Genomic DNA, 118,165 nt, shown 5'->3' on the forward strand with positions numbered 1-118,165 from the left:
TGTTGTAGCATAAATATTCACTTCGTATTTCACTTTTTTTCACTCGAAAATTGCACCTTTCCATGTTAAAGTATAGGTCGTATGTTTTACCGCACGTCCGGTTAGTATTTTCCCATAGTTCCATGTCCCCTCAGGACTGGCACAAAGGGTGTATTCCAGACTGAAATTTGATTTTCAACAGTAACAATGCTAAATATGCACATATGAACTGGGTTGATAATGTATGTTTGACACTCATCATGCCTTAAGAAGTAGAACAAGAAACTGCAGTTTTTTTGCACAAAATAAAATTACTTGCAAATTGCTAAAAGTTACAGCTGATTGAGCTTTCAATATGCTGGATTTGATTACTGTCAGATTCAGTGCATTGGCATTGTGTAACACTACACTTGAAAATTCATACAACCCTGTTACCTTCAGAGGGCTGGTTCAGGGATGTACACACAGCTGTACCAGCCCTGAGAAGCAACAGAGACTACCAGCTATTAAAATAATATCCCCAGTATAGCATAGTCAGAAAAATAACTAGCACAGCTGCATTTACATCCATGTACCTAGTGTGTGAACAGTCCAGTACAATTGTTCTGCTTATCAACTGCAGTTTCCCATTCAAGTCATTGAAGCATGATGAAATCCCCAATGTTTAGCTACTCAATACAGTATGTACATGTAGCATTGTTATTGTTGAAAACTTCATTAGTCAATTATAAAAATGATCAAATATACAGGCTATAAAACTTGGCATTTTAGTATGCTGTGGAAAGTAGACCAAGAAATTGTAGTTGATAAACAGTACTGAAATACTGAAGAAGTAGACAAAAGTTACAGTTAATGGAGCCTCATTTACTTATTTCAAACTACATACATGTGAAGTATATCATCAATGATGAGGGTTGCATAGCCAGAGTGATAAAATGCTTTCTCAAAGGTCTACTAACTTCTTTGCAAGTCTCAAAAGGACATTGCACTGTGACTCTGATATATCTTGTCTTGTAATAATCATTTTGATATTCTTGAATTGAAATTCATTATCGTGAAATTCACTCCGTAGTTTCACACACTTTTTGCCAGTGCACTGTTGCAGCAAGCCTATGACATTGACAGTAACTTGTAAGAGCTATCTTTGTCATACTGAGAGACTTGCCCTGAGCAGTCATGTCAGATTATTGATGCACCAAGAAAGACTTGAAAATTGTGTTCCTGCAGTCAAATATGTGTTTAAGAACATGACTGTTATATACTTGTGCAAATTCCCTAACATACCAGTTTCTAGGCCTTGCCCTCATTGTACAAGTAGCTGGGCACTGAGTGTTTTACCAGGAGCTCATCTTGGACCGCAGAGTTTGAATGTTTGCATCTTTTATATTGCAGGATGCTGGAAACTCACATTCTGTGGAGGAGATGCAAAGCAGCAGCCCTGTTTAGGTGTGCTCGTCTATAAAGGAGGAAACAGTTTGTGTTGTTTCTTGAAGGTGTTATATTCTGCAGCATGGAAAGAGACAATGTTGTGCTAGGTTGCTTAGTTATGTAGGGTTTCAAACTTTGATTACATCAGATGTGTGAAAGGAACATTTCAATTTGTAGAGTACTTCTGGCTTGACAAAGCTGGAATGAGAAGTAAATGGGCTGACAATTATGAGTGGTCTGCAGTGTACAGGGGATTTCCAGTGAAACAGCTAGCAATTTTGCATCAGATTCATTAAATTATGTTATCAGTATGATTTTACAAGTAGCATTCATAAGAATGTCATTTTTAGTATTCCCTTGTAAGTATTAGATTCAATTATGTTGCAACAAAGACTGTTTCATTTCTTGTAAATTGCAATAAATGTTAGTCTGAAATTCATTTTGATGATTGTTGTTGTTTTTTTAATGTAGCTTGCAGGATTTCTAACTATTTCAGCTGTTGTTTGTGTTTCAGATATTTTACAGTCCTGCTTTGTGTAGCTCCATCACATAGAGGACCCAATAGGCCATTCCATGGGATGATAATCCTCCTCTGTGTCTACAAAATTTGAAGACATCCAATTTAAATTTGAAGGATGGTCAGAAATAATTATCCCTCCCCCCTCCCCTCCCCCCCGGAAATATGGCTAATATTGAACTGGTTTGTCAGCAAGCCCTACAAAAAGCCATAGATTGGCATGCCTGCAAGCCAGCTTGGAATGGCTTGTTGGTAAACCAGAGGAATCCTTACAGTGGTTTGCAGAATTAGTCAGAAATTGGTTTGTTTGTAAGCCACATTGCAGTAATGTTGGCTTATCTTCAAACCAGATGGAACCAGAATTGGCTTACTATTGATCCATGGAAGTGTGGTATTGGTTTAAAAATAAGCTACTGTTTAGCATTATCTGGTATATGGGCAAGCCACAGTATCTTAAACATGGCTTGCTAGCAAGCCTAGTTCATATAATAGTGGATTGCCTGTAAACCATTCTTTAGTACTAACTGGCAAGCTGAAGTGATCTGTACTTGGCATGTATATATGCCGTATCAAAACCCAAACTGGCATGCACAGAAACCAGACTTGGCATGCCAGAAAGCCAAATATAAGCCAAAATTCACAACTCGAAACAACCCGTTTACTGACAAACAAGCTGGTTTATTTTTGGCTTGAATTTAGCTGGCCGGCAAACCAGAAAAATTTGCAGTGTATGAACTACCAACTAGAAGGCGTACGCTGGTCTCCAATAAAAATGGGAGGCACTTTGTTGACATGCGTTCCAATTATAAGTTGCCATAATTAAATCACGCCAAAACATCCTGAAAGGACTCTTAGCGAACACAAGATAAACAGTAATTTTCGTCAACGTATTAGAAACGCCATTCACAAGATGCCTTTCAATGAAATCTATATTTTGCAAGGTATGTAAATGATTAACTTTAGCTTTTACCAGTCATTAAAAACAGGAAGGTATTTCATAGTTTATAGTTTTGTCAATAATACAATTTCATCCGATACGATTCAGAGAATGATTTTTATGGAAAATGACGGTTTAATCTTGCTGCTGGTCTTTTTAAAACTGGCTAATTCGCGTAATCGATTCCTGGCCCACTTTTTCCCTACTACGATAACTAGATTTCATTGAATCGGCAAAAATAATTGCTACGTGAATTATAAGAACGTCGCAAACAGGCTCGAGGGACGTGTCACCAATGTTTTCGACAAGAGTGACAAAGTCGTCAACACTCTTCTCCTTCTTAGATCTTAGGTCTAAGGCCAATGTTTTCGACAAGAGTAAAAAACTTAGTGTGTATGCCTACTTACCATGAAACCCATTCCCCAACCGTACACATCTGTAAGATTCGCACAACAAATATTGCCGAAAAATATGATACGTTTCGCTAAAGACATATTTACCCGTTTCAGTAATGGGCACACGAGAGTACAAAATCATGTTATTTTAGAAAAACAATTGTACGTATGCATACGTCGTACACGTCATCACCGAACACAGACATCTGTCTTACATTAGTTACAAAGTTTGAAATTGTCGAGAGTGTTGTTCTTTCCTGTTTTTTTTAACGGACCGGTGACGTCACTCTAAACGGAAGGAAGCAATTTCAAGTGAGGCTTGAAAACCGACATTTGCTCAAAAACTTTCTTTTTTAAATTATGAGCAATGATGGCAGGTTGTAATGTTTAATTTCTTCTGGTTTTCTACCGTAGATCTGTGGAGTTTAATTCTATCGACCAGTCATTTTCAACATTTTGCGTTTGACTTACGTCTGATAATATTAAATACTTAGCCGTAATTTTTATTTATCCAAAAATGTAACTTTGGTAGGGGAGCATAAACAGTGTTGATGACTGCTTCTCCCTTTTTCAAACCTTATTAAAACCCTTTTTAAAACCACTACGTAATCAATTTTTGTACCATGAAAGACTTGTCATACCAGCTTTTTACAAAATTGGCAGCAATGATATGCGTCAATAACAATTTATATCTTTCATTACATGAACATTAAATTTAGAATCAGAAAAAATCCTGACAAGACCAGTCATGCCAATCTCTGTTTCACCAAATGTTGTGTGTATTATCGGGTCATGAAAATAGAAGTCGCCTCGAAATGCAAAGACTTAAGGTAGCAACATACCTTTTCGACACTTTTAGATTTTTATTTTTTTCTCAATTGAACACGTCCCAAACCCCGATAAAGTATACATTTTCTGAAAGCCCTGATATAGAGCTATCCGACCAAGTACAGTACACGGTCATTATTTTCATAAGAGTCACGTGACAAGCGTTTTGCTGCACCTTCCAAAAACCGGTTTTTCCCGCCTTATGCGAACAGGCTGCAAGATTTCCGATTGGAATTTCTTCATTGACAAGCCTTGACAATATCCTTCAAAACCGTGTCTGGGATTTTCTTTATACGCCTTTGTTTTTTTTAATGCGCTCTTAAAGGTGTTAGATGAAGGTGCTTTTCAAGGAATTTTAATTATCACGCCATATAATATGAATGGAGCCTCCGGGAAAAAATCGCAGACATGGTTTTGAAGGATATTGTCAAGGCTTGTCAATGAAGAAATTCCAACCGGAAATCTTGCAGCGTGTTCGCATAAGGCGGGAAAAACCGGTTTTTGGAAGGTGCAGCAAAACGCTTGTCACGTGACTCTTATGAAAATAATGACCGTGTACTGTACTTGGTCGGATAGCTCTATATCAGGGCTTTCAGAAAATGTATACTTTATCGGGGTTTGGGACGTGTTCAATTGAGAAAAAAATAAAAATCTGAAAGTGTCAAAAAGGTATGTAGCTACCTTAATCTTTTTGCTTACACTTTCCTCAAGGAAACTTTAAACAATTCCCTTTCGAAATAAAGAATAAAATCCGGGGATGTGGTCATCGTGCAAAATTTGGACTACAGAAGAAAATAACCCAATATTTACACTTGAAATTCAAAATAATTGCCATCCCTGTGTTAGCTCAATGGTGAAAAATGAAATTCTCTATTTTCACAGAACAAGCCAGTGAAACCTTATTAGTTTTCCCTCACGCTTCAAAATGAGTCCACACAACTGGTAGACCGAAAATGTATTGTAATTGCTTGAGAGTCCGAATGCCAGTCCCTATGTGCAGTCTGTCTTAATGTTTTGTCGACGTTTGAGATGCTGAACTGACAAAGTTTGTGTCACGAAATTCATACTGACAAATATACAAAATTGTGCGTTCTTAAACGTGGAAAGCTATATCTTCTCATAATACTTATAAGAATGCTTTACTCATTGTTGGTGATCAGCAATCCTCTATCTGGCCTACCCGTTTATTACTTACTTTAACGCTTGCTGGCCTAACAATACATACCTCAATCTGAATTTCATGAATCAAAAACCACTAGTTGGACATTAACGGGTCCACTGACCGACCGAATACATGTACTTCAGTTGAATTCAGTCTGTGCCATTACTTGTTGTATATTTACTTCAGAATCTTTATTTTATTATAACACCACAATACCTCAATAATTAATTTTAGCCATCAGTTCAACCACTCATAGCACAACTATAGGAACACATATCATGGTATCATACAGATTGCCGATGTGCAGATATGTATGAACTACCAACTAGAAGGCGTACGCTGGTCTCCAATAAAAATGGAAGGCACTTTGTTGACATGCGTTTCAATTATAAGTTGCCATTATATAAATGACGTCAAAACATCCTGAAAGGACTCTTAGCGAACACAAGATAAACAGTAATTTTCGTCAACGTATTAGAAACGCCATTCACCAGATGCCTTTCAATGAAATCTATATTTTGCAAGGTATTAAGTTTAATTTGTACCAGACATTAAAAACAGGAAGGTATTTCATAGTTTATAGTTTTGTCAATAATACAATTACACCCGATATGATTCAGAGAAAGATTGTTATGGAAATTGACGGATTAATCTAGCTGCTGGTCTTTTGAAAACTGACTAATTCTCGTTATCGATTCCTGGCCAACTTTTTCCCTACTACGATAACTAGATTTCATTGAATAGGCAAAAATAATTGCTACGTGAATTATAAGAACGTCGCAAACAGGCTCGAGGGACGTGTCACCAATGTTTCCACGCAAGTGTCAAAGTCGTCAACACTCTCCTACTTCTTAGATCATAGGTCTAAGGCCGTTCTAGACAATAGTAAAAGAAGTTAATGTGAATGCCTACTTACAATGAAACCCATTCCCAAACCGTACACAACTGTAAGATTCGCACAACAAATATTGCCGTAAAATATGATACGTTTCGCCAAAGACATATTGACCCGTTTCAGTAATGGGCACACGAGAGTACAAAATCATGTGATTTTAGAAAAAAATTGTACTTATGCATATGTCATACACGTTACCACCAAACACAGACATCTGTTTGACATTAATTACAAAGTTTGAAATTGTCGAGAGTGTTGTTCTTTCCTGTTTTTTTAACGGACCGGTGACGTCACTCTGAACCGAAGGAAGCCATTTCAAGAGAGGCTTGAAAACCGTCATTTGCTCAAAAACTTTCTTTTTTAAATTATGAGCAATGATGGCAGGTTGTAATGTTTAATTTCTTCTGGTTTTCTACCGTAAGATCTGATAATACTTAGCCGTAATTTTCATTTATCCAAAAATGTAACTTTGGTAGGGGAGCATAAACAGTGTTGATGACTGCTTCTCCCTTTTTGCAAACCTTAAAACCACTACGTAATCAATTTTTGTACCATGAAAGACTTGTCATACCAGCTTTTTACAAAATTGGCAGCTATGATATGCGTCAATAACAATTTATATCTTTCAGTACATGAACACTAAATTTGGAATAAGAAAAAATCCTGATAAGATCAGTCTTGGCAATCTCTGTTTTACCAAATGTTGTTTGTATTATCGGGTCATTAAAGTAGAAGTCGCCTCGAAATGCAAAGACTTAATCTTTTTGCTTACACTTTCCTCGACGAAACTTTAAACAATTGCCTTTCGAAATAAAGAATAAAATCCGGGGATGTGGTCATCGTGCAAAATTTGGACTACAGAAGCAAATTACCCAGTATTTACACCTGAAATTCAAAATAATTGCCATCCCTGTGTTAGCTCAATATAGAAAAATGAAATTCTCTATTTTCACAGAACAAGCCAATGAAACCTTAATAGTTTTCCCGCACGCTTCAAAATGAGTCCACACAACTCGTAGACCAAAAATGTATTGTAATTGCTCGAGAGTCCGAATGCCAGTCCCTATGTGCAGTCTGTCTTAATGTTTTGTCGACGTTTGAGATGCTGAACTGACAAAGTTTGTGTCACGGAATTCATACTGACAAATATACAAAATTGTGCGTTCTTAAACGTGGAAACTATATCTTCTCATAATACTTATAAAAATGCTATACTCATTGTTGGTGATCAGCAATCCTCTATCTGGCATACCCGATTAGAATTACTTCCTTTAACGCTTGTTGGCCCTAAGATACATACTTAGATGTGAATTTAATGAAGAATCGCTAGTTGGACATTAATGGGTCCACTAACCGACCGAATACATGTACTTCAGTTGAATTCAGTCTGTGCCTTTACTTGTTATGTATTTACTTCAGAATCTTTATTTTATTGTAATTGTACCTCAATCATTAATTTTAGCCATCAGTTCAACCACTTACGGCACAACTGTAGGAACAACAATTCTTGTATCATACAGATTACCGATGTGCAGATATGTATGACCTATCATGTAGGAGGCGTACGATGGTCTCCAATAAAAACTAGATTTCATTGTACAGGCCAAAACAATTGCTACGTGAATTATAAGAACGTCGAAAACAGGCTCGAGGGATGTGTCACCAATGTTTCCACGCAAGTGACAAAGTCGTCAACACTCTCCTCCTTCTTCGATCATAGGTCTAAGGCCGTTTTCGACAAGAGTAAAACAACTTAGTGTGAGTGCCTACTTACCATGAACCGCAGTCTCTAACTGTACACTACTATTAGATTGGCACAACAAATATTGTCGTTAAATATGATATGTTTTGCTAAAAATACATTGACCCGTTAAAGTAAGGGGCACAGCAGAGTACAAAATCATGTGATTTAAGATCAAATAATGTACTTATGCATACGTCGTACACGTCATCACCGACGACAGACATCTGTTTGACAACAGTTACAAAGTTTGAAATTGAGAGTTTAGTTCTTTCCTTTTTTACCGAAGGGTGTAGTCACTTAGAATCGAGAGAAGCCATTTCAAGAGATACTTGAAAACCATTATTTTATCTAAAACTTTCTGTTTACATTATGAGCAATGATGGCAGGTTATAATTTTCAGTTTCTTCTGGTTTTCTACCGTAGATCTTTGGAGATTACGTCTATCGACCGGTCACTTTCAACATTTTGCGTTTGACATACGTCTGATAATACCCACCCGTAATTTTTATTTATCCAAAAATGTAAATTTGGTTGGGGAGCCTAAACTGTTTTGATGACTGCATCACCCTTTTTTTCAAACCAAACTTTAAACCACTATACGTAATCTTTTTTTGAACCATGAAAGACTTGTCATACCAGCTTTCTGCAAAATTGTCAGCTATGATATTTCAATATTAATTTATATCTTTCAGTACATGAACACTAAATTTAGAATTAGAAAAAGATTCTGGTAAGACAAGTCTTGCCAATCTCTGTTTCAGAAAATGTTGTTTGTATTATCTGGTCATTATAGTAGAAGGCGTCTTGAAATGGAAACACTTTGAATACGAGCTTCAAAATAAGCCCCCACAAGTGGTAGACCAAAAATATATGCATTTTGTAAAAGTTTTAGAGTCCGAATAACTGTCCAGAAACGCATTCTACCATGATAAAAATATTGCAAATCGAGAAAACGTATTCCTTTTTTGTCGTGTCTCGAAAATAAGTATACATAACTATTTTGAAAGGTGCTCGTGAAATTGATGTGATTGCTCGTCAGTTTTTTTCATAAGATGTGACTACGGAATCATAGTAAACTGACTCTGATTGTGATCAGTGTTCAGTCGGTCTGGATCTATACCACCGCCATAGCGCACTATACCTTAATTTTAGCTTTTTGAACTCGAGGAGAAACTTATTAACATCCTTTTCTGTTCCATGGTGGTCAAACTACTAGTAGAGAAATCATTTTCCAAGCATATTGACAATATAAAGGAATTCGCAAACTTTGCACAAGGAGACGCTAACTCTTCGATAGTAAAATTTGCAACCTACATGGAGATGGGAAAAAAATATTGTCTTCATCTGTGTAAAATCCACGACTTATTACAACCCTTTTCAGAATTAGAGCGCGAAGCCACTGCAGTGAACTGCAATAAAACTGCTTACACTAATTAGTTTCAGCTGTAGCCGTGGCCACTTTGGTGATGAACAAGGCTACTTGATAAAGACCAAAAAGTCTGCTTGTACAAAGGCAAAACTAGCTCTGTCTGAGGCTCGAGTTGTAAATGAGAGTTTACGATTGGCACCCTGTGTTCAAGATTAAGATACTATGTAACATTACCATGCACTGGTCCATGTACAACTCTTTTTTATTTCAACTTCCCCAGACAAACTGTCTGCATGGGACATACAATGTTGTCGACTTTGCCAACTGGCTACAGCTATAGTGTGAGCAGTTTTATTGCAGTTCACTGCAGTGGCTTCGCGCTCTAATTCTGAAAAGGGTTGTAATAGAAGGAACAATCCCGAGCAATTTTCTGAGAAAATAATTCATGAATGAAGAATGGAGAGACTGAATGGAGAGACTGTAAATTTTGTTACCTCGCTATGACATATGTATGGAATCGCTAGCCCTATACTGAAATAGCTATAGGCATTGAAAGAAGCAGCCAAACGAACACCTAAACGATGCAACGTAGACCTAGATAAATTATGTTACTTACCGGAAGAAAGTGTTTCGCTTGCGAACAGCAAATGTGCCGGATTCCGTCAAAATTATAGTTTTATGATCATTATTATTATTATTATTATTATTATTGATATTACAAGTTTAGACTTTATTTAAACTCGATAAACTGTTGAGCCAGAGGCTCTTCTCACACAGAGTCGAGTATAACAACATTTACAATATTTACATTAAAAAAATAAGTCAGGAAGAAAACTTTATACTGAAAAAAATGTAAAAACGCTACAAGTAAAACAATCTAAAAACAAATTTAAAAATTACATAACAGTAAGATTAACCCATCTATTTAAAAAAAAATGGCACTTGCAATTTATTTTGAATGATAGAAGTGAAGAGCTAGATTTGATCTCTCCAGGCAAAGTATTCCATATTTTAACCCCGTTGTACATAAAACTTCTTTTGAAAAATTGGGTTCTATGCCCTGGAATATACAGATCTTCTCTGTTTGCAGACCTTATGTTACGTCCGTGGATCTGCTTTACACCTCTAAAAACGTTAAGATAATCAGGAGCAAGGTTATTCAGAACTTTGTACATTAAAACTGATTCATTGTATGAAACTCTTTCACGAATTGGCAACCACCTTAAGGATTTAAATAAAACATAACTTGGAGTATTAAAATCTTGATCTAAAATCACTCTAGCAACAGATTTCTGTTGTCTTTCTATACGAGATAAAAGAGTGTTTGAACAATGACCCCATATGTTCGAACAATAATCAAAATGAGGTAGAATGAAACAATTATAAAACGTCAACATTGCTTTCTTAGTTAAGAATGATCGTATGCGCTTTAACTGTAAAAGCTTAAAAGCAACTTTACCACATACTTTACTGACATGTTTATCCCAGGTCAAAGTATCATCAATTGACAGACCTAAAAGGTTTTCTTGCTTAACACATTCAAGCTGCTCGTCATTACAAACAACGTTTATACATTTGTCTGTTCTAGATTTTTCTGGGAGGTTCCAATGACCATCACCTTGGTCTTTTCTATGTTTATACACATGTTATTATTACAACACCAGCTCAAAATGGATGCCATGTCACCATTGAGCTTAGTTTCAAGTTCTTGGATATTGTGGCCAACCGCCTGTGCCGCTGTGTCGTCAGCATACATATTGATTTCTGAATTGTCTAAAGCTAGGGGGAGGTCATTAATAAAAAGCAGGAAGAAAAGAGGACCTAGAATGGAGCCCTGAGGGACTCCAACACTAATTTGAAGAGCATCACTCAAGGTTCCATTGAAGCTAACTGACTGGGATCTATTTGTTAAATATGATGTGAGGAAATGAAGAGTTTTGTCGGAACACCCGTAAAGTTTCAGTTTTCGCAGCAATATATTGTGATTAACAAGGTCAAATGCTTTCCTGAAGTCTATCAACAAAAGCCCAATAAGGTTGCCTTTGTCAATTTCTTGATACCATAAATTTGTAAGGTAAGTAAGAGCTGTTTGACAGGAATGAAACTTACGAAAACCAGATGGATTGTTGGACAATAAGTTGTGACAAGAGAGAAAATCATAAAAATGGGTGTGAACAAGTCTTTCCAATAGCCTAGAAAGAACAGGTAAAACTGAAATCGGTCTGTAGTTTGAGACATTATCGATTGCACCTTTTTTGAATAAAGGTGTAACTTTGGCAGATTTCCATTGTTGTGGAAAGGAACTTGATGTAATTGCATTGTTAAAAAGTACTGTGAGGCTTGGAGTAATCTGATTGGCTCCAATCTTTAAAAAGCGTGCACTTATACCGTCTAAACCAGTGGATTTCTTGCAATTTATACCAGTAAGAAATTTCAAAACTTCTGATTCATCCAACACAGGTATGTTGAACTCTGTATTCTGTGGCAGGTTCTTTGATGTAAAATCTTTTAATTTGTGCATAAAACTATCACAATTGTAATTGATTTGTTTTATATACTTGGACGCTATATTTGTTAAAAAGTTATTGAAAGCATTGGCCATGTCTTTATGTTCCAATATTTCAATGCCCTCACTGGTAAGAAAAGTGGGATTCTTTGAATTTGATTTGGGAGAAAAATGTTTAAAAAACTTCCAGAAATCATTCGAATACTTGTCAAGCATACTGTTGTAAAACTCTTTTTTCGCCGTTCTAATTAAATATGTAACTTTGTTTCTCAAACGTTTATATAAATCATGTGATATGCCCTTTTTGTATTTATCTCTAATTTTAATTGCTAAATCTATATCCTCATTCCACCATTCTGGAACTGTTAGATATTTGACACGTTTTTCTCTAATTGGTGCATGTTTATCTACATTACTGAGAAATAATTTATTCCACGTGTCAAGCATATCAGTAATATCATCCGGACTATTGATGACTGACCACGGGACCCCTGCTAAATCTTTACAAAATGAGTCCTGGTCAAAATGTTTTGTGCATCTATATTTTATGGTATGTTTTGTTTTTGGCTCAGAATTATTTGAACTTTGTCTTATGATGTAAACAGGATAATGATCGCTGAGACCAATACATGACACACTACTAGTGAGAACTCTCTCTGGGTGTGTTTTATACACAAATCAATCGTCCACTACTAGAAGACACGCGTAGTCTGTTACTGTAGTCGTAAACTGTATCCGTCCGCTGCTTCCATTTACAACGCACAACCAAACTTCCCGGCAATCGTGCTTCAATGTGAATACAATGTTTGTTTGGGGTGTAGGTCCTTATATAGGACCAGCCTTGTCTTTGTGAAATGCTACCTGTTGCTTATTGATGCAACCGATTATGGCCAGGAGACCCCCTAAAAATGGATCAGCGATAAAAACATTACCATAGCAACCGGCGCGTATAATCTAAATTGTTCATGGTGACTCACCCAAAACGTTTTTGCGAAGTGCATCGCATTATATATTATACATTTTCCGCACAAAAAGATCTGGGTTGTTTCAAACAAACATCTATTAGTGTGAACTAAAGAAAACATAATTTACAATGACGGCAAAACGTCCACTACTAGAAGACTGTGGTCGTAAACGGTATCCTCAGCTGCTTCCATTTACAAAGCGCACCCCAACTTCCCGGCTATCGTACTTCAATGTGAATAGAATGTTTATTTGGCGTGCAGGTCCTTTAAAAGGAGCAGCCTTGTCTTTGTGAAATGCAAACGATTAGAGCCTTGAGAGCCCCTAAAAATTGTTGTGACATGTATCAGCGATAAAGGCATTGCCATAGCAACCGGCGCGAATGATCTAAATTGTGGTGACTTACGCAAAATACCGTTTTTGCGAAGTGCGTCGCATTATATATTATACATTTTCTGCACAGAAAGATGTGAGTTGTTTCAAACAAACCAAACATCTGTTAAGTGAACATAAGAGAATATGAATTTACGATGAAGTCAACCTCTTTGAATAAAACGTCTGTGAATGTTTCTGGTTGTACCATATACTGTATTTTCACTTCTAAAACATCGTATAGTACCACTGCAAGATCCAAACATGTAATAAATAGGCCTAACACATCACTATTTGCAGGATTCGTTTGCATACAACTACTTTTAGCCTTCTGGTAATACATATGTCACCACTAGGAGCACATCCTTCACAGAATGAAAATCTTCTTTTGACGTAAAATAATAACAATGTTATTTATGTCAGGTTTTATCTGTTTGACACCTGGTACTAATTTTTTGTTAACAAATATTTCTACACCACCGCTAGCTCTCCCCCTTCTACTAAACTTAACAGGTGGGCATTTGAAATGAGACAAAATCTTTAAAAATATATACAGAGTTCTTTTCTTGGGACCACGGTTCGATTAAATCGAAAATATCAAAAGATTGACAAAACCAAATAAATTCACTATTTGATAAATGTGAGGCAATGCCTCGAACATTCCAGACCATGTTTCTCAAATCATTTGTCTCTACTATACATCAGGGCCCTGGCCGAATCCCTACAAAGTTTTACTATTCGCTTGCAATACGTCCGCAGACTCACCGTTACTCATGAACACGCGGCGAGTAATCTTGGACTATGTTGATTACCCTTCCTTGTATAGTTTTTTGGATTTAAGTGCAACTTCTTCTTTGTCTTTGAAACGGCTAAACATGGCAACAATCAACTTACTGCCATTCACTGTAGGCCCATTTGCAATGCGATGAACTCATTCGAAGTTTATGTCTCTTTCAATCTCTAGCTTTCCTCGAATGATATCCTTGACCATTTGTTCTGTCTCTTCCCATGTTTCATTTTCATTTTCAAAGTACAAAGTAATAATATATGTTTCTTAAGTTTCATGCATCCTGCAATCTTCAGACAGAAGTTAAAGGATTCTTAGCAACACGCTCATTCATATGTTTGGGACGAACCATTCTATTTGTAGGTGATAATACAATTTGATAAATAATATTTGTTTTTGTGGCGACATTTTGAAACCAACTCAGAGCATTTGTTGAACAGCGTACATTTGTTAGCATTGATAATGTGCAGCTTTTCTGATACACAAAGATTACATCCCTTGCTTATGTTAGAGTAGCTCGATGCTTTGCCAATAATTGACAACTCAGTATTGTTCTTTGTTAGTGTATTGTTAGTTGTTTTGTTAGTGTGGCTTGCAAATTAATGAAGTTATGAACTATAATTTTTTTTATATAATGGTTTCCTATGGAGAAAGTTATGACAGTGTCGACATGTCTCAAGAAATTCACAAAATTTCATGAAACTTTACATAGATGACAATCTCAAAACATTTTGATGATACTGTGAATGTCATGTCAATTATTTGCTCATTTGCATATCTAATGATCTTTCGTAATTAGTGATACAGCTAAGAAATTGCTATACAAAATTAGAAGATACCTTCTATAGATATTGATCTGATAGATATCTATCTGTACAGAGAAGCATTTTTCAGGGTCAGATCATTTGCTTATTTAATGAAGATTTGTAATGAGTCATATAACTCCGAAATAACTTCACCAGATCTGATCAAATCTGGTGCCGATACTGATCCGAAAGATATCTGATTGTGTTGTGAAGCATTTAGTAGTGTGAAGTTAAGTAAGGGTTTATATGAATATTTAATAAACTTTGTAATTAGTGACATAACTCTGAAACAGCCGCCTGCAACTTATGTAAACAGAAAAAATAAAAATATGCTGGTCTTATCTATGGAAGTATAGGTCAAAAAATACTCCTGTCAACAGTATTGTTGTACGTACTTAAATGGCGGATTGATAGGGCCACAAAAAAATCCTTAAAGTTCAGATTAAGTTCGACATCGACAGACCGATCCGTGCAAGCACCACTGGAAGTTTTGGATTAGACCGGGTTTATCAAAGTAACCTGCCACTAGATGAAGTGATTTAACCATCAGTTCAGTTGCACAGACATACTATAATATAATTTAAAACAATGGTCGTGAGAGCTTTTCTTCACTTGAATTTACCATGCAGATATAACTATGTCAAGACATTACCTTTAATGTTCTGTTATATGTTATAGTTTTTCAAGTTTTTCAAGATTTTGCGCATCATATACGCTTCCCATTGCTTTGTCGCGACAACCCAAGACCGGGATGAATAATCGCGAATACCAGGGATAATGGATAAATACAACTGACGTTTCATTTTAGGGGAATAGGTGTGGCCACATGTACAGTCCCAGCATGCAGTTAGCTTTTGTAACATATATATTAATATGCTATTCCGCTAATATATTGGGAGAAACTTCAACTGCAAGATCACGTATGGCGTGAACTTTTTTCTAGGGAAACACCCTGCAGACATAGAAGATATACAGGTATTGGGGTTTCGTTTTCTACTTCTCATTAGGAGCTTGCATTTTTCAGCATTGAAAAGAATGCTCAAGGGGGTTCAGTATAAATTGAAAACTAAAGATTTTGTAAACGTTTTTTTAAGAGTAATTATTACAGATTACACTGTACTGTGTTAATTACCCATACAAATTACGAATAACGCCGCACATAGATGAATCCAATGTAACATTCAGAAAGAGAATATATTATGCTGATGACTAACAATCGTTGACGGTTTCAATGTGTAGAAAAATCACAAAATGGTTATCAAAGTCGCACGACTTTCTTACATCTCAATAGTGTAATCGCATCAACATATACTTATTTAATCAGTTTGTTAGTCGTATATATAAGTCTGCCAAATTCGCTTTAATGTTCTTTTTTCAAAATGCAGAACATCTATGGAGTATTTTAACACATTTATGTACCAAAGACACCTATTAAAGTAAACTTTAAACTTAAATGGATGGTTATTATAAATAAATTATAACATATTTTTCACATTTTCAAAAGTAAATGTCTAAGGACTTAACAGTTTCTTCTTCATAGATTCCTAATGCTCAAAACTATACCAGAACATTATTTATTTTAGAAGCTATTATATTAAACAACGGGGCATTACTTTGACAGCCATGTTTGATTTATGCAAGTGCCTTTTGAAAACATTGAACCGCCAAAAGTGTTTCTTCATGCCAAGTAAATATATTTAAACTCGAAAATCACTAAAAAGGGCTAGTTTAATACGTGGTACATGACCGAAAATGTCTTTTGTGGGCATATTGGTCGCTATATTGAGATTATGCAAATTAAGGAAGTGCTTTTATATACATTATAAGTCCAAAAATAAGTAATGCCAGACTTTAAAATCACTGAATACTCTGTTCTGGGTGCCTCTCAAAAATGCATTCTGAAGAAAACAAATATGTTCCACTTTGTGGTGGGCTGGGTGCCAAAATCTCGTAGATTGTCTGGAGTACTATACGATGTTTCAGAAGTTAAAATACAATAAATGGTACAACCAGAAACATTCACAGATGTTTTATTCAAAAGGTTGACTTCATCGTTAATTCATATTCTCTTGTGTTCACTGTAACAGATGTTTGGTTTGTTTGAAACAACCCTGATCTTTCTGTGCAGAAAATATATAATATATAATGCGATGCACTTCGCAAAAACGGTATTTTGCGTAAGTCACCACGATTTAGATTATTCGCGCTGGTTGCTATGGCAATGCCTTTATCGCTGATCCATGTCATCGAAATTTTTAGGGGCTCTCCTGGCCGTAATCGGTTGCATCAATACGCAACAGGTTGCATTTCACAAAGACAACGCTGCTCTTTTATAAGGACCTACACCCGAAACGAACATTGTATTCACAGTGAAGCACGATAGCAAGGCAGTTGGGGTGCACGTTGTAAATTAGAAGCACCATACGGATACCGTTTACGACTGCAGTAACAGACCACGCCTGCTCTAGTAGTGGACGATTGTTTAGTGTATTTATACCACTCCAGGTCATGTAACCTATTGTTCTTGCCATCCATTTATCCCTGAAATCACGACTGCCACCTATTGTTCTCATGCAAATTAGTAATCAGTCACACTTTTATTCATATGTAAATAAGTAATCACCACATTTTAATGAAAGAAAATCATTACCATATCAATAAAAGTGTAGTGATAACTCACTTACTCAATTTTCATAAATATGAAAAAAGTATGAATGATTACTAATTTGCATGAGAACAATAGGTCCAGTCGAGATTCCTAAAGCATTCACAAATATTCAATAACACAATAAAGACAATTTTTCAACTGATATGTTATAAAATCACATTTTATAATTCAATTTTAACTTTCTTTGAACCATGCTCAATATGAGCAACATGATTTGTTGATGACGATCTGTCTATTTTTTTATTCAGCGTCTTCTTGGGTTGGACCAATCCTGTCTGTTTTGTTATGTAGTTTCGTAGCAACTTGAGAAACTGCTTTACTTACAGCTTTCTCTGATTAAACACTAGATGAAAAAGGTAGATGTATTCGACACATGCTTTTGTAGTGAGATCGACAAACATTTGAGGCGCGTAAACCGTCATCTGATCTGTGACCTGTTTGTTCTTTGATAAGCTGCTCATCGAATCCCTGATGGTACAAAGATGTTGCTACATTCACCTGAAATTATCAAACATAAAAAAATGTCAAAAATAGCATGGAAATAAGTACAGCCTTTTCATTTAATACGTTTGTGGAATAGAGGAAAGACATTATGTGATATTGCCACACACAACAAAATATTTTGATCATTGAATTTAATTTTATAACTTTACAGAATTAGTTTTATGATTGTATTAATATCTTAGTAAAAGAATAAATTACCTTGCCAGAATGCCCAGTGTAATGGCCTTCTATCCAAGCCAATTCGCACATTTGCTTTACGTAAAGACGCCTACTTTCTGGTAGGAGAACTTGATAACCCCTTGACAAGGGTCGTCGATAGTACGGTCCTGTCGGCGGTATCATCGCCAAGTTCTTTTTATAAGTTGAACTACACATCGTGGATTGGATGAACACTGTAGTAGCGGCTGCTCTTATAGGTCGGTTTGCCCGTGTAAAATCCACTTTGGTTGTTTTTACATGGCTGTCCATGGACCTGGGAGTCTCTAGGGTCATCAGATCAGACAAGTTGACAAGATCCATCTTGACCAGCCTGATGCATCCACGAGGCAATCACATGCATCTACAGATTGAATGCCTTCTCCCTAGCCAATAGCCAATACGACAGAGTAAGGCCAGCCATTTTATTTAACCAATCAGACATAAACAGTTTCCTTCTACACAGGTGCATTATACCACTCTGTAGATTTGCAGGTGACCAGAGCCCTTGTCCTACTTGTCTGGGATAGGTCATTCTCCCAAACTCGCTTGCCAGGTGTGAACCTGTGAACCTACCGACGTACAATGGGTCGCTCCATTCCATCGTGGGTGTTCAAATGAAAAGTCGACAATTTATTGGTAGTAATTTTCAAATTTAGAGAAGATTGGCCTGTTTTTCGTGGTATAAGTCGTTAATCGCACCTCATACACCTACTCGTGCGATTAAATATACAAAACTATAATTTGGACAGAATCCGGCACATTTGCTGTTCGTATAGTTTATCTGGGTTAACTATCTGGGTCTACGTCGCATCATTTCGGTGTTTTTTGGCTGCTTCTTTCAATGCCTATAGCTATTTCATTACAGTGCTATCGATCGAGTGCATATGTCATGGTGAAGTAACAAAATTTACAGTCTCTCCATTCTTCATTCATGAATTCTTTTCTCAGAAAATTTTAATTGCTCGGGATTGTTCCTTCTATATCATTTGGTCGTGGATTTTACACTGATGAAGACAATATTTTTCCCATCCCCTTTACGTTTGGAACTTTCGAGGAGTCAGCGTCTCCGTGTGCAAAGTTTGCGTTTCCGTTATATTGTCAATATGCTTCGGAAATATTTTCTCTACTAGTAATCTGACCACATTGAAAGAGATGGGATGTGAATAAGCTTCTCTTTGAGTTCAAAAGCTAAAATTTGGCATAGGTCGCTATGGCGGTGGTATAGATCCAGACCGACTGAACACTGATCACACACAGAATCAGTCTATTATATCTCCGCAGTCACATCTTATGAAAAAACTGACCAGCAATCACATCTCTCAATTTCACGAGCACCTTTCAAAATAGTTATGTATACTTATTTTCGAGACACGACAAAAAAGGAATACGTTTTCTCGATCTGCGATATTTTTATCATGATAGAATGCGTTTCTGGACAGTTATTCGGACTCTAAAACTTTTACAAAATATTTTTGGTTTGCCACTTGTGGGGGTTCATTTTGAAGTTCGTATTCAACGTCATCCATTTCGAAGCACCTTCTTCTTTAATGACCTGATAGAACACACAACATTTGGTGAAACAGAGATAAGCAAGACTGGTCTTACCAGGATTTTTTCTTATTCTAAATTTAGTGTTCATGTACTGAGAGATATAAATTGTTATTGAAGTATATCATAGCTGACAATTTTGCAAAAAGCTGGTATGACAAGTCTTTCATGGTACAAAAATAGATTACGTAGTCTTTTTAAGGCTTGAAAAAAGGGCAAAGCAGTCATCAAAACTCTTTATGCTCCCCAACCAAAGATACATTTTAGGATAAATGAAAATTACGGGTGGGTATTATCAGACGTAAGACAAACGCAAAATGTTGAAAATGACTGGTCGATAGACGTAATCTCCACAGATCTACGGTAGAAAACCAGAAGATATTAAACATTACCACCTGCCATTATTGCTCAAAATTTAAAAACGAAAGTTTTCGAGCAAATGACGGTTTTCAAGCCTCTCTTGAAATGGCTTCCCTCGGTTCAAAGTGACTTCACCGTTCGGTTAATAAAAGGAAAGAACTACACTCTCGACAATTTCAAACTTAATAACTGATGTCACACAGATTGCTGTGTTCGGCGATGACGTGAACGACGTATGCATAGGTACAATATGGGGACTAAAATCACATGTTTTGTACTCTCGTGTGCCCATTACTTAAACGGCTCAATATATTTTTAGCGAAACGTATCATATTTAACGGCAATATTTGTTGTGCGAATCTAACAGTGGTGCACGGTTTGGGACTGCGGTTCATGGTAAGTAGGCATCACACTATAGGTGTTTTACTCTTGTCGAAAACGGCCTTAGACCTATGATCGAAGAAGGAGGAGAGTGTTGACGACTTTGTCACTGGCGTGGAAACATTGGTGACACGTCCCTCGAGCCTGTCTGCGACATTCTTATAATTCACGTAGCAATTGTTTTTGCCTATTCAATGAAATCTAGTTATCGTAGTAGGGGAAAAGTGGGCCAGGAATCGATGACGCGAATTAGCCAGTTTTCAAAAGACCAGCAGCTAGATCAACCCGTCATTTTCCATAACAATGTTTCTCTGAGTCAAATCGGGTGTAATTGTTTTATTGACAAAACTATAAACTATGAAATACCTTCCTGTTTTTAATGACTGGTACAAATTAAAGTTAATCATTTACATACCTTGCAAAAATAGATTTCATTGAAAGCCATCTGGTGAATGGCGTTTCCAATACGTTGACGACAATTACTGTTTATCTTGTGTTTGCTAAGAGTCATTTCAGGATGCTTTGACGTCATTTAATTATGGCAACTTATAATTGAAACGCATGTCAACAAAGTGCCTTCCATTTTCATAGGATATCAGCGTACGCCTTCTAGTTGGTAGCTCACACATATCTGCACATCGGCAATCTGTATGATACCATGATATGTGTTCCTACAGTTGTGCCATGAGTGGTTGAACTGATGGCTTAAATTAATTAAGGTACTGCGGTGTTATAATAAATAAAGATTCTGAAGTAAATATACAACGAGTAATGGCACAGACTGAATTAAACTGAAGTACATGTATTCGGTCGGTCAGTGGACCCGTTAATGTCCAACTAGTGGTTCTTCATGAAATGCAGATCTAAGTATGTATCTTAGGGCCAACAAGCGTTAAGGGAAGTAATTGTTAACCGGTATGCCGGATAGAGGAACGATTATTACCAACAATGAGTAAACCCTTCTTATAAGTATTATGAGAAGATATAGCTTTCCACGTTTAAGAACGCACAATTTTGTATATTTGTCAGTATTAATTTCGTGACACAAACTTTGTCAGTTCAGCATCTCAAACGTCGACAAAACATTAAGACAGACTGCACATAGGGACTGGCATTCAGACTCTCAAGCAATTACAATACATTTTTGGTCTACCAGTTGTGTGGACTCATTTTGAAGCATGCGGGAAAACTATAAAGATTTTACCGGCTTGTTCTGTGAAAACAGACAATTTCCTTTTTCTACATGGAGCTAGCACAGGGAGGGTAATTATTTTGAATTTCAAGTGTTGGTAAATATTGGGATATTTGCTTCTGTAGTCCAAATTTTGAACGATGACCCCGTCCCCGAATTATATTCTTTATTTCGAAAGGGAATGGTTTAAAGTTTCGTTGAGGAAAGTGTGAGCAAAAGATTAAGTCTTTGCATTTCGAGGCGCCTTCTACTTTAATCACCCGATAATACACACAACATTTGGTGAAACAGGGATTGGCAAGACTGGTTTTACCAGGATTTTTGCTAATTCTAAATTTAGTGTTCATGTACTGAAAGATATAAATTGCTATTGAAGTATATCATAGCTGCCAATTTTGTAAAAACCTGGTATGACAAGTCTTTCATGGTACAAAAACAGATTACGTTGTCTTTTTAAGGCTTGAAAAAAGGGAGAAGCAGTCATCAACACTTTTTATGCCTCAACCAAAGTTACATTTTTGGATAAATGAAAATTACGGGTGGGTATTATCAGATGTAAGTCAAACGCAAAATGTTGAAAATGACTGGTCGATAGAATTAAACTCCACAGATCTACGGTACAAAAACCCGAAGAAAGTGAAAATTATAAACTGCCATCATTGCTCATAATTAAAAAAGAATGTTTTAGATAAAATGGCGGTTTTCAAGCCTCTCTTGCTCCTAATTCATGGAATTTGAATTACTGACACTTTCACTGAGTGCACGTATATTTGTATATTTTTATTTTGGTTCGGCGTTCACATTCAGTGAGCGTTCGGATTTCTACAGTTTAAGGTTGTTGTATGCGTATTTTTCATCTATGATAGCAGATGACAAGATATTCCTTGTGTCCGCTCTTTTGCTTATAATCTTTCCGCCTCTGGCGATTCTAAACATTTCAATATAGGCTAATGCAACATGAAACCACAGAATTTAAAATGTGGGTCTTTAAAAATAATGATTACATAGGAGACTTAATGATCCATTTTATCTCATTTCATGCCGCGGAGGATGACCCTTATCGTTTTTGCATCAAATTGCTTGATTCTTAAAAAGGGGTCCTCAGCCTTTGTTAACTCAATATAAAACCAGATGTGAATTGAATGTGCTCACGTGGTTTACAACAGGTCCTTACATAGTAGTACCCTTCACAGAACAATCATATATCTGTCAGACCATTATATGTATCAGGGTTCATCAACTTTCTGACAATTCTCTCAGAGTGAAATCACTATTTAGAAAACTTTTTTAATATGCAAATGAGCTTTTTATTGACTTGACACTGCTCAATTCTTTATGTGACAATAGGTTATCTAGCAGACCAACATCTGTAGCTCGTTTCATCAAATTTAATGCTGTAATTTCGTAGTATTATCACTTATTACAAAGTTCATTAAATATGCACTTTAATCCTTCATTAACTTAACACTTCTAAATACTTTACAACACAGTAAAATATCTCTAGGATCAGTATCTCAGGCAGATTTCATCAAACTTGATGCAGTTATTTCGCAGTTATATGACTCATTACAAAACTTAATAAAATATGCAAATGAGCTATTTATTAACTTGACACTACAAATGCTTCTCAGTAAGTTATCTATCAGATCAATATCTGTAGCAGATATCTTCTAATTTGGTGTAGGAATTTCGGAGTTATATCACTAATTACCAAAGTTAATTAAATGTGCAAATGAGCAGATAATTGACATGACATACCATCATAATGTTCTGAGTTGTCATCTGTGAAAAGTTTCATGAAACTTTTGCAGTATTTCTTGATATATGTCGACACTGCCATTACTGTCTCCATAGGAAACCATTATATGAAAAAAATGATAGTTCATAACTTCATTAATTTGCAAGCCATACTAACGAAAATCTAATCAGTTCTTGCAATTAGTATACAGTACCTGTCTACCAAATCTGACTTAAGGTAGAGACACACGTTAGATGATACTTATTTTAAACTCACTTATTCTCAATAAATTTCACTTTTAGACCCCACACATTATATGTTTTCTGTTAGCCCTATATCTCAACATTATGAAAAATATGTTTATTTTCCGAAATCACAGTGTTTGTGACCATTTCTCTCAAAAATATGCGTTTTTGAGTTTTTTTACCTAAAAAAAATTAGGTGTTACAGGACTAGGGCAACTTGAGATCTTTTAACAGAAATCAACAATTGAGTAGTCTGGGGAAAAAACGGTGTCCCAAATTTTTGGTCAAATTGATAGAACAAGAGAAATTCTTGCTGAAGTGAACGAAACCCGGTAATTTATTCAAAAACCCAGAGTTGTTACTTTCACACCTTATTGTACTGAAACAAAAGGGAATAGAAAAAATCTGGGACACGGTTTTTTCCCCAGACTACTCAATTGTTGATTTCTGTTAAAAGATCTCAAGTCGCCCTAGTCCTGTAACACCTAATTTTTTTTAGGTGAAAAAACTCAAAAACGCATATTTTTGAGAGAAATGGTCACAAACACTGAGATTTCGGAAAATAAGCATATTTTTCATAATGTTGAGATATAGGGCTAACAGAAAATATATAATGTGTGGGGTCTAAAAGTGAAATTTATTGAGAAAAAGTGAGTTTAATATAAGTATCATCTAACGTGTGTCTCTACCTTAAATCTGTACAACCGTTTTTGAGTTATCGTGTAAACAGGCAGACAGACACACAGACACATAGATACACACGGACAGACACTACGACATCAACTCACATGTGTGAACACCTGAACTTACAAGTTCGAAAGGCACAGGAGATAAACATTGTTGTTTTTCCTTTTCACGGTTGCACGCACTTTACGACTATGTTTGTGCATATTAATAACATCTCGTTATAGTCTAGTCGGAAGGTAGGGTTCCCATGCACCCCATGGATGTATTTTTTAACCTACATTTTTGTAATCCTTAGGGTCTATATTTAATGAATTTTGATGTTCCCAAAATCAAATAGTGCCCCATGGGGTTCATTTGGCGCCATCTTGGCCGCCATCTTGGCCGCCATCTTGGATTTCAACAATGGGGTAGGGGTCACGTATTTACCGCTCGACGGACACAGAAACAATAAAATACTATAAACGTTACATTTTTAGAAAGCCAAGATCATGGCCCTTTCATTGATATATAACTTAATAGAATAAATTAATATTCGAACGTCGATTAGACTTTATATCGGCCATTGACCGTAAATCGTAAAATTTGCTAAATTTCACCCCCAATAATTAAGTTCCCGTTCCTCCAAACAATTTTTCATAAGGTATTTATATATTTTTTGGAAGAACTCAGTGCAATAAACAAGAAAAACAACATTAAAAGTATGTTTCTTGAGATTTAGTGGGTGCATGAGCTTGTTTTCGTATTACGTGGTACGCCATATATCCGTGTGTAACATAAGGGGTAGGGGTAATGTTTCCCTTTCTGTTTCGAATCATGAATGATGAAACCATTAAGATGTTACATTTTGTAAAAGTGCTGCATCAGAACTTTCTAAAAATATATAGATTTATGGGGAAAAATTGCATATGTAAAAGTTACAAAGCTTATGCCTTTCGGTTTGTGTCGATTTTATGTGATTTTTTAAGAACGAAATTACAACATATGGGGTAGGGGTAATGTTTCCCTTTCTGCCTCGAGCCATGAATTATGAAACCATATAAATGTTATACTGTTTGAAAGCTCTGAAATAGGCCTTTCCAAACATGTATAGTTTTATTGGGAAAAGTCCATATTTTAAAGTTACAAAGCTTATGCCTTTCAGTTTGTGTCGATTTTAAGTGATTTTTTAAGAACGAAATTACAACATATGGAGTAGGGGTAATGTTTCCCTTTCTGCCTCGAGCCATGAATGGTGAAACCATTAAGATGTTACATTTTGTAAAAGTGCTGCATCAGAACTTTCTAAAAATATATAGATTTATGGGGAAAAATTGCATATGTAAAAGTTACAAAGCTTATGCCTTTCGGTTTGTGTCGATTTTATGTGATTTTTTAAGAACGAAATTACAACATATGGGGTAGGGGTAATGTTTCCCTTTCTGCCTCGAGCCATGAATTATGAAACCATATAAATGTTATACTGTTTGAAAGCTCTGAAATAGGCCTTTCCAAACATGTATAGTTTTATTGGGAAAAATTGCATATTTGGAAGTTACAAAGCTTAAGCCTTTCAGTTTGTATTAATTTTAAGTGATTTTTTGAATAATATGCTCAAAACAGTTAGTCCGTTGGCCAGGTATGGAAATCATCCCCTCTAAGGCATTTTACCCGCTATGATTTTCTGTTAGCTAGTATTCTCAGCTGTCATAATCTGCTTATTTTACATTTAACTGATGGTGTGTGGGAGTGTAACGACTTGTTTGTGAAGGGCTGTCACGCCCTCAGTAGTAAAATAGGAATGGGTTAGGGGTAACATATTTACCGCTAGTCGGAATTAAAAACAAAAAAGTACCATAAACAATACATTCTTAGAAAGGCCAGATATAAGCTTTTCACTTTTTTGATAATTATTTGACTTTAGACTGCGCCAATATTCCGTATGTACATGGCGGTCAGCAGCTGAATCATTCACATAATGAACGTTGATATGGCCTGAAACTTCGGTAAATTCATTCAAGCAAACTCTTGTGTGATTAAGTTGATAGTTTTCCTTTCTTTTTTATTTCGAGTATTTGCCATGGCATGACTGAAACGAACCTGGAAATGAAGGCTGTACGTATCTATATTAGTCCGAGCCTGAGCGTGATCTGAGAGCGAACAGATACGCAGATAATGCGAACGATCGCAACTGTTACCAACAGACTCATTATGCAGAGCCATGCCCCAAAACGCCCAACCAAACTTGGCACTAATCATGATCCCAGTCCATTTCGAGCCGGGCTTTAAGGGAAGTGCGGTGGCCTTTGAAAGACCCTTTGGTTTGGTTTTGTACCGTAGTATAGGAAGAAAACCCGACCTATCGTCGTTGCTGTGAATGTTTTGTGTTGTTTTAGCCTCTTTTTTGCCTATTTGAAGAATCGTCTTTGCAGCCTTCAATCCTGCGTTCTGTGTAGCGAGTGTCTTCGATCGCTCTCTTAAGTTAGTGATGTACAACTGTCTTGAGTCCCGGTGCTTTATTTGTTGTAGAGGTAAATAGTTAGAGATCAGGGTGATAAATTGATTTCCGCAGTGTCTTTCCAGGTGTTGCCACTTTTGAAGGAATTCAAAACTCGGTATTTTGGCCTGGTAAGTAATCTTTAAGGTGTACCTGTAAGCTACGTGGTACTGAATAGGGCCCACTTACGTTTCAACACATTCGATACTCTTGGCTTTCGCTTATACCCCGTTGTATGAATAACTGGGATCGGAAATGGGAAAGGCTTAATTAATATCCACCTTTGCTAATATTAATTCTCGTTTGGCTTACAGATGGCCACCTCTACTTGTTTCGGTGAAAATTTGACTTTCAATCGGACAAAATATTGAGTATGACTTTCTTCTGTGTGTTATTTAGGCCTATGAAAAATATGAAAATTGCATACATGTTGCTGTCAAATATCTCAAATCTTAGATTGTAAGAGATAGGCTTAGGCTTCCCTGTAATCATACAAATGAGTTAAATGGGAATTTATTGGAGTAGATTACGGTAATCGAAGAGAATGGTTGACACTATAGAAAGACTTATCTCGGACTGCGGGGACCTAACTATAAAAGAACAGCACAGAATACTTGCCGGATGTATTGACTGTTCATGTATAGTACAGGCAGTATTGTAACACACCTCATCCGCAGTCTGTATTCTTATTCGCCAATTGAAAGTCACGTGGGATGCGTTCTTTTTGTGCTGATCCACGTAAACGATGTCATCAGGCATCATTTGTTTGAACTGTTGCCTGCCAGGTATCAGTTCCGAAAAATGATGCCCGCTGACGTCAAAAACGACTTTGACGCGAACGCGGACCGGAATGTAAACAAAGATGTCGTCTGCGGTCGATCGAAACGATAGTCGAGAAATTTCTTGGTTTATCCTACTTTCTGAAGAAGAATTGAATGCTTTGGTTCCCAACAAGGACTCGATACGGTCAAAAACCATAATCAACGGTGTATTGAACGTTTTGCAGATCCTTTTGGGAAAAAACTTTTTCTACTGACTCATGCCAACATATTACATCGTAGGCCTACATGCGACAGGTTTTGTGTATAGTACGTTCTTATGCATGGCTACGGAGTAGGTGTGTTACAAAACACATATTGACTGGCCATGAAGGCAACAGCATACGTCTTTAACCCCTCGGGCCTGTGAGTCACCCCCCAAAACAGACTGTTTCCCTCGGCCTACGGCCTCGGGAAACAGTCTGTTTTTGGGGGTGACTCACAGTCCCTCGGGGTACAGACGTATGCTGTTGCCCTCATGGCCAGTCAATATGTGTATACTGTACAACATGGAATGTAAAACATACAAATCAAAGACGTGGCAAATTTTCTCAACTTTTCACAAAGTTTATATTCCATCATTACTATCAGGATTAGGATTTTCCCAATCTATAAATAAGCTATTACTTGATTACACCTTGATTCAGCATGACTAATATTTTGCATTTGCCACGCAACCAGCCATGCCCGTCCCTGGGATCGCGAACAATGCCTTTAACGAAGCTTTTGAATGCTTTTTGTGAATTGTGTAAGAATGTCCTCTCTGTGAAGTATAATGTGTGAAGCCGTTGTCTAGCTCGCTTGACTCTGATGATTATGTTGACTTATTTTTTCTCAGCTGCTGGTGGCTGATCTAGCTCGAAAGTTAGATCAATCTAGTCTCTCTTATTCGATCATGCTGGTGGGAATGGTATCTTCAAGCATTGACCCTAAAACGTCCGTTTGTAGGGTCTTTGCTTCAAAGACGTCAGGGTCTAACATTGGTTAAATGTCATCAATGATAAGAAACTAATAATAGATTCACTCACAAGGCATTTTAAACATTGAGGTGTCAATGGGAATATAAGCCTTTTTAGTCATTTTCTGAGGTTTGTCTCGCCTTCTTATTGCTTGGTGCAGAGAGTGTTTGTTCGCCTTCTGTTTACTATTTAGTTGCGTAATTTGAATGCGTTCTGTAACATTTGGCTTTTCGGGTTTTAGTTCCAGAATTATTTGCTATTGAATTTTAGTACCCAGTCGAAAATGTAATCCTCATTGGGAGTATATAGTGTTCTGCGTTGTAAAATAATTTCGAAAAATTGGTTATGATCTCTTGTTTTCTGGTAAGGAAGGTAAAGTGTTGTCGATCCATCTTATCTTAGTATGGAGAACCTATATTGTGGATTAATGGTGATTGGTTTTGAGCGATAAAAGATTCTCTCGTGTTCTTGTGTGGTATTAAAAGTAACACTATTAATAGTGAGCTCTGATTTGCCCAGACGGTCACGTGACTGTGCATATATTTACGATATACTGTATAGTTGGCCATTCCTATCTCCAAAGTGGGTTTCTTTCACATTGTTTTTATTTTCATCACAAGTTTCAATATACTGATATAATATAGCGATAAACAACCCCTATAAGTAGGGTACACCACTCGAGCTCGGTTTTGACCATTTCACTCCTTATACACACGACTGAAGTTCGTGCGTATATGTTGTTTACCGGTCGAAACCGTGTGGTATCCTTTCAAAGTGGTACTTTATTGCTTATATATCTCTAGCGATACAATTAAAGAAAAGGGATTGATTGTTGCTGCTGTCAAATCAACTTAGCATGACGACTATGACATCCACTTTAGTGTTTGTGGGTTTGGAATATATAATTTTTGACATAGCTTTTAACTTTCTTTCCCTAATTTGAGTTATTGAAATGAGTAAAACGTCTTTTATTAACCACCATTTTAACTTTTTAGTGCTATTTAATGCCTATAGAGTATTTTTCTATGTTCCTTTTAACGAGTAAATGTCAGTAAAGTAACACAAACTTTTGAGTTTAGGCATTGTCACTGCATAATTTTTGAGTTTACCCCATCAAGCCATATCCTGTTGGAAAAACAACTGCGTTAGTGTTTCAGAGATATGATATTTATGTGGCTTCCTTATTCGCTGCGTTTGGTAGGAGAGGAAACATTATCCCTTAAATGTATATTACAGAGGGATACGGCATACCATATGTATCGACGCACCCCATAAGTCTCAAGAAGATACACTCTTTTAATGTTTTTTACTTCTCTATTGCATTAAGTTCTTTCAAATGATGCATAAATACCTTGTAAAAACTGTTTGGAGGAACATGAACTTAATTATTGGGTTTGAAATTAAGCAAATTTTACAATTTACATTTCATGTCCGATATAAAATCTAATCGATGTTTGAATATCGATTTATCCCCATTTAGTTGTATACCAATGGTAAGGGGATTATCTGCGCTTTCTAAGAATGTATTGTTTATGGTACTTTTTGTTTTTAATTCCGACTAGCGGTAAATATGTTACCCCTAACCCATTCCTATTTTACTACTGAGGGCGTGACAGCCCTTCACAAACAAGTCGTTACACTCTCACACACCATCAGTTAAATGTAAAATAAGCAGATTATGACAGCTGAGAATACTAGCTAACAGAAAATCATAGTGGGTAAAATGCCTTAGAGGGGATGATTTCGATACCTGGCCAACGGACTAACTGTTTTGAGCATATTATTCAAAAAAATCACTTAAAATTGACACAAACTGAAAGGCTTAAGCTTTGTAACTTCCAAATATGCAATTTTTCCCAATAAAACTATACATGTTTGGAAAGGCCTATTTCAGAGCTTTCAAACAGTATAACATTTATATGGTTTTATAATTCATTTATTTATTTATTTATTTGTCATTCATATACAGGCCGATATTTTAGTGTCCAACACTGTTCTTCCAATATCTCCTGTCATGCAAGATGTACAAATCAAAAACCACAACAATTAAGAGAAAATTTACACCAACAGATAAAAATAAAAAAACAACACAAAAAAACCTGAACAAATAACTTACATAAAAGCACCAAAACACAAACACACACACAAAATCACTCACTCAAACACTCACTCACTCACACTCACACAAAGTTAAAAGTGTACAACCTTAAGCTTATATTTAAAGGTCGCCAAACTAGGAGCCGATCTAACTTGAGTAGGCAGACTATTCCATATGCAAGCACCATAATATGAAAATGCTCGCTTGCCATATTCAGTTTTCACTTTATGAATGTAAATATTGCCGTTACTAGCATGTCTCGTATTGTGACTATGTATGGAATTTGAAAGATTGAACATTTCTGTCAAATAACTTGGCGCACTATTATTAATGACTTTATAGGTTAGAGCCGCTAGTTGGCGCTTCATCTAATAGATGGACTTATCCAACCTAGGCGTTCATACACTGATTCTGTTCTAGTATCCCGTGGAACCTCCAGTATTAGTCGACCGGCTCTTTTGTGGAGGAGTTCAAGTATGTTCAAATACTTCTGATGTGTATTACTCCAAATACTTGCTGCATAGTCAAAATGTGGGAGAACAAGACTGTTAAACAAAACTTTACGTTGATGTACAGGCAAGAAATGTCAGATTCTAGATAGAAAACCCAGCTTTGACGTAATTTTGCTGCAATTTTTGTAACATGCATGGAAAAATCCAGTTTAGAGTCCAGCCAAATCCCTAAATATTTGAAATCCGTAACCTGTTCAAGAAAATCTCCTGCAGCTTGAATGTTAAGTGGTGATGATGAATTTAACTTTCTAACCGTACCGAAAACCATTGATTTGGTTTTCTTGGTTTTCAAAGTTAACTTATTATTATCGAGCCAGGTCTTTACTTGCATTATTTCATTGGAAAGAACTTGCTGAATTTCAGAGATTGACTTGCTTGAATAAAATATAGCCGTGTCGTCAGCATACATAATTATTTGACACTGGCTGACACAAGAAGAAAGGTCATTAATAAATATAGTAAAAAGTAGGGGACCTAGGATGGATCCCTGCGGGACCCCATAAGAAATATCCATGCTATCGGAAACAGTTGAATTAAGTTGAACAACTTGTTTTCATGTTTCAAGGCAGAACGGGAAACATTACCCCTACCCCTTATATTATAATTTTGTTTAAAAAATCACTTAAAATTGACACAAACTGAAAGGCATAAGCTTTGTAACTGTAAAATATGGACTTTTCCCAATGAAACTATACATGATTGAAAAGGCCTATTTCAGAGCTTTCAAACAGTATAATATTTATATGGTTTCATAATTCATGGCTCGAGGCAGAAAGGGAAACATTACCCCTACTCCATATGTTGTAATTTCGTTCTTAAAAAATCACTTAAAATCGACACAAACTGAAAGGCATAAGCTTTGTAACTTTAAAATATGGACTTTTCCCAATAAAACTATACATGTTTGGAAAGGCCTATTTCAGAGCTTTCAAACAGTATAACATTTATATGGTTTCATAATTCATGGCTCGAGGCAGAAAGGGAAACATTACCCCTACTCCATATGTTGTAATTTCGTTCTTAAAAAATCACTTAAAATCGACACAAACTGAAAGGCATAAGCTTTGTAACTTTAAAATATGGACTTTTCCCAATAAAACTATACATGTTTGAAAGGCCTATTTCAGAGCTTTCAAACAGTATAACATTTATATGGTTTCATAATTCATGGCTCGAGGCAGAAAGGGAAACATTACCCCTACCCCATATGTTGTGATTTCGTTCTTAAAAAATCACTTAAAATCGACACAAACCGAAAGGTTTAAGCTTTGTAACTTTTAAATATGCAATTTTTCCCCATAAATCTATATATTTTTAGAAAGTTCTGATGCAGCACTTTTACAAAATGTAACATTTTAATGGTTTCATCATTCATGATTCGAAACAGAAAGGGAAACATTACCCCTACCCCTTATGTTACACACGGATATATGGCATACCACGTAATACGAAAACAAGCTCATGCACCCACTAAATCTCAAGAAACATACTTTTAATGTTGTTTTTCTTGTTTATTGCACTGAGTTCTTCCAAAAAATATATAAATACCTTATGAAAAATTGTTTGGAGGAACGGGAACTTAATTATTGGGTGGTGAAATTTAGCAAATTTTACGATTTATGGTCAATGGCCGATATAAAGTCTAATCGACGTTCGAATATTAATTTATCCCTATTAAGTTATATATCAATGAAAAGGCCATGATCTTGGCTTTCTAAAAATGTAATGTTTATAGTATTTTATTGTTTCTGTTTCCGTCAAGCGGTAAATACGTGACCCCTACCCCATTGTTGAAATCCAAGATGGCGGCCAAGATGGCGGCCAAGATGCGCCAAATGAACCCCATGGGACACTATTTGATTTTGGGAACATCAAAATTCATTAAATATAGACCCTAAGGATTACAAAAATGTAGGTTAAAAAAATACATCCATGGGGTGCATGGGAACCCTACCTTCCGACCCGACTATTATTTAGAATTCTGAGTTTTCACTCTATGGCAAACAAACGTTAACTGTTTTTTTTTCGGGTGGAGCCTTTCAACATCTTTAGACTCTCTGCAGTTTTCGATTATTTACATTTAGCTTGTTTAGGTGATGAGGTTGTGACAACCATTTCGGATTTAAGTATCCTTTTTTGCAGTCTTTAGACATCATCTTGGCACCACGCCGTGGTCACGCATGTTAGACTTGCCAACTATATATAGCAAACAAAATGCAAAATGAATTCCTCCACTTCATTTTGAATCATAAATAAAGTTGCCTGAATAATTTCCACATTCTCTTCAAGATTCTTGGAATGAGCGCAGACTATCTTCCGCTGGGCTGACTGGTTCTCGTTCTGCACCCATCACTCCAACTTTACACCACAACAACTTGGGCACCCCTAGACGGAAGTCAGTTCGCTACATTGTAAAAGCATGTAATTCATAGATGCAAGCCATATAACATATTGCCCATATTTCGGTGGAAAACTCAGAACACTCTTGCAAATCCACTAATGTGATGTAAATGAGTTCACATCGTGATCTCTTTCAACATAAGTTAACCATATAGAGGCCTGGGGAGGATGTGTCCGGCCCACATGAGAAATGTGATCCCCATATCTCTTTTCCGTTGTCATATTTCATACTCTTCGCCATTGTAACAGAAAATGTGATTTTGGGCTTCCTACGATGGACAGAATTTGTAACCACCGATAAAACACTGTTGACTCAGGTCCCAACATATTTAAAGATATTTCCAAATACCGTCCCAGCAAGTCCGTAAACACATATATCATCAATGACCTTTACGGTAGCAACATAAGCAGCAGAATTTTGCAAATCGTACCAAAACACCAATGCCAAAGGGTCGTATCATTGACGAGGTCATTTTCAGTACAAACCAACAGAGTTTGTTTAACAGTGTAGATTTGTCAGCATTAGTAATGTGCAGCTTTTCTGATATATAAAGATTACATCGCCTGTTTATGTTAGAGTAGCTCGATGCTTTGTCAATATTGGCCAAGAAATGTCAAAGACTTGGTCCTTACTTTATAAGTTCCATCAATACTTTGACAACTCAGTATTGTTCTTATATTTCTCTTTATGGAACAATTACTTGAGATTCATGGTCTGGAATGTTCGAAGCATTGCCTCACATTTATCAAATAGTGAGTTTATTTCGTTTTGTCAAACTTGGCATTTTCGGTTTAGTCGAAACGTGGTCACAAGAAAAGAACCCTGTATGTATTTTCAAAGATTTTGTCTCATTTAAATGCCCAGCTGTTGAATTCAGCAGAAGAGGAGAGCTGTTGGTGGTTGTGTAGAAATATTTGTTAACAAAAAATACTACCAGGTGTCAAACAAATAAAGGCTGACATGAATAGCACTGTTATTATTTTACTTCAAGAAGATTTTTCATTTTGTAAAGGATGTTCTCATAGTGGTTACATATGTATTACCAGAAGGCTCAAAGCTGTATGCAAATCACAATGATGACGGGGTGGAAAAACTGGAAAGCCACCTGGTTGATTTACTGAATACTTTCAATGGGGATGATGTTAGCATGATAATAGCTGGTGATCTGAATGCGAGAACAGCGTCCATGCAAGATTTCGTTGAATATGATGATTCAGGATATGGAGTAGGTTACTGTTATGAACCAAATAGTCTCAAAATTCCAAGTAGTTCACTCGATCACTGTGCCATTTAAACGTTTAAGTTTAATTAGAAAAGAAAAATATATAAAAATATCGCATAGTGGTATATTTGCTTGACCTATTGGTATGTGTACTCGTGCCGCAATATATCTCTATTGTTTTCCTGTAAAAATTGTCGAATTTTGACAGTGATGACTCAGCAAAAACTGAATGAGCGAAACCAAAGATACATCAGTGTTACTGGTTGAGTTGATTCGATAAATTGAGAAAATTCATTTGAAATTTCAGAGAAATTTGAGACACAGTGATTGACATTTGATGGGATGTTATATTGATGGGAGTGATTAAAACAAGCGCCATTCAGAAATGGGAAATGAGGGGCAAATTCTGTAGGATCTTCAGTCTCCCTCAAATGGCCACAAGTACAAAATAATTCAAATTAAATTCGAATTTGCAATACTTGTTCCGTATTCCTCATAGATGTCGTGGTACAGCAATGACAATCTGATGAGTACAAGCACCCACAGTGTTGCAGGATTTTGTCACAAGGATGCTGCCCTATGGTACGTTTCGGATTGTCCCCATCCACTTGTCTTTATAGACAGTAATTGCACAATTCACTCTGGCCAGCAGTGGTAATATTCCAAGGACAGGTTCGCCGCCTAATTAAAGCATGCAGTGCTACAGACTGGGCGCCAACTCTGTCACCTTGCAAAGCGTTGTAGGCCGTAGAGTGTTACAAGCTACTTTTGTTACGCATTCTGGTCGAGTTTGAATTCCCTTGACATGGCCTTGACATGCCACTATCTGTCTGTAGTCCACAAATTCACAGCTAGCATTGGTCAGAGAGTTTCTGCCTCAGAAAGTTGAAGCAATAGGGCCGTTCACAGTTTACGTCACTGTTCTCTCATTAATATGCAAAAGTAAATATTTGTCCGCATTTTTAGATTACGCTTTTGAAAATTACGCATGCAAGAACGCCGAAGTAGTAAAGTAAACGTGGACAACTGGGATTAAGTAAGAATTTTACACCCATTTTATTCATTTATCTACATGAAGCGAAGGAAAATTTAACATCCATGTAACTAAAGTGTGACCCTGACCTATATACGAACTCACGCATGCGCAACAGCTGGCGCAGCAGTGCATTGTCCTGAACTAAGCAGGGAAATTCCCTTCTGAGTCACACAACATGTTTATACATGTACGGGAAATTCCGTGTGAGTCATCACCATCAAACTAGCCTATATAAAGGAGCCCCGTTGTCAGTCCGGCCGGCCGGTCGCGGAGTCTAGCTGATGTGAATTTTTTCCAACTGCATGACTGAGGTCTGAACATGAAGTTCCTATCGGGGCGAACTTGTTCACCTGATAGATAAAATTTTAGTAATTTCCTCTGAACTTAAAATGTGACGGAAGACCATTACTTCAAATAATATGAGACGTTTCAGATGAATGGTACTGATATCTAAAGTGTTCACTCTTTTATCTCTACGTACAAATGTAGTTCCTAAGTCGTTCTCTATTCTATTCCCACCAACAAAACATTCAATACTCATTTCCCCTCCCCGATCTTTATCAATACTTATGATAATATCACAAGTTGTTCTGTTATCTGTTTTCATAGCATAATATCCAACCAAATCGTCAAACTCGTCTCCAGTAGCTAACTTTACACATCTAATGAGAACTGTACCATGTTGAAGTATTTTCATATTATCAGTCATCTGTTGATTTACAGTCTGTAAAGTGAGAACAGCTGCCTCATCACCTACACTTTTCAGACCCAGTTTCTTTAAAGTTGTGTCCAAAATAATCTAACTGGAACTCCGCTAGCTGTATACGAGCAATAATTCTCCCCCTCGTTTATCCACCTTCTTAGTGTATTATCTGCCTTCATTATTGTATTAAGAGGACTAATTTTAAGGTGAATCGGTATACCAAGAAGTGCAATGTATGGATTCGTAGGAGTAAGCCAACTACGAAAATCTAACAATTTATATTTGTTTACATTGCTATCAAAATAAATCACATTCGGAGTTCCTGGTGGTTCAGCAACACCTCCTGCAATTTCACTACCCAATATATCTAAGATGTTACGCGGCACATTATAAGGCATGAATTTCTGACTAGCCGAATCCCATGTCAGAGCAAAAGGAGTAGAATCATTCGAAGCCTTTGTGGCGTCAATTACAGTTTCATCAATGTCTTTAAGTTCGGAAAATTCTACAGCATGCTCGTGGGATTGCACCGCGGCATTGGCTAAAACGAAATATTTTTCGCGGTCTTTATAACGAAGGACGTAATCCTTATTATGATTAGCAGCCATCTTAGTATTATTGTTAACTTTAACATCACTCAGATCTTCAAGCTCAAGATTTTGCATACGAATTGTACCTAGACCGAAGCCACTTGGATCAGACATACTCCGTAGGGACCTATATACAGTGAAAATTAAAATAATACCTTGTAATATACACAGTCATGGCTTCAGCTATAGGAATGACAGTTCTCGGTGCTGTATTAAATGCAACGGCATTTACAGGAGGAAATATTATCGGACAAAAGCTTTCTGGTAATGGTGACGCTCTTATTGAAGAAAGATCCGACATGATAAAGCATTAGAAAAATTTGAACATGATCGCAACGTCTGGTCAGAAAAAAGATTACTACAGGCTGACTGGGAAAGAGAAAATCAAGCAAAGGATGCACATGCTGCGGCAGAATTAAGAGATACAGATGCAGAAATCCTGGAAGAAGCAGAAGCGGTGCAAAGCAACTCTACGTCAAGTCCAGCGCAAGCGTTAGCGCAATTCTCAGATTATTATCAACCCAGTCCTGAGCAAAAGAAATATGAGATGATCTATATTGCTGGAGGATTGGTCGTGGGATGGTTTATCTTCCGATAGGGTTACACCGGCCCCGCTTCGGGACTACAATAATTCAATACAAAAGCTAATTGGCCAGTTATTGAAATCGATCATGTTCCCATCCTGATCTGTTATCCAGATACGCATTGAATTCATGTAATCTCCCCCTTTTCTCAATGGCATAGAAATTGCTCCGTTTTTAAAATCGTAAGTAACCTTTTCACTTATTTCTCTCGTATCCCGGATGGGAAGTATTTGTAAACAGTTCGATACTTTCCCCTGTATGTATCCTCCGGAGCCAAATGAAACATAATTTCCAGTAACATCAACTACATCTGAATGAACTATATATTTAGTTACTGTTAAGAAATCCACTTTCTTCGGACTCATAGTACTTTTTATAACTGGGTTGTCCTCAGGTTTATCTGAAAAACCAACTACATTGGCAAAGCTACCTGTAGCATTGAAATAAACTTTAACATCTTTAGCCAAAGTTAGATAAACATGGTTTGTCGGCAGATGTTTTTCAAAATTAATTTTTTGCTTCAACCCGATTGCTTTGTTTAACGTATCGATATTGTAGTTACCTGGACGTATTGATTTAGTCTTCTTCGGTTGGTCACCTTCTTGATATTTTATTACATTATTCGTCGATGTTATGTTATGCCATGAATTATATAGTCCGCACTCTAGCAGTCTTATCTTCGTAAACTGTGTCGTGTCAATACAAGGGTAAAAATTAACAGTAACAGGTTCACCTGTTTGACTTTCAATCCAAATGATCATTGTTGTACGTTGTATGTATATATTACTAAGTATAAATGTTCGATGAATATTATTATTACGAAGTATAAGGTTCTGCAGGAATAATATTTTTCTGTTCAAGAAGATCTTTGGTTGCAACCGCGGCAGCAGTCGCACCGCCTAATTTTGTCAATCGAGTCAAATTTGGACGACTTGGATCGCCAACCTCTATTTTCAGAAATTTGCTGGAGATCATAAGATATCCCATCGCAAGTCCTGCGATTACAATACCATCGTACATTGTGTTTACAACTGTTTTAATATCCATGATTGCTGACTAGTATATAAAATAAAAAATAAAAATAAAAAATATGGGGAGTTAATCCATCTCATACAATGTAGAGGAGCTGGAAACCTCTCCCTCCCCCTCCCCTCCTCTCGGAACCCCTGTCGGAACTGTTCCGGATGGAGCTGCTACGTGCTCTGTTTTTTTCGCTTTCTGTGGAGGCCGGACGGAACAGGGGGTATGTCGAGCACGCCCCCAATATAGCCCTAATGCAGTCAATGAAACTCCCACAATTCCTAAAACAAGATAACATTTATTATACCAGCGTGAATTATTATCACACTGTTCTTTCATTGTAGGCGGTAGGCTTATACAGTTTGTCGCTACCGCATCGCTATCATTCCCCTCATTGCTTTTAGTTTCTTCTCCTTGTTTTGCCTGTTCCATTCCGCTAATTTCTTGCCCGCAGCAACTCTCCCTGGATGCTTCGGCGGTAACGTCACTTTCTCTATGTTGCGCTGTGTCGGTGGTAAGGTCGTCCCTGACGGAGTCGTTTGCGGTCCGGGCCCCGTCGGCGGGGATTCTGACGGAGTCCCTGGCGGAGCCGTTTGCTGAGTCGTCGAAGTTGAATCCATTTATTTCAGGTACTATATTAAACCCGATTTTTTTAAATTTAAATGTTTACCCGTAATTAAACCGGTGGAAATTAGAGCAATCAGGGCCCCCACGTGTACCCTATCCGTCCTGATAATCGTTTTATTTCACTGTTTAGAATAAAATCCTTTTTAAGATCAGTGGCATAGTTATCTCGATCATCGATTGGAACTACCTGACTGATTGCACGGGCTCCTAGATCTATGAAACTTTGAGTGATGGTATCACTTATAAGAGAACTGTATTTCGCTTCATACATTTTGAATGCTTTAACCACCGTTTCATCTTTCCATTTTTCTACGTCAGCAACTGAAATCTCCTTACCAAAAAATAACTTACTTTGACCACTTGCGATGACACAGAGTATTTTTTCACGTTTCGTCTCTATTATGGATCGATTATTGTCCGACGCTGCGGTTGGTCCTTCAGAACCGTTCAGATAGGGCGCTGTCGTATTTGCCGCTGCCGATGACTTTATTAAATTCTCCATTGTTTGCAGTATGTTATCTATTCTTAGTAAAAAATAAAAAATTCGTTTAAACCTGAATCCGAAATAAAGTATTAACATAGTCTGGAATGTTAGTACCCCTAACAGAACCGTACCGACAGGGATTCCGACAGGGATTCGAGAAAATTCTCCTCCATTTAAATCTATCTGTATATAGAAACACGAATAATGAGTACAGACTTATTCCCAGTTGCTTTTCAATTGAATAAGACGAGCGTACCGACAGTACAGCATGCTGATACCCCCCCTTCCAAACCGGACGGGGGAATAAAACCTATTCTCATGGACTTAGAAATATATGTAACGCCGACAGATAAATTTACTTTTCATCCACGGGATGTGTTCAAAGATAACGTAATCACTCATCGATCAGCGAAAGAAAGTAATGTCTGGCTGGGCGGTCCAAACATGAAATATTGGGACCAGCAACTGAATTTCGCTGTATGGTGTAGCACTACTGGTTGCGGTATATCATTCGCCCATCTCTTTGATAAGAAATTTCCGCCCCAAATACGATCATTCTGCCGTTTCCATGTATATTTTACAATACGTCGTATCCTTCACGAAATGGGAGTTGCACTTCCAGACGATACCCCCACCTTCAAAGCAGGCGACAATCCGTACAATCTCGTCCAATATGAACTTCTCTGTACAGAATTTGGAAATATAAGTCCAACGAAGTCCGACTTTCGTTATCGAAAAGGTCAAAATAAGGGTCTTGGTTATGGTTATGAATATTACACTAATCGTGGTCCCGTTCGACAGCCAAAAGCGATATACAACGGTCATGACTTTTTCCTCTCCGCCGACGGAGGCGTTTTCTATACACATACCATTTTTGGAAAGAAAAAACATGTACTGTCCGACAAAGAACGACCACACTATTATTTCTTCCGAAATGATGGATCGGAGGGACAATACAATAGTTTCATTCCTCTGACAGGAGACTCGGGACTAACAAAGGCCGGTCTCGCCCGCCTCAATGAAAGCCTTGAAGCCTACGTATATTGCATACTCGGCGCACAAGCAAATATTCGCAGTACCATAGTAGGTGATACTGGCAGCGCAGAGCAAGTAAGAAAAGAATTCGGCGTTCTCCTCGAAGATGAAATTCGTAATACAGACAAAGTAATTAGTTATAGGCGATATCAAGACACAATAATGAATACTGGTGTCAAACTTGATATGGCCGTTTCGCCCAATTTACTTCTCTTGCCGTCTGAGATGGTCATCCTTTCGGGCCCGGCGATCTCAGGTTATAATAATGAATTGCAATACGCAACAGAATCTATGGTCTTCGGGGTGAATGGTGATATAAACACGGAAGTTCGAGAAAGTGCTGTACATGAGATGGAGGGGGGAGATCCTGTGAAGTGGCAGGACGAGCCCGGAGAGTCACCTCACAATGACACGACTCGGATTCGGTCCCCTCCCCTCCCCTCCCCGGAACGGGCAGCAGCCGTGACCAGCGTAGACCCTATTCATGAATATGGTAAAATTGGTTTGTTATCTTTAGCAATATTCATTACTATTGTAGGTACTGGAATAAAGTCACTAACTATATAGTTCATTCAGATGCTGTCGATGTGACTGGGTTTCATCTAACTCGAACCAGTAACTTAAAAGAACTAGAAGAGATTCATTAATTTACAGTATATAGATCCAGAGGAAATGTCAATATACGTAAACCCGCCATTCAACATGATTATAACTGGACCGACATATTCTGGCAAAACAGAATTTATGTTGGACCTCCTCACCGGTCCGTACTTAAGGAAATTCGAATATGTGATATTCATTTGCCCAACATTCATGAATAATAAAGCGTATAATAGAAGATTCATTTTCACCGATGATAATGTGTTTATATTTCCAGTCGGACTCGATGCAGTGGATGATACATTAACCTACGTGCATAAAGAATGGGCTGGATACAAACACTTTAATAGTACTCGACGACTGCGCCTCGTCCAAAGATATGAAGAAGCGCAGTAACGTTTTAGTCCAACTTGGTTTCAGCGCAAGGCACGACGGATTATCTGTCTGGGTTCTGACTCAACAATATACTAGTATTAGTAAACCATTCAGGGAAAACATACAGATGTTAGTACTATTTTACACACCGAACAAGATAGACAACAAAACTATTATAAAAGAATATGGAATGGAGGTGTCAGAACGGGAAGCCGTGGGCCTAATCAAGCAATTGAAAAGTAGGCCATTCAGTAAACTAGTATTTCGTTTACGGAATCCGTACGACATAAAATTTTTCGTATAATATAGCAATTATGGAAGCCGAAGGCACTCTTAGAGAATTATATTACAACCCGAAAACTGGTTTTGGAGGTGTACAAAAATTGTATGACGCAGCACGGGCCAGCGGACTCCACGTTACTAAGAAAGAGGTGCAGGACTGGTTAAAAACTCAGCTAACCTATAATCTACATAAAGCGGTCCCTCGTACTCGTGCTACGGGCCGGCGTGTTTTCGTAACATCGATAGACTCTCAATGGCAAGCGGATCTCGTGGAATTCCCTCCCCCGTTCCTAAAAGAGAACCGTAACATTCGATACATGCTAACAGTAATCGATGTACTCAGTAAATACGCATGGGCCAGGCCGATACAGTCAAAAACGGCTGATGATACGTTAGAGGCGCTACAAGACGTGATTAAGAAATCCGGGAGAAGGCCCGACAAACTTCAGACAGATGAGGGGCGGGAATTTACAAACCGAAAAATGCAGGGGTGGTTGGAGGAGGTGGGAATTCACTGGTTTCACACCTACAGTGACAAAAAAGCTAGCGTCGTTGAACGTTTTAATCGGACCCTCAAGACGATGATGTGGAAATACTTTACATATAAACAGACACGAGAATGGCTTTCTATTCTACCAGAACTTCTTGAGAATTACAATAACACCATACACGGAAGTATCAAAATGAAACCCAGGGACGTAACAGAGGAGAACGATTGGCAGGCATTTTATACACTATTCGGTCCTGAGTTGGCAGCTGGGGGAGCCAAACCCTGAATTCAAGCCGGGAGAACGTGTCCGAATTACAAAATACAAGACCACTTTTAAGAAAGGATATTTCCAAATTGGACAGAGGAGATTTTCGTAGTTTCAAAAGTTGTGTACGCAGCTGGCTTGGGAACACCACCAGTTTACAAAATAAAAGATCTGAATGGAGAGGAAATACTCGGCACTTTCTATTCTGATGAACTTCAGAGCGCACCTTCAGAACGTGGTGCTGACGAGCTGTACAGAGTAGAACGAATTTTGAAGACGAAAAAAATTAGAGGAAAGAAATATTATCTGATAAAATGGAAAGGTTATCCAGAAAGTTTCAATAGTTGGGAGCCGGAGGAAATGTTATTAGAACTTCGTAAGTTCCTGTGCTGGTACTACGTAAGTACTTCGTAAGTTCCTGTCCATGGTACTTGTCAAGTACTACGTAAGTACTAACGTAAGTATTTACGAAAGTTATTCAATAAGTACCATGGAAAAAGTCTTAATTTCTTGAAAGCCGAAAGTGTCAGTTTACCACCCCACTTCCACCCCCCACCTGGCCAAGTATTTATCATGTACTGTCGTAAGTAATGTTCACTTACTGCATCTTTTTCGGCCGTATGTGGATGAGGTGGTACCCCCTCAGTTCCTGAACATATTAAGTTTGCAAGATCTTCAAAACGACTTCTCATGTTACCACAGTCCGTTCTTTCGAGTCCCCCTTGTTCAGCTTTATCGATAAGTTCTGGTTGAAGTATAATGTACACAACTGACATAAGCCATAGACAAGTAACTTCAAAGTCCCCACTTTTCATAATGTCAAGTGCTCGTAGGTCAAACGAAGCATTATAAGCACACACAGATTCACAAGCGTTAAGAAGTTTGTGTAGGTTCTTTAGTGAGACTCGAGGTTGTTCTAGTTGTTCTTGACCAGGTGGGAAGTACGCTTTTTCAAGTTCACCTTCGGAAAAACCGTCTATTAAAAATCCCTGGCTGCCGCTATCGCGTGAGCTGCCCCATGCAATTCCAAAGTCAAAAGCTCGTGGATATTCTACTGGTCCGACTGTCTCAGTATCAATTGTTGGATTAAGTATATTCTTGAGAACTTCAGGCGTAAGGGGCTGACTAATTACCAAACATGGAAGCCTGTAGTCGTGGCAAATTTCTAAGAAAGTCTGTTTGAACTTGTTGTGAATCTCTTCTAGTTCTTTTAAGGCGGTTATTTCGTACGACCTGGCTCGAGTCAACACATTCCGCCTGCAATAATCCCAAGGCATATCTTTGAATATGATAATGAAACTGGGTAAATGGTCAAATGCTCTAGAAACAATCTTTTTTTCTTCCGTTGCCACGCCCCGGATTCGAGAAAAAGTCAGATGTTGAATTATGGAAGAGTCACAAATAATGTATTGTTCTGAAGGGAGGGGGGTTTCCTCCCTCCTCCTCCCAGCCTGACATTGTAAACTAAGAGTATGTTCTATAAACTGATTCTGAAAATCGGCAATCGAAACGTGGCGCCCATTATAAAAGTCGGCAATGTTGCTGGAAAAACTAGTGTCAAATTCTGGTACGTGATACGGATCCAAATTTATTGCATCGTAACTCTTACCACTTCCAGTTGGTCCATTTATGAATATGTATGACATTTTGGGGGGATACTATATCATAGAAATTTTTTTTTAAAAAAAATTTTTTATTAAGATATATACGATAAGACAATGACAATCCTTTCTATTTCAGATGCAATAAAAATACTTGAAACCGGAGAAAACATCAAAATTGATGATGGAGGCAAATTAGTATTTGGTGAATATGTAGATCCTTTCATATACGTAGACAGTGAGCTAGAAGTAGTTTTCCCCATCGGACCTAAATATGGTTCGGGAGGAGATCCAGCTACATGTGATGGGGTGTGTGTCAGTTGGCAACTGAGTCTTCAAAAGTTTACTGATTTAATAATATTCCGTACCCTAGGTGAAAGTTTCGATGCATCTACTGCTAAAAGTTATGCTCTAAGCCTGGCCGCTCACTCCAAGAATCCTATCGGAACGACCTGCGGATTTTACAATCCATCTAAAGTGTATCAGAAGCGAGGGAGCGGGGCGCAGCCGGGCATGAGGTATTTTAAATTTCAGTTTAAAAGAGGGAGAGGGAGAGGGAGAAATCACGATTTCGCTACATGTATTGATATGGTTCAAGAAATTGACTGCGGTTTTAAAACAGTGAGCCCATTGCCAGTCCGAGAAAATCCTGCTATTGTACCTCGTAATATCCGAAAAGGTAGTAAGATAGAATTCTTAGCATTTAAACCGCGCTTAAGTAAGCGTGCTCTTTCTTTCACTGTTGAGAGATTAATATTTTGTGCTGCGCCTAATAAACCAGAAATTCAAGATGTGGAAGAACTAGTCGACTTAGAAGATTAGGTGAGATATATAACAAATAAATGCTGCCAAAAATATTATAGTGGATTTTGATGACCTATCATAGAATAATTATTTTTTCATTTTAAAAAAAATTTTAGGATAGTATATATCATAAAGATGGCCAGTTTACATACAGCATTCAAGGGAGCAGTTTTACAAAAAAATTTCCTGAAGTCAAGCGAGTCAAGGATATCGGGGAGCTGGTGGATATTGAAGGTATGGTCAAAGAAACGGAACGAAAGATGTACTCTGTTTTTACCGAAATGGAAGTCAAATTATCGGATCCGAAAACTGGTAATACACAATCGCGTTCATTGTATGTTAAATTAAATGATACATACACAAAAGATGTAAGAGGATCAGGATCGGATGTGGGGCAACAATTAATAGATCGCTACGATCGTATGCTTGATACAATTGAAAATGTTGAGGGTTCTGGTCTCGTTCTCGAGGAGATACTTAATTTTGAAGTAATTCTAGTAGAAGTTTTACTCGGGGCTGGGGCCCCTACGGAACGGAACGAGTCCAACTTCCCAGATGGTTAAAAAATAAGCATTGTGTGAGCGATCTGGTGCTACCTTCGGGCAGCGAGAACTGTTTTCAATACGCCATCGTAGCAAGTTTAAAGTGGCCGACCCGAGTTTCGTGAAAAGAAATGTGGTCAGGTAAGGAGAAAATGGAATACGTACGCCCCATTTATTGCTGACTACTGTTGGGAAGGTATTCCCTTTCCTACGCCCGCCGATCTGACTGTATTCAGGCGCTTCGAGCAGCAAAATCCAGGCATCAAACTTCAAGTATTTCAGATCTACGAGAATGATCCCGATCCGTCCGGAATAAATGTGTTATATAGTAGCTGTAGCGGAGCCCCTGACGGAACGGAAGGCGAAGCCCGTCCGAAGGTGATAGGAATCAAATAGCAAATATCTTACTGATAGTTGGCGAAGACGGCGGCCGTTCTCACTTCGTACCAATTACTGCGGAAAATCGCCTTCGTAATTCTCGTACTAATCGAAAGAATGAGCGCAGACGGAAGTGTATTTGTATGGTTTGTAAAAGAGGTTTTAAGTCAACAGAAGAATTAGAAAAACATCAGGTATACTGTGGAACAGACACTGCCCAGCCAGATTTTCCTAAGGAAGTGTGTCAATTTGAAGGACATCGGAAGAAGGTTCCTTCTCCCTACGTCGTCTATGCAGATACTGAGGCAATTATTGAGAAGGGGACCGGCCGACACATTCCAATTTGTCTTTCGTATGTTATGGTGGAACGGGGGTGGGGAGGATCGCGGACCTCTTCGGAACGAGGCCCGGGCCGACCCACTGTTTATGGTAAAAGAACATTCACAGGTCTCTCCTGTGTTACAGACTTTCTAAAGGATATGAAAGAACGGGCCGAGTATTATTCTAAATCGTATTATTGGAAAATAATACCGATGAGGGATCCTTCTAATTACCAGCGTGACGGATGTGATCCAGTCTGTATTGCATGTGGAGAGCCGGCAGGATACCGAGTAGTGAAGGAGGAGGCGACCTTCTATTGCGAAGGATGCCGGCCGTCGAGAACCATTCCTATCTACTTTCACAACCTCAAGGGATACGATGGTTCTTTTATTTTGAAAGAATTACATGAAATCGACGCCGGAGGGGGACCAGAGCCTAAAATTATAGCTAAGACGAGCAATGGAGGAATTATGGGTCTCTCGAAAACATTTATTTTTCACGCCTCAATTGTTGTTGCCGGAGGGAAGAGGGAGATAAAGAGACGTTTCTTTTCTATAAAGTTTATGGACAGTGCTCAGCTGATGATGGGGTCATTGGCGAAGTTGGCAAAAACTGTGCCGGAGGATGGGTGGACGGCGGCGCCACTTTCGTACCCGGACATTCAAAGGGCGAAAGGTTTCTTCCCCTACGAATATTTAGACTCGGTTGACAGACTGGGAGAGGGGGAGCTCCCGGAGAGGGAGGAATTTTATAGCGAATTGACGGAAGAGGGGATTTCGGAGTCTGATACGAACATGCATTAAGAGTATGGGACGAAGTTGGATGTAAGACGATTCGTGATTATATGGAATTCTATTGTGAGACGGATGTTCTCCTTCTTGCTAATATATTCGAAAATTTTCGCGACACATGTTTAGAAGCATATAAGTTAGATCCGGCCCATTACATGTCAGCGCCTGGCTTGACATGGGATGCTATGTTACTTTACACGGGTAATAAGTTTGGGCTCATTCAAGATGCTGAGCAGATGAATTTCGTACAGAGGGGGATTCGAGGCGGTATCAGCCAGTGTAATATTCATTATTTACAGACAAATCATCCGGCTTACGCTGGCCCCGCCGGCGGGAATTACGATCCAGAGAAACCGGTGACCGAAATAAAATATCTCGATGCAAACAATCTCTACGGCTGGGCAATGAGTCAGGCAATGCCTACGGGCGGACTTCATTGGATGAAGATAGAATGGGAAGAAGGGGGCGGAGCCGGAGCCGAGGGCGGAGCGTGGGGACCTGGTTCCACCTTTCCACCAAGTTTTCTAGAAGTAGACTTAGAATACCCAGCGAATTACATCTAGAACACAGCGATTTGCCATTAGCACCGCATCACTATGAATTTCCGAGGCAGGGCGGTCGACTGATTACAAGTGTGATGGATAGAGAGTCCTATGTCTTACACTACAAGTTGCTGGAATTCTATCTTCGGATGGGAATGAGATTGAAAAATATTCATCGGGTGCTTGCTTTCGATGAAGCTCCATGTCTCGCGAAATATATTGACTTTAACACTAAAATGAGGGCAAAGGGGAAGACAGATTTTGAAAAGAATTTCTATAAGCTGATGAATAATGCAATGTTCGGTAAGACAATAGAAGATGTTCGAAAGTACAGAGACTTTAAATTTGTTTCGGACTGGAACGGCACGGATAGTGGACGTAAAAAGATTCAGAAGTATAATCCAAAGATGAAACATATAACTTTCATAACTTCCGAAGAGGATGGCGATTCCTGCGACAGTGCCCTACTGGAACTGAAAACGGATGAGCATAGATATGTAAAACCAGTTTTCATCGGCGCCGCAGTACTGGAACTTTCTAAGCTGCTTATGTATGAGACGCATTACAATTACTTTCGGGTCAAGTTCCCTGGAATACGATTAGCCTACATGGATACTGACAGTTTTGTTTACAGTGTACCATACCCTCCCCGAACGTAACTTTCAATGATATAGTTCGGAAAGATGTGGAAAAGAATGGTGAGAAGTCTATATATGATACTAGTGGGATGAGTGGGCCCAACTTTCCGAAGATTAATAAAAAGTGATAGGTAAATTTAAAGATGAGTTGAATGGTGAACCTATTCTTGATTTTGTTGGCATACGCTCGAAAGTGTATGCTTTTCGAACTCCAACTTCGGAGACGAAAAAAAATAAAGGGGTGAAAGATGTTTGTGTTAGAAAACATTTGAACTTTGAAGACTATAAAGATCTGTTTGAAACTGGGAAGGAGCCCGAGCGGGCACAATTTGTACAGTTTGTACGGAAAAAGGCTGGAGAAATCCGTAGTGAAAAGCGTAGTAAAATCATGATGGCGCCAAATGATATCAAACGTGTGCAGTTATATAATCCAGACACGGGCGAATGGTTGGCAGAAACATGGCCGATAGGACGGACGACGGGTCATGGTCATGGTTAAAATTGTAAAGACTTTAATCTACTATTTTCAATAGAGACCAGGGCATCACTGATAACATAAATGTGGGCAAATATATTATCATTGTGAGCGTCATCGCCAACCCACGCGGTATCTTTCTTCAGGATCTCAAGTTGAATTCCGTCCTTTGTGTTCATTACTTTTAAACCATTTCCATGAAACTCAATATCTTTAAAACTACGCAGATCGATAAACAGACAGAATTTATTCTTCAAATAATCGGCCTCATCTATATCAATTTCACACCAATCTTTATCTTCAGCAAAATACCGTCGTGTTTCTTTCCAAAATTGTCTTGGTATCATCTTCTGAGCGTACACTTTATTTGCAATGCCTTCGATTGATACAGACACAGATTCAATGGAGGGGTTAAAGAAAAGTTCACTGTTCAGTTCTGACTGATTCTGATTTTTAGTGAAGAGTATAGCGATACCTCTAATGCTACGTCGTGGTACATTTATATTTTCATTGATAACCGTGTCCGATTCTTTGAATGGGATTGTTCTAAAATAATGTATATGCTCGTAAAGGTAACTTTTTCCACCGTTGTAATAACCAGCAGTTGACCTCGCGAGATCGAGGTCAGAAATTGTCTCGTATTCCATTTGAATGTTTTTTAATTTATAATTGGTTGTAATCAGTTTATTACTGACAATTAATTGGGGGCGGGTGCCAACGTAATTTCCCATTCAATATGACTCCCTAACGCTTTTGGATATGCAACTCCATGACCTGTTATGAGGGGGTGAGTGAGACGAATAGCATATTTTGTTTTATATGTGTCGAAAAGTAAATTATCGCCCACGACGGCGGCATCTGCATCGGCCGCGCCACTTCTCAATTTCTTAGATTTTCGTTCTGAATTCCGTACAGTGTCATGTTCGATCTCTCCTTTTTATGTTTGAAGAGATCACGATAGCATTCAATGAGGTTATATTTACTCAAATCGGAAAGTGCCTGGCCCTCAAATGTGAGTTTCATACGCTCCACCAAATTTTTTGCAACATTTTGTACTACATGGGTAGTTCCACCTCCCATTACTTCGAGATCAAAAACTAGGTCGAAAGTGTTAGGAACTAAGAGTACTCCGCTTTCTAACTTCGGACATCGTATGATAAGTGTCTGGCCTGGATCTGCCTCACTTGGATTATGAGCAATCACATGATGAGTTCTTTCTGACTTCGTTCCATTCGGTATTCGGTTGGTGAAAGTCGGTGATAATGTTCTATCGTACCCCATTTTCGTGTAATGTATATAGTAGAAGAAAAAAAGAAAATAAATCACATCTTACATTTCACTTCGTGTATATAATAACTTAGAAGAAAAAATCACATCTTTACGTAAATATTTCCGTCTGACTGAAAGATAAATCGATTGCCTGTGTCGCGAATCAATCGAAGAACCCAATATTCTTGGAGATGATGAGCCTCTTGGTCATCCTCAGTATCCTGGAATACAGCTATGAATTCTAGTCGCTTAAAGAAGTTAGTCTTTTGACATTCCTTCACGAAAGCTAATATGTTATGATATAGATTATCATCTTGAGTCGGACACCTGGATTTGCTCGAAGTATATGTCGATTTACTCGTCGGAGTTTGCACCATTCCAATTCGACGGAGAAACCAAACAGGTCTTTATTTTTAGAAAGAAACTTTGCAATATTCTTTTCACCAAACATGTTGATGCCATATTAGTACATAATTTTATTTATAATGACTAATGTTAAACCAGTTAAAAATATCCATAGCTGTTCTCCAACAAATCCGACCACCGATCCTGCTGTTTTTAATAGAAAACTGACGAGGGAACCGATTAGACCGGGTATTGCAGCAGCACTTTTTGTGGCCAAGGTTTTTAACCATTCGCCAAATTGCTTTACAATTTCTTTCGCTTTTGTATATACTTTGGGCGGACCTGAACCTCCTGCGTTTGCTCCTCCTCCCCCTGCTCCCCCTCCTCCTCTAGTCACAGCCAGGGCAATTGTTGATATTGTCATTCCAAGGGCAGTCAGTATTGCAGCGATTGTAATACCATTTCGTTTAAATAACTCTGTCAGCTTCAGCCTGAGTGACAATTCTGGATCGGAAATTACATCACGAAGAGACCTAGTCGTAGCCAGTCTTTCACGTGCCCCACTGATCATATCATGTTGTACTTCAATTCGATTATTAATTTTAGCTAGTCTTGTTCTGAGTTCAGGTGTAAGTTCTGTCTGCTCTGACATAATTTTATCTCTTTCACTGTAAAGCTCATTAAGACGCATATTTGCCATCTTTAATTCATCAACAAAAGCTCTGTAGTCAGGGTTTAGATTATTCCATTCATCGATTTTATTTTCTATAGTATGTATTTCATCGGCATTATCGCTAAAATTTACTCGTAAATCTGTTATTCTATCTCTGAGTCGTCCAATGTCGTAGGGTTTCAGTCTATCGACCTGCCTGTTCATTAATGTTTCGCTTCATTATCAGTCAATTGTGTTACCATTTCTGGTGGATATTCTAATATATCTCTTTTAAATTCTGCAGCTCCCTTACCTTTTATTGAGGAGGGCATTAAAGACTTCGTGCCTTTATTATATGTCAGCCTGGCGTCTCGATAATACAGCTCTCCATCCCTAATACTAGCATTCGTATGCATTAATTCTCGTTTATGCGCATCAGTAATCCTATTACTATCTAAGTATTTGTTAGCCATTATCTCTGTAATTTGCCCTCTCTGTCCAATCAACAACTCACCTGCGGGTCTGTCGCTTAAGCTAGCCTGGAAAGTATCGTCTTCTGCAGGGGTATTATTGTCAATAAAAGATGTTTCAGCATCATCATCATCATCATTCAAATTTGCATCATTGATATCCTGGAGTGGTATATCTTCTCCTCCTTCTGCCATATTGTATTTCTATATTACTACAATTATTTTTATCCCCCCTTACATATACAGTAAAAATGCACATCTCAGTTGTTGAAAGCGTTGAACAGTTGGCTGATTACATAGAAAGAACAAGTGCTGCATATCGACGAAGTTATAAATTAATGGGTCGAATTGATATGGCTCTTAATATTACTAAGGGAATTCTTGTAAGCTCTGCTGTAATAGCAGCAATTCCAACAGTTCCGGTACTGTTAGCCTTAACTCCTATACCAGGTGTTGTTATTGATGTGATACAAGGGAAAACGGAGTATCAAAAAGAAGAGAGAAGTATAAACATTATTACGTTCAATACAAACAGCTGCTTACACAAATACAAGAAAAAGGTGCAACCCTTCGGAACGAGGAGGCTCCGGGGTCAGAACTTATTCAGGACATATTCATCAGGCGCTAGAAATTCAAAAACAAGAAGGATTTAGTCCACCTCTGGAGCGATATCTACGATATTATGGATTGAATGGATATGAAAGTTAGTTCGTACCGATAGGAACTCTCGTGTTCAACATCAGCTAGACTCCGCGACCGGCCGGACTGACAACACAGGTTAAAAAAGCTCCTTTATATAGGCTAGTTTGATGGTGATGACTCACACGGAATTTCCCGTACATGTATAAACATGCTCAGCAGGGAATTTCCCCGCTTAGTTCAGGACAATGCACTGCTGCGCCAAACCCCTGTTGCGCATGCGTGAGTTCGTATATAGGTCAGGGTTATACTTTAGTTACATGGATGGTTAATTTTTCCTTCGCTTCATGTAGATAAATGAATAAAATGGGTGTAAAATTCTTACTTAATCCCAGTTGTCCACGTTTACTTTACTACTGCCGAAAATGCATCTCAGTGGGCGTCTGCTAGTGTAACAGTGAATACTAAAAGACTTATTCACGACTCAGAGAACAAGCTACAAAATCAGTCACGCATACAACATTGATAGAATTTGCCCACATTTCAAGCTGCGTGTCCTATGTCGCGCGCGTACAGCTATATTTAGTAACAAACCTGTAACCGTGAACAGCGCTATTGAATGCTAATGTGTGGAAAATAGTTATTCCTGTTGATATCTATCGACATAAATTGTGAGGTGAAGGATTCTTTTTGAAAGACAAAATCCATAAAGGTTTTCTCTGTTCCAACGTCTATTGCAATAGTTTTAAACATTTAGTCGTGGGGGGGGGGGCACTACGTGACCGCCGACCAAAACAGTTTGCGCAGTCTGAGTCCGATTTATCATGTTTGTAGCCCAAACAAGGTTTAGGACTTTTGCAGCATTTGTTGGCAGGCATACGTAACGCGACGATCATGAGTCCACTGCTACAGTACAGGTTTGTTTGTCAACAGTTGTTTTCATGGTTACAGTGTTCTTGAGCAATGATCATATTTCTGTTCACGACAAAATATTGTTTTATCTTTGTTCATCAAGTGACATATTTGAATTTGAAATTGTGCCCCACCTCACTATACGAATTTTATTTTTTGAAATGTAGCAAATGAAATGAAAAGTGACCCATGCGGGACTCGAACCCACATCCCCCGAATACATCACGGTTGCTCTACCAACTGAGCTAATATATCAGTCGGAATTACTGTGGTCGGTCCTGTCTCTTAGATGGGGCTCTTCATTTCATGTGCGTGTATATTGAGTTTGGGCTAAACTCATCACCCAACCTTTCTGCCTAAGGATCCTACAGGATTCAACAGGGACTCGCACAGAAGTCACCAACTTAGGAATTGATTTTTGGTAATGAGCTCGAGGATCAATCATACATACAGGGAGACTGACTGTCATGGCGGCCGAGCCACCGTCCCAACATTATAGTGGAGGGACTGTGGCTGAACTGCTGGCAGACACACGTTGAAAGTGACTAATTCCTGCCATTTTTGGCAAGTGAATATAGATAACCCTTGTGTCAGCACTTTCATCTCGTATGAGGCACGCAAAACGAATTATTAGTCAAAGGCTGATGAGTTAATACTTACATTTTTATTCTACACAATTGTTTGAACAAACTTAATGTGAACTGTAAACGGTAATATAATTGGAAAGTCTATGGGCAAGATGATTGACGTTGTCGCCATCTTGAAGTTTGTAATGTCTTAGACTAGTACACTTGGGCAAGCAAGTCGTCCGGGCATACTCCAGAGCCAGTGACCTTACCCGGGACTGCAATCTGTAGGACTTGTTCCCGAACTTCATCGGCAGTTAAAGTTGTATTTGCTCCCCAGATGATGGCAGCAATGCCTGAGAGAGAGAGAGAGAGAGAGAGAGAGAGAGAGAGAGAGAGAGAGAGAGAGATTATTTCGGTGAGGGGTCCTTGTATGAAAACATGTCTTTACACTGCAAAAAACTAAAAATTTAGAATTACTCCTGGCTTTATTTCCCAAGCATTACACACAAAACCAAACGAATCACAAAATACAACATCGGAAAGTCGTAAAGACAACTTGTCGACTCAGCTTGTACATGTTTAGACCGCAGTGCTATTGTTAACTAGTGAATTCTAATCCCGGCTTACTCAAATGTGAACTATAACAGTGCACGTTACATGTATAGACCCTGTGCCGACACGCTGAATAGTGAGTTTTATAACATGCTTATGTAGGGAGTAGAACAAGAACTTGCACTTGACATACAAAACAAAAGTTAGTGAAAATGTCAGCATAACTTACAGATACTTGCGACAAAAGCGTATCTGTTACCCGGTGGTGGCAGTCCCCGGGTTGGTGGGTACCCATGCGCGTTACCAAATTCACGGAAAAGGGGGTGTTTTTCTTCAGTCATCTCGGAGATTCTAGGTCCGTGAAATCGAGAAAAAGGGGTACTTTTTCAGAGTAACCTCCGAGATTAGGGGTAGTCCTTTCATAATCTCCCTAGGACACTAAATCTGGTCTAGTCTCACTCACAAAGAAAATGAAAAACAGTACCGTACGTTTGTATGTACATATGACGTATACATGCCCATCACTTAGGGTCCATCCCCCTAAATCAAATTTAGTGTGTTCTATAACTCCCAGCATGTACATGTATACAAAGTCAACCTCCAGGGTCAACCCTGGAAGTCAACATACTAACCTCCTAGATTTCGAAAATAAGGGTATGTTTTTTACAGCTAATTTCTCCCAGATTTGCCACAAATAGGGGGTGTTTTTCTCAGAAATATTCTAGGAAAGGGGGTACTTTTCAAACTTGGGTAACGCGCATGGGTACCCACCAACCCGGGGACTGCCACCACCGGGATCTGTTATAATCCTTCAAATCTGGAGAGCAACATCGAGAGGGCGAGTCACAAAATATTCAATGACGTAGTATTTACCTGACACATGAGGAGCAGCCATGGAGGTGCCTGTTTTAACCGCGGTTCCTCTCCTCTTATTCTTGAGACTTGTAATGCCCACAGCAGGCGCGTACAGGTGCGTGCAAGGTCCGAAATTGGAGGCGACGAACAGACTGTCGTCCATGTCAGTGCCACCAACAGTAAACGACTATCGGTTGAGAAGAAAGTTGTCTGGTTAATAACGTAAACTGATAAGAGCACGAAAATCTGTCCATTTGGTTCATTCTACCTTAAAACCATAACTTTTACAATGCAATAGAAAAGACTACAGTACTTAATGTAATCGGCACTCCTGAGTTCTCGCGCGATCTCGTTATTTATAATAGTAAACAGTGTTGATTTATAATTCGTGGATTTCCAATGTTAACGAGAAGTGAAACAAAAACACTATAACACGCATGCATTGTGGGATTGCAATGGTGGTGACTAAGAGGTCATAAGTCACAAGACCAGTATTTCACAACGAAGGTGAAAACAGTGTGGACCTTTACATTTTGATACCTGCACGGGTGCTTTGTTGGTTTGAACTTTAATTTGAAGTAATTTGTAAAGGCAATTTTACCTGCTTGAATCAAAATGCAGAGTGTTGTGAAAGATGGCTGTAGTATTCTTTGATAATATGAGGAGTCATAAGGCCAATGGAATCATAGCAATAAGCATGAATTTTTATACAAAAACACCGCTGAGGGCGCTATTTTCATCCCTATCTCAAAATTTCCGCTGACTTGCCCACACGAAAAATTCATCAGTAGTCAAGCTGACACTCACCTAACAGCTTGTCAAGAGGATGCGTGCCGCCGAATGTTTTAAAATTGGAAAATTTATCTCAGTGTTACTTTGGTGACCTATGGGAACTTTATTTATGGTCTTGTGCGAGAAAATTCTTATATTCGCCGGTGACGATTGCGTATCAGTGAGTTACTCATAGTTATGCGAGAGACATAAATTCGGACTCATAAATTTTGACATTACTTCTCTTGTTTTATTGGGGCTCATTTTGAAGGTCTTGGAGTAAGTAAAGTATTTTTCTCTGTCCTATTTTTCGGAGATTTAATTTCCCCTGGGGATGGCGGCCACTTTGAATGTCAAAAATCTGTAACTAATCTGTAATTTTTTCTCTTGTACCAAGTTTTGCGCTGTCAACCTCTATTTTCATTCTCGATTTCAGAAAGGAAAGTGTGAGCAAAAGTTTTAGTCTTTCAATTTCTTGGCGCTGCCTGAAGAGAAGGATAGGAAATGTAGTACTTACACCCGGGCTGCTAGCAGGAGTATAATCGCAGGCATCATCGGCGTTGTTACCAGCGGCAACGATTGGCAGGAAACCCGCCGCTTTCAGATTTTCAATGGCGTCATTGGTAGCTTGATTGAAATTGCCTGAAAGCGACAGATTTACCACTGCAGGCGCTGTTCCTCTTTCGGCTACTTCGTTGATACCTGTAGAAACGTACGATTACCGAAACACATACTGAATCGTGTATTTCCAGTTTATTACTGTCTGTCTGTCTGTCTGTCTGTCTGTCTGTCTGTCTGTCTATTTCTTTCTGTGTCTGACTGTAAGTCCGTCTGTCAGTCTGTGTGTCTGTTTTTGTCTGTCTGTCTGTCTGTCTGTCTCTGTCTGTCTCTGTCTCTCTGTCTCTGTCCCTCTCTCTCTCTCTGGATGAGATACAGACGAGCACTTATACCTCACCTGCAATGATCGTACTCCATGGGGCAGTTCCGGAACAGCCAAACACGCGTACGGAGTGAAGTTGTACGTTCTTTGCCACACCGTATGTAGTACTGCCGATAGTGCCGGCTACATGGGTTCCATGACCGTTACAGTCTTTGTGTCGCTGTGGAAAGAAAAGGTGAAAAAAGAGAGAATCACAAAGGTTGTCACGTGATCTTAGCGATCTCTTATTTATTTACATGATGTAAATCCTCTGATTTTTCTCGGTATGTTTTATCGTGTTTATCGATCTGTTTTTATACAATGCTGATTAATAACCTTCTTGACCATAATTTGCATAATTTAGGGACAACTTTTATGGTGATTCCAAAACCGTATGGTTACAGGGACAGTCTTTGATAATTGCAGACGTCAGACGTCATACCACTTACCAAATGTCAACCCCCACCCAAGGGCCCTGCGGTGCAACTTGAGGAGTAAGTATTGTCAGCTAGTGTTCTGTCTCGCCATGCCTTGCTTTGTGCCAAGTACATACATACATACATACATACATACATACATACATACATACATACATACATACATACATACATACATACATACATACATGTCTCCCTTTTTCATTCTGTCTCTGCTGTCTGTCTGTCTGTCTCTGTCTGTCTGTCTGTGATACCTTCAGATAGTTGACAGTAAGAGCTTAAGGGATAAGTTGGTGCCGGTCGTCTCTACATTTTATCTTAGCGGGAGGGAGGGCAACAACAATTTTCTTGCCAACAAGGGGGGTTCCTAAAATTTTTTGGCTAATGTCGCGGGTGGCAGGGGCGAAAAAAGCCAATTGAAGTTTTTCTCTTCCGGTCCCATGCTGTTAGTAATGCCCTTCCCCTCATACCATTTCATTTTCTGATTTACGGCGGTACATATTGCATCGCTGATATGATAAAACGTACTTTCAAAAGGAAAGTGTCAAATCTTTTTGATATGAGAAATTAGAGGCTGGTGTCTTTGACTTACAGCAGGCTGTTGAACCAACTTTTCAACAAAATTGCGCAAGCAGTATTTCCCATAATATCAAAAGCTCACGCATTACATGGTTTGATGTTTGCTTTAGTTCTGTCATATGCAATGCATACACTCTGGCTTGAACCTAGAACATTACACTTTCAATTCTATTCCGCGCTTCCGAACATATGTAACATAGTTTTTTCTATGTAGGAACTCATCATGTGGAGGAATTAAACCTCAGACCAAAACAATTTGAACAGCGCCCTCGCATGTTGTTATCTCGCGATATATGTGACTTCGCATAGTTTCCGTACGTACTGTTTTGTACCGTCATGACAATCACAACCTTCTGAACGTGAACTAATTGTAACGCAGACGTTGAAATAAATAAGTACACAACACGTTTTAGAAATCTGCATGGCTTACCCTTTTGCCAGTGAAGTCAGCAAAGTTATTGGGCCTGTTAGGGAAGTCCTGCTGGTTCCTTTGTATTCCAGTATCGATTACATAGACGTTGAAACCGTCACCATCACCTGGAAAAATAAAAGCAATTATACTAAGGCAGTTCTACATTAGACATATTTGACAAGATTTACCAATTACAGTGGCCTCTATCTTGTTATCAAGGTAGCTCCTCCTCCTCCTCCCCCTCCTCCGTCATCATCATCATCACCATCATTATCACCATCATCATCATCATCATCATCACCATCATCATCACCATCATCATCATCATCATCATTATCATCATCATCGGCAGCAGCAGCAGCATAATCGAGTTTCTGTACATTATACAACTACGATATCAGATGTAAACTATTACAGTTACCATAAGATAGCAAGTCCAGAGAATGTGTCCGATGTCTCTTTGCCATGTTGCGTGCGCGTGGCTCTATAGATATACTGGCTCCGCTCACACTTAAATGAACTGCCTGGCCCAATTATAAAATTCCGAAGGAAAAGAGAGGACCTTCCACCATACAGTTACGCGAGGGTTGCATTTGTAGCAAAGAAAATCTTTCCATGATCTAAGGTAGACTGGATGATCCGTCGCTCGAGGGCGCTCTCTACGCACCAAGACGAGGGGAGCGTAGGGAGCGTCCTCGACCCGGGGTCCTCGAGCGACGGATGTTTCAGTCTACATCAAAGGGACACATGCCACCAATGAAAACACTGCATCAAAGGTACGTTTGGCGATTGATCGTAAAATTTATATGACGTAGCCACGTTGACGTGATATATCTAGATATCGTGCATCAAATACATTTTTGAGAACAAGGAAGTCGCACAGGCGCACATCTGACGACTAGACTGAAAGATTCAGTCGTGTGCGGGCGCTCCGGCGCCCTGCGACCTTCGACCCGTAGTAAAGGGTCGTAGGTCGCAGTGCGCCAGAGCGCCTGCACACGACTGAATCTTTCAGTCTAATCTGACGACTCCCTCTTCGTAACTACATGTTGAACGGCACATAAACAGCGATAACAACAGAAATCGCCACTAACCAGGTGCATTATACATGCCGTCCAATGGCAGATCAGCTTGGTCGATACGATCCAATCCCCAACTTTCGACAGCAGCCACACTTACTAAAGCGTCTTCTTCAACGTAATCAACCTTTGGGTCGTTCAATAACTGTGCGAAAAAAATATTTCATTTCAATTTGTGTATGTTTTCTCCTGTCACATTTTTCACACGTCAATCTTAAAAAAATGTGATCATAAATGACATTTATTTCATGTTCGTAGGGATTTTCATGCATTTTCAAGTAACATTTCGCCACCAAAATGAACTCCGACTTTGATAAGTGCTACTATTGAGATAAGAAATAAGAATCCACTTTCATGTATGTATGTATGTATGTATGTATGTATGTATGTATGTATGTATGTATGTATGTATGTATGTATGTATGTATGTGTAATTATTCAGTGCTTTGTCGATAGAAATCGAAGTTACGTACATTGTCCAGGTCATGTTTATCATATTCTGGTAAGTCGATCACAAATCCTTTCATTCTTCCGTTGAAGCTACTCTTCACCACCGCATATTCATCGAAGTCTCTTCTGATACGTGAGAGGATGTCGTCAACGTCAGAGTCCGACTTAGACATAAAATAACGAAAATGCTTGAATGAGATGTATTGTTAAAGCCATGAAGTAAGATTGGACCGTTTAATCGACCATTGTGTGAATAGAAGTGGTGTGTGTAAGAGAAAGGACAATTAATAGGCGTACATTAGATTGTGTTCTGAAATTCTATGATAGGTCATCACATGTTGCGAATAGAATTGTATAATTGTATTGCTCTCTGGGAAATCATATTTTTGGAGTAAAGAGCCTTTTGAGGCTTGGCTGACTGCCCTTGCAGTTATATTGCTCACGTGAGTATATGCTATCAGCGTTTTCTTTTACTTGTTAATAGTGTACGATCAACAGTTTTCGTCGGAAGCATCTCATAAAAAAGAATTGCACCTGTGACGAAAAGTGTTGTTTCCTGAATGGGTTCGAGGTCAAATGCAGTTTTCTGTAGCATGGTTTTGAAAATGAATGAAAGCAAGGTCCCTGTGTTCACTATTTGCAAAGTCGTCAATCGGACAACCTCTTGTGTGGTTGCACATAGCTTGTTGAGGAAAGCTGCAATAATTGTAGCCTTGGTTGGCCGTGGGGCTCAGGCTTCTGTCGTGCGGCTTGCACCTTGTCCAAACCTTGGTTGGAGCAAGGCGCGAGCCCCACGACAGAAGCCCAAGCCCACGTCTAACCAAGACTACAGTAACAGTTGATGACCATTCCGAAAACTCCCTCTTTCCTCTAGGGACTTATATATATATATATATATATATATATATATATATATATATATATATATATATATATATATATATATATATATATATATATATATATATATATATATTATATAACCGTATATACATATGTAACCGTACTCTCTGTGCCCAAGTTCAGAGGTTGCCATAAAGCCATTATGGTGATAACCGGGAGGGCACATTGTATACATTTTGTGTATATATATATATATATATATATATATATATATATATATATATATATATATATATATATATATATATATATATATATATATTATATATGATAGATAGATAGATAGATAGATAGTGTTATGTAGGTCATTTCCCCCACACTCATTATGACCTGAGTTCAATTAGTCTAGAACATTTCAAGGTCACTGCCCTTGATGACCTCACAACCTTGAATTCAATTAGTCATGTTTGGAATGTTCTGGAAAGTTGATTAGTTGTGTAAGGGAGATAATTTTAGAACAGTAATTAGCATGTCAATAAAAGTTCTAGATTGTTCTTACATGCCTTTATAAAAGGGACGTGCACAGCTTCCAGTCAGACTTTTGGGATCGTGTCTCTTGTGTGTTACTAAACTCCAGCAGTAGTCATTCTCAAGACCTTTCAAGACCTTCACTGCCAACGCTGGATTTATACTGTGGACTTTGTGCAGTTTCAAGCCTGCAAGGACTGTTCATTCATCCAACTGACTGTTACAACTCTGAGACTGGAGCTTTGCCGTCCCAGCTGAGATAAGTAGTCTGTACACTTTTAAAGCTTGTACTCTATCCCTGACTTAGCAATTAGTTTTATTTTCGTAATAAATTTTGTTTAAACGTTAACTGCTGAGTTCACCCTTTTGTTCGTTTTCTCTGCACGTAACAAAATTGGGGGCTCGTCGGGAGACGAATATTTTGAGCCGTTTGACAACATTTTGACAGCCTTTTCAAAACTACTGTATACTGTGAACTCAGCGAAATTAATCATGGCGGAATTTAAGCCAGACGAATTTATGGATGACCTTGATCAGGACACATTTAATTCCCTCAGAAAAGACAACCTCATAGCACTGGCAAATTTCCTTAAAGTAGATGTCAAAAGATCTATGCGCAAGCGAGAAATTCAATTCAAGATTGCAAAACATTTAGTTAATTCTGGCCATTTGAAGAGTCTGCCTTAAAAGATTATGAGCCTGAGTCTTCCTTCGAACTCAAAAAATTAGAATTAGAAATTCAGGCAGATTTGGAGCTTAAAAAATTGGCATTAGAAAAAGAAAAAATACAAATGCAATTACAAATGAAAGAAAAAGAATTGCAAATGGAAGAAAGACAGAAAGAAAAAGAAAGGCAGGAAAGATTAGAAATGGAAGAAAGACAGAAAGAGAGGGAATTGGAAATGAAAGAAAAAGAATTACAAATGGAAGAAAGACAAGGGAGAAAGAAAGAGAGGAAAAAGAAAAGGAAAGAGAATTAGCTGAACACCGACTGCAGTTAGAAATGAGACGTTTAGAGCTTGGAAAGTCAGGAAAATTCTTCCCTTCAGACAATTTTGACATCACTAAGCATTTCAGGTTAGTTCCCCCTTCCAAGAAAAGGATGTTGATAAATATTTTCTCCATTTTGAGAAAATTGCTCAGAGTCTGAATTGGCCTAAGGAGTCCTGGTCTATGCTTTTGCAGAGTGCTTTGGTGGGTAAAGCCAGAGAAATTACATTCAGTTGTCAGTAGAGCAGGCTTCAGATTATGATTCTGTGAAGGAATTAATTCTCAAGGGCTATGAGTTGGTGCCTGAAGCTTACCGTCAGAAATTTAGGGATTGTGAGAAGGTGAAGGATCAAACTTATGTTGAATTTGCTCGAACAAAAGAACAACTGTTTGATCGTTGGTGTTCTTCGAAAAAGGTCAGTCAGAATTATGACAAATTACGACAACTTGTTTTGATTGAGGAATTTAAAAGGTGCATCCGGAGTGACATCAAGACGTTTATCAATGAACAAAAGGCAGATACATTAGAGGTTGCTGCACGTTTGGCCGATGATTATTCATTGACCCACAAATCTTCATTTCTCAGCAAACATCCCAGTCCTTTTCTACAGAAACAATGCAGGTAAATTTAACTCCTCCTTTTCATCCAAGAATTTTTCAAAGAAGAGTAGAAAATCAAATGACAACAGTTCACAGAGTTCAAGTAACACTTCCACATCATCAGATCCCAAGTCTCAATCTCCTTGACAAACAGTTCGGTACACTTTCTTGTAATTATTGTAAGAAAGACGGCCATTTAATGTCAGAGTGTTTCAAATTGAAAAGAAAACGTGAAGGTCAAAGTGGTCAAAGTGGATCTAAGCCAACCGGCTTTATTTCTCATCAACTCAATTAGAGTCTAATAATGTGTGCAACACATTTTCTGAGGTTAAACCCCTCTTATCCCCATTAATGAGGTCAAGGTCAATTCTTCTCAAGATAGCATTATGGGTATTTTCGAACCATTTATTCATGATGGTTTTATATCACTTCCTAGTGATTTCTCTTCCACTACCCCTGTCAAAATTTTAAGAGATACCGGGGCGTCCCAGTCTCTTTTGTTGGCAGATACCCTGCCGTTTTCTGAAAAGTCATTTTCAGGTTCTAAAGTCTTATTAAGGGGGTAGATTGTAATGACTACATTCCTGTTCCTCTCCATAATGTCTATTTGTCTTCGGACTTTGTTTCTGGACCTGTGACTTTAGGTATTAGGCCTTTTTGCCTTTTGAAGGGATTCACCTTCTTCTTGGAAACGACCTTGCTGGGGACAAGGTCATTACTAATCCACTTATGACTGATAATCCTAGTTTAGATCAGGATCCAGAGCCAATAGAGGAAGACATTCCCGGCCTTTTCCCATCATGTGCCATTACTCGAGCCATGTCAAAGAAAACTTCTGAGAATCAAAATACTCTCAAAAATAATGTCACAGATGTTGACTTAAATGACACCTTTCTCAGTCAGGTGTTTGACACGGAGCATTCCGTTATCCCTCGTGGATTTGAAACTTCCAGTAAAACTTCTGCTGACCAAAGTCAGACATTTTCTAGATCAAATCTCATTGCAGAACAACACAAAGACCCAGATATTTTGTCTTTGTTTGACAGGGTAGATGATGAAGATAAAACTTCAGATAGCTCTGTTTCCTATTATACAAAATCTGGTATTCTCATGCGTAAATGGAGACCTCCAGATGTCTTGGTTGATGACGACTGGGCTATAAAACATCAAATTGTGGTTCCAAAGCCCTATCGTGCTGAAATATTGCGCCTGGCCATAAAACGCCCTGGGCTGGTCATTTAGTAAGAACTATCATAAAATTCTCAGTCACTTTTATTGGCCTTATCTCAGGCAGGATGTAACACATTTCTGTAAAACTTGTCACACATGTCAGATGGTAGGAAAGCCGAATCAGACCATTCCAAAGGCCCCTTTACAGCCAATTCCTGCATTTCAAGAACCATTTAGTAGGATTCTAATAGACTGTGTTGGGCCCTTACCAAAAACAAGATCAGGAAATGAGTACATGCTGACAATAATGTGTACATCAACTCGGTTCCCAGAAGCCATACCACTGAGAAATATAAAGACAAAGACTATAGTGAGAGCTTTAGTCAAATTTTTCACTTTATTTGGCCTCCCTAAATGTGTCCAGTCCGATCAAGGCTCCAACTTTATGTCTGGTATTTTTCAACAAGTAATGGATCAGCTAGGCATTAAACAGTATAGGTCATCCGCCTATCATCCAGAAAGTCAGGGTGCTCTTGAGCGATTTCATCAAACTTTGAAAAACATGATTAGGACCTACTGTTTTGACACAGAGAAGCAGTGGGATGAAGGAATTCATTTTCTGCTCTTTGCTGTTAGAGAGTCAATTCAAGAGTCTCTTGGTTTTAGCCCATTTGAGCTTGTATTTGGACATACAGTCCGTGGCCCACTTAAGCTCGTTAAAGAGAAATTCCTATCAGACGATGATGATTGTCTGAATATTTTGCAATGTGTGTCAGATTTTCGTACAAAACTCTCTAAAGCATGTGAATTAGCCAGAGAAAATCTTGAGTCATCTCAGCAGTCAATGAAAACCAAATATGATAAAAACACCTCAAAACGGAAGTTTGAACCAGGTCAAAAGTTCTTGTTCTACTTCCGGTTCCTGGCAAACCACTCCATGCTCGTTACTTTGGGCCATACCTAATTGATAAGAAATTGAGTGATTTAAATTACATCATAATAACACCTGACAGGCGAAAACAAAAACAGCTATGTCACATAAATATGCTTAAGCCATATTTGGATAGGGATAATCCTACTATAACTCAGCCTGTCAGTACAGTCAGTTCTGGCCATTATGAAGATAGTGATACTGAAACTGACTTGAGTGAAAATACTCTAAACTCAAAACTGGGCTCGGTCAAGCTTCAGAACTTAGAAATCCTGGAGAAGCTGAAGTCTACAAAGTTGGCACACCTCCAGCCAGAACAACAACAACAGGTGAAAGAACTGCTCAATGAATATAAACACCTGTTTCAAGATGTTCCAACGAGGACAAACGTCATCTATCACGACGTTGATGTTGGGGACAGTAAGCCTGTAAAACATCATCCATACAGACTGAATCCAACAAAAGCGAAATATCTCCAGGAAGAAGTCAAATACCTGCTGGACAATGACTTTATTGAACCCAGTAAAAGTAACTGGAGTTCGCCGTGCATACTTGTTCCCAAATCAGACCACAGTTATCGTATGTGCACGGACTTTAGGAAGGTCAACGCTTTAACAAAGACAGACACTTTCCCAATCCCGAGGATTGATGACTGCATCGACCGAGTGGGAAAAGCCAAGTATGTGACAAAATTTGACCTACTGAAGGGATTTTGGCAAGTCCCTCTGACGGATCGTGCTCGTGAAATATCCGCCTTTGTTACACCAGACGGATTGTTCCAGTACAAGGTGATGCCATTCGGAATGAAGAACTCTCCGGCAACGTTCCAACGGATGATCAACGACGTCATATCGGGCTAGACGGGTGTGCAGCTTACGTTGACGACGTCATCCTGTATAGTGACACCTGGGAGGAACACATTAAGCTCATGCGGAAGTTCTTCGAGAGACTGAGTAAAGCAATGTTGACTGTCAACCTTGCCAAATCTGAGTTTGGTTGGGCGAGGGTAACTTACCTCGGACATACTGTAGGACAGGGTGAGGTAAAACCTGTTGATGCCAAAATCAGTGCCATTTCAAGTTTTCCCATACCAAACTGCAAACGACAACTGATGCGCTTTCTCGGTATGGCTGGTTACTACAGAAAATTCTGTCCAAATTTCTCCACAATTACTGAGCCTTTGACTAACTTACTTAAAAAGAAAGTAAAGTTTGTTTGGTCAGAGCAATGCCAACAGGCATTTGATACACTTAAAGCCATACTGCAAAGTGCCCCAGTGTTGTCTGCACCAGATTTCACTTTGCCATTCAAATTAGCTGTAGATGCTAGTGATACGGCTGCTGGTGCTGTTTTATTGCAAGAGGATAGTCATGGTGTAGATCATCCTGTTTGCTATTTTTCACGCAAATTTAACAAATCCCAGAGAAACTACTCTACAATTGAAAAAGAGTGTTTATCTTTGATATTAGCTTTACAGCATTTTGAAGTTTATGTTACTTCTTCAAATCAGCCAATAGTGGTTTATATGATCACAACCCTCTTGTTTTTCTGCAGAAATTTAAAGGCAAAAATCAGAGATTGCTGAGATGGAGTTTAATGTTACAGGAGTTTAATCTTGACATTAGACATATCAAAGGCAGAGACAATTTAATTGCAGACTGTCTCTCTCGTATTTAGAGTTTATTGTTGTTCACTTTCAAGAAATTTTACTTTAGAGTAAAACAAAATTTGAGTACTTAAATCCTTTTCAAGATTACATTTGTAAAAGAAAGATTTTTCTTTGAAAAATTTTCTTTTTTGAAGAGGGGGTGTGTTATGTAGGTCATTTCCCCCACACTCATTATGACCTGAGTTCAATTAGTCTAGAACATTCTCAAGGTCACTGCCCTTGATGACCTCACAACCTTGAATTCAATTAGTCATGTTTGGAATGTTCTGGAAAGTTGATTAGTTGTGTAAGGGAGATAATTTTAGAACAGTAATTAGCATGTCAATAAAAGTTCTAGATTGTTCTTACATGCCTTTATAAAAGGGACGTGCACAGCTTCCAGTCAGACTTTGGGATCGTGTCTCTTGTGTGTTACTAAACTCCAGCAGTAGTCATTCTCAAGACTTTCAAGACCTTCACTGCCAACGCTGGATTTATACTGTGGACTTTGTGCAGTTTCAAGCCTGCAAGGACTGTTCATTCATCCAACTGACTGTTACAACTCTGAGACTGGAGCTTTGCCGTCCCAGCTGAGATAAGTAGTCTGTACACTTTTAAAGCTTGTACTCTATCCCTGACTTAGCAATTAGTTTTATTTTCGTAATAAATTTTGTTTAAACGTTAACTGCTGAGTTCACCCTTTTGTTCGTTTTCTCTGCACGTAACAATAGATAGAGAGAGAGAGAGAGAGAGAGAGAGAGAGAGAGAGAGAGAGAGAGAGAGAGAGAGAGAGCAAACGAAGTATATGTGTAATGAGGTGACGTCACAAATTACAAACTTTGAAGTACAGTACAACTATGTTTGAGGGTCATTTTATGTTTGATTGACATATATTGAGTGATTATAATGAGGTATTCCGTGACATAGAGAATCATTCAAAGACCGGCCCTTCAGGGAGTTTCCCGTCACGAGTAAACACGCTTATCACCTAGGAAAATAATATATTCCCAAATATATCTGAAAAAAAACCATTACATAGCTCGGTGGAAAAAAACCAATGCCAAAACAGCGTGGAATTCCCAATGCTTCCTAAAGTGGAACTATTTCATTATGTCTTGCACGCAACAAAAATGTAATTCATCAGTAATGTAACATAACTTTTTGTCAGATTTGGAATTTTAATAGTTTAGTAAACAATTATTGTCATTAAAATTATAGTAATTAAATTGTATTTGCCGCGGAGTATAATACGTGATAGATGACGTCACTATTACGATATGCGTAGTTATTCAGGAGTAAACATATTGCGTGCTCTTTAGACACTTTCTTCCCTGGTATGCTTTTAACAAATGCTGACTCACTTAAATATGACACAGAATATCGCAAGGCAATGATAATCATCACAAAAACAGCAAACAACAATGCGAGCTCTCTAATGGAACATCATGAAAGGTAGAATTTTTGGTTGATTCAAAGACCTGCCGTCGTGGCTAAGGGAGAGAGAGAGAGAGAGAGAGAGAGAGAGAGAGAGAGAGAGAGAGAGAGAGAGAGAGAGAGAGAGAGAGAGAGAGAGAGAGAGAGAGAGAGAGAGAGAGAGAGAGAGAGAGAGAGAGAGAGAGACAGACAGACAGACAGACAGACAGACAGACAGACAGACAGACAGACAGACAGGGACTCAGATAGAGAATCAGAAAGGCAGACAGTCACTCAGGCAGACAGTCACTCAGGCAGAGACTCAGATAGAGACCCAGACAGGCAGAGTCAATCAGACAGACAGACAGACAGACAGACAGAAACTGAGACAGACGGACGGACAGACAGACAGCAGACAGACAGACACAATCTCAAATAGAGACTCAGACAGATAGACAGACATAGACTCAGAGACTAAGACAGACATACAGAAACAGATTTAGATAGAGAACCAGAGACAGAGAGACAGAATGAAAGAGACAGAGAGACCCAGAGATGAATAAAGATAGACAGAGATTTGAAATTTCTTGTTGCAATGACTAAAATAATTATGGTTCTGGTTCGAAATAATATACGGACAGGGATGATTGCACGGTTTTCCATGTAGTGGCAGTAACAAAGAAATGCATTGAAGTGTAAACAGGTAACTTACCTTCATTACAACAATGTAGGAACCCGGTATTCTATATTGGGCAATGGCTCTGATGTATTTTGCTGTTCTTCTCCTACTCCATGCAGAGTCGAGGCACAGGCACAGTAAAAGACACAACACTAAAATCTTCATTTTTTTCTAATTTTCAGTTGCTTTTGCAGACAGGACTGTCAAAAAGACGAGAACCCACGTAAGTGCACGTGGCAAGATTTGGTTGGCGGGCGAGCCCAAATTGTGACCTCTGTTGATGGCAAAGGGTTTGATTTCTTGCTTGTAAAACATGAATGTACGAATTAAATTCACGGACAAAGTTCTTAGTATCAGAAGCAAACGTCTAGTAATAGTTTATGAAGTTCAGTTTTAGTCATTTGGTCACAGACAGTGGAGCGGAAGGCATTGGACTTCATCAGTGAATTATTTTCAAAGTTGACATTTGATGCACATATTCCATTGTTTTAGTTTAATGTAACACAGCCTCCGTTATTATATGTCTAATGTAATTGGCGACAACTGAACTTAAGTCCGTATTGTATTTCATTTAGTCAACGATATACGCCACATATGGTTCATAACACACTGTTTTCCATGATGAATTATTTGAATTTTAACATATTCTCTGGAAGAAATGTAGAAAATGAACTTATCTAAAAACAAAAACAGTGAAAAATATTATCAAAAATGACATTTATTTAAACTACATACGCACCTCGAAAATGAAAGACTTCAACTTTTGCCCAAGCTTTCCGAAAGAAAACATTGATTCATTACTCAATGAACCTAAGAGTAAAAATCAAACATTAACCGAAACTCTAATTTTTATATGGCCACCATCCCTGTGTATGGGAAAAAATTGAACATTCGATTTTCATAGAGGTGAAAACTTTAGTTTCACCACGAGCTTCAAAATGAGCCCCCACTAGTTTTAAATGTTTTGTAAAAGTTTGAGAGTCTGAATATCTGTTCTCATTATACTCTGATAAAAATATTGCAGATTGACAAAACGTATTCCTCTTTTCCAGCGTCTCGAAAATAAGTGTGCAAAGCTATTTTTAAAAGTGATCGTGAAATTGAGAGATGTTATTGCTCGTCAGTTTTTTTTCATAAGATATTAATTACTGCGGAGATATAATAGACCGACTCTGTTTGTGATCAGTGTTCAGTCGGTCTAGATCTATGCCACCGTCATAGCGACATTTGCCGGACTTTAAGCTTTTTGAACTCGAAGAGAAACTTGTTCACGTGAAATCTGTTTAATAATTGTCAGACTAGAGAAATCAATTTCCAAGCATATGGATTATATGACGGAATTCGCAAACTTTGCGCACGCAGACGCTGAATTCTCGATGGTAAAGTTTCCATCCTAAGGGAGATTGGGAAAAAACATGTTATCCTTATTTGTGTAAAATCCACGACCAAATCATATAGGGACAATCCCGTGCAATTTGTTGAGAAAATAATTCATGAATGAAGAATGGAGAGACTGTAAATTTTGTTACCTCGCTGAGACATATGCTCGCGATCGATAGCCCCGTACTGGAATAGCTGGGCACTAACAGAAGCAGCCAAGCCAACACCGAAAAAATGCAACATAGACACAGATAAATTATGTCACTTACCGGAGGATAGCGTTTCGCTTGCGAACAGCAAATATGCTGGATTCTATCAAAATTATAGTTTTATACACTAATCAATCGTCCACTACTAGAAGACGCGCGTGGTCTGTTACGGCAGTCGTAAACGGTATCCGTACGGTGCTTCTTTTTACAAAGCGCACCCCAACTGCCTGGCTATCGTGCTTCAATGTGAATACAGCGTGTGCCTGGGGTGTAGGCCCTTATAAAGGAGCAGCCTCGTCTTCGTGAAATGAAACCTGTTGCGTGTTAATGTAACCGATAACTGTCAAGAGAGCCTCTCAAAATCTCGATGACATAGATCAGTGATAAAGCCACGTCAATCATAAAAGTTTGTTTCTCGGTATTCCAATTAACGCGGAACAAAAGCAAAATTCTTTTACTGGCCAAGATAATGTCTTAAAAACAAGAATTTCTCGAAGTTTAAAAGAAACTTCTTCTGTGATTGAGCCTCCTGATTCTAAAAAAATCCCAAGGTTTTAGATGTATTGTCGTCATTTGACTTATCTCTCACGCTCAAATAGTTTTCGTCAATGTATGCAATAAATAGGCGCGTCACAAACACTCTAAGGTTAATCAAGAAGAAGGAACTAAAATGTCAACACCATAGGATATCATCAAAAAAAAAATTGTAATTACCTCCCTGACGTATTTTGAAAAAGGAAGAAGAAACGTAAAGCGTTTTTCATGAAATCGTTTTGACATTGAGATGGAAGGTCAATAATGAGAAATATTATCACGGATACGACGAGAATTGACAAATATGAGCGTATACTTTAAGGATTGACTGAGGAATAATGAAAACTTACATGGTCACGCGTTTTTCTCTGCAAAGAAACGTTGACGATAATGTCATAATATTCGATGGAACCCTTCCATTTCCAAGAAGAAGGAATTTTTTTAAAAAGCACACGGTTTTAAGATGGTAGGCTATTCAAAATTAAAAGACTTAAAATTTTGGTCAAAGTTTCAGTAGCCATTTTTCTATCATTTCCTTTCGAAATTACTTTTATTTATAATGCGATTTTAATGGATGTTTTCCAGACTAAGTTGTCTGGGAATTTTAGCGTTCAATGTTTTTTTATGTTCCTGTTTTGTTTGTTTTTTTGTTTTGCTTTGTAGACTTTGTTATTCTTATGATGGGGATTGTAACTGGGCGAAAGTCAGTTGCTTCTGTCACGAATAAAAAAATATGGTGACCCCTATTTTTTTCTTGCTTTACTAAGAGATGAGGCATGTAAACCTTATTAAGGTCCTTAACATAAACGGCGGACAAGTGTCTCAAAAAGCGTGTCATCCACCTTGGCAATAGCACTAATTCAGAAAGTAATAAAAAACTAGCGTATGTCAATTGGTGCCATTAAATTCATCTTACTACCACTGATAATTTTAATGATATAGCTTTAAGTAGCGAGCTATGATTACGGGCACCTTTGGAAAATTATAACTGCAACGATTTGACCTTGTTAAGGTAGAACGCGCGTCGGGGACAGATAGTCGGATTCTCAAATTTCTACAAATCTTTTCCGATCTACCATTTGTGGGGGCTCCTTTTAAAGCTCTTGGAGAAAGAAAAACTTTCACCGTCTTAGTCTTTCCATAACCCACTCCCATTAGAGTTAACACAGGAATGGCGGCCATTTTGAATTTCAAATATCGCAAAATGTTGAGTAAATTGTTCTGCTAGTTCCAAACTTTGCACGGTTACCCTCGATTTTTATTGTTGTTTTGGTAAGAGAACGGTTGAAAGTTTCATTCAGAAAAGTTTGAGCAAAAATTTAAGTCTTTCACTTTCGAGACGCATACTACCTTAAGGTGACGTTTTAGCGAAACCGACAACTTTAATGAAAATAGTTTGAGACGCATTCTATCATAATATTCTCATTTAAGTGTCTCGACATGAAATAAAAACACTATCAGACTATATAATGTTCACAATAATGTTCCTGACATATACAAACCTATACGGTTCATTCGACCTTATTCTATTTTCCAGACGCGAAAGTCATAAATAATTTTGATATAAAAAGAAAAGTGAGTATACCACTATGTGTATGGTAGGGCTAATATTTCGTTCAGGGACTGCTGTGTGTCCATATAGGAATGGGCTAGGTCTGGCTGAAGACGTGAAAACACCGTACTGTCTATCGTCCTTGTCCTTCTTCTGTATTTATGTAAACGAAAAGCCAATGGTCGGACTGGAATGACAAAAGAACAATAGAGGAAACCGCCTCACTTTTGTCCTCTTACAGTATTGGCAGATTATGTTTCCAATAAGAAAAAGTGGTCAAGGAACAAGGTTTCTTGTCAGTTTACGAGGAAATCATGTTCAACTTTCAACACCTGGAAAGTTAAGATATTAAACCCTCCAATACGAAACTCTGTTTATATTGTGTTCGGAAAACTAGAACTGAAAAGGTGATTAAGTTCCCCACGGCGACAAAAATGCTGACTGGCTTTTATAAGAGAATAAATCTGATCTTAGGGTAGAATAAAATTAACGCGGCGCATTTTAGGTGGTCGACGCAGGAGAACTAAACTATGTGCAATGATTTTCACCAAAATATTATAATATCGCGTTCGAAATTTTGCCACCTGTGACATCTTTAATGAGCCTCTTCTTTTTCCTAATGAATGCTCTTTCGTCTTTTTTCCCATAAAAATCATTTTTCTCATTAAAAATACCAGCATGCATTTTTAAAATCACGTGACAACTATGATTAGTGTCAAGGGTCACTTTTTTGTAAAGATTTCTCTTTTTTGCCCTAATTTGTGCTCGTGATGTTGGCGGCTATGATTTGGGAATTATCAACAGCATCGCGTGACCACTGCATAGTCGGTGGTAAAGTAGATGTCTTTCCATGGGACATAAAGACCAAAATTGAATTAGTTGTGTTCATAAAACCATTCACGGCACCTCATGCAGCGTTGGATCATTACAAAGACACGTGGTAGTTACAGATTACGAGAATGTCTTATCACGACATTTCGCATTCTCCGAAAAGATGACTTTGTTGTCAGTGAAGTGGGCCAAGTAATTCTTATGCCGCTGATTGCGAGGAAGAGGTGACTTTGTGCATGTGCGTGCGTGTGTGTGGAGAGAGAGAGAGAGAGAGAGAGAGAGAGAGAGAGAGAGAGAGAGAGAGAGAGAGAGAGAGCACGGAAGGGTGGAACGTTCAAATCTCTTTTTGTGTTCAGAGTATATGGAAGAGCCGTGATATTATGGAAAAGCGGGGAGCCATACAATGTCATTATTGCATCAGAAAGTTGTTCCGGAAACGAAAGCGAGAAAGAACGGCATTGCACTTTAATATGCCGTGACAACAAAGAGCGGTAAATTGGTCATAAACTAGACCTTGCGTTAAGGACAATGAATGCTGTATCCATTCATGATAATATGATGTATTTTATTGAATGCTCATCCGCTACAGTAAAGCTCTATATTCTCTGAAGACGGAATGGCAGTGACGTAATATAGACTGTCGTACAACAGAAAGTTGGCTTCCGATTGGGCGTCCTTCACGTGATCTGGCGTTGAAGTGCACGTTATAGCCTTTTTGACCTGCGATGGCGACAGTGTTGGGTTCTCTTGAAGTTTTATCGCTGCTACACCTGGAAAAAGATGCCGGAAATCGTAAGAAATTACAAACCATGTACTGCAGACACAACAGGTGCAGCCAACTGATAAATTCAATCAATCTATATCATCGCAAAACATGTTTCTCAAGCTGATATACCGATTTTACATAGTTTTGACCTTGTCCTTATTATTTGGAGGGGAAGTTAAGTAATTCCTAACAGCCCTCTCGCCGGGATATGCGAAAAGCATGCCCCCCCCCCAGCAAATTATAATGCCCACTGCCTTCCAGTGTCCATGGTCTGCTGACTCCCTACTCCCCGCAACAGTTCATACTCTTTCCCTAATGTTCTATTGAATGACAAAATTCCAGCCCTACCTATTTTTCGTTACCAACTGCCACAAATGTTCCCTCTGTCCACTGTAAAACTGAAATTTCTTCCCTGCCCGCTGTAAAATTTGACCTTTTTTCTCCCCTCCCATTGATTATCATTAAATTTGCCCGCATAGACACATTTTTACATGAACAACGGCATCGTTTTGGCTGCATCTGACACGTCCATCGTTTCTTATAAAAGTAATTCGACTTCACAAGATATATGGTGTGCAGCACTGCTTTTTATAATAGCTTTTGTTTTTATGCAATTATAATTAGTATTATGCAAATTTCGCGAAAGAATGATGGGATGAGTTTATAATGTAATTCTGAAATGATAAATGTGTAAAGAGATTTGCGACCATGCAGCACGCTTGGAGTGCGAGTGGTTGTAGTCTGGTTCCGTGTCCCATTTCTGCCGCTGCAGGCTGCGCTGCCTTCTGGTGAGCTCAGCGCATGCGCACTGCATCTGCAGCCAGCGACAAAAAGGCGACAGGGAATATGCCCTCACACGGAAAGCGTTTGCGTGTCTTTAGGCAGATATATCTCATTGTAAATGTTTCAGTCGGATTCACCGATTCTTTCATCGGTGCTCAAATTGTGCACTGTTTTCAAACTTAGGTTCGCTACGGTACCTGTAACGTGTGGTGCCGCCATAGAGGTCCCTGTTAAAATCGCCGTAGACCTTGGAGATAGGAAGTAGTCACTTTTGATGTGGCTACCGGGAGCAAATATATCCACGCAGCTTCCATAATTTGAAAACCACGATCTCTCGTCGTCTCTACCAATCGATGCTACTGTTATAGCCTGTTTTGATAAAGCAAATGAATGGATAAATAAATAAAAAACTAACAATAAGTAGATACATAAGGCCAAAAAAAATGTTTCTGGTCCTTGACAAGTGATGCGGGACGCGGTTGTCTTTTCTTTCTTTCTTTTTTATTCCTAACAACGCTGGTTTGGCTCTATTGATGCAACAGATATTGCCTTTTATCACTGGCTGCTTAATACTTCCGTTTCTTTTTTATCATGTTTAGACATGCAAGCAGGGATATCAAGCTGTGCTGATGAGTACAAAAAAGCCATGGCGCGCAGGTTCTGAATGACGCTCGCGATTACAATAAACAACCTTTTTTGGGCTGAATGGGTAAATTGATCAATCAATCAATCAACTACTGAAGTAACGCTATTAACGGTTTAGGAAAACGTGTCCAGAAGGCCATATTGTCATTTTTTTTGTTCTAGAATGAGACGCATTTTCTTTTTCGTGGTGCAAATGAATTTTGAAACGGAAAGTATTGGATTTCTAAACAAAATATAACGCGTCATATGTGATGGCATGTTTGTCAAATGACTACTGGTCCGGAATATGATTAAATTCAACAAAACCAAATAAAACAGGAAATTAACCACACAAATGTATTGGCAAGTTGACTAAGCATTGCAACGTCACCATGTGGGCAGTGCAAGGTATAGTGTTTCACAACGCCACGCAAATGCTTAAAATTTACAGTTGATGGAGTTTAATTGACAGTTTCATCCCTTACCGGTATATGGCTATGTGGAATGCATATAGCACTGCCTTAATTATTACTCGCCTCGAAAGAGAAAGATTAAGCTTGTGCTCGAGCTTTCATCAATAAAACGTTAAAGCATTCCCTCACCAAGAATAAATAGCACGGATAACCGTGCAAAGTTTGGTACTAGAGAGACAAATTACCTAACATTGACTGATATTTGAAATTCAAAATGGCCGCCATCTCTGTGTTAACTCAATGGAGAAAAAATAAAATTTTCGATAATCTAGGATGGTGAAATATTTTATTACTCTTACTCCAATGGTTTAAAATAAGAACCTAAAAGGGGTAAATCAGAAAAGAATTGTAAAATTTGAGAGTCCGAATATCTTTCCCCGAGGTGCATTTTACCTTAAGTCAACATATTCTATTACGAAGAGTGTAGTATGATTGATGCTAAAACATGCCCTGGTTTAGACAAGCAAAGCCTTAGTGAATCTACAGTGCTATAACGAATAAAACTCCCACAGAAAGGTCTGTAGAAAGCGATCTTATCGAGGAAGATATTCCTACTACCAACTGGTCCTTCAAAATTCCCCGCTCCTCCATCCTCAAAATTAAAGCAGGCTCCCTTCAATGAACAACGTCTGCTGCTGCTTTTTTATATGATTGTGGGGAGCATAGACGCAACCTAGAATATCTGATCAGCAAGATTGGTTAATGAGCTATGACGGTCAAATCTTTTTGTAGGCAACTATATTGACTGTTGATCATTTCTTCGATGCCCTATACGCCACTTCTCCAGAAAAGTCATTTGTAAAAACTCAAGACTGATTACTCACACCATCAGCTCCGGCCGGCGATTTCGTACAAGCGTCGGTGTTGTCGTTACCTGCAGCTACTACTGTGGTGAAGCCCCGTAGAGCTAAGTAGTCGACGGCCGCGTTTGTCAATGTGGATGTTTTTCCATCCAGAGACATCGACAAGATGGCGGGCTTCTGACCGTGTACAGCGACATATTCCATTCCTTTAATGATAGAATATAATTGTCAGAACCTTTAGGTCAGATTAAAGGAAACCTGTCGTCGGAACTGCACCTGTGCGAGTTTCTTGTTTACAAATAACGTATTTCGTGCACAATATCTAGATGCACCTCATCATTCCAGCTGCAACATTTAAATTACACGATGTAGATTATGACAGACATCTTTTAACTTTCATCAATCACCATGGATACAGTGTTTACGACCATAGACATTTTAGCGCAGTTCCGACGACTGTATCCCTTTAAGGTACCGTAATTCTTTGTTCTGTGCTTCTGGCCATTTACAAATTCGGTATTCCCCTCGGGACAGATATTCCGACGCTCAAACTTTTACGATATTCTTTTGGCCTACCACTTGTGGGGACTCATTTTGCAGCTTATGGAGTAAATAGAGTTTCTACCAACTCTGTTTTGTGAAAATCGCGTATCGTATTTTGCTCCATAAAAATGGCACAGGGATTGCAACCATTTTGATTTTCAAATATCGGTAAATATACGATAATTTGTTTTTCTAAGACCAGAATGTACATGGCGTACGGTATCCCCGATTGTCCCCTTGATTTAGAAAGAATATGGTTGAAATTTTGCATGAGAAAAGATTGAGCAAAAGTTTAAGTCTGTCATTTTGGGGTACGAACTACCTTTGAAGGTATACAGTCACCTGTAATCTAAATATGCCCGTGTATGGTCAAAGGGGCGTTCCTTGGTATTAAAAATGCCCATGTGAGGGCGCTATTTTTAAAAGCAGCCACCCGCTTAAATTTCTGTTATTGGTTAGATTTTCTCTTTCCATGGTAACTGTGGCAAAATTGGAAGAGGTGACAGTATACCTTTAACAATACCATACACATGTCCGAGCCATTGGGCCAGAGTTAGTGATTTTTTTGTTTTGTGTCCACTCAAAATTCAAACAAAAGGTTGGCGGGTAAGCGGTTAAAACACCCACGAAAAATATAACACAAACTGATGTGCCAGTATTTGACAGTTTTCTCGTACATTCTACTCATTCCGGTAACTACGTGTTTCTGAAGAAAATTTTACTTCATCGCATAATTCAATAGTTAACGTTGTCGTTTGACTGCTGTGTGGAATATTCTGTCGCAACTAGTAGAAGTCGAGGCATGGTTTTGTGAACGGCAAAATACAACAAAGTGAGCTTAATTCAATAAAAGACCTATACCTGCCTTAACTCTGATTATTGCTCATTCCTTATATCCTTTTGTTAACAAAATATCTGGTCCGTTTATATATATTTTGGCAGACTTTCCACGGACTACTCAAGATTTTTACTCCGGCTGCGGACTCTGACTTCTATTGATATGCTAATAAGAACGTCAAGCGTTCGAACGTGAATAGAGAGAGGGGCCAAACCGGTCAGAGTAATATGTAAACAAACCAGACAACAGAACCAGATGGAAACGCAGCGAAGCTATCCGTGGCGGGGTTGACCTTTTGGTGACCCGCATAGACGCATATACCCGCCACAGGTAGCTGCGTTTCCACAGATAGGTAAATGGCTGATTACAGTGAAATTTGCAAAACAAAATTGAAGTTGGTAATCTCAAATTACTATGTCATTAATTGTATAATATTTTTATGCTCTAATTTGTTCGATTTTTGGCAGAATTCGCACTTTTCCAAATTTTTCGTCGATCCGTCGAGTGGGTCAATAACGCTTGTGCATATTCTGTCCGACACCGTTTTCGAACGCCGTCGATACGTGACCCCCGTTGCTTACCCTATGTGCATCTGTGATTTTATGATGCCGAAGGAAAACAAATAAATTGTTTAAAACTTGCACATTTGAATTGATTTAACGTCTAAGATATATCACAAATTTTTATGTTGATCATTATTTCGCAGTTTGAGTAAAGAATTACGATGAAAACAAATAAAACTCGACAAGTTACGAGTGTATGTATGGGTGTGTAGCCCCCTGCCGTGGTCTAACCACAGTGTCAGTCGAGCGGAAATGTAGAAATTTATAGACGGCCAGTTTTCGTGCTCTGCGTGCTAACTTGACAATCACGCAGGACCCGGTGACCTGCTGAGGTCAAATGTTCAGCAGGGCCGTAGCAAGCGAAGGGCCGCGCGGGCCAGGCTGAGCCGGGGCTTGGATACATATGCATAGTTCTGCCGTCGTATAATGTCTTACTTCCCTTCGCTATATAGTCGGCTGTCATACGACCACTGAGTTGTAAAACGGTGAGACAAACTGTACAGGGTATTCTCATATGTATCACTAAAAGTCGATCATTCCGTTGTCTTTGCATTTTTCACAAAAGTATTTTCTATTCTAAACCCTTGCTTATAGGTCATGTAGGCCTACAGTACGCGTGTACATTCGGGATGTACGCGTTTCTATTTCATTCGATCGAAGGCTGGGAGTCAGGCCGATAACTTCCATCCGTTGGTGCTCAAATGCTTTCGAACGATGACGTGGAATATCGTAATTGCAGTTTTCCATTCAAAAATGTTCCCGGACACTTGAGAGACAGCACTTTACTGACCTTTTAATCTCAATTAGAAATATGAATCTATTTTTTAACACCAAGAACACTTTGAGTTGCTGGCTATCAAGTTCGATAAAACCCATTCATCGATTTACTGCCTCTATTTTCAGCTGAATTTATGTATATCAGGACATCTCAGAAAAACGAAATACAAAGTTTCACTTTTTAATGCATATCTCTCACAAAATACGGTATTCTTATGTAGAATTCAGAGCAAAACCTGTAAAATGAGTGAGAAGTTTCAGGATGAGTTTTGAAAATTGGTAGGTTCGATTCCTACTTGTGGATTCTACTACCATCACTCAGTTTTTTGGGTTTTTTATGACAGGACATGCCAACAGAAAGTCATTGTCACAAACTTAGATTTTAATGAATTGATCATTTATAAACTGATCAAGTGTTATAAATATAACTCACAAAAACAACATGATGATGATGAAGCAAGATTGAATGAGGGAAAGTTCTGACACATTTCTACGAATCTGTCCAGGATAGACCCTTCATAGTGGTGCAGTTTGCCAGCACGTGTTAATGTCCTAGCGATGTCTTCTGTCTGTCTGTCCGTGTGTATGAGTGTGTCTGTTTACATGATAACTCAAAAACGCCTGAACGGATTTAAGTCAGGTTTGTAGACAGGTACCATATGCAAATTGCAAGAACTGATTAGAATTTGGTTGGTGTGGCTTGCATATTAATGAAGTTATGAAATATCTTTTTTTCATATAATGGTTTCCTATGGAGACAGTAATGACAGTGTCGACATATATCAAGAAATACTGCACAAAATTTCATGAAACTTTTCAGAGATGACAATCTCAGAACATTATGATGATACTGTAAGTGTCATGTCAATTATCTGCCAATTTGCATATTTAATGAACTTTTGTAAAGATTTGCATAGGATGGAACCACCTTTGATCCCATGGCCGTTCCTTGCCAGCCAGGCCTCTGTGAAATGTCTTCTGCAAATACTCAGCAACGACGAAAAAAGTGATTATCTATATTAATGCATTTGGCACTCTTTCAGCTAATGGCATTAACCGCAAAGAGGGCTAATTTCTTCCCGTGTTGTATTGTTTGCTATGGGACAACAGTATTACAATTCGCCATTAACTTAGAGGGCAATAGCCCTGCAGATCTATTATAGTCTAAGGAGTCAGGTCTCGTTCAGTTTACTATAGAACACCGGTGTACGTTGACACACTCTAACTAAGTCAACAAGGTTAGTTTTGTTTATACCATACCTGCTAAAATGCTAGACATACGACCAGTGCCCTTACAATTAAGTACTCTGACGGACCATAATGCTACATTCTTGGCAACTCCAAACATCCGTCCACCGATAGTTCCACTTACGTGTGTACCGTGCCCATTGCAGTCACCATATTCTGCCTATTGCGAAGAGTTAAATATTCGCTGTTACCATCAACGTACCAAAAACGACTTTTAAAATTACAGTGACAATTTCATGGAAAAACGCACAATTTTATCGACAATAGGTCAGAGCGAACATGATACAATACAAAGATACATACATACATACATACATACATACATACATACATACATACATACATACAGGTACTAATCATATCTACATGATTTAACACAGAAAAACAAATGGCAGACAGCAATACTATACATACCGGTTCATCATAGACGTCAAAGAACGGTTTCGCCCTGCCATTGAAGTCAACGTGGTCATATCGAATACCAGTGTCAAACACATAAACATTGACACCTGTGCCATCTCCTATCGTGACAAGAAAAAATAGATTCAGGGATCCATACAGCAGAATGTATCGCGGCTCACTGCCTCACTAGGCGACTGGGATGTAAGCTTTAAAATGTCGATAGTTTGCTTGAAATGTAAACAATTACTGACCTCCAGGCGAAGACTATAACAGCCGTCATGAAAACACCTTCGACGTCACAAAATTCACTGATATTGACAAAGCTGTAATATAGTATACGATATTGTACAGAGGGCCTACTTTGATTGAAGTTCTTTGTGACGGATACAAGACACGTACAAGTTTAAAGTCACTAACAATTTGATGTAAATGACGCACGAGAAAATGATTTAAACTCGAAAACGTGAGAAAAATGATTAGAAATATTAGAACACAAACAGCAATTTCTTATCATGATTATTTCTGGATCGTAAATTCAAGTGAGGGAAAACTCTCTTACGACTGTTGTTTTAAACTTTAAACTATAATATATATATATATATATATATATATATATATATATATATATATATATATATATATATATATATATATATATATATATATATATGAAACTTGGGTTGAAACACACTACCACACCTGGTTGTTAGGTTCCAAACGTATCTAACAACCAGGTGTGGTAGTGTGTTTCAACCCAAGTTTCTTCTATCTTCACCCCATTCCACGCTCCACTGGGGATCACCTGAATTCCTACAGTTTCTTATATATATATATATAATATATATATATATATATATATATATATATATATATATATATATATATATATATATATATATAATATAATATATATATATAGGTACAACTGACGGACCTGATGGTTGAAACACGCCATCTAGTGGCAGGTTTCTTTGATCAACCCGGTCTAATCCCCAACTTCCGACGGTGCTTGCACGGATCGGCCTGTCAACATCAATGAAGTCTACTTCTTCATATTCCTTAATCTGAAGGAGAGAGAAAAATCGACAAGTAAATGTTGTAGATCTTACTAGGGTCTTGCAAGGATGGGTCTGTAAAGGTGAATTAAATCTGAACGTTGCGATTTTTTGTCAACCTATCGATCATATTAGTACTGTTGACACGAGTATTTCTTGACATAGAGTTGCATAGATAAGACCAGCATATTGTTATTCCTCCCGTTTAAATAGTTTGCGAACGGCTGTTCTTGATACCCGGTAAAATTGTCGTCAATAACCCGTGAAACTCTGCGGTTAAAAAGATCCAGCTTGCTGTCTGTGTGTCAAAACCTATTGACAGCGTGATGACACTGCGTCTTTCATGGACGCATACTAGTCCTAGTTTCTGATGGCAATGTTTCTTTTTGTGCGTGACGAATAAAGAAACTATAGAGATTCTTGTTTAACATATTTCAAGAATATTGGTATCGGGAACTGTGTACCGACTGGAATAAAATTCAGCGAATAAACATCTGCGCATACTACATTTTGTTCCCGCCTTCTATCTAACTTGAAGACTTGTTTTATCGTTATTATGTTTTGAACTATTTGTAAAAATGATATTTTGGATTTTCTTCCTTATCTTCAGTCCAAGGTAAATTACGCATCAAAAGAAGTATAAATATGCGACTTCCCCACTATGTAGTACTTCATATTTTGGCGGGACTTACCATCTGTAGCGTTTCGTCGTCGGCTATCGTGGCAGAGAATCCCACAAAAAGTTTCTCAAATTTTCTAGTGTCTGTTATTCTTTCTGTAGGTATTTTGTCGACGATGTGATCCACTGTGGCGCGTTCATGTTCCTTCTGTTTGGTAAGAAAACAACATTTTCACCCAAATCAAAGCACAACTTAGTCGGAAGCAAATTGGGCTAAGTTGATGTCATATTTGCTTAAATATAGACTGTGTTAGGGATCCCGGAGAGCCACGACCTCATATAGTACAGGTTAACATGATTTTATTAGTCCTGGCGAGTACCCTGCATTATTTTGCCATGTAGGTCAATCATGTGATTGTAATATGGTGACCCGAATAAACTTGCTGTAGATGTTGTTCAGCTTTCTCAAAACCTTTGACATCGACAAGTGATGTTGGACTGAATAAGGCGTGAAAGAAGGGAGACAGCTAGATTTAAGGCGGGTATATTTTGCTCAGCGATGTCTGTGTTGAAATCACACGAAGACTACGTCATCAATAGCTAGTTCTTTTGCTTGCGTGATGATACATAATTGGACGTATTATTTGCTGGTACTTTAGAAAGTGTGATCTTTGTTCTATGCGTCACAAAGGTCAACGTTGAAAAATAATGCCCACACATCCAAGCAGAGATATCCTGCCTTTGTGTGGGAACAATAAAGCACGCATACAGCTTAGTTTGCGTTACCATTGAAATATGCACATTCAGTTTTCAAATTATGAATTCTTACCTTTAAAACAACAACATATCGTTTCGGGAAGGACTCTGTGTCGTCGAGGTCTTTCTCGGCAGAGGGCGCCTCAAATGTCAGTCCGACGTAGGAAATGAAAACAGCTCCTAGAATTACTATCGCTCTTGATTGTAACCGCATAAGCGCCACCATAGTGAGTATAATTAACTGGAATTAAAGAATCAATGATTAATTTTGTTTAGGTTGCAAGGTTTGTAAATATACAAAAATAGTTTACTATGGCTGAGAGAGAACCGTGTTTTTTGTGCAACACGCGATATCGAAGCGAAAATACACGTCACCACACAGATCATTCCCAAAGAGATTTCACATAGCCTGAGAAAGTTTCTCCACGCCCAAAATTTATTCTGAATCACAAATAGGTGTTAATAAAAAGTTATCTATCGAGCATGATACTAGGATTTCATCAAGAATCTGAACATTGTTTTGCTGAGGACGATGACACTAACGTTCCGGTACAATAGCTGTATATTTGACAGTTCCATTTTTCCTCCTCACTACAAACACATAATTTCTTGATCCTTAGCCCCCTAGATATATCGAAATAAAATCCATGGGCCATGTCCACGACCAATTGTGTATAATATTCGATTTTTATCGTCGAAAAATGAATTCTATTCCGGACTACAGAGCATTCATCAACAACAACACTGAATGGTTGCACGGATATAGGCTGTATTGGTGTGTTGAACTGCATATTTGGTCGTAATTTTGCAAAAGAACACGTGACTATACTTCTCAGCGAATCGTAAGTATTGAAAAAATATAGCAAGTACAACATCTAATGGAGCTTGAAGACATAAGCTATGTCATCATGAAATTTCGTCCTCACTTTATGGACATTCTTGCCTTACTGTCATGATTGTGCGAAAACAGTGTATTGCAGATGGCGGACAAAACAATCGCTCCTGTGATGTCCCCTTTATCAATGGGATGTATTACCTCTAAAAAACTGGAAGCTAATGATCTGATTGTAGAGCAGACCTTTTGAACGTGGTCGACGTAAACAATAATATTGCTTCTGAAAATGGCGAGACAGCCTGACAACAAAGTGCAGACGACACAGCTAATGTTTTCTTTCCAAGTCAAAAATAAAATGAATACTCACCGGTCGAATACTAATAGAAAGCTTGACAACATATAGGCGATTTTAAGTAATGTTTTTTTGAAAATGGATCCTAGTAATTAGAGATATTTTCTTGTTTGGCCAATTCTTCAATTGCGCAAAATCAAGTGATTGTCGCCACCTACCTCACGAAAATATCGTTTGCATCCCTTGACAGAGCGGTATCAATGGCACCCCATACAGTGGCGGCCGACACGACAGATTTTTAAATATATTGGACACGCCACGCCCAGTGATACCAGCAAATTAATGACCATTAAAAGGTTATACCCTCCATTTTAAAATATCTTCAAACACAGAGAATTAATTACACTCCGGCGTCACCGAAGGGTTCTGTGTTGTTATTTCCTTATCACCATGGAGTCAAAGAAAAGAGAACACTGAGACTCTCAAGACATTGCTAAGCACACAAATTCTATTCTACAATGGACGATCTTCATCCTCTTCGAAACGTTTTGTTCGTCGAAAACTGCGACATTGCTGACGATTCCATTACAGAATAAATGTGCTGAGATAGCGTGGACAACAAATAATAAGATGGGATCATTTTGGTAGAACCGTGAACACGAGATTCAGTAATTTATCATTTTTCGGGAAGGAAATATTCTGAGACCACTGTTAGGATTGTTTGACGTTGTTGTGATTCGATGAATATTTGATTCGTTGTCAAGCTCCACGCCGCAAATTCTAAATCTCAAATAAGTGGTAAGAAAAGTCTTACTGGATACTTAAGCATTAAACGTGGATTTCATCATGAATCTGAACATCGTTTTCCTGAGATGATGCTCCTGACACGAACGTTCCGGTACAATTGCTGTATATTTTGATACAGATTCATTTTTTCTCCTTAATAAAAACGTATTATTTCTTAATTCTTGCACCTGAGATATATCGAAATTAGGGTGTCATCATTATTTACGGCCGGGGGTTCGGAAGAATCTGAGGGGTCACTCAAAAAAGGGAAAGCTACAAGGGGGGTGCTCAAAATGTGGAGAGGAAGAAGGAGGCTACTCAATATTTGGGAAATGTACAGATGCATTTAGTGAAGTCACGAAATGATACACAAATAGTACAAAAATCTGTAAAACACAATAGAATATAAAATGGTCCAATTTTATAACAAAACCTGATACAGTTTGATAAGTATGTATGCCAAGTATATTGACTATATTTACTGAATGAGTAATTTTTCAGTATTTCTTGATAAAAAATGGTATACTTGCCTGATCAAGTATGAGAAACATCTATACTCAGTATAGGGTCCCATATTTGGGGAGAACGTGTAAAGAAAGCTAATTCTACAAAGTATACAAAACATTGTACTGCCATGATAACGAACTAATTCTTTTGTGTAATAAAATGACATAGTCCAAAAATACCCAAGCAATAGAGATTTCACTGCTTCTTTCAGCCAAATGTAAATTTTTGTTTTCTTTGTCTTGTTTATTTCTCCGTCCGCTTTGACACACGTCTTAGCAATATCTTGATAAACACAATATTACAAAAATAAGTTTTGATACTCTATATGAATAAAGTGCATAAAATGCATTCTATGCATACAAATGAATATCTGATAAAGTATACTTTAATCTTATAATTGTTGAATATATAAAGAGGAGTTCATGGAGAAATGCAGTCAGCAGATACCATCATTTAGTGCACATGATATAGGACAAAAGTGAACTGTTGTGAATTCATCCTTAATGATCACAGAAGAATATACTTTAATTGACTTCAGCTCAATTTTGACTTTGACCATACTTTATTATCAGGCTTTTCATTGCATAGCATTGCATAGCCTGCGAGGTCATTTCTCAAAGTTGCAAACAAATAATGAACGGATAAAAGAAACATACTGACTCTATCTGTCTGTCCCTTAATATCGTTTACAGAAATGTAAGATTTTACAAATGACACAATAAAATCGCAGATTTTCCATTCCTGCATATTCTTTGATCTGCAATCTCACGCAAAGTGAGGAATATTTTTTACCAGGTACGCAATATATTGTCATTGTTTGGTTGGTTGTTGAATATTGTGACTCAAACACTGATCATGCAATACGTAATAAATATATCAGCGTTTAATGTCATTTTCAAACAGTTTTACCTGATGCAATATAAATTGAAACACCTCTCAGATTATACCCTTGCACACATCAGTTTCTCAAAATTTTCGGTGCGGCGGGAGACCCCCCTCTCGTGCTCTCCCCCTTCGGGTGTCCTATTTCGTTTTTCTAACAGTTTTACTGAGTAAAAACAAATTGAAAACACCTCTCAGATTGCACCACACTGAACTATTGCACACATCAATTTCTCAAAATTTGTTCACGCAAGAGAGGGGAACCCCCTCTGCCACTCCCCCATTAGCTTCATGCATTTTCTCCCCTATACTTTCAAATTCTTCCCTGTCAGATATCCTGGTGAAAACCCTGTTATGATACCCATTCAAATTAAACAATACTATATGGTTGGATACGGGTTTTAGTTTTTGAATTTCATCTTGTTGGTTTCACCTTTGTCAACTGTCATGAAGAAAGTGATGATAATCTTTCTAGGTACACCAGGATTTGAAAGATCTTTACTATTGCTGTATTTGTAAATTTTAAAAACACATGTATTGATATTTATTTTCTAAGTTGGGGGGGGGGCAGTCAAAATTTCTGTGTTAGAGAACAGAAGGGGTGACAAATTCATCATGGTTGGGCGGGGGTTTAGTGGAAACTTTAAAGTTTCCAATGAAATTCCTCCGACCCCCCCCCTCCCGGGCCATAAATAATGACGGCTCCATAAAGCCCATTGGCCACAACATACTGTTTATGTTGAAAAATGAATTCCACTCCAGGCTTAAAGAGCAGTTATCAACAACAACATGGAATGTTGCCCGGATAGAGGTTGTATTGATAAGTTGAACAGCAGATATTTTGTCGTAATTTTACGGTAAAACTCGTCACTATACTTCACAGCGAATCGTAGGTATTGGAAAATACATCAAGTACAACACCTAATGGAGCTTGAAGATAATTTCGTCCGCTCTTTATGAACATTCTTGCCCGACTACCATGGTTGTGAGAAAGTACTGTATTGCAAGATGGCGGACAGGCAAACACAGTATAAATCAAAACAATCGTTATTGTAAAGCAACCTTAGTCGATGGAATATTTTACCTCTAAAAAGCTGGAAACTAACCATCTGATTGTAGAGCAGTCCTTTTCGATATGGCCTGGCCACAAATTGCAGACGACACAGCTAATGCTTTCTTTCCAAGTCAAAAATAAAACGAATACTCACCGGTCTAATACTAGTAGAAAGGTTGACAACATATATTGGCGGTTGTAAGTAATATTGCTTTTTTAAAGAGTAATTAAAGGTAGGGGAATCGATCCCAGAGATGGAGTTTGTTCTAGTCTGTAAGAAGATTATGAAGATGTCATAGCCTTTCGTTTTCCATTGAAATTGTAATCTAGTTAGTAAATTTCGTGGAGAGACAATCTAACGCCTGAACCATGCCTTCAGATATTTCCTTGTTAAGCCTGTTCTTCAAATTTTACCCTATCATGGACATAAAAGAGTCTTTTTTACGTCCATGACCCAATCCAGTGATTGTCGCCACCTACCTTACGAAAAGACCATTTGCATTCCTTCACAGAGCGGTATCACTGGCACCCAATACAGTGGCGGCAGAAACGACAGAGATTTCAAATATATTGGACAAACTACGCCCAGTGATACCAGCAAATCAATGTCCATTTAGAGGTTATACCCTCCATATTAAAATATTATTCAAACAGAGAGTTACGTAAGCGTATTCATTGCATGAAAGCACGGCCGCATGCGTAAACCGGATGTGTCCATGAACTGCCGAAGTGAACCACAGGGTAGTGCAGGCATTATTAGTCTAGAAGTTATGAATGTGATAAATAAATGTAATGTATTAAACTTGTTTTCACAAGCCTTACCTGTGTCGTGTGTGTGCCTATTACTTCACCATCGCTATCTCTGTATAGTGTATCAAACACAACAGTCCGTATTTGTTAATTGCCCTCCCTAATCACATTCTTTAATTGGTTCTACCGATCACCAACGCGGGGCGGGGGGGTGGTGGGGTTGGGCGCCCTATCGCCCTTACTAAATAAACTTTTAGCAGCTCATAAGGCTATGTGGTACGTCCATGATCATAGAGAGAGGAAGTATAAAAAATTGTTTTCGCCACTGTTTTACGGCGCAATATAATTTCCCTTTAAACCATTGTATTAGTGGTTCTTGCGACGAGATAGCAGCCTTGAAAATCTCGTCCTCTCTCGAGGAAATGTATAGTAAGCGAGATTTTGGGACCGACTGTTCAAAATTTCGATGAACTCCATGCTACTATCACTAGTACCACTGTGATGCTATAGATTGAAGCGAATTTTTGTAACCACGAACAATACATATGTTGAAAAAATGTATTCACAGTTGCATACTGATATCTTGTGTTGATACAGGACTATATTGTATGAATATAATGGTACCATACTTCCTTTTGTGGAGGAACCCCATACCTACAACCACGCGTGACCTACAACAGCGTGATGGTGTTGTCTGTTGACAATATGACGTTATGCAATGAGTTCCTGCGTCATTTCCGTTGGAACACCGTCCCTCCACCCACATATACATTCAGTTCAATACTACATTACATGTGTAAGGCCATTTGGTACGTGTGATGATACAGGGCAAAACCCGGCCGAATTTTTTTCCGACAACTCATAGACAGTAGAGTGGAAGAATGCATATGCACAAATAAATGCAACCACACTGAATATTTAGCAGTAGACACTGCTGATGTTTACTGATTGACACTCTCACTGCGATTGAGAACGTGTGCCAATATGTGACAAGCTATACCAATAAACTTTCCCTGGAAGCCATAATTTTATGCAATATTAGCGGACTTATACCTATGTAACGATTTTTTCCCGGCAATTTATGAATTTATTTGACAATGTACGCTAGGTATACGGAAACAGGAGAAAAAAAACTATATAGAAATTTATCACCATGTGAATACATCCATTGAGTTTTTAATAGGCTTTGAAAAGCCCGTAAAGTAACTAGCTTACATCATAGACCCTGGAGCGAGAGTGTTTATGCTTACATTTCGGAGAATGACAAACAATAAGCTTAACTTCAAATGACTAACGGTAACCTCAAATGTTGGAAGCTAAAGAAACACACGAAGAATAATTCGTCGGACTTCCCTAAGTCCACTGAATGACAAAGTAACTGAGTAAATTGAACGAATAAATCTCGGCAGACTGCAGCATTTATGTTGGGGTGTATAGCTTGGCAGTCGTCGTGACCATGGAGGGTGAACGCGAAAGATTTTTTTGAGCAGAGTAAATACCAGAAATTCCAAACAACTAGGAGGCTTATCTGGGCATGTTCCAATCTCTACCTATCATTTTAAAACTCAGACCACCGGATAGTCGTTTTGGTTGAAAAGAAGGAAAAAGTATGAGAAAAGATCTTCAGCTGTTGAACTTATGTGTTCGCAGTTATGAAATAGATGAGAAAGGTGCAGTTGCCATAAATTTCACCATGAACCATGGACCATGAACGGAGGTACTAGGGAGCGCTCTGAGAATTCGATTGTCTTTGACGACCATAGAGGTAGATGTGTACCTCTGAATTCTCAGATTAACATTATAAATTAGTAATTGTTATTGGTTTATTTACTTTATTTGAAAAGGTAGTTACATAACACATAAAATCGACCGTGATAAAGTAAAAGTACTATCTCCATGCCACTACCGAGTTCATTCTTGTTCGCAAGCACGTCTAACATCGTCGGAGAAAGATTCTGGTGAGAAATAGAGATGCTGAGAACCCTACTGTTGAAGTGAATGCAGAAAACATCCGTTACATGAAAATGATTCGTTAGTGTTTTAAAATAGAAAGGAGCGTGTCATAAAGTGAACGAGTTTGTCCGAAAATACAACAATTATACATCGGCTGAACCGAAAGGTCAAGGACATTACGTCATACCATAGTGGTATGCAGGTACATGTATCTCCATGGGCGTCAAAGACAGATTAGCATCATAAATCAATTCCCCAACAGTACAGCCAGGACAAATACAGAATACACCCGAGACAGATATGCGTCGGCTATGCAACGTATATATCGCTAATAAGCCACGAATTTTGAGAGCGAAAAGTGATGGTTGCGCGGCATATAAACATGCTCGTATTGTTGGTCTTGTAACACACGCGTGTTTGTTACGGTTATAATACACCGTTACGTAACGGTTTATGATAGGAAATGCATGTGACCACCACGTAACCGGTACTTTTATTTCTCAAACTTTTCCAATTCTTTTCTGATCTACCACTTGTGGGGGCTCATTTTGAAGTCCTTGGACAAAGAAAACTTTCACCGTCTTGGTTGTTTGAAAATCAAAAATTTTATTTTTACATAGCCATAGAGTTAACAGATAGATGGCGGCCATTTTGAATTTCAAGTATCGGTAAATCTTGGGTAACTTGTTTCTCTAGTACTAAACTTGCACGGTGAACCGCAATTTTTAATCATTGATTTTGAAAGAGGATGGTCGAAATACTTATTTAGGAAAGTTTGGGCAAAAGTTAAGTATTTAACTTTCGAGGTGCATACTACCTTAAACTCGTCGTTTCATCACGGTCCCTCCACAAAAGAGGGACCGTGGTTTTATGCAGTGATTGGAATCCTGCACTCTGGCGTCACGGAAAGTAGACTGGAAGATATGTCGCTCGAGGGCCGGGCGCTGTCTACGCTCCCCCAAAGAGGAGGGGGCGTCCTTTAGCGACGGATATTTCAGTCTACACGGAATGGAGCTGAGTTGCATGGACATTGATAAGTGCACAAAATTGTACAATGAACGATCTCCAGCCTCTTCGAAACTTTGTGTTTGTCGAAAACTGCGACATTGTTGACGATTACAGAATAAATGTGCTGAGATAGCGTAGACAACCTGCCGGGGATGGGATCATTTGGTAGAACCGTGCACACGAGATTCGTCATATTTTTTGCCCACGTGTGAACACGTGGGCATATGTCGCAGCGATGTCTGTCTGTCTGTGTGTCTGTCTGTCTGTTGGTCCATTTTCTCAAAAACGGCTGAACGTATTTCAGTCAAATTTGGTAGACATCTTCAGAATTCAAATGGCTAGAACTGAAAAGGTTTTGGTGGGCGTGGCTTGGATATTAATGAAGTTATGAAAGTTTTAATTTTTCTGTTACGCCGCGTATGACAAGTGAAAACAATCGACTGTTTGAGGGCGCTGTGAAATGTGCTTGTCCAGGTTGGCTACAGCTGCAGCTGGATAGCTCTGGTTTCAACCACGGTCCCTCCGTGTTTCAACCTCGTATTGAACATTAAAAATATGATATTTTATTACTCATTCAACTCACTATTCAAGATAAAATATCGTTTAGCAAATTAGCTTTATCCTTGGTAATTGATTGTTTCCCTCGCTGCTCGATCGCCAGAAATGAGTACATACGTTCTTAGCCCTGCGTACGATGCTGTGTGTTCCGCTACAGCTAATAGCCCCGCTCACCACAGCCTGCAAAGGCCCGTACGTAGAGTTGGTGACTTCAAATCCATTTTTGGACTTGACGTAAAAAGCCAAATTACTGCCGAAATTCAGCGTTCTTGGGCCCAAGTCATATCCCTGCCTACCTCAGCTACTCGATCGCTTCCAAAAATGCCAGTCTTTTATTCTTTTTTCGTAAATAACCGTCGATGTCGGCAACTCTCTCGGTAGCCCTGCGTACGTACGCAGTGTACGCTGTGCATTCCCTGTGTGCGTTCCTAACACAGCGTACACTGCGTACGTACGCAGGGCTAGCGAGAGAGTTGCCGACATCGACGGTTATTTACGAAAAAGAATAAAAGACTGGCATTTTGGAAGCGATCGAGTAGCTGAGGTAGGCAGGGATACGACTTGGCCCAAGAACGCTGAATTTCGGCAGTAATTTGGCTTTTTACGTCAAGTCCAAAAATGGATTTGAAGTCACCAACTCTACGTACGGGTCTTTGCAGGGCTGTGGTGAGCGGGGCTATTATTAGCTGTAGCGGAACACACAGCATCGTACGCAGGGCTAATACGTTCTCTACCTAGCCTCATGGCATGGAAGTGCTGATGAATAATATTACTTTGGGTCAAAGGTATTGAAGTGTCCAATCAGGTTCGTGCACAGAGTCCAAGGCCATGACCTACTTCATGTACTTCTGCACTGTTTTGATTTTGCTTCGCCAAGAAACGTATTCGTCATTGTCCATAGAAGTATGTTTGCTCTCCTTTGAGGTTGTTTGTGAAACAAATTCCGGGATAGGCCTTGGAATGCATACGATCGGCATCGCGGCAGTGCATGTAGCTAGCCCTACGAGTATGGCGAGAGTGTCCGGCTTTGGCTACGCCGCCTCCCACCTCCGGCAGGCGGCGTAGCCCCCGGCGTAGCCAAAGCCGGACACTGTCGCCATACTCGTAGGGCTACGCATGTAGCGTACCATGCTTGTGTAACTGCCGAGCTCAACGTGCATTCACGGTTGATACTCGTGTACAATCATGATGTGTTCAATTCTGATGAAGATTCATAAGTCTTACTTTTGCAGTCTTTTTTCCGTACGATAATCCCGACAATACGTGTTACTGTTAGACGAGGTGGCCATTTTATGATTCAATACTGCACAGCTACATAGCGTCACTATCGTGTGATCGAGGTACAGCATTGTTGAACGGGATACAGAAACTCTGCAGAGGGAGAAACGATCGTTGACATGAACAGTCAATGTACTTCAGCACGTAGTCCGCAGATAGCGGATCGAGAAAATAAACGTGTCCCAGTAAATAACGGAATATTTATGTACATTAACTCGATATTAATCAAATTTCCAGCTCATCGCAAAAAAATGTATTGCAAAGATTAATTTGTCACTGACAAATACTGCACTGTATGGAAAAAACAGTCTGTAGAATAGTTCAACCTCAAGTGGTATTACCCGAGACAAACACTTGTGTTGTCAATTTTGATTTCATTTCATAAACTTCATACTTCATCGAGTATCGTGTATTTCAGCCTTTGTGAAGCCATTTTATTGATATTTCAATTTTTGTCTTGGCTTTGTTGTGGAATATGTTGAATCGTCTCCGTGGACATGTAGGCAAAAGTGTGACGGGGTCGAAGTGACTTGGGTACCTGGGGCCGACCAAAACCAGTGTGAATTACTGGGGTCAAAGCGGACAGCGGCCGGGATGACGTGTTCCCCAAGCGAGCTACCTTCAGAAGTCTGTTTCATCGCAAAAAACGTCAACTTTTAAAACCCGTCATTTATTTACTGATGTTATTCTCAGCATCACAAACATATACGCCTCTGCTATGTATCACAGCAAATACTTATATTTGAGCGCCCCGTAAATGGGATCCTCGTTTTTTTGCGAACCCGGAAGTGTGTCTTGCTCAATGCATTTCCTACCCATAGCGAGGGAAACTGCCCGCGTTCCCATGCTCCCATGCACCCTTTTTCAATGCCAGTGCAACGCCATCTGTGCAAAATTTGTTGTGGTATGCTCCCGTGTGATGGAAAACCTCTCTTATTCTAACAATGACGTAGTTGACTTTGGACTTCGATTTCGTAAATGTGATGTCCATGCAGTGAGTTTGGGTTGGCGCGCTTATAATGCAATCTTCGCCCGCCTGCGGTCCGATATCCCGCATTTATTAGCGATATTTATCTGTTTTGACTTGACCAAAGTTGGCAAAACTTGCTATGTACATTAAAGATACTATGATATAAGATTATTGAAAGTCATTTGACATTTTTTTCAGCCAATTCCCAATATGCATATTTAATGAACCTTCCAAATTAGGGATATATACTGGCATTTACTTGATAAAATTTGGCGAAACATGCTGTGTACATTGATCATTATACCAGGTTATAACAGTATTGAAAGTCATTTTGCATTTTCATGTCAGCTAATTCATAATTTGCATAAATAGCTAACAAGCTTTCACGGTTTGGCATATAGAGCTTGAAGGACTTGACCAAAGGTAATTACACATGCTATATTGTGATACAATGACAGTACTCAAAGAAATTAATTATTTTTATTTCAGCTAATTACATATTTGAATACTTAATGACCTTTAGATTTGATCTGTGGTGAAATTCATTGTGTTGATCATAACTCTTTAAATGTAGCAAAGCATGTAGCAAAGGTTCAAACTTGCACATAAATGCAATATATAATGAAACACGTGAGCATTTTCAGTTCATATCTGGTTTACTTTAGCCAATACCTTATTTGCAAATTTAATGAACTTTCCTAATTAAGGATATTTACCTGTCTTGACCAGACCAAAGCTGACAAATTGTTTTGTACATTAAGATACTATGATACGAGATTATTAAAAGTCATTTAACATTTTTACTTCAGCCTATTCCTAATTTGCATATTTAATGAGAACATTTCAATCAATTCCTTATTTGCATATTTTAATGAACTTTCCTGATTGGGGATATATATTTGGATTTAGAATTAATCTGTGGTGAATATTATTCGTTATGTTGATCATAACACTTTCAATGAAGTTGCAGAAATGTGGCAAGGGTTCAGTTTGCATAACTGCAATATATAATGAAACACGTGGGCATTTTCAGTTCATAGCTGGTTAGACCACTTTTGGGAAGGTGTTGGGCCGATATTGTGATTGGACTAGTATTTGATTCGTTGTCAAGCTCTACCACGATTGGTGCAACTGCTCCTTGAAGCTTGACGTAAATAATAAGTTTGAACAAATACTTTAATTTTCAAATGAATCTCTCTCTCTCTCTCTCTCTCTCTCTCTCTCTCTCTCTCTCTCTCTCTCTCTCTCTCTCCCCCCCCCCGTCGGTATACTGATGAGAAGTATGACCATGCGATCAAAATACTATCGTCATCATCATGAGACATCATTCTTTTAAAATAGAATAAACTGAGCAATGTTCAGTGGGGTACTGTTGCTAACCGTGTTTTATTTTGAATTGTGAGACGTGACCGGTGGCACGGCTTCATATCACGTGACAGTCGAACTAACCTTGCAGATTCCAATTTTATCGCATCAGGAGCACCATATCACAAGATTTTTCCGTAGCCCTAGAGATATGGTTTAACAAACATCAGCATGTGTCTACAGGCTATATGCGACACACGCAGCTGTATTTCCGGTCGCACGGAAAAGTGTGAATGCAGTAGCATATTTAAACCAGGACGGGTTGAATAATTGCTAACGAACCTTGCAACCTGCCGACTAACGCTGAGGGCGATATCCATGCCCTTTCCTCGGTCAGTAATTAATTGTAGATGCAAGTTGGCAGGGCCTTCCGTGCAGGCGACACTGTATTGCGAGTCCATTTCAAACACATGTCTCTCAATTGAATTATCGCGAGATTAAGGCACAGATAGATGAATTATCGCGAGATTATCGCAGGATAAGAATGCCGTATTTGTGATGTTAGAAAGTTCCAAAACTTTCCAATAATCGGTATACTCCAAATCAAACATAAATCTATATATATATATATATATATATATATATATATATATATATATATATATATATATATATATATATATATATATATATATATATATATATATATTCATTCTCTGGGCGTGACTTAACCTTTCAACTTCTGTGTAGGTAAAGCATCCTGACAGTATCACTGTACCATTCCAGCGACAGACTCCGGTAATGTGTTCCGAAAATAGGTGTGGTTGTCGGGGAGGCTTTAACTTTGTGTGTTTTGCATGCTATGACCTCAAGAATCCGGCCAAATTTTGTAATCGACAGGTTTATCATCATTTATCAGTTGGCGTGTCTCTGCCGTATCTACGTCGATATCTGTAATTTCCGCGGACTCACATTTGTGACAGCCTGCCGTATTCCCATGCGTGCCGTGTCCAGAAATAACTCCGCAAACATGATGACAAACATGAAAAATGGTCTCTGTATGAAAATGCCGATTCCTAGATAATCTTGGGCGTAAACACTTTAAATAAAGCTGACGTTAATGTTAACGTACTGATGAAATATTCAATTCACGCAAGTTTTAACCTAAAAAGGGGACAAACACGGTAGTACATTACACAAAAAATTGCTAACTCATTATATCAGTATACATCAGCTCTGTTCAGGAGAGAACCATTTGATTTCTGAGGTAGGAGGAAATTGGTAAAGTACCATTTTTTTCCCTTTACAGTGACAGCATTTTTTCCTATTGTATGATTTTTTCAAGGCAGTACAGGGTAAGTTGTTTCTCCTTCATTTGCCAACAATTTTTTTTCGAAACTTCTCCACTCCCAAGGAAATCAAATGGGTTGCCTTTGACCAAAAAAGTAATTTTTAATTATAAAAAAGTCAGACATCCATCTTTTTCGTCGGTACACGAAACTTGGTCGACAAACGCCCATTTTGACTTTCACTTTTATTGCATATTGACGCAATTTTACATAATTTAGAAACAAAACATTTGTTGTTTAAATTAATAAAAGCAAGCAGTATTTTATTATTTGGTTGATTCTATGTACTTTTAACACAAGGCGTCGTTGAATTCTTGGATACACAGTTTTGACACAGGGCGTCGTTGAATTCCTTGGATACACTGTGTATCTGTGAACAAAAAAATCAGACATTACTACTGGAGTATCCTAGGTATTTTTTGATGACTCAGAAAATATCTACATGATGAGGAAACATTTACGTCTATGTTGTACTCACGCTAATCGTGTTTTTGCATTTGAAAAAGGGCATTACCAATTAGAGATCTTGTAACAGAATTTGTTACAGCGCCCTCAGTATTCAAACAGTCCTCGCACAATAAGGTTATGCCTTATGTTTGATACACAAGCACAAACACGGTAGCTATAGCTGGCTTTCATATTTACCCGGTAATGATTGTGAGCATTCTGTTAACGACTACAAGTTTTCAAAGGTCACATCATGATCTAAGACTAAGCTAGTCCGATAGGCAAGTTTAAAAATTGAAACTAAGTTGACGACTGAAATAAGATCAAGTTGACAAAGGGCGACTACCGAAAAGGCAATGCGAAAAACTGCAGATTCTAAATTGTACGTCAACAGCGACGAATAGAGTAAAATGTTAGGTTCAAGTACATGAAAATGTCGCCGGTTGTTATTCTACTAAGAAAGGATCTCTTAAACAACATTTCGGAAAGGTGCCTGGACCCCCTAGCTTACCTAATCACAGAGTGATTTCTAGGCACTGCTATACAACAGTAAGTTAGGGGTGTTCTCTGCTTCCTTGGCGTCACTGACTCTGTCTACTGAGGCATCACTTAGGATGGCGGTTTTAACTTCGTCCGCTGTCAAGTCTCCCTTGATGCCAAGTTTGATGGCAGCGACACCTGAAGTTATAGAAATTTTGGTTTAAAACTTTGAGTTAAGGTGGAATGCCCCTCGGGGAGAAATATTTTGACTCTCAAACTTTTTCAATTCTTGTTTGGTGAGTTGTATTGCCATACTTAAAGCTCTGAGTGTAAAAAGAACTATTACCGTTTTAGTTTTTCAAAAAATTGAAATTTTTATTTTTCTCCATGGAGTGAACTCAGGGATAATGGCTATTTTAAATTTCAAATATCGGTAAATCTTGGGTAATTTCTTTTCCCAGTATCAAAATTTGCACGGTGACCCCCGATTTTTATCATCGATATTAGAAGAGAATTGTTGAAAGATTCTCTTAGGAAAGGTTGGGCACAAGGTCACTGTCGACACGCATACAACTTTTAAGCTTTCAAGCTTTCATTTCCTATCGGAGCCATATTTTAGATTATGAAATAGTTATATTTCCTGGTCAGTATTTGCCCGACATATTTCTCCAAAAAGGTATCAAATCATAATTAACATGGTGTAGTATATTAGTATTTCAACGAGCTGGCGACTCAAGTAATTTTCGCTTACCTGCCACATGAGGGCAGGCCATGGAGGTACCACTTTTGACCGAAGAGCCATTTGGATTGGTGTTGTCACAGCTGACAATGCTGACGCCAGGTGCCCAAATGTCTTGGCAAGGCCCGAAGTTGGAGAAAGAAGCACGCCTGTCTGAGCTATCCGTGGCACCGACTGAAATGGTCTAGATGTTGATAATACATTTGTAAGTTGGTCACTTTTTGAAGTTGAATTCATCTTGTGTAAAAATTCTTATACTTTCGAGGATATATCGAAATAAAGTACTCAACAAATGAGCGTCAACAAAGAGAAATGTCATTGGTTCCGTCACGTGACTTTTGATGCTGCTAAGAGTCAGCCTGACTACTCCATTTCAGAAATATTTTGTAGAGTGTGCTAGCAGCGTTCTGAGTGGTTTCAGTCTCGCAGTGATCGCTTTCCAGTAGGAAGCAGTCATGCCAATTTCTACGTGCTACCTCTTCAGACGTCACTTTCAGACATTGCAGCGTTGCCTATAATGCAAAGAACTTGAAATTCTCATATAACTCTAAGGTACCATGTTTGTTGTGCCTGTACAAGCTATTCGAGAAAATGATGGATCTCCAGAAGATACCTGTTCCGGGAGGTACTGAAAAATAGTACTCCCGAAGACCCCCGAAGTACTCCCGAAGACTCGCCACTATGGTAGCCCACAATGCCTTTGAGTGATCATTTTAGAGGTCAAAGGTTAGATATCGAGCAGACATGGCCGAGCTATCGTAACCCCAGAGAAATCTTCACGATCTAATTTACATTTCACATGAATTAATGGCATTTGTGACCAATTTTCTTCAAATTCATGATAATTGTCCTACCCTACGGTTCCTCTGTGGAGATTTGAAGCACGCATCTCTGTTGTCATTGCCTGATGACGTAGCAAATGCAAAATCTCTGTCGATGACGTAATCGGCTGCGTCATCAACAATTTGAGAGTTGACGTAGCTGGCAGACATTGAGAGGGCGCCTGGCTTAGCTCCATGGTCACCGATGTACTCGATAGCTGCAATTAAATTTTACAGGAAAGATGCGATAATTTATCAATTAACTTTTAAGTGCCAATACGCATTGATTACGGCAAAGCTGTGAAAAACGTTAGGCAAGTGTTAAAAAGGATAAACATATTCAAAACATCACCCCGTTTAACTCACCGTACGCGGCGTTACTAGCAGAGCCACTTCCGGTGCAGCTGAACACGCGAACTGACCACAATTTGGTTTGCTTGGCGACGCCATATTGTTTACCTCCGACTGTTCCCGCGCAGTGACTTCCATGACCATGGCAATCACCGCCCTATATATTTGGGGAAAATTCACCTATTAAACTTAGGTGTCCGTCGACTTAAGAGCAGTGACAATTTAAAACCCACCGTTCTCGATATACAAGAAAACAAGACAGTGCAATCTTAGACAAGCTAGGAATTGTGTGAATTTTTCGTGGCTGTTATGTATAAATGTCAGCTTATTTAGATCATTGATGTAAAAAGAGAAATCCATGTTTAGATGCATCAGAAAATTTGGAGTTTGCAACTTCACAGCATCACCAAACATATGTCTTTTTTATCAATCGTCTGCCAATAGATAGCCATGTTAATTAAACGCTTAAACGCTTGCAACCCTTTTGGTTATTTTATAGTCATGTTGACATGTCGAATCTGTTAAGACAGACTATTGATTAAGAATGAGTTACAGACAATGATTGTGGCTTGACAAAGGTTGGATTACATTGTATTGTGAAAATAGAAAAACGTCGAGTTAAACTGAGAAGTGTAGGCGATGTATTTGTCACGCGATGTGAGTCAGTGTTCTGATGGCGGCAACGTGGCTGCCTTTTAACTGCAGTCGCCTGAATCATGTATTCCAATAGGAAAGCAATTCACATTTTATAGGATGACATTCGTTGCCTACTTACTGGATTGCTGCCACCTATTACATCAAGGAAGAGTTCCGCACGGCCTTCAAAGTCGTTGTGATCAAAGAAAATTCCAGTATCGACAACAAAGATGTTTGTGCCGGCACCGTCACCTAAGAGAAAAAACGGGGCGTGGTATATTTGCATAAATTGACTGACGTAAAATTGAATGTCGCTCCAATATCGTCATCCTGAAGATATAGTTTTACCTTGAACAAAATCGAAGACAATATTAAAGGTATACAGTCACCTGTAATCTAAATATGCCCATATACCCGTGTGAGGGCGCTGGTTTTAAAAAGCGGCCACCCGCTTAAAATCTGTGATTGGTTAGATTTTCTCTTTCCATGGTAACTGTGGCAAAATTGGAACAGGTGACAGTATACCTTTAACAACTCAAAAATTAGTTGTATCAGAGAACAAGCAAACCTTCGGGGACGAATTGATTGTCCAATGGGAGGTCTCTTTGATCAGTACGGTCCAATCCCCAGCTGGCAATGGACTGATCGATTGAACCAATAGAATCCTGCTCAATATGTGCCACCTCACTAAGAGAACGAATCTGTATGAAGAACAAGAAAAACGACGAAAAATATTTTAAATCTGAATTTTCAAAATTTGTCTTAATGTGTAAACTATCTTGAAATGTCTTGTCTTCAATTTGTTAATGCCTCTTGTGCGTTTGTAGTAATCAGTGTTGGATTTGACGACTGAATATTTGTCGAGATCAGAATTTTGTTGCGTCAATAATATCACATGTTAGATACAATGCGTTATATCAGCAGGGGTAATGCAGCAAAATACTTCAAAGCAAACAGCAGCAATTAGTTATTGACAGACCAAGTCAATTTTCCAGCAATTTGTTACATGAAGTCAATACTTCATTTAGCAATTGTAATCGTTACTCCAGCTACTAGATGCGTCTCGAAGATAGATTTTGGACTGCCATTTTTTGTCAATACTTTTCTAGTCTACTGGTAGTGGTTGCGAATTGTGAAGCTCTAGGAATTAAAAAATGTTCACCGTCTTCGTTTTTCGAAAATCGGATATTTCATTTTCCCTCAAAGAGTCAATACAGGGATTTCGGCCATTTTGAATTTAAAGTGTCGGTAAATGTTTGGTAATTAGTTTCTCCAGTACCAAACTTTGCACAGTGACCCCTGATTTGTATTCCTGATTTTGTTCAGAATGGTTGAATGTTTCATCGAAGAAAATATGAATAAAAATTTAAGTCTTTCGCCTTCGAGATGCACACTATCTAAAAAGATAAGATCAAATTTTATTATTTTCGGGACACTTCACATCAACAGTTCAAATTAGACGCTATTCTACTGTTTTTGCTTAGGGGAAATGGAAAGTACGCGCTGTATTAACAAACAGAAATCACAGAGGAAGAAAACGTATACTTACAAAGTTCAGGTTGGCGCGGTCCACACTAACGACAAATGCCTTCAATCCACGCATCACCCAGCCATATTCAGCATCAACAGTGAATGCTTTGAGCTTCTGAATCGCGCCATCAACGTCAGCATCTTTCTACGAATAAGCAATGCAACAAATCGGACACACAATAAGACATGGCTATAATACAGACATGTTGATAGAAAAGTTAACAAATCAACCAGTCAATTTTAATATCCCACCCTAGAGTTGACATAGGGTCATCACGGCGATTTTGAATTTAAATATTGGTAGATTTTAGATAAACTAGTTCCTTCAATTCCAAATTTATCTATTTCTTGATAATAAAAGAAAAGTGTACAAAGTTTTCTTGCTGAAAGTCTGAAAGGTTATGTTACAAGTCGCGTATTACCACACACTGAAACACATTCTGCGCGTGAAAATGGTGAAAAATCTGAACAATTCTGTATGCTTTATGTACAGCTGTAAAAACTCACCTTCAGGGACACGATATATTTGTTTGGAATAGCGACAGACCTTTCTGCAAACTTGATCGGAGCAAGTGCAGCAACGCTGCAGACGGCAAGGGCGAAGACCAGAAGACGTTTCATCCTTCATGTATGCAAGGAAAACAGAGAAGAGTACATAAAAAGGACCATTCTCTTTTTACATAACATCTTTAGAACCAACGCTAGAATAGCTTACGTCTTCTTTATGAGGCAGGCAAATAGAAAAAGTCGCTTATTAAAAAAATAGTGATGATATAATGATTTCATTCTGAAAACAGAATATCGTGTGTGTAAATAGTCACTCTAAAACAATGTAAGACAATAGTAAACTATTTCAGCGGAACTGCAAAAGCTGAAAGCATGGGTCTGTACGATGGCGGACTTACCTGCAAGTGTAATATATCTTGACGAGTGAATCAAATAATCATGGCGGATTCTTATATATCAGTTTGTCGGACCGTATCAATTGTCGTGCATTCAGCTTGTTTGCACATGGAGGAACCCGGGCCAGATAGATAAGGAGATTCGATTCCAGCACCTGCCACGTTGCTAGGTATGATGTCATTGTAGGAAATGGGTCATGATATCACCAATTTGTTTTTTCAAAGTTTCGATTATCTGATGGCCATTTTGTTTTCTTTTCCATAAACAACTCTGAGCCTAACGATGAAAATTAGAAGGTCGTGATGTTTGCTTTACATTTACTAAGTCGATAGTATGCAATGTAACATTTAAGCTCCATAAGCTGTATCTTTTGGCTATTTTTTCAGAACTTTTGTTTTGTGGTCTACCCACACTTTCTGCATTAAATCCCTAAACTGTAATTTAATGCCAAGTATTTAGCAACCTATATGAGTATAATCTCCATTGTTATTGTTAAAAACTGTATTCAAGTCCGGACTAGAATTCATTTGTAAACAATAAACAATGATCACTACACACGTACAAGCTGTGTTGACAAAAAGAATACTCGGAATTTCAGCATGACAAGCGGATTAGGGTCAGACACGGTAGTTGATATACAGAAGGAGAATACTGAAAAACTTACCAGAAGTTACAGCTTATGTCCCTTTAAAGAGCAGAAATTCTCCTGTGAATAGCGACTTTTGAAGGACCTCATTTGGGGATACTGCCACTGGTGTGGTCCATTGCGGTATTTTCCCAAATTATTACAACACCAGCCCACTGGATGGCGACAGAAGGCCCCTGTCTTTATAAACAGCTTCACTGTTCTGATGTTATCCAGCAGTACAAATGCATCTTCGGCGAAACAGAATGTTTAAGGTAGATGTAGGATCAACTTGACGGTCATGAACACAGTCAACGTCCTGTCTGTCCGTAGAGAAGAGGTTTGCGTTTATTTGTAAGCCTAGGGAGTCTCCTTAGGTACATAGGATATCCCAATTTCTGGCATTGATCTTGACTTTACACTTGAAATTCTACAAGGATAGGATCAAACCACACGGCAATCGTTGAAATTTGATGATGTTGATCCTCTTATTATAAATAAGGACCAGTCCACGTGACGGTAATTACATCATTTTTTTTAGTTTCTAAAAACAACGGAACCAACATGTGTGTCGCATATCTTCATTCAGTATGATTTATCGAAGAATTGCAAGACCGGGAAGCGCTGTGTAGATACAATGTGTGTATAGAGGTCACAATATCTCAATAATAGTTTTTCAATTTTAACTCCCAGCATCTTTGAAACAAACGCATAAACACACACATTGTGTATATATATATATATATATATATATATATATATATTATATATATATATATATATATATATATATATATATATACATACACACACACACATATATATATAATATTATATATATATATATATATATATATATATATATATATATATATATATATATATATATATATATATATATCACATAAACTGGCCCGAATTCCCACCTGTGTGACGTAGAACAGGACGGATAAGAAATCCGAATTACCCCTGTTGTACGTCATCAACCGGAACTTTTTTCTTGCATGGTACCGTTCATACATGCGGGTCGCGACGTGAACATAGACTGATTTGTCGTGATCGATGCCGTGCTCTCATGACATTTTTACAAAAAAGGTGACCCGATAAATCCACACATGGAAACATAGAAGGCATGTCCAGCGAAATTTCGAGTCGCTAAAACTATAGCTGTTCCCGAGAATCGAATGGGGATACCGCCGATCGTTTTATTTTAATGGCTTAGCTTAGTAACGTCGCAGCGCCAGTCGAGTCGCGTCGTACCTGGCGATCCCGGTTAGCGATAAACCTGAAATCCACACCTCAACGGAAGTTCAACTGAATAAATGAGTACAGTATAATCTTCGGGAAAGCGACATAGGAGGCACAAGCATAAAGTCATTCGACTAACAACGATAAATTTCCTTCATCATACAAAAAATTCCGTAAATTCTCGCTCGGAATCAAACCTGTAGCGCGGCGTAAGGCTGTAGCGAAGACATCAGCTGTTGAGCTGTGCAGTGCAGCGCTGTGGAATCCGATGCACTTCGAAAGTTGACTCAGACAACACTCAAAACAGAGTTTCGGTCAAGTAAAATTAGGATGTATCTACGGGTGAGATATATGTCACTGCAAACATCAAAGTCCTTAAGACGAAAACATTGACGACCGAGATCGGGATTAACGAGTTGACACCGGCATGGCAGAGACCGGTGACGGCAGCGTTGTGGGCATAAACATGCAATGAGGTACACTCTGTGTGTCATCGAACGGAAACTTTCGCGCTCGCCACGGTCGTAAACTTGTGTGATATTTTGAAAAGCCACGGAATCTCTGAGAATGAGAATTACTGTTTCGATCGTGTCGTTGCATTTACTTCATAAATCCATTTGTAAATATTCTAAATAACTCTGAAAACTTGGCTATCCGTCGCTAGCACGATGAAAGTTATGTCCACCGATAGCCGACTTGCCTTGGCATCGGTACAGCGCGAGACAGTGATTGACACGTTCACGTGACCGAATCCGTACGTCTGGTTGGTGGAGATACCATTCGATGTATCCAATTTCAGCTTGATGGGATTTATGAATGAAAGTATCTCCTGGGTTACGGGCCGCTTTACTCTTTAAATGAAAGTAATCCGCGTAAGTAAAACAAATCGCGACGAAATTCATGCAATTTGTTACGATAATCTTGATCCATCTACGTCAAAAGAAAAATAAGAAGACTGTTCATGTGATAAATATATAATCCCATGGTATTTTTCTCTGTTTGACGTCATCGTATACGAGTGTTTTTCGCGGAGCCGTACAACTTCTACCATGGGATTATATAAATATATAATACCAATTACTTCAACTGCAAGTAATTACATTCTTGGACGTACCATTCTATTTGTATGTGGTGTTAAAATTTGATAAATAATATTTATTTTGGTGGCGACATTTTGAAACCAACTCAGAGCGTTTGTTTAACAGCGTATATTTCTCAGCATCGATATACAGAGATTGCATCGCTTGCTTTTGTTAGAGTAGCTCGATGCTTATATATATATATATTCTACTGGCTTCGAATGGATATTTTGAGAGATATGAATGACACACACTTGGGTAATATAGATATATTGCTTTATGTTTTATTTATCTTTAATTCAGAATTTTGAAAGTAAATTAAAATAACCTTGAATCAGTCAATCCAGAGAATGTACTTGAGCGCACCAAAGCTTTGACATAGAGCATGCTCGTAATTTAGAGGCCCTTAGGAGATGCCTGGAAAAGACGAGAGCCAATATTACACGGAAATGTAGTCACATACATAAATACATACACAAATACACATGGATTATAATATATATATATATATATATATATATATATATATATATATATATATATATACAATGTATATACAAGAATATGTTTTTCATGTCATCCTCTTTATTAAAAGACAGTTTAGATATATATTACACAACAATGTATATACAAGAACATATTTTTCATGTTATCCTCTTTATTAAAAGACTGTTTAGATAACATCGGTGGATCATGAGAAAAGACCAAAAGGCAGATTGTAGATTCAAGGTTTATGCAGTACAAACGTGTCACGTGACGATCGTGTCATGGTCACATGAGAGTTACACCAGGGTCGCCAGCAGTACCTGATCTTTAAGGAAGTCGGCTGAAAAGCAGAAGATTTGGTGTTCCTTCTTCCTCCTTGGCGTCTGTCACCCTGCCCACGGTGGCTTCAGTCAAGATGGCGTTTTTCACTTCGTCTGGAGTTGAGTCTGGTTTCAAAGCCAGTTTGATGCCAGCGACACCTTCAACGAGAGAAATTTAGTCAACAGGGTTTCGGAAAACGCAGGGTTACGTACAACTTAAATCGATAATAATACCGAGTGCCCATCCTCGGCTGTAATTCAAGGCTGAGATAATTACAAGAAATAAGAAAGACGAATAAAATATCCGAAAATTCGACGTGCACCGATTTGCTGCTGCAAGCAACAGCTGCAACTTTTAACAATATTTTTGTTCTTTTCCCAAAGTACAGTTTACCCCAAAATCAATCCAAAAGGCAAAGTTTTCAACTCGTTAACACATCTTATGTCGGTGCTTCATCCAGTGTTTTGTTGCCCACTGAATTTTCCTCTGGATCACAATTCTATGCCAACAATAGCATTGCATATTTTAGACATGAGTTATGCTTGAAACGTTACAATATTCTGTTTCAACATATTTTAGGGAAAAATTGTGGAGAATATATTATCCCTTTCTAAAGTAAAATCTCGTCTCAGCAATGTCTCGTCTCTGTAAGCAGTCTTTACTGACAATGTCAGAATATGACAAACGGACCGTTAATTTGCAAATTGAATAAATCGTAGAGAGCGCCCTCGAGTGGTGGATCTTCCAGTCTAAATGACAAGGAGTTATCACATTTAATTTGTTTCCCTTTTTTTGACGCCCACGACTATGTTATTTTACTCCCAAAATCATGTTGAGATTTACAGTGTTCACACTGTCAACTCAGCCTGTAAATTGTTTAGACTTTGTTATTGTTGACCAATGAATTCTGGTCCTGACTAGAATTCAAATCTAGTCAACAGCAGTCCATTCCACCTGAATAGACAATGTGTTGTGTGTGTTAAGGTACAACATACTTTGAGGTGTTGAACAACAACTCACAATTGACATATAAAACAACACTGGTGAAAAGACATAATTCAATGATCAAAAGTTATCGCGGTCCTTTAAGCTAGAATGCGCCTCGGGGACACTGAGATAGTCGGACTCTCAAATTTCTACAATTCCTTTCTGATCTACCACTTGTGGGGGTTCATTTTACAGTTCTGTGAGGAAGAAAAAAATTCATCATCTAAATTTTTCTAATTTTTTTCCACATAGAGTTAAAACAGGGATGGTGGCCATTTTGAATTTCAGATATCGGGAAATCCTAGGTAATTTGTCTCTCTAGTACCAAAGTTTGCACGGTGACCCTTGATTTTTATTCTTGCTTTGGTGAGAGAATGGTCGAAAGTCTCATTGAGGAAAGTTTGAGCAAATGTTTAAGTCTTTCAATTTCGAGGCGCAAAACTACCTTAACAATGAGAGTTAATTACTCTGACAGACACTGTTGCCTGTCATTTGGTCACACAGAAACACTCACCTGCTACGTGTGGGCAAGACATGGAGGTACCGCTCTTTGAAGACGAAGCATCGGGACCCGAAATGTCACAACTGATGATGCTGACACCGGGAGCCCAGATGTCTTGGCAGGTTCCGTAGTTGGAGAATGACGCTCTAGCGTCTGTGCTATCGGTTGCACCAACTGAAATAGTCTGTAAGAATGTGAAGTGAAGCCATTAACTGAAGATTTAGACGTGATTTGATATTGGTTGTCAGGTTCTTGAAAGGGGCATTTCAGCCATGCGCTGTGTAGTAACTTTTGGTACTGTGTACTGCACTTTGAATAAAAAATAAGAGATTGACTTCATTTCAGCAATTTCTACAAAACATTATTATGGTTCGTGAAATGTTAAAGTAACCATAGGAATTCTACAATCCATTGGCATTGCTACAAGCTATATAATTATACTTCCCTCAATGGAATTTGTTTAAGAGTTCGAAAGAGACAAACTATTCGAGACAGAGGTCAAGAGAGGTCAAGAGGTCGAGAGAGAGGTCGAGAAAGATGTCGAAAGAGGCCAAGAGAGAGGTCGAGAGGTCGAGAGGTCAAGAGAATGGTCGAGAGATCAAGAGGTCGAGAGCTCTCTCGAGAGAAAATCAGACAGACAGACAAACAGAGAATATGTATTTATTGCAGGCAATAAGGATTTCGATGATAGGCAACGGTGACATCGGAGGCCACATATTGATGATGCTGATGCTGATGCTGATGCTGCTGCTGCTGATGATGATGGTGATGATGATGATGATGATGATGAGTTCTGATATCACAATGATATCAACGACGGCGAGATTGACAATGGCGTGAAAACTGACGGGTGTTGGCAATGATGGAGATCAACAGCGATGATAAAAGCGATATTTCTGAAGTGCTGAATTCTGATTCAACAATTCCCTCGCCTTCTAGTCTTTCTGTTGAAGACCCAGATGAAGACAGTTGACATCAGAATAAATGGTGTTAGGCACGGCAATTAATGACAGCTTTTTTAAGCTCTTCCGATGCTGTACGATATAAAAAGTAGTACAAAATTATCTTTGAAAAACTACGATCATTCTTACCCTGCGGTTTCTCTGAGGGGATTTGAAACATGCGTCCCTGTTGTCATTACTGGATGACGTCACGACTGTAAATCCGCGATCGATGGCGTAGTCAGCGGCGTCATCAACAACTTGTGAGTTGGTGAAGCTCAGAGACATCGAGAGAGCACCTGGCTTGGCACCTGTGTCCCCGATAAGTTCCATGGCTGTCATAGACAAGAGGTTTTAACAGTATTCTATAGTCAGTATTCTTTTGTTCAAGCATTCCCCGAATTTGAGGGAAATTGATTTAACTATTAATGAAGTTCTTATACTTACTTAAGTATATTGCATTGCCCATAACTGGTTTTGTGAACAATATCGCACTTGCTACAACAGGCACTGTGGGCTGATATGCAGCGTCTCTGTTTGCAATTGGTAGGCTAAAACTCTTTGTTCTTATTGAATAATTTACAAACAACCAATGAGGTAAAGAATAGCCCGAGTTTCAAACTCCTCATGCTTCTTTTACTTATAACAATCTAGCAATCAGATATAACCTTCAGAGCCCCGCACATTGCCAGGGCAATGGTACTGTTGCCAAATAAAGTCTTGTCCAGACTGAGGTTCTTGTGTCAACAAGAACATGCGACATTTGAAATATACTGCTTTAGTTGCAAGTTTAAGATATTGTGCGCCTCGAAGTTGAGAGTTTCTGTGATGAAATTTTCAACCTTTGCCTTTCGAAATCGACATTTGAAATTCAAATTAGCCGCCATCCCAATTGTTAGACTTGTAAGTTGGTTTTTGGCTTGTTGGTTCTGAATAAATAAAATAAAATAAATAAAAATGGAGAATAAACATCAGGGGTCAAAGTTCAAATATTGGTATTGGACAGACAAATTCCCAAATAATTACCAACATTTGAACTTTAAAACAGCTGACAGTGTGTTAACCCTATGATGAAAAATAATCTTGGCGATTTCCTCAAAGATAAGCCGGTGAAAACTTTCTTCAAGAGCTTCAAATGGTAGACCAAAAACGTATTGTAAAAGTTTGTGCGTCAGAATATATGTCCCCGAGGCGCATTCTACCTTAACACTGGGCATTTAGACATGGCTTTCGGAGTATTGGTATTTCACAAACAGAGCAAAAATACTTGAGACTACATCAAATGTTACAGCTATTATAGCCTTATGTTTGCATTATGACACTTCCCCCCCCCCCCCCTTACAGTGGAAATGTGATAGATTCATTGCAATTTTATTTTCTTCAACAAAACATCTCCTCGCTAAATTATACAATTATAGAACTAATCATAAAACAGCAATTCCTATGACTATAATACTATCATTTTTATTTGCCAATATAACGAGAAAGGGATGGAAAAGTCGCTCAATTTTTACTAATATTGAGTTTCCTCTCAATGTTCGATAAACAAACGAGAAAATCTTTCAGCTTGATGACATGGAAATATATGTTCCTCTCCGACTCACCTGCCGCTGTATCAGAAGAAGATCCGCTTCCTTGGCAGTTCAACGTACGAACTCCCCACAGCTTAACTTGCTTGGCGACGCCGTAAAGCGTACCGCCAACGGTACCTGCGCAGTGAGTCCCATGTCCGTTGCAATCACCATTCTGAAGGCAAGAAAACACATCATAATGAAACCCACAGCCTTTTGCATATTTCGATCACTTTCAAAATAATTCCAGCTTTCATGTACGTTTCTTTTAGGCCCTTGGAACACTTGCTTCTTGTAAGGTTTATTAACCTTTTTATCTCTTTATATACACTGAGGTTCCATATTTTTGTGTGGTCAACGAAAATGGCGGATGCTGCGCAATAGGAAATGAGAACACCTTCATGTCTCTGTCTTCCTGCATTTGTGTGTCTGTCTACATCCGTCTGTTTGAGTGTCTTTCAATGTCGTTGTATATACCCTTTCATAAAGTCTGGCTTTATGTAACGCTTTGATTATTTCTAAATCAAGTCAACAAATTCATGTTTTTCTTACAGGATTTGAGCCTCCGATAGGATCGTAGAAGAATTCCGCCCTTCCACCGAAATCATTGTGATCATAATAGATTCCAGTATCGACTACGAAGACATTAGCACCGGCGCCGTCTCCTGTTTTCCAGAAATATCAGAAAGCGCTTTGTTGATATCAGAGGAACTATTAAACATGGACTCTCAATCTTCTATGAGATTGGAGTTTGCTCACGCGTGGTGGTAATTTTTATAAAGGTGAGATCTGAGAGCGCATCTTTGATGCACACGGACGCATTTCCACCTGTCCTGCGCACAGAGGTTTAAGATGGAGGAAGATTGTGGACATTGCTGAGAGAGAGAGAGAGAGAGAGAGAGAGAGAGAGAGAGAGAGAGAGAGAGAGACAGACAAATTTTGACGGAAGGACAGGCAGGAAATATTAAACAGGAAAAGAGACAAAAGGTGCCAGTATACAGACAGATATACAGACAGACAAACAGATAGACAGTCAGAGATCTACATAGAGAAACAGACAGAGATAGCGCCAGGAAGAGTCTTTAGGGAAAGAAACAGAAGGTAATGCTTTGTAGATCAAGTAAGGAAATTGCTAGAAAGGTAAATACAATTAAGATCAAATTCCAAACCTTCTGGGTAGAACAAGTCATTCAGTGGCAAATCTCTTTGGTCAGTACGGTCCAGACCCCAGCTAGCGATGTTTTGATCAATGTGACCAATTGAATCTTGTTCAATATGTGAAACACCTGGAATCGAGCGAATCTTTGGATAGAAGGGAAGACAAAAATATGGTAGAGATTTACATGTATTGTCTTTGTAACATCTGACAAACATAACTTATAATTGGCTATTTCATATCTTTTTTCGCATACTTTGTCATTTTAACACCTTGACAAGGTTTTAAATATCGATCACCTTATTTTAACACCTTGATAACGTTTCACATATCGATGTAATTATGGTTATGTTAATAATAAAATGGTAAAAATTTATCATAATATTTCATCTGCTGAATAGCGTACCAGCTGCCAATACATTTTGTGTGACAGGCCAAGATTAGGCCCAGGGTTTATGCAAACACGACCAGCTTTCTTTAAAACATTTTTTTGCCAGCACATTCTCGCAAAATTGAAGCAACGTCGTCGTAACCACGAGCCCCTTGACCGCAACAGCTTGATGGTACTTTATTTTTGCGTAGGTCCGCGGAGCAGAAATCATGCTCTGACTCGCGAGAATGGGAAGCAATGACAGCTTGACGCTATACTCACGAAATCGAGGCCTTCTTTGCCGACAGACACGACGAAAGCGTTGAGACCTTTGAACTCATGACCGAACTCCGCATCGACAGTGAAGGCCCTGACTTTGGCCATGACATCACGTCTATTGCCGCTTTTCTGGAAAGACGAAAAGAAGACGAGTAAATAAACATTTTAAGACATGACTGACATTGTCTTCAGAGATCAGCTTAGGACTGTTCTTCAAGTAAAATGAAAATATTATTCTACTGGCAATAGGACAGTTTATTTGACCGCTAAAAATCCATTACAGCTGCATTAGCTGTTGTACTTTGCTGTTTATTTTCATCATTTTTTTCAGTCCGTAAAATACAATGTCTTATTCATATCATAAAAGTCAAGTGAACGGTATTCAGGTTGACAAAGCCTGATATGAGTAGTTTTTGGGTTCTCAAAATATGGAATTTTCCACAACAGTATCTGAAGCATATTAAAATTATTGCTAATCGTCTTTGCCGATTGGCAGGTTTTGATTAATAAGTAGCTGCCATCTGATAATGCCCACCTTGTTTAGATTCTGGTGTTGTATCGCATTGCTAGGGGGTATTGTAGCAAGCGATGTACAGATATGGACAAGGGGGCTAAGCTTTGCAGATATTGACAAGCCATTTCACGGGCCCAAGCTATGATGAAGCAACTTCTGAAGAGATTTAGTCATACCCGAATGGAGACAATGTATTTGTTTTGGATTCCAGTTCCGTGGTCGGCCATCTTGAGTGGCGCGAGCGCCGACACGCTGCAGAAGGCGAGAGCGGCTAATAGTAAAAAGCACTTCATTTTGCGAAGATCTGAATAGTAAAAAAGACACAATTATGAAACACGCACAACTATCTATACCCGAAGGATTAGGTCAAAAATAGGAGTAGTTCCCTTAGCATTAATAGGGAAACAGATTGAGTCCGGAAAGTTTTTATTTTGTATTTTAGACGGTCCTAAATAATTGCAAAATCATGCGTTATTTTACAAATTGTGAAAAATAAACTTTTACGAAGGGAGTTTTCATAATAGGGTAGACTACCTTGAAAACATGCATTTATGTGACCTAATGCCAAACCGTATCATACTCCAACAGACATTGCAATACTCGTTCGTCACCGACGTACCGTACCGAGGTTCTTCCGACACAAAATGTCGGAAAGCTATCGATTTTGAAAGCTTGGTTTGAAAAGATCCGAAAAATTCGAAACAATATCCAAGCTTTCATCATGCGAGTCAAATGGGAAGAAAGTCACTTCAATAAAAAAAATATTGCTCTTGGTATAATGGTCCGTAATAATTGTCACGTTGGTGGTATCTAAAGTGAAAAGTCAAATAATCTATTTTCAATATCTGTGACCCTTAAAAATATTTTCACTAGTCAAGGATATTTCTTACCTGCGATGTGGTTAACAACAGACCGAGTAAACTAATGTACGTGTCCTCAACATATTTTATATTCTCACCTTATCTCGTGAGAACACTGAAATGATTCTCGATAAGAGAGTTAACATCCAGGTTAAGCCACGCCCTGTCATCTTAACCAGCCTGTTGCAGGACCTGTGGCTCACGTGAGCAGGCTGATGATGAGAGGCACCTGCTGTTTGCATAGTTTGGAGGCCTGATGATGAAAAAAAATCGCAATCATACCAATCCATAGTCCAATGACAGTAGGTCAGAATTCGTGAGACAATAGTGTTATGTAGGTCATTTCCCCCACACTCATCATGACCTGAGTTCAATTAGTCTAGAACATTCTCAAGGTCACTGCCCTTAATGACCTCACAACCTTGAATTCAATTAGTCATGTTTGGAATGTTCTGGAAAGTTGATTAGTTGTGTAAGAGAGATAATTTTAGAACAGTAATTAGCATGTCAATAAAAGTTCTAGATTGTTCTTATATGCCTTTATGTAAGCACATGGGTATTAAAGGGACGTGCACAGCTTCCAGTCAGACTTTTGGGATCGTGTCTCTTGTGTGTTACTAAAGTCCAGCAGTAGTCATTTTCAAGACTTCTCAAGACCTTCACTGCCAACGCTGGATTTACTCTGTGGACTTTGTGCAACTTCAAGCCTGCAAGCCAAAGGACTGTTCATTCATCCGACTGACTGTTACAACTCTGAGACTGGAGCTTTGCCGTCCCAGCTGAGATAAGTAGTCTGTACACTTTTAAAGCTTGTACTCTATCCCTGACTTAGCAATTAGTTTTATTTTTGTAATAAATTTTGTTCAAACGGAAACTGCTGAGTTCACCCTTTTTGTTCGTTTTCTCTGCACGTAACAATAGTTGTAAACATAGACACAAAACAGCACAGAACAGACAGTAAATAGACGGTGCACAAACAAAGTCATATTCATGAAAGAAAGATATATGGACCTCTGGCCAGAAGACCAAGAAGTGATGTCAGGTGTTTCGAAAATAGTAAACGCATCCTGCCCCACATGTGGCACCCGCCATATATCAATCTATAAGTCAGATAGGTAGTGGTCACTAACTAAGGCCCAATGTCACCGATGCCATCAGTGATCATTTGTCGAAGAGAGATATTGTATTTATCTACCAGCTTGCGATACCTGCCAAAAAAGCGTTTGAATGTAGAGACAAGTCTTGCTCTGGTGTAACCTTGATTTAACAGTTTGTAAGAGAGATGGTTATGTCTCTCTACAAAATCACCATATGAACTGTATGCTCTAGCATATCGAATAAGCTGGGAAATGTATACCCCATAAGCTGGTTAGAGTGGAATATTACTTATGAGGTGTGGAAAATTGATGATACTAAAGTTGAAATCATCTCTCTTGTCATATAGCCTAGTAGGAAGGTGACCATTAGAGTCAAATTCAAGTAAAATGTCCAGATATGAAGCAGAAAAGGCTGTTTCTGTAGTTTCTTTAATCTCCAATTCTGGAGGATAAATCATAGCGAGATATTTACTGAATTCAGAGTTATTCATTGAAATAACATCGTCTATGTATCTATATGTTAGATTGAAAGTTCGAGCTACAGAGACCTTTTTCTGTTTGATTAAGTTCTGGATAAATTCTGCCTCGTATGAGAACAGAAATAAGTCTGCAAGCAAGGGAGCACAGTTAGTGCCCATAGAAATTCCTATACACTGTTGGAAAATGTGTCCTCCAAATTCTACAAATATGTTGTCGATGAGGAAATCGGTATAAAACAATTTAGCGTTAATAACATTTTTAACACAATATGTAGAATTTTACCCTAATACTACATATTTGTAACGGCGTGAACCGTTTTTGTAGAAAAATGCTTGGTTGATGATGTTTTTCAAGCGTTCTTTCAATTTATTATGTGGTACTGTGGTATACAATGTGGAAAAATCGAAAGTTTTAATAGATGTTATTTTTGAAACAGATCTTGATTTCAAATTTTCCAAGAGTTCCTTCGAATTTTTTAATATCCACATTTGATTTATACCACGCCGAGAAAAGACAACATCACAGTATGCTTGAAGTCCCCGTTTAACAGTACAAAGAACAGAAGTCAGTATCTTCTATAACTCTGTTGTTGAACATTTTGAAGATCCTGCGATAAACCTAGATTTGTAGGGTGTTTTGTGGAGCTTTGGTATCCAGTATAAGCTAGGCAACTTATCATGGTCATCCTTTGTTGTAATATTAAAATTATCCATAAATGACTTATGGTTTGCCAAAATTTCACATTTGCTGAAGATTGATTGTCTGTAAGTGTAGTTGGCGGAGGTCTTAGTTACACCAAGTTTGTCTATAAGACATTCAAAATAATGCTTCTTACAGACAAATACAATGTTATTGGCAGCTTTATCAGCAGGAACGACAACATATTTGTCATGGATATTATTCAAACACTTAACAGCATCAGTATCTTTAAATATAGAATAGGGTCTTCTGCAAACATGTGATCTTAGTCGGCCAATACGGCCACGCACTATTTTCCTCACAGATTTGACCCATTCTGACAATGTGTCCAACTCTACATCCTCCCTTTTAGCCCATTTCCTGGCATATTCTTCAACAGAGTCCATAATGATCTTAAAATTATGGTTCCAGTTGATCCTGCGAGGTTCTCTGAACTTGGGTCTACAAGATAATATCTTACGAAGGTGATGATGTTCAACCAAGTTCAGATCACCAGTGATGACATGGCCAACTGGAGTATATTTGAAGGGAGATGTAGAGCAGTCACAGGATGCTGGTGTTTGAAGGAATTCATCAATTTTTAAGTGCTGCAATGCCTTATTGTAATTGAATACTGTATTGGAGATTGTCTTGAGTGTATTGATATGACAGAATAGGTACAGATTGGTTCTTTAAGTATACAGGTATAGTTGATGTAACCTTTTTGTTGTGAAGTGTTGTTACGAAGGAAATTTGCTTCTCAGAAAACTTTCAGTGTGGTACGAAGTTCAAACTTTCAGTATGGTACAGAGTTCAGTGTGTAACAGTTTAAGTGATGTTACAAGGCAAGAATTATGTAGTTATTATATTCATACTTATTTACTCTTATGTATCGATATATTCATATTTATTTACTCTTATGTATCGAATGACTACGGAATCTTATTAGTCATTGTTGTAGGTCAATCACCTTGCACTTTAACGGACTTCAAAGTTCAAGGAGTATCAGTGATTCAGCAAAACATTTATCTTGTTGGAGATATCTTGCTTTAAATAGAAAGTATATCTGAAGGAACAATCAAGGACTGTTACAAAACCGGCTTTAATTAAGTGCGAACCAATCACTCGATGTAAATTTGAGACCTTAACATTGTATGGAAATATATTTCAATCTGTGCCCAATGGACGACCATTTTAGTAAATCAATATGATTAGATTGTAGTTTCTCTCATTTAAGGGAGAATTTTATGAGAAAGAGCGGAACACGATCCTGCTGGACACGTTATTGTATGGTGAAATCAAGCCAATAAACCCTCCTCATACCAGTCTAACTCCTTGTGAGCCTCTGCTTTGTTGATCGTCCAGTACATCATCGTACAAATTCCCCCAAGCAGACGATACGTCAGTATCAGTGAACCTACTCTGTGAATTTTACGTAACTTGACTTCATGAAATCTAACAGTTATGTGTTAATTGGGTACTGTGACAAACAACACAAAGTTGATGGTAATCTAGCATATAAGTGTCATCTAATTCACGCATACTCTTAATTGTCGGAACTATCACAAAGTAGTTGAGCAGATGTTTGCTCAGGATGATGTCAGCATAAACGGATGTTTGTATGAACAAGTTGAAAGTTTAAGGGTAGACGTTTCTAATAATATATGTTGTTTTCGCCAGTGTCTAATTAATTTACGAGAGTTCTCCGGAAGAGTAGCTTATGAAACAGTTTCACTGATTAAGATTTGTAATTCATTACCTGCTGATTGTTTTTATAGTTGTTTGTTCAATTAAGTTTTTACCTTGAATTATTGTAATGGGTTGAATCGCATTTCCATGTATAATTAAGTTAAGGAGTTATATAGTTAGGTGTTAAGTTGATAGAGTAGCCTTTTATCATCAGCGGCTCTTCTGTAAACATCTTTATCGAAGAAATAAAGATTGCCATTTGTCATCCACAAGCCACTACTCTGGTCGATCTCTGGTATCCTGCTCGTAAGACGATGGAAGTCAGCGCTATAACAAGTGGTGGAGAACAAACGGGTAGACCAAGCAAGTTTGTGGTTGATTTATGACAACGAGAAGTGGAAGATCTTACAGAAAAATGGCAGAAGGACAAGCAGATCTCGCAGGCGAAGAGTGGCAGAGAGCAGTCGACGCCCAACTTGTTAAGATACAGCAAGCTTGCGGAGAT

The 118,165-nt window shown here is 38.5% G+C and overlaps 4 protein-coding genes and 1 long non-coding RNA gene across 9 annotated transcripts in view; 1 reads left to right on the forward strand and 4 right to left on the reverse strand.

The window, feature by feature from the left end:
* LOC139137495 (uncharacterized) overlaps nt 1-1,846 on the forward strand; it is a 4,953-nt gene extending 3,107 nt beyond the window's left edge. Inside the window, exon 4 of the long non-coding RNA XR_011553398.1 lies at nt 1,372-1,846. This is a non-coding gene — a long non-coding RNA (uncharacterized lncRNA). The remainder of the gene's footprint in view (nt 1-1,371) is intronic.
* Nucleotides 1,847-53,804: 51,958 nt separating this feature from the next.
* Nucleotides 53,805-70,704, reverse strand: LOC139137498 (extracellular serine proteinase-like). 3 transcript variants are annotated; one of them, XM_070705641.1, is made up of 10 exons: nt 70,237-70,704; nt 69,327-69,359; nt 68,621-68,787; nt 59,809-59,949; nt 59,351-59,480; nt 58,275-58,381; nt 56,865-57,009; nt 56,427-56,611; nt 55,157-55,325; nt 53,805-54,084 (listed from the first exon to the last, which is right to left on the reverse strand). In XM_070705641.1, exons 3-10 carry the CDS (start codon nt 68,750-68,752, stop codon nt 53,945-53,947), a joined length of 1,149 nt encoding a protein of 382 aa, XP_070561742.1. In that variant the 5' UTR covers nt 68,753-68,787; nt 69,327-69,359; nt 70,237-70,704; the 3' UTR covers nt 53,805-53,944. The 3 variants fall into 3 exon arrangements, with proteins under 3 accessions (XP_070561742.1, XP_070561743.1, XP_070561744.1); XM_070705642.1 differs by lacking the exon at nt 69,327-69,359 and having other exon boundaries at nt 70,237-70,433; XM_070705643.1 differs by lacking the exon at nt 70,237-70,704 and having other exon boundaries at nt 69,327-69,403.
* A 2,933-nt stretch (nt 70,705-73,637) lies between these two features.
* LOC139137496 (aqualysin-1-like) lies at nt 73,638-88,658 on the reverse strand. 3 transcript variants are annotated; one of them, XM_070705639.1, is made up of 9 exons: nt 88,522-88,658; nt 83,417-83,584; nt 82,661-82,795; nt 81,848-81,977; nt 80,926-81,032; nt 80,524-80,671; nt 76,564-76,748; nt 74,840-75,011; nt 73,638-73,863 (listed from the first exon to the last, which is right to left on the reverse strand). In XM_070705639.1, exons 2-9 carry the CDS (start codon nt 83,567-83,569, stop codon nt 73,670-73,672), a joined length of 1,224 nt encoding a protein of 407 aa, XP_070561740.1. In that variant the 5' UTR covers nt 83,570-83,584; nt 88,522-88,658; the 3' UTR covers nt 73,638-73,669. The 3 variants fall into 3 exon arrangements, with proteins under 3 accessions (XP_070561740.1, XP_070561738.1, XP_070561739.1); XM_070705637.1 differs by lacking the exon at nt 88,522-88,658 and adding an exon at nt 88,180-88,320; XM_070705638.1 differs by lacking the exon at nt 88,522-88,658 and adding an exon at nt 84,689-84,818.
* Nucleotides 88,659-97,040: 8,382 nt separating this feature from the next.
* On the reverse strand, nt 97,041-102,879 carry LOC139137497 (extracellular serine proteinase-like). The gene is made up of 10 exons (XM_070705640.1): nt 102,780-102,879; nt 102,382-102,496; nt 101,894-102,019; nt 100,913-101,045; nt 100,484-100,596; nt 99,724-99,865; nt 99,391-99,575; nt 98,549-98,720; nt 97,829-97,995; nt 97,041-97,240 (listed from the first exon to the last, which is right to left on the reverse strand). Exons 2-9 carry the CDS (start codon nt 102,493-102,495, stop codon nt 97,847-97,849), a joined length of 1,134 nt encoding a protein of 377 aa, XP_070561741.1. The 5' UTR covers nt 102,496; nt 102,780-102,879; the 3' UTR covers nt 97,041-97,240; nt 97,829-97,846.
* Nucleotides 102,880-105,988: 3,109 nt separating this feature from the next.
* LOC139137499 (aqualysin-1-like) lies at nt 105,989-113,853 on the reverse strand. Its single transcript, XM_070705645.1, has 10 exons — nt 113,747-113,853; nt 113,033-113,160; nt 112,346-112,471; nt 111,707-111,839; nt 111,090-111,202; nt 110,571-110,712; nt 109,117-109,301; nt 108,038-108,209; nt 106,536-106,694; nt 105,989-106,146 (listed from the first exon to the last, which is right to left on the reverse strand). The coding sequence occupies exons 2-9, from the start codon at nt 113,147-113,149 to the stop codon at nt 106,543-106,545; spliced, it is 1,140 nt and encodes a 379-aa protein (XP_070561746.1). The 5' UTR covers nt 113,150-113,160; nt 113,747-113,853; the 3' UTR covers nt 105,989-106,146; nt 106,536-106,542.
* Between the last annotated feature and the right edge of the window lie 4,312 nt (nt 113,854-118,165).

Source organism: Ptychodera flava, chromosome 7 (genome assembly GCF_041260155.1).
Source record: "Ptychodera flava strain L36383 chromosome 7, AS_Pfla_20210202, whole genome shotgun sequence".
NCBI classification, from domain to species: domain Eukaryota; kingdom Metazoa; phylum Hemichordata; class Enteropneusta; family Ptychoderidae; genus Ptychodera; species Ptychodera flava.

Bases quoted from the DNA above. Each gene is read 5' to 3' on its own strand.
- LOC139137496 (XM_070705639.1), bottom strand. From the start codon at position 83,569: ATGGTGGCGCTTATGCGGTTACAATCAAGAGCGATAGTAATTCTAGGA. The intron at 75,012-76,563 runs GTGAGTAATCAG...TTATCAAAACAG, and splicing joins CGCCGGCCGGAGCTGATGGT to GCTATAACAGTAGCATCGAT. The intron at 73,864-74,839 runs GTACCGTAGCGA...ATCTTTTTCCAG, and splicing joins GGCGGCACCACACGTTACAG to GTGTAGCAGCGATAAAACTT.
- LOC139137499 (XM_070705645.1), bottom strand. From the start codon at position 113,149: ATGAAGTGCTTTTTACTATTAGCCGCTCTCGCCTTCTGCAGCGTGTCG. The intron at 111,203-111,706 runs GTTTGGAATTTG...TCTGGAAAACAG, and splicing joins TGACTTGTTCTACCCAGAAG to GAGACGGCGCCGGTGCTAAT. The intron at 108,210-109,116 runs GTAAGAATGATC...ACATTCTTACAG, and splicing joins CCCCTCAGAGAAACCGCAGG to ACTATTTCAGTTGGTGCAAC.
- LOC139137497 (XM_070705640.1), bottom strand. From the start codon at position 102,495: ATGAAACGTCTTCTGGTCTTCGCCCTTGCCGTCTGCAGCGTTGCTGCA. The intron at 102,020-102,381 runs GTGAGTTTTTAC...GCTTATTCGTAG, and splicing joins AATATATCGTGTCCCTGAAG to AAAGATGCTGACGTTGATGG. The intron at 101,046-101,893 runs GTAAGTATACGT...TTCTTCATACAG, and splicing joins ACCGCGCCAACCTGAACTTT to ATTCGTTCTCTTAGTGAGGT.
- LOC139137498 (XM_070705641.1), bottom strand. From the start codon at position 68,752: ATGAAGATTTTAGTGTTGTGTCTTTTACTGTGCCTGTGCCTCGACTCT. The intron at 57,010-58,274 runs GTAAGCCATGCA...TTCTTTCCACAG, and splicing joins CTGACTTCACTGGCAAAAGG to CGACACAAAGACTGTAACGG. The intron at 54,085-55,156 runs GTAAATACTACG...TCTCTCTCTCAG, and splicing joins GGCTGCTCCTCATGTGTCAG to GCATTGCTGCCATCATCTGG.